The sequence below is a fragment of the Rhododendron vialii genome, chromosome 7a (assembly GCF_030253575.1).
Source record: "Rhododendron vialii isolate Sample 1 chromosome 7a, ASM3025357v1".
Taxonomy (NCBI): domain Eukaryota; kingdom Viridiplantae; phylum Streptophyta; class Magnoliopsida; order Ericales; family Ericaceae; genus Rhododendron; species Rhododendron vialii.
This window is the reverse complement of record NC_080563.1, coordinates 9,113,609-9,256,557: the sequence shown is the minus strand read 5'-3', so window position 1 is coordinate 9,256,557 and position 142,949 is coordinate 9,113,609. Positions and strand designations below refer to the sequence as shown.

Sequence of the window (142,949 nt, the reverse complement as noted above, 5' to 3'; positions counted from 1 at the left end):
ACGATTCAGTCATCAATTCCCCGGAGAAGAAGATGCCAGCCAGCCAGCCTCGTACACACAAAACAGTTTAATGCCTTTAATGGTATCAACTCTGAACTATCAACCTCCCATTTCCCTCGCTCCAACGGAGTCCGAATTTTATCTTAGTAGTGGGCAGACATGTATCCTATAAAAATAGGAAATTGATTTTAGCACTTTAAAAATTGAAGGAAATACTCCAAATGACGTCGTTTTGTATATTAATACAGTTCAATTTTAGAGCCTCTCCATTAATTTTTGAAGTGTCAAAATCACAATTCAAAAAATAAGGGTGGTGCTAATGCGGAGAGGGAGGGGGGCTGTTGTTCTCTTGGGGACAACAGCATGCTGCTGCACCCCATTTTGGGGCCCATTCTGATCTTGCTCCGATGATCTGAATCGTTCACTTTGCAGAGCTCGTCGAGTAGAACAACTATGCAAAAAATTAGCTTAATTGGATATCATTAAGTACCTGATCGGAACCTTTTTATCTTAAAAAAAATGGATCCGAAACACTGGATCAAATCTACTGTAACCCATGGACTGAGAGTTATATGGGCTCCGATCAGGTACTTAATGATATCCAATTAAGCTAATTTTTTGCATAGTTGTTCTACTCGACGAGCTCTACAAAATGAACGATTCAGATCATCGGAACGAGACCGGGGTGGGCCCCAAAATTGGGACAGCAGCCCCCCCGCGTCCGTGCTAATGCCACGAGACATTTCTTTAGTGCCACGACAAAGTCAATCAAAATCACCATTATGCCCTTTAAAGTGAAAGAGTCAAGACAAAATCTCTCACTTCTCTCTCTTCATTACTCACTATAACACGAAAGGGTTATAGCGAGGAAAATGAATTTCCTTGCTAAAAGTATACTCCCTCCGTCCTATAATATTTGTCCGGTCCGCAAAACGAGAACTATAAGATAATAATGTATTTCTTTCAAGAAAAAATTCAGATTTTTTTCATAAGTTAAAAGAACTCGTCAAGATCTAGTAAATTGTTGAATTTTTTTCCAACTTTTCTTACAAAAATTGTATTATTTTTACGTCTCCGTTTTGCGGATCGGACAAATTTATGGGACGGAGGGAGTATTATTTGCGAGGAAATTCAATTTCGTCGCCTTTTCTAGCGAGGAAACCTCGCCAAATGTAACTTTTTGATGAGAAAATCTTTCGTTACCTTTTTTAGGATTCATTCTTTTTTTATATATAAGTTATTATTAATTATATTTCTATGTATTTTGTAATATCACGACGGTATGACATAACAAACTATACCATTATGAATATTAAAATAAAAAAGTGTTAAAAGGGAACAAATAGTTTTCATCACCAATCGCATTGAATTGGTGAAAAAACTTCATATATTTGCCACTTTTCTTATTCTAATTAACAATGAAAGATATCTTGAAGTGTAGGTATCAATGATTTTTTCCATAATAGTAAAAAACTCAACAGAAGATAAAGTCAAAAACATCTTAAAGTACTGATGTCGTATTTAAAGTATCTCGAAGTTGGATCATCACAATTCTATTTTCAGAACATCTACATAAAAATGCACTATTTCACAAAAAATACACTATTTCATATGTATTGTGCATTCATGCTGTAATTGTTTTTCCCGTAAACAGTTTGTTGATTTTTATTTAAACCAACTTAGGTGATTCTAATGGCATTCCTTTATAACCAGATAAATATGTTAAATATTAATTTCAAATGCAATTTTGTAAGTATCATGGATACTTTTATTTATACATATAAATATTGAGAGAGAGAGAGAGAGAGAGAGAGAGAGAGAGAGAGAGAGAGAAATTTAAAATTTTAATAAATTTATTAAAGATTAAATTTTTAAAAAAATATTGTCTTTAGTGCTTTTAGGATGATCTTATATGAATATTTATAAATTTTGTTCATATTATTATAGCGATGATGAAAAAAACTACTAGTCTATAATACCCTTTGTATTTGGCAAAAAAGAAGGTCAAACTCACTTTTAAAATTAGAAAATGAGGGTGATGTCTTTTGTTATTCATAATCTGATATTAAAATATTAGTACTAGGTACAAAGAAAACTTACCCCGAAAAAAGCAATTAGTGGTTGAAATTCACTTTGATATATAGGGTCTCACACATCAAACTGAATCTCAACCACTAGTTGCTCTTTTCGGGATACTCTAAGGTAAATTTTTTTTGTCCCTAACTTTTTCGTTGAAATATATCTCAAGTTTATGATGACAAAAATCTCATTCCATAAAAGCTAGGACTATCCCATCAAAAAATGAGAATAATAACACATTATTAGTCCTTCAAAAGTTGTTAGTTAGATAAAATTGTTGTGCTAGCAAAAAATTAACTTGTTCAAATAAAGTTTAGACACTATAAGACTACAAAAAGTAGAAAGGCCAAAATTAATGTCGAAAAAATTAATTTGGAGTGGTGAAAGGGATAATATATAAATAAAGTTTCACCAATTTCACAGAAAGTACAATGTAGTGTGGTTGGTAGTTGCTTCGCGTCTTATGGGAGAGGACCAAGGTTCAATTAACAGGAGATGCAAAAAATGCTGAGAGATTACTTCTGTTTTGGAATTTTTTTTGTTTAAATCGCCTATTGTTTGTAGTAATAAATTTGTAGCCTATTCGACGACAAATGGTATTTGTGAGGAAAAGATTTAGCGAGGAAAAATTCCTCGCAACATGTCAAAATAGGCGAGGAATTTTTTTTCCTTGTTAATACTTTTTGCGACAAGGTTTTAGCGACGAAAACTGGCGACGAAAATTTTCCTCGCTAATAAATTTTGCGAGGAAATCAGGTGCTTTTGCGAGGAAACTAAATCCTCGCTATAGCCCTTTCGTGTTGTAGTGACTGCCTTTCCTCTCTCAACAAAAAGAAGAACCCACTTCCATTCCGCCGTTTCCACCCACTTTTCTCTCTTTTGTATCTCCCTATATCTCTCCGCCATAATCAGGTCAGGGAACAACCGAACCCATCAAACAATCAGAATTTCAATTTTGAAGGTGGGAAGTCATAGGATTTCTAGGATTATTTCAAATTGGAGGTACTGTCGCCCCTTATGCCGGCCATGGGTCAGTCATTGGCCACATGCTAGCAAAGAAATTTCGTCCATGCTCAATCGATCCATAAAAGTGACTTATAGGATTGTACTTGATTATGAGATTAGTGGCTGCAGCCACTGTAACGATCCGAATTTTTAACCCAATTTTTTTTTAAATATAATATTATTAAAATTATTTTTCTTAATGCAATTTTTTTTAAAATATAATTATGCATACAATATATACATGCATTCTTTTTTTAAATTTTCCTACACATACATGAGTACATGCACACTCCTTCTCCTCCCTCACCTCAAACTCTTTCCGTCTCTCCGTCTCCTACTCAGTCTCTATTTCCTCCCTAACCCTAAAACCAAGCCAAATTCGTCCATTCCAAATCCCATGAACCCAACCCCATTAAATTCACTCTTATTCTCTTCCACCGAAATTCTCCTATAAATACCCCACCCCATTGACCCACGAAATTTACACCACAATATTCCCCACGCTCCACCAGTCCAAAAGAGAGAGAAAAATAAGAGAAAATCAAGTTTCAATCCATGGAGTTCTAGAGAGAGAAAGAAAGAGAGAGAAAAGTGGGTTTCGTAGCCCCGACCAACCGAGACCCGAATTGATCATTCCAATCACTTTCCTCAACCCCAAGCATCATTCAATTCGAGCCCAAGGTCCCCCGATCGCCAAAACCGAAGTTGTCTTCTCCAAAAATTCAAGATTCGTTTTTTTTAAATCAATTCGATCCGATTAAAGGTATTATAATCCTATCCAACCTCTTCTCTAAGTATATTAAGTGTTATTAAGTGTTTTTATGCTTAACCTTATGTCCCGAACAAAAAAATATATAGTTCAATGAGCATTTTCTGCCGTATTCACCAAATTGATATTATTTTTGAGCCCGATACTTTATTTGTAATTATTTGCTAAGAAGATGACCTTTCTGATATTTATTTTACATTCCGTCTGATATTATTATTATGAAAAACTACTGACTTGATATTACTTTTTTACAATATAATATCAACTTAGTATAAAACGTATTAATTATATCAGTTTAATTTATCTGATAGATTAAGTTGGTTTTAAACGTTTCGAAACAACTTTGCGACCTTCCGAACATCGTTTATGACGCCCGAACTATTTTTCTTAGACTTTTCACAACTCAAGGATCATAACTTGTTAAGATCATATTTTTTTTATTTAATTATCTATTTATTTAATTATTTATTAGTTATCTATCAAAGTTTACAAACGAAAAATCTTTGCGACCTTCTAAACAATGTTTTAACACCCAAACTAATTTTTCCTAGACTCCTTGCATCTCAAAGATAATATCTTGTTAAATTAATATTTTTTTTATTTAATTTACTATTTATTGTTATTTCTATAACGTTTTCAATCAAAAATTCTTTACGACCTTATAAACCTTATTATAAATGCCCAAATAATTTTATTTAGACTCTCTACATTCTGAAGATAAAATTTTGTTAACCGCAATATATTTTAAACTGTAAAATATTTATTATCTATTTACTTCACTTTTGGTTACTTTATTTAACGTCTTTATTTAAATAAATCCTGTGACCCTCCGAATCCAACTTTTGACACTCCACTGGTTGCGTAGGATCTTTAGGACTCTTATTTAGGTCATGATAAATACTCCAATATTTTTATCTAATTAATATATTTTATTGGTTTTTAATTAATCTATTATCTTAGAATTAATTAATAAAAGCCCAGAAAAATTTTCTTTTAATTTATTTTAAAAACTCTTACTTTATTATTGACATTGTGACTATACAAGATTAAGGGCAACGGCTCGTTCATAATAAGTTGCGTGATTACATTGTTTATTAATTGTTTTAATTATTATTGATTTGTTGTATATTGCATCGATACTTGATTTGAATGCTAGATTGGACCCTAGAGACATGGGATGGTGTTGCGAAATAGAACTCATCTAGACGATGCTAGATAATGGATAAATTGGAAAGTTTTATTTTTAGATTGCCTGCAGGCAGGATTTTGAGATGTGATGAGTTGGATGTGATGGTTTGAAACTGGCAAAGTAAGCCCAGTGTTGATTGATGAATGATGATTGGCAAAGTAAGCCCAATGATGAATGATGTATTGATACTGGCAAAGTAAGCCCAGTGATGATTGTGAAGTGGTATATAAGATAAGCGAACCCTAGTTATGATTCGGGTATGATAAGCTTTCTTTTGTTGCAATGAGAGGGATACACGCTAGGTACATAACTGAAGTGCAATCCGCGACAACAAAAGAAAGTGAGCTCATGGGACAGGGCATAGCTAGCGGTTGGGGAGGAAAGATCTCGCGGAGAGATCTTATATTTCACATTAGGTTATGGATAGTAATGAACTGGCTTATGTGGAGAATATTTGTTTGACTTCTTCGACTCAATATTATCTTGTTACCTGCTAACTGTAAAATAAGGGGGGTAGTTGGATTGGATTATTCTTCTGGGTGATTTATCACTCACGGATACGTTTGTATCCTGGCAAATCGTTTGCTTCGGCGATCAATTTGCCAGTGGGCGCAGGATTCAATGAAGAGGATTCAAAGATGTTGCAGTTCAACACGGAAAGAATATCAGGAACGAAGATCGAGTATGTTTCGGATTTGTATCAAGCCTAGAGTCAGCTCTGAAATTAATGTATTTTGAATCAGCAAATTTATCTTGTGACTGTAATAGTTAAACTTTATTTTGAAAAATTATATTTATTTAGCAAATTTTTTTAAAATTTTATTTTATATTGCTTCCGAAAAGTCGGGGCGTTACAGCCACTATTAAATCCAGACGTTCACTAATGTTGGGTTTGAATCTGGTAATGGACCCCAAAATGCATCTTTTTCTTTGTTTTAGGGGGCACAAGCTGCTAAAGAAAACTTGAAATGCAGACTGCAACTTTGAATAAATCACCTTATTGTGGTCTCTTTAGAAAATGGAAAAAGAGGAATCAGGGATGGAAAAGATGAGAAGGTGAGAAAATAAAGCAAGTACTGGATCGATCGATCGATCGAGAGAGAGAGAGAGAGAGAGAGAGAGAGAGATGAATTCGATCGATCGAGAGAGAGAGAGAGAGAGATGAATGCAGACTCTCCTGAGGCTGAGGGCATTATTGTCCCACTTTCTATCTTGTCGTGGCATTAAAAAATTGTCTCGTGGATTTAACACCAGCCAAAAATAAAATCATGAGTTATTACACTGTAAATACTAATCGAGTTTGAAAATTCGATCATCTATCCTATTGTGGAATCTAGTCTTCCGAGTTCATAACTGAGTATGCATGCTCCATCGTAGCCATTGAAATATTGAAATCAAGGTTGTGAATATCGTTTCGGACATGGTACCGTTTTTTTTACTGTACCGGTACCGGGATGGTACTGGGTACCGTTTCGGATTTCTTGTTAAAAATAATAATTTGTTAAAATTCTTACATATATATGTGTGTATGTATGTATATATACATTTTTTTTATCTGCTTGGATATACCAGCTAAAAAACCAAAAAACAAGCTTGGACATATGAAAATTTTGCATTGGGGATGACACGTGTTTATTTATACAGTAAACATGAGTAGTAATTAAAGTCTTTTTTTCTTGGGGGCTGCTAATGCCACGAGACTTTTGTTTAATGCCACGACTAATTAGTTGTAATCGCCATTATACCCTTGAAAAGTCAGAGCCAAGAAAGCCTCTCTCTCACCTCACTTCACATCTCTCTCTCTCTCTCTCAAGTTACCACTTTCCTGACAACCCACTTTCGCCCTTCCCTTTCACCCGATAACTTTTCTCTCTCTTTTTTTGATCTGCACTTTTCTCTCTTTGTGTCTCCCTCTCCCTGCTATAACCAAGGGAACAATCAGAATTTCAATTTCTATACTCCAATTGATACATAGAAGAGATTGATACGGATTGTGCTCGATTTCCGATCAGCGTTGCAATAATTGTTAAATCTAGTCGGGCAAAGAGGTTGGGTTTGAGACTCCGAATCCGACAATGGTCGCAAGTAGCATACCTGCAATTTCAAACCCATCACTTTATGGTGGTCTCTTGTGGAAATAGAAGAGAGGACCTGAATTAATTCGATGTGGTGAAAGATGAGAGAGAGAGGAGAAGAATTCAGCCACAGAGAGAGAGGCGAAGAATACAGACCCTATGGCTGAGGGCAATATTGTTACACTATATGACTTGTCGTGGCATTAGAAAAACCCCTCGTGGCATTATCCCCACCCTTTTTCTTTTTCTTTTGTTTTGAAAGGGTTACAAACAGACAGCGTATAGGATTAACTTTTTGTCTTCCCCGAATCTTTCCTAATCGTCGACCAAAGCTTTTGGAAAAACAAAACAATCATTCTACCACCACACTCATTCATACACTCATGCTCACAACAAGAGTGGAGTCCACACACACTACATACTTTCAGTGTGTGTGGGTCCCACCCTTGTTGTGAGTGTGAGTGTGTAAATGGATGTGGTGTTGAATTTTCCAAAACAAAATAAGCTTTGAATCCAAACAGCCCCCCTCTCTCTCTCTCAACAACCTCGCCCAGAGATACCACGGAAACCCAAAATCCGTCGCCAGCAACCGCCTGTGGAAATGATGAGATTCTACGCCTACCAGTACAACCAAACTGAGCTCGCCAACATCGATCTTCAAATTGAAGTCGTCAGTTTCAGATCTGTACGTTTGGGTTTATCATCGTAAGTGTTTTGATTTGTTCATTTTGAAACCCAGTCATTGCAAAATACCGGCCGGAATTTCAGGCAACACCATCTTGTACGGTGTTGTTTGAAATTCCCTGTACCGACCGGTAAGGCCCGGTATTTGAGTCGGAACGGTATTGTAGTGTTAGAGTATCATTTTCTTACCAAATCAGTACATACTAGCTGGTATTGGGCGGTACAGAACGGTATTCACCACCCTTTTAAATGGTATGTATTGTAGACTTTCCCTAATTGAAATGGGCAAAGTTTATATGACGATATTAATCTATCAACAAGTGAATAAATTACGGGCTTTTGTGTTACGTTTAACACTTGACGCAAATCTAAAATGCTTTGAATTTTTATTTTTCCTTAATTGGGACCCAATGTTTCATCATATTTAACTTGGCCCATTAAATTTGGTTTTGGACTACTCCTTTATTAAATTCAGTAGGATACTAGAGGACTAAAGTCTTTACATATACTCCATCGTCCCATAATGTTTGTTCGATCCGTAAAATAAGAACGTAAAAATAATACAATTTTTGTAAGAAAAATTCAATTTTTTTTACAACAATTCATTAGATACTCATCAGTTCTTGTAATTTATAAAAAAAGTTTGAATTTTTTAGTGAAAGAAATGCATTGCCTTTGTTTGGTTTTCATCTTTGAATATTTTAGTTTTAATAATGGGTGGAGAGAGAAATCGGGTAATGATTGAAGAGACGAGTAATGAATAGAGAGAAAAATAAAAGTAAGTAATTGGAAAAGTAGAATAATGATTGAAGAGAGAAATAGAGTAATAATTAGAAAACAAAAACAAAACAAAGATAAATTTGAAAACGAACAAAGTCATTATTTTTTAATCCTCGTTTTGTGAACCAAACAAACATTTTGGGACGAAAACAAAGAACAGTGAAAATACTTATCTGCTTATACAATAAGTCTAGGAACCTGGAAACGAGCCCATGCTCCAACCCACGAAGCTGACGTGGCATGGGCCCCACGTCGCTTTAAGTTTAAAAAAAAAAAAAAAAAAAACCCCTCTCTCCTTCCACGGATTCAACCCACCTCCACGGCTCCACCCTCTCTTCCGAGCAACGACCACCACTCCACCACCAAACTCCACAGATTCCCCGCCCCCCATCCCCCCTCTCTGGACTTTATTCCGATCGCCGGACCGGTGCCCCACGTCCACTTCTTCCCCAGATTCAACCACCTCCACCCTCTCTCTTCCGACCAACGGCCCACCACTCCACCACCTAACTCCACAGGTTTACAATAAGGGATCTCTCTTTGTCTATTTCGGTTCCCATCTTAAAAAATACAAAACCCTAAAATATTTTTTTTTATCTAACACTCCGACCACGTGTTTTTGATGAGCCGACTCACAGATTTGGGAAAATAAGCTTTAAACCAAATCAAAATGGAGACTGTGCCATGGATTCCAATCTAAGAGTTGAAGAGAAGAGGTTGCATACATGTATCCGATTTTTTTAATGAAATGTCAAAATAAAGGTGGGCATCTACAGCTTTATGGGTTTGGTTCTGGTTCTTATTTCATCACCAGAGAAATCCCCAAAGTACCTAACAATGCTTCATTCAAACGAAGGAAAGTGGTAGAAGAACTAATAACTCCATGAACGAATAACTTCGCCGCCATGGGGCACCGGTCCGATGGGCAGAATGAAGTCTTGGGGCGGGGGGCGAATCTGTGGAGTTTGGTGATGGAGTGGTGGTCTTTGCTTGGAAGAGAGGGTGGAGCCGTGGAGGTGGGTTGAATACGTGGAAGAAGGATTTTTTTTTTTTTTTTTAAACGTAAAGCTGATGTGGGGCCCATGCCACGTCAGCTTCGTGGGTTGGAGCATGGACTCGTTTCCAAGTTCCTAGACTTATTGCTACTTATATGGTTCCTATAGAAAATAGGCTCCATTTCATTTTTGTACTCATAAAATTTTTTGTTTCAATTTTGCACTTATAGCTTGTGGCGCACTTAAATGTTACTCTTTTTGTCAACAAGAAGATGGTAATTACATACGTGGATAAAAGGGAGACTTATGCGGATCCTTTTTTTATACGCGGGCACTAATATACGTGCCCCTGAATAACAAGGATCCGGGGACCCTGCCAAGCGCCTGGCGAGCGCATCTCAACAATCAATGGTCCATATTGAAAACTAACTTTTACAGAACTTTTTACTGGAAGAGTTTGTTTTTTAATCCAATTGACTAAAAACATTTTTGGACAATCTGAATGCGCTCGGCAAGGTGCTTGGCAACATGTTCCAATCCGAATAACAAGGCCCTTTGGGTTGGGGGGGGGGGGGGGAAGGGGGTGTGTGTGTGTGTTTGGAAAGTTAACTTCTTCATTTTTTTTTTCTAACTAACCAAAAAGAAGAGGGGGAGAGCAAAGGCAATTCCTTCATTCAATGTGAAGGATTCTTGTTTCTATGAATCCATTGGAGATGGAAAAGATGGGTACACTGACTATTTGGAAGCACAGATCGGCCCAACAAAACCAAGAGCACAGACAGTTTTGTAACTTCTAATGGGCTTAATTAATCTAACGAGGGCTTTGGACTCTTAAGTGGGCTTCTGACTTCAAGCTGGGCCTGGTCTAAATTGGGTATGGTAAGATAGTGGTCCGGCCTCCAGTGATGGTTTCTCGTCCAAATTGTTCGGCGATTCTGGTTCAGATCGGAACAGGGAAGGTGGCGAGCAGTGGTCTGGCGAACGGCGGTCGATGGTGTGGCCAATAAAGGTGAGGTTGGGTTTAGGGTTTGATTTTTCTCTTCCCATTTGCTGACGAAATGCATTTTTCATCTCCACAACGTTAAAAAGGAGACGAATATATTTTTCGTCGCCAAAGATAACCCCTTTGTATCTTAGTCAGCTTGCACACACATCAAATAATTTCGGAGCTCTAAAGTTAACGCACGACAAAGTGCTCAAGTGGACCGAAGGTTTGAAATATTTGACCTCTGTAAAATTCTAACATGCGGCTTCATGTAGGATAAAGAACCTCCGAGTCAGTTGAACTTGACATGTATGCGAATGGAAGGACCAAATTCAATTGTCGATCCCTCACTATGCTAATTCCACCACACATATCATGAATTTGAACTTTACACCGGAGGGTTCTTTTAATAAAAAATTAGTCTATGGTCCACTATAGAGAATTTGTAATCCAGTTAGTTCACCTTTAATGTTTGTAATCCCTCTAGTCCACTAATATAGTTTAGTAAGGTTTTAAGTTCACTTTTTAAAAAAAATAAATAAACCAAGACAAAAATGTCCTCTTATATAAGCTGTCATACAGAGAGAAATCCTAAATCAAAAAAAAAAATCTAGACCACGGCCTCCTCCTCCTCCTCCTCCTCTCTCTCTCTCTCTCTCTCTCTCTCTCTCTCTCTGCCGTCGGAGAAAAGTCCAAAAACCTCACCGGAAAATGTCCCAGCAACTGTCCATGCCTTCGATCGGCGCCGGAAACCCGTCCTTGGCATTTTGCAGTAAACAGGTCCTATCGACGGCCTCCCGTCCTTCGCCTCCTTGTCCGGCTGCACCTCGATCAAATACTCTCTCTCATTTGTTCGCCTCCTAATTTCTTTGGCATGATGCGTCGGGCTTTCAGATCATTGGCTAGATCAAGTGGATGATTGCCTACCTTTGTTAAGTATATGTTGCATCTTTTGTTGTATTTTCTCTGGCGGAAGTGTATAGTTTGTTCACATTTGGCTGTTTTATTTATTGGACGTCCACTTTTGGGTCTACATGGGTCCGCTTTTGGATTTGCTTTGCTTTGATTATTTCACCTTGGAAGCAACGATCCATGCCATTTTCAAGGGTTTTTAATGTTAGGTATATGTGGTCCTTCTACTTTTATTGAAATTTGGACTATTTCATTTTGGATTGTGTTTGGCTTAAAACACATTTCAGATATTCTTAGATAATTTTATATGTCTCAGATTTATCTTCGTTTTTTTTATAATTTACAGAGAATATATTGGGACATACAAGATTATATGTGCACTTTTTTTTAATGTATTACGAAACATAAGGCAATAATGTAAATTGTGACATATAAGTTTATATGTGTACTGTTTCAATATGCAGAAAACATATTTGGCATGATACAAAGTTCAGATATACACATATAATATTATATGTGTTTGTGTTGGCAAAAAATACGTTCCAGATATTCATAGATAAGCTTATATGTCTCAGATCTATCTTCGTTTTTTATAACATACAGATGGCAGATTGAGACATATATAAGATTATATGTGCACTTTTGCTGATTTAGTACCAAACATAAGACAGGAATGCAGATTGGGATAGATAATGTTACTCCCTCCGTCCCTTTTTTTGTGTCCAGTATTTCATTTTGGGCTGTCCCTTAATAAGTGTCCATTTTGTAAAGTTAGGGGGGTAAAAGTTGGTGTATTATCTATTTTGTCCATAAAAGTAGATTTTATTTTGAAAGGTTAGTGAGTAAAAATGTAATGATGATGGGTAAGTATGGAAAATTGAGGAAAAAGTTGATGTGAAAGGTGTAATGATGATGTCTTTTTAATAAGTTGGAGTTACGAAGTAGGACACTTAAAAAGGGACGGAAGGTATATTAAGGTGTGGCGGGTTCAAGAAGGGAATGGCTCAAAACAAGTTTTAAAAAAAAAAGAGAGAAAATTTTGTCCAACATATAACATTATATTTAAGGGATAGCGGGTTCAAGAAAGGAATGACTCAAAACAAGAATAAAAAAAGGAAATAAATTTTTTTGTCACATGTATAACGTTATATGTTGGCGTGGTGGTGATGGAGGTGGTGGTGGTAGGAAGAAAAAAGAAAAATAGAAATTTTTGTTAACACATATAACGTTATATGTTGGCGTGGTGGTGGCGGCGGCGGCGGCGGAGTGGTGGTGGTGGTTACGTGATTGCAACAAGATCGAAAAAATGAAAAAATATATTTTTGTATTTGCCAAACAAGGCCCTTGTTTCTTTTACATAGGATAGTTTTGTCATTGGAATTATTAGTGGACTAGAGGGGTTAAGAACTTTAAAAATAGACTAGTGGGGTTAGAAATATGCTATAGTGGATCTCTAAAAAATTCTCTCTTCTTTTAAACTTAACTTATTTCTTCGTTTTGTGTGTTTTATTTGCCTTTTCTGAATTTTTGTTAAATTTGCGTGATATTTTTGGAAACCCAATGCACAATTGAGGCTCCCGTCATTACGGGATCTGAGAAAGAGTTGATGTACGTACGCAGTTGTGCCCCTGCAAGCATGCACCACAAATACTCCTCTATATGTCGGTTGATCTATATATATCAGGGGACCTACCAAACCAAAACCCGTGTGTAATATATATGCATGTGAAAAACAGCGTACGTGTTGAATGATCGATCCAGACCAGAGAATGGAACACCACACATCGCTTTTCTAAATCAGAAAAACTATACGTACCGACGGCTGTGCCGGGTCTTCTCCGGCTACTGAACGGCCGATCCGAGCCATCCAAAAATTAAAAAAAAAAATGAGGGGCCTGACGTGAGAATCAACGGCATTCAATGTGTGTAGGGTGCTTGATCTAAACATCCTATTTTTCATGTATAAGGTGTATACACAAAAAATAAGGTGTTTAGATTAAACATTTTACACACGTTGGATGCCATTGATTCCCACACAAAGCCCCTCATTTTATTTAAAAAAAATTTGGACATCTCAGATCGGTCGTCCGGTGACCGAGAAAGACCTGACACGGCCATCAGTACGATTTCCCTACAGTGATATCGATACGTCTAGCAGGGCTCTTTGTAAATTGTGGTGGGTTCCAAACTTTTGTTGTTGTTGTAAGGTACAAGGGGGACAGCAGTACCGCCCCGACGGGGTTTTTCTGCCAGAGGCGGAGGCAGTATGGGGCCGGGGTCAGGGTGTCACGAGCCATTCCGGCCAAATAAAAACAAAAAGCTTTTTTTTTTTTTTTTGCAAAAATAATGTGATTCTGTGGAACGAGGGCATTATTTTTTGAGTATTAAAAGTATGTTGATGAGTCCCGTTCTATTAAGCCTTCTTATTCAATAAGTACTTATTTTGCAATTTTGGAAGGGAAAATAAGAACCCTTGTTTCACTAATTAGTTCTTAAGAAATAAGTACTTATTCGGTGTGTCATTTTTTATTGCTTAAATATTTATATGAATCTCAAAAATATACAGTATGAATCTTTTTTAATAGATCTCAATTAGTTCTATTATATAATGTTTACAAAATCATAAAATTCATTATAAGTTGAAAAATATAAGCGATAAAAAAATGGCACAGATTTTGGAATGTAAGAATAAGGAGGCAAAATAAGAAGGTAAAAAGTTAGTAGAACATGGGTTCTTATTAGGTAAAAAATGAGTACTTATTTAGCTACAAAAATGTGTATATGTTTTTTTTTTCTTTGCGTATTATGAATAGTTAAGCTTAGAACACGTTTATTTTTTTTTAGTATTAAGTATGTTGATGGATGATTAACATATGAAAATATTTATCTTTTCGGGTATTATCAATAATTAATCTTAGAATACTTGTATGACTATTACTAAGAAATGTGTGATAAAAATTAAAATCCTTGCATGTGTACTTTGTAACATTTCTTTAAATCAAAATAAAAAACTACTAAGATCTTTACTTCGGTGTCAAGAAATTTAAAATAAGCGCATGCTATAATTCAAACTACTAAGATCTTTACTTTGAACCTAAACTATGTGGTTGATTTATTTTTAATAGAATAAGCGCATGCTATAATTAATTAATTTACTTGTTTAACGAATCTTAAGGGCATCGGTTCAATCATAAAATATTATGTGTTTACTTACTCGCACAATATTATTTGATATGTATTTTTTATCTCATTGAAATGTATTATGTTATGAATCGAACTGTTATTGATTATCATGTTGTTCGTGTTGGAATGGGCTTGGGTTCATGGGTGGTTTCGAGTAGTGAACAAGTAGACGTGGTTAAGTAAATGATAAAATGGTAAAGTTGATTAAGGATGTTGGGTGCCGGTAAAAGACCCTGATATGGTAAAGTACCTTTAGTTGAGTTGGGAAACATAAAAGACCCCGAGTACGGTAAAGTACTCAGAGTGTGTGGAGGACGGTAAAGGACTCCGGGTACAGTATTTTGAGAAACGGTAAAGGATCCTTGATACGGTATAGTACCCAGTGTGTAGATTAGGGGTATGGTAAAGTACCCAGTGTGTAGAGTTAAGAAACGGTAAAGGATCCTGACAATGAGATAGTGCGACTGCTAATGCTGAGTTGTCATGGTGAGCTGTTCCTTTATTATGGTTGTAAGCGAATCCAGACTGGATACATAATTTAGTAGTATTCGCTTAGAACCCTGGTGCAGGACAAATAAAGGGAGAGTTATTCTATGGGACGGTCAAAGTTAGTGGATATGGGAGGAAAGGACCTTGTGGAAATGATCCTTAGATTTCATGTAAGATAATGGATAGTAAAGGAAATGACGATGTGTTATTATTCTGTACCTCCTATGAATTGATATATTGTTGATCTGCTAAATGTAGAGTAAGGGGTTAGTAGGATTGTGATTATTCTACTGGGTGAATTATCACTCACGGATACATTTGTATCCTGGTAAATCGTTTGCTTCGGCGATCAATTTGTCAGAGGGTACAGGGTTCAATGGTGAAGCTGTTTGACACAGGAAGAATACCAAGAGCGGAGACCAAGTATGCTTAAAATCTGAATCAAGACTAGAGTTGCTCTGAAGATATTTAAATAAAATGTTGGATTATTTTTGTTGTATTTTTTTTATGTACATTTTGTATAACGACAAATAGGGGCCTAGTAGTTTATAAAATTCAGTATATTTTAGGGTTAATGCTTTCGAAATTCCTTGAAAAATCGAGGTGTTACAAATGTTCGTGTGTTCAGCGTTGAAGCCATGCTTTTGGTATTCTTTTGGATTTGGTGAGGGTGTTTCGATTGTCCTTGTTTGGTTGATTCGATTTTGGTTGGTCTTTTCTTTGATTTGTATGCTAGGTTGTTTGTATGGTTCGTATCCATTTGGTTGTCTTGGTTATTTTCTACTCCTATCTATAATAAGTTTATGTTTCCTTAAAAAAAATAAAGGTCGTTTGTGGAAAGCTATCTCACGTCGTGAAACACACGTGATTTGTGGAAGACAGACACCTGTTCCAGAGTGCAATTTTGTTAACCCTTTTAAAAGAGGGTGACCATTACCATCCTTTCTATTGGTTGAAATTGTATGGATTCCACCATAAAGTGATCGATGTCATGCTTACCATGCAATATACTTTTTGATAAGCATGACATCACTTTGTGGTGGGATCCACGTCATTTCAATCAATAACTCTCAAATAGAAGGTAAACAAAACTCAACTCCCTGCTACACGGGTTGGGAGGAAATCTTCCTCCATGCTGAATTCCGGCAAGGCTAATTTGAGAGCAACCTTTTGCAGAAGTTTTTCTATCTATTTTCTATCTAATACTATTAGTAAAGAAGAAATTAAATAGACATCTTATTAAGAGAATTTATTTAGGTGGCCATACATAGTGGTTTAAATATTTAAGTTCTCATTCTTAAATGGTATATATGCCCCATTATACCCTCAAGTACACATTTATCTATAATTGCATGTATTGATTATTTAAGATATTTCCTAATTAAATCCACGCGATGTTTCCACTTCCCGAACTTACCAGGATTAGGTACACTCTTTTGTAGGGTATTAGCTACACTCTCCTCACATGGTCTTCAATAAATTTTTTTATCTCTTTGCTCGTTACTTCAAAAATCTCACTCTAAACCGAACAACCAAAAGGTTTAATAACCTCTGCAAAATAGACATGAGTTTCTGTGCTATTACAGGAAGCTAGCATGAAAGGGTGCAATATATATCTACTAGCGAATGTCCGTGCCTGAAGGCACGGTTCGAACATTCAGCACACGCAAATGAAAATTGAACAACAAATTTAACCAATTAAGATGCATAGAACAAACTTAAACGCATAAATCTTGATCAAATAAAAAAAAACACCATCCAAAACATCGATGAAAATAAAAAATGATATACATTAATGAAAATGTGTGCCTCGAGGAGACATCTAAAAAGAGAACATGAAACATGTCAAGACTAAAATTCTTCAAGCATATTGATCCTTTTGAGCTTCGAGGCTTCTCGATCACAATCCTAAAAAAGAATGATATGTCAATAGAAGTCCAGTTTGTACGCTAAGTCATTTATTTAAGGGATAATATATGATAACAGAGGAAAATTAAATTATAATATTTTACAACTCATTGTACCTGATATGATAAAGCAAACTACAATAGAATTTCAGGGTAAACAATATTGATAGTAAAATCTTTTTCTTCTTCGGGGAGAAGGATAGTTATACGGTCAAAAGACGTGCACCTTGATAATGCCACATATAGTTGCCCATAACTAAATACAGGTGTGTGCAAATCGACTCCAACGAATTTGACAGATTGTCCTTGTGATTCATTAATAGTCATAGCATATGCCAAGCGAACTGGAAATTGATGCTTTGTCATATGAAAAGGAAAATCTGAAGATGAAGGTGATAAAGATATTCTTGGTTTGAAGGCCAATTTGCCTACGGTACCGATGTTCGCTTTCATAGTTGATAGGTGGGCCAGCTTCTCTATTTTGCTCTTCAATTGGTACTTGAGCATCCACGTGCATCTCTACTCTTCAACCACTGGAATCATATTAATATCATTATCACATTTTATCATGTAAACGGGATACAGTAAACTCGATTGGTACATATCATTATTACATTCCATGCATACCATTTTTTTCTTTATCTACTTCGTGAGCACTGTCATGCAAGCGGCTTATTCCTTCATCTATACATATAAATAAAAGAAAGTCTGTATTGTTAGTATACTAAAAAGCGCAGTTTAGACTACGGTCAAGTTCCGAAATTTAGTATTTGTAATTAGAAGTCTTACCAATTGGTGGGTCAATTTCCATGTTTTGATCTTCAATAAATGCATGAGCATCCTCATGTGTCTTGACTATGCTCACTGGTAGTATTTCATTGTCACGATTTATCATATAAACAGGACACAAAAAACTCAACTGCAATTCAATATTACCACAAATGCATACCATTTATTTCTTTATCTTTTTCGTGAGCACTCTCATGCTGACAAACGCTTCCTTCATATTATATAGATAAACAAAAGAAAGCACAGTTTAAAAGTCTTACCATTTGGTGGTTCAATTTGCATGTTTTGCTCTTCAACTGGGTCAATTTGCATATTAATTTCATTCGCATTATTCATCCTGCAAACGGGACACCAAAAAAACGAAGATGGGTAACTACGTTAGTAAAAAAAAAGATTGACATAATTGTGTTCCTCCTTCTATGTTATTTAAAAAAAAGATTCAAACATTTTTCTCTTATTTCTACGTGTGAAGACGTCCCATAAGTAGGACCACATTATTGCATAAGGAAATAATTTGAAATGATTTTTCTTATTTTCTTATGTTGCTTTCCTTATGTCACTACCAAAACGTAAGTGTAGTGTAGAAACATTTTGGGAAATTTACAATCAAGTCTTTAATCAATGGCAAGTCTTTACAATCAAGTCTTTAATTCCACCCAAATCAACTACAATCGGCAATTTCAGAAATTTAAAAAATCATTACAATTGGCAATCGGCAAATATGGATATTTAAGTCCATAATTGAATAATGTCCAACCAATCAACTACAATAGGCAATTTCAGAAATTTCGAAAATCATGTAAACGGGGTCACTCTCATGTAGGAAATTTTGGAAATCATGTAAACGGAAATTTCGGAAATCTTTAAGTCATTACAATCAAGTGTTTTTTTTTTTACCCTCACAACAAATCAGGACATCAGGATTTGGTAAAAGTTTAATTTATCCCTCGGTTTTCTACCATGTAATCTCAGCCATCGGAAAAATGTGTACCGATCCTAGGGTCCAAAATATAATAGACAATTTAGGGATTCAAAAACCACCCTATCATATTATATAGATATAATAAGATAGGACTGAGTTTGAATCCAAAAGACAACCAATGCACAAATTTGTCCCTTCTATAAATCTAGACCGTTGGTTGTTCAATGGTTAGCCCGTAAATATTTATCCTTTTCTGAGCAATTTCTAATCACACAAATACCCCGTATCCGTATACGCCTCCCTCTCTCCCGGTCTCTCTCTGCCGCCTTCTCTCTCTCTCTCTCTGCCGCCTTCCCCCTCCGCCACCGCCGCACCTCCGCTGCTATCTCCGTGCTCTAATCTGATTCTAGTTAACCTAACGATTCCATAAGTTGTATTCTCATGCTTTAAACCGATTCCTAATTGGAAATTGGATTCTCTACTTTAATATGATTTTGGGGGTGTCATAGTCTGATCGAAGTTGTATTCAAAAATTAAACATTAAACGACCAAGAGGAATGTTAATTTTTTCCAACTTAATTGGAAACAAATTGGATTCTCAACTTAATTTTTTTCCGAGACAGCGTCTATCATGATGAAGGAATATTGGTGAAGCCCATTATACTTCTGTAAGTGCATGAATGTTGGAAAACGTCCTAAATTACTGAAATTTGCAATACCAAAGTTTGAGATCATAATCGTAAAAATTGTATAGCTGGTAATTGGACACTTTGAGCGGTTGTCTTAGTAAGAGCATGTTCCTTAATTTAATGCATCCAAGGTGTTTGTAAAAATGCCTCATGCAAATGGAATTGAGACGGGAGATTGAAATTGCTCTGTCATAGTTGAAGTGAACAATAGATAACCTCCCTTTTTCCCTAGAGTTTTATTTGCTGTGTCATGAGAATGAGTGCTCTGGTGTATGCATGTGTGTCCATTTAACCTACCTTTTTCCTATCTTTTCGTCGTTTGAAGAGAGAAACAGAAAACTTCAGGCTTTGAATCATTACCACTTCCCCGTGAGCCTTTTACTGCTCATATCCAATCAGTTCAAATAGGTAATGAACTAAACAATAGACCAAGGCACGGTTTGAATCATTACCACTTCCCCGTGAGCCTTTTACTGCTCATATCCATTCAATTTTAAAAATCTTTTCCCCTCACAATAGTTAAAATTTCAGCGTTGCAATTTGTTGATATAGTATGGAAAAGGTTCACATACATTGCTTCAGCATACATTGTTTATCTTGACGCATGATCACAATTCAACTGGTATGTGCTTTTAGTGTGGAATATTGTTAAACCTGTGATACTCTTATCAGGGTACGACTAACTAGATACAATGGCTAGCAAACAGAATCCAACACATGTGGCCAATGGAAAAGAATATTCACAGGTATGAGCCTACACATGTGGGCAATGGCTATTTCGAAAAAAAAAAACCATTTTTCAACTGATTACAATAATTAATCAGAGTTTCTACGCATACTTTTAGGCACAATCGCGTAAGAAAATATCAAAATCAACCCTAGCGCAATGTGCACGACGAGAACGAGAACAATGTCTAAAGCAAAGCACTACGGTCAATGGAAAGGAAAACATACAGGTATACACGTTGACTCCTATCTTCTATCTTCCATTTGCAAAATAGATATTATACACTTTCTTTAGCAAAAGTCGGTAAAAAAATATCAAAATCATCAATGGCACAAAGTGCGCAACGGGAACGAGAGCGGATCCTGAAGCAATGGGATACAAGGGTAAGATTCAATAATTATTATAGTTTGCTGTCTATTTATGATACTACCTTCAATTTAAATTTACACGACTGAATTGTTTGCTGTCTATTTATAGACACAACCTCTACAAGAAATTAATGTCGGGGTTCCCCTTGATGAGTATCGTGCCACCATTGTCAACAATGTACGTAATCGTGATGTATTACTTATGCACGTCGTTTAAGTTATGATTATTTTAATCATCTTTAGTAATTTTCCAAGTACACTATTCAGGATACACGAATGGCAAACACAATTGCTCATACCAGGCAGAAGTCAAGTTATGCGGATAAGTGGAAAGGGCTTCTCACCTATGCTAAGGAAAAAGAGACTTCTTTGGTAATATTACTGCACATTCCTTTTTCTCTTTCAAAGAAGTATGTGCAGACTGTATCCAGGTAATCAATCCACACGTCTATAATGAATAATACAACTTATATGTAACATATATACAACGGTTGAAATTTGTATTTATTGTAGGTACAATGCAAAGATGGTCGTGAAAGACTCCACTGGCTCAATGGAACTCTTGGTAAAGGACACGAAGACAGAATTCATCTTACAATGTGTCCCTTCATATCTGAAGAAATTAATGTTAAAGGTAAATACTAAAAAACTATCTATATAAATTACACTGTATATAGAATTAAAATAATATATTAATACCTTTATCTATGATGTTCTGCAAGGATAATGGGTCGCAAATGCTCAAAGACTATATTTCTCAATTATATGAATATCCATACGTGTTTATTATTTCTGCTCCAAAATTTGGATGCGTTGACCATTGTGCTCATTTGGTGACTTTTGTGTTAAAAGTTGATTGGTCAGAAGAGTGTTGGCACATTTTCAAAGGTAATAAAACGATTTAAATTATTGTAGGGGTGATAAGTTGTCATTTTGGTTTAATTGCCAGTTCATATTTATTTGCGATGAATTTAATAATTCTTAATCTTATTTATGTAGGAAAATTGAGAACTGGCAAAGAGACATTGGATTCGTCGTGATAAGAACTTTGTTAAGACATTGAAAAATTCATAATGACATTTTATTTGTTAGGTTAAGTTTTACAAGAAGGTTTGACGTAGTTAATTTTTATTATGTGTGTTGGGTGATTTATAGATTTTGAAAATTTGTGTAAAACTTGAATATTATTTGCACCTCAAATTGTCCTACACATATACCAAAGTTTAATTTGTTCCTACCCATTTTTTTAACATGTCATACTTTTGCTCATTGTTCAACATGTATATTTAGTTGTATTCAAAATATGTTGCGCCGTGCCTTCAGGCACGGGCATTCGCTAGTGGTTCAATGTTCTGAATACCATAGCGATTAGGTACCGATTTTCTTATTGGTATGGTACGTATCGGTACTGGTCAAATATGGGGCACCGTTTCGGATTTACCGCAACTACAATATATATAATAATTATAATTCAAAAAAATCCCCCATACTATGCAATTCATCATAAAATACTTATGTGTTTGCCTCTTATCCTACATTTCCTAGTTATAAAACTCTTTTCCATCTTAAATGACTTTGCACACTAGTGAGCTTGTGAATGAGGACCCAAGAAGAGGTCTCGCGCGCTCAGGAAAATGGGCCGTGGCTGAAGGCAATTTGAAAAAGCTGATTTGAAAACCAATTAACCGGGTACGAATCACGGATTATTCACGCGCAGGGAGGGTGCAAATCCGAGATTTGAGTCTCGCGCACGTACTATAATTAAGCCCACGTTTTGCTAAAATTCTAAAAGACAACTTTTATTTTTTGTCCCTTTGTTTTTTTGGTTAATTTTTTTGAGGATGCCGAATAACGTGTGAGAGATTTCTACAAAATACCGGACGGGATTTCCGGTAACCTTGTCTCTTCCGAAACGGTCGGTACCAAGCGGTAACGACCGGTATTCGGTCCGAAACGATATTGGGGGGTTAGGGTCAGGGACGGAACCAAGATCTTGTAAACACGGGGGCCAACCTATGAACACGATTTTGAAATTTGAAGGTTCGGAAATCTAATAGTTTGTTTGGTTTAAATTTTGAGGGAGGTTTTTTTGGGTAGTAAGTAGAGAGAGATAGAAAAAGAAATGAGATCAATAATTGAAGGAAAAACTTATGGGAGACGGTGCACAGAGAGAGAAATTGGGCTTTGGGATAAAAAACGAACACATTTTTATGTCTAAATAATATCCAATACAAAATACAATACCTAGATGTTCTCACCAAAACAAAAAACAAAAAAAAAACATTAATATTAAAAATTAAAAAAAAACCCCGAAACCACACGGAGGCTTTGGCCCCCATATGCCAACACCTCCCTCCGTCTCTGATTAGGGTATCGGGTTTCCTCAAATTCGGTACGTATTGGCCGGTAGAGTATGGGATTGACAACTAGGATCTGGTTGCTAATCAAAGATACTCGTCCGTTAAAAAGTTATTGGCCGAATTGAACCAGGTGTCACCTTCATCGACTTTGTTGTGTATTCGATTATAGAATGGAATTGATTACTATTTACAGAATGGGTTACAATATTTTATTAATTGATCGATTGTGGACAATCGTTTTTTAATACTCAATTTACAAACACCATCTTGATTTATAACCAATTGATCATATTTTGCGGAAAAAGTTATGAATTTGTAGTACAGAGATGTAGCGAGACAGACCAAAATGTTATGATTCTGAATGAAAATGTTACGAATTCTAATGATAAAAGTTACGAGTTTTCAGTATAAAAGTTGTGAGGCGCACAAAAATATTTCGATTCCAAGTGAAAATATTAAGAATTCTATTGCTAAAAGATGAGTTTTTAGCATATTTAGAGAAAAAGATACGAAGTTCATTGCTGAAAAGTAATGACTTTTCAATATAAAAGTTATATCCAATATAGATCTTGTTTGATAAATCTCAATTAGTTATATATAAGACAAGATTTTTAAAATTACATAAAATATTATAAATTACAAAATATAATTGATTAAAAAATGACATAATCTTCCAAAAACAACTATTAAATCCGGACTGAGTAGTGAGTACTAACGATCGAGCTGGGAATTGAATGTGGAGGGACTGAGTCGACTGACCATGTGACTGGGGGGACCAAATTCAATTGTTTCCACTGAAGAGTGTATACTAGTCTACTTACTATATAAGGAAACTGGTTCTTAGTACTCCCTCGTTCCCAAATTCTTGGCCCTCTTTTTTTTTTTTTGGAAGTCTCAAAAAATTAGCTATATCTCCTAAATTTATAATATTTTTTATATCAAATATGGATCTTATTTAATACTCCCTCCGTCCCTCTTTGTTCTACCTGTTTCCTTTTTTGGACGTCTCAAAAAATTGTCTATATTTCTTAATTTATAGTATTTTATATATTTAATATAGATCTCGTTTGATAGATCTCAATTAATTCTTTTAAACCAAGTTTTTGAAATCATAAAAAATATTATAGATTGTGAGATATAGGCAATTTTTTGCGAGGTGTCAAAAACGAAACATGCACAACAAAGTGAGACGGAGGGAGTAGATCTTAATGAGTTCTTTTATTATACTCCAAAAATTTTAAAATCACCTAAAAGATTATAGATTGTAAGATATAATCAATTAAAAAATGGCACGCATTCCCAAAAAGGATCAACAAATTGGGACGAACAGTATAATTAATTAATCTGGTACTCTATTTAATCTGGTACCACGGACTATAAGGGATTCCTTATTTTAATAAAATATGGATCTCCCGTTTTCCAATCAAATTTTGATGATCCGAACCGTTCAATGTGTTCAGATTGTGATTTTAAGGGTTTTCGCGAGAAATTGGCAAAAAAAAAGAAAGACCAAGAAGTTCTTTATCCGAGTAGTTTTCATTAAATGGTTCAATGAAAAACTGCTCAAATAAGAGGTCCGCATTTTATTAAAATTGAGAATTCCTTATAGGATACATGCATACAGTAAGCTTCTAATAAGAACCTTAAAAACAGACCTCATATTGTCTTTCTGTTCATAGAATGGGAACGCTAGCGTGCATTGAATGGAAAAACTTTGGAACAATACTAATACAATCTAAGCCATTGTTTTTTTATGTTAAGTTGCGTGCGGTAGTTGGTATTAGTAAATGAAAAAGTTTGGCGACATCGTATTTTGAACTTTATAAACTCAAGTGTACGTTGTGGTCTTCACACAAGTATTTGTGAAGAGCCTACCGCACTTATATCTATGGAGTAAAAAATGCGGTGTCAGTAGTATTTGGTGAATCCATTACAATATTTAAGGTGTTAAATATACTGCCCTTTCAAAACAAACGTCCAAAAGATTTGAATGCACTGCACGGATACCACTTTAGCAATACCCAATTTGCATCCAAAAGTTTCTCGTACCGGGAACACGTCCACCACACAAGTCCCCCAAACCCTTATCGCCCTGGCCTATTTAGTCCGAGCATCAAAAATGCCTTAGAATTACTAGTATCATTTTAGCCCAGCTCATTCCTCCTCTTCCCTTCACTCTCTAAGAAAGCTAGTGATAGTAATAAACAAGAAGCAGCTAACCATGGATGAGATTATTCAACCTTCTTCCTCACTAAGTCTTCAACAACGTCTCCAATTCATCATTCAAAGCCGAAACGAATGGTGGGCCTATGCCATATTTTGGCAAGCAACTAAAGATATCAATGGAAACTTTCTTCTATCATGGGGTGGCGGCCATTTCCAAGGCACCAAACAATGTTCTGTGCCTAAGAAGTTGGCAAACAATGGAGATAACCAACACAAATTCTGGGTGAAGCGTGGAATTCAAGACAATTACTCGGATATCGACCGTCTTGTTGATGGTCATGTCCCTGACCCCGAGTGGTTCTACATGATGTCTATCTCCAACTCATTTGTAGCTGGGGATGGCATTCTCGGCCGGACTTTTAGTGGTGCTGTGTACGCATGGCTAGCCACTGAGCACGAGCTTAAGCTTTATGATTGCGAGAGAGCAAAAGAAGCTAATGAGCATGGGATTCAAACGTTGGTTTGCATCTCAACTGCCTATGGTGTTGTTGAATTGGGCTCCACAGAAATTATCCAAGAGGAATTGGATTTACTGCTACTAGCCAAGTCACTTTTTGGCCCTAATAATACCACCAGTGTAACAAAACAGCCTGGCGGCCCAGGAGAAACCGCGACAAGTACCTGTCAATCGTATCCGGGACGCTCTGATTTCAAGGGTCTGTTTCAATCAGACTCGAAAGTGGTCCTTCGTTCGACAAAGAGAGGAAGGAAGAATTCAAACGCACGAGGACAAACACCACCGAATCATGTTGAGGTTGAGAAACAACGAAGAGATAAGCTGAACAGCCTATTCTACGTGCTTCGGGGCATAGTCCCCAATGTAACCAAAATGGACAAAGCATCTTTGCTTGCTGGTAATACTACTAGGGACCTGTTTGGTAATCCTGTTTAATTACTATTAGCCTTATTTTTATTATTGATTCTACATTTTCATTCAGACAAAAAAACATGGAGATTACGCAAATAAGCTTGTCTTACCAAGGCCCCAAAACAAAGAAAATAAAGTTAAAGTGTTGGTACGAAAACAAATATAGAGTGAGATGTTATTAAGATTCTTTAAGATCGATTTAAATGTTTTTTTGTTTACGTTTATTGCAGATGCAGTTGCGTACATCAAAGAGCTCCAAGAAAATGTAGGAGAACTCGAGGCCAAACTAATTTGTGCAAGGTCACAAGAAACGAAGATATCCTTTCCCGATAAGCACGACAACCAAAGCACGTCAAACACCCGTGTTGATCATCGTCGTTCAAGGTCGACGTCGTCGTCTGGCGATGGAAATGGAATCATGTCGGCGGAAGTGGACGTGAAGGTTATAGGGTCGGAAGCCGTGATTCGAGTGCAGTGCACGGACGTGAATTACCCGGTTGCCAGGTTGATGGATGCAATCAGAGCCCTCGAGTGTCATGTTCATCATGCCAGTATATCCAAAGTGAAGGAGCTGGTGCTTCAACACATCGTAGTTGATAAGGTTCCTGATGGATTGAGGAGTGAGGCGGCCTTGAAAATCGCTATTGTGAGAAGGTTTCTGATTTAAGTTCTATCATACTCCCCTCGCCCCACAAAGGATGTCTAAAATCACACTATCCACATCTTTCAAAAAATTATCTATATTTGTGGAACTTATAATGCTACATTTTAAGGTTTTAAAAACTTTGTTTACGAGAACTAAGTGAGATCTATCAAGTGAGATCAATATTGCATAAAAAAAATATAATTAATTAAAAATATAGATTATGTTATGAGAGGTGTACATGCTTAATAATTTTTAGACATCCTTTGTGCGACGGGAGGAGTAGTATTTATGTATACACATCTATTGAATTTTATAACAAATTCAACGAAAATATGAAGAGAAATGATTTTGCCACTCCCTTTTTTGTTAACGTCACTCCCCTGCAAGTGTATTTTTGCACCAAAAATATACTATACACTTACAGAGGAGTGACATTAATAAAAAATAGAGTGGCAAAATCAGCCGCCAATATGAAGAATATTTGTAATAATGTGTAGGATAAACTTGGTAGGCTAGGGCAGAAGTCCAGCCCAAGTTTTCAACCTAGACGCATCATGTCAAGAAAGCATCTCCCTGTAGCCCTTGACAGTAATTTTTATTTATTTTTAATAATGTTTGAGGGAAGTGAATTGAGTTTGCCCCATTTCTGTTAAATAATAATTGCTTTGGCCTTTCACATTGGTTATTACTATCTTATTTACCTAAAATAAGTAAAATCTTGCCGCCGTATTTTTTGCATTTAAAAGAGAAAATGTCGTGATTTTACTTTCTTTTTTTGTTTGGGACATAGTTGGGATTTCATTTATTCTAAATAAATAAGGAAGTGAAATTACTAAAAAGGCCCTTAGGGGAGGAGGGCATTTTTTCCCCTTTGGATAGTTAAATTTTTAATAACCAACCAAATGGAGAAGAACAGAGCAAGGGCAGGCATGCCCTTGAACCCCAAACAAAACAAGCAAAATACGATCAAACAGAATCAAGCCAAAACAAACTAGGCCAACAGGAACGTACTCTATCTACTACACAGGTTTTTAAGCACATTTTAGAGACCCCTTCAAGACTCTAGATATTTTCTGACAAAGTGTTCAACCTTACGCCAACCACACAAGCCGGCTTTAACACTCATCATATATAATTTGATGAGATAGAAATCTCTCCTGCCATTACTCGTCCCCACACCTTTCTGCTTGAAGGTTACCTCTCACCCCAGATGTGGAGGTTATTTTATTTAATGTGAAGGAAGAAGGGAATTTTCTTGTTTCATTGACTCCATTGGCGAAAATTTCTGAATCTGCCTCTCGGGTGGTTTTGGACGAAGAAGTTAGGCAACGTTTTTTTTTTTTTTTTCCTTTATTCAAAAAAATTTTACATTTGTTTGTTTTAAGTCAAACTTTTGTGACTTATTGCTTCATCTCAACAAGAGGAATCGAAAATGTAAAAAATTTGAATAAAGACAAAAATAAGTATAAATGACTTATTTTTGTCTTTTAAAAAAATTATGAGTTTCGATCAACTTTTTTAACTTTTCCAATTTCTCTCAACAAGACAAATTAATAAGTCACCAAAGTTTGACACAAAATTAAAACATAAGAAAAAAATTTGAATAAATAAAAAAAAATTAGTCATTTAGGCTTTTTAAGCCGAAACAAATAGACATCGACGGAGATGGAAAAGATGGGTACACGGACTATTTGGTAGCACAGATCGATCGGCCCAACAAACCAAGAGCACAGATTGTTTGTAACTTTTAAGGACTTAACGGGAAATTACTGGCCGGTCCTATTTATTTGTTGGGGTTCCATCCCAACCCCCTTTTGTAGTGTGTATCCCATCCGGCCCCTTTCTAAAAGTGCTTTTACTAGTTTGCCCTCACCCCTTTAGTTTTGGTAGGTGACGCGTCAGATTTGTACAAACGCATATCATTCCCGCTGTTTCACCAACAAATCCAAACAAACCCATGTGAAGAGAGAGAAAACCCCAATCTCTCTCCTTTTCTCTTGGTCCAACCCCAATCTCTCTCCTTTTCTCTTGGTCCAACCCCTATCTCTCTCTCCCCTTTTTTCTTGGTCCAACCCCAATCCAATCTCTCTCCTTTTCTCTCTAATGTGGACATATTTTTTATTTTTTGTATTACAAAGTTAAAATTTAATAGATTTTATTAAATATATCATTTTTGGTAAAATTTATATTTTTAAAATCCACTCAAAGAGATCTATCAAACCAGACTCATATTGAATAGAAAATTATGTGAATTTTTGTTTTTGTTTTTTTGAGAGTATGAATTGTGTATTTTTTGGATGTGAATTATTCATTTGAGGGGTGTAAATTCTTTCATTTTGGAGGGTGTGAATTGTTCAGAAGGGATGTGAATTCTTTTATTTTAGAGGGAATGAATTTTGCATTTGATGAGTGTGAATTCTTTCATTTTAGTTTGTGAATTGTGTATTTTAGAGAGTGAGTTATGATGTGTGAATTCTGTATTTTGTAGGGTGTGAATTGTTTAGAAGGGATGTAAATTCTCTTCATTTTTGGAGAATGTGAATTCTACATTTGAGGGGTGTGAATTGTTTATTTTGGAGAGTGAGTAGTGATGTGTGAATTCTGTATTTTGGAGGGTGTGAATTCTTTCATTTGAGGGATATAAATTCTTTTCATTTTGGAGAATGTGAATTCTGAATTTGAGAGATGTGAATTCTTTTATTTTGAAGTGTGAATTGTGTATTTTGGGGAGTGAGTAGTGATATATGAATTCTGCATTTTGAGGTGTGTGATTTTTTTTTTATTTTGGATGGTGTGAATTGTTCAAATGAGGTATGAATTATTCATATCCTCAGAATTCACACCTTTAAAAAAGACATAATTCGCATCTAGATTAAAATTTCACAGCTAAATGAAGAATTCATACGTTCGAAAAAGACGGAATTCACACTGAAATGAAGAATTCACATCCCCAAATTAAGAATTTATACCTTTGAAAAAAAATCATAATTAACACCCAAATAAAGATGTAGGAGTATTAAAAATTTCAACCTAAATAATTAAAAAATTTGATAAAAATTAAAAAAATAAAATCAGGAGGATAAACTAGGCCAACAGGAACGTACTCTATCTACTACACTGTTTTTAAGCACATTTTAGGGACCCCTTCAAGACTCTAGATATTTTCTGATAGAGTGTTCAACCTTACGCCAACCACACAAGCCGGCTTTAACACTCATCATATATAATTTGATGAGATAGATCGATCTCTCCTGCCACTACTCGTCCCCACACCTTTTTGCTTGAAGGTTACCTCTCACCCCAGATGTGGAGGTTATTTCATTTAATGTGAAGGAAGAAGGGAATTTTCTTGTTTCATTGACTCCATTGGCGAAAATTTCTGAATCTGCCTCTCGGGTGGTTTTGGACGAAGAAGTTAGGCAACGTTTTTTTTTTTTTTCCTTTATTCAAAATTTTTTTACATTTGTTTGTTTTAAGTCAAACTTTTGTGACTTATTGCTTCATCTCAACAAGAGGAATCGAAAATGTAAAAAATTTGAATAAAGACAAAAATAAGTATAAATGACTTATTTTTGTCTTTTAAAAAAATTATGAGTTTCGATCAACTTTTTTAACTTTTCCAATTTCTCTCAACAAGACAAATTAATAAGTCACCAAAGTTTGACACAAAATTAAAACATAAGAAAAAAATTTGAATAAATACAAAAAAATTAGTCATTTAGGCTTTTTAAGCCGAAACAAATAGACATCGACAGAGATGGAAAAGATGGGTACACGGACTATTTGGTAGCACAGATCGATCGGCCTAACAAACCAAGAGCACAGACTGTTTGTAACTTTTAAGGACTTAACGGGAAATTACTGGCCGGTCCTATTTATTTGTTGGGGTTCCATCCCAACCCCCTTTTGTAGTGTGTATCCCATCTGGCCCCTTTCTAAAAGTGCTTTTACTAGTTTGCCCTTCCCCCATTTAGTTTTGGTAGGTGACGCGTCAGATTTGTACAAACGCATATCATTCCCGCTGTTTCACCAACAAATCCAAACAAACCCATGTGAAAAGAGAGAAAACCCCAATCTCTCTCCTTTTCTCTTGGTCCAACCCCAATCCAATCTCTCTCCTTTTCTCTCTAATGTGGACATATTTTTTATTTTTTGTATTACAAAGTTAAAATTTAATATATTTTATTAAATATATCATTTTTGGTAAAATTTATATTTTTAAAATCCACTCAAAGAGATCTATCAAACCAGACTCATATTGAATAGAAAATTATGTGAATTTTTGTTTTAATTTTTTTGAGAGTATGAATTGTGTATTTTTTGGTTATGAAGTATTCATTTGAGGGGTGTAAATTCTTTCATTTTGGAGGGTGTGAATTGTTCAGAAGGGATGTGAATTCTTTCATTTTAGAGGGAATGAATTTTGCATTTGATGAGTGTGAATTCTTTCATTTTAGTTTGTGAATTGTGTATTTTAGAGAGTGAGTTATGATGTGTGAATTCTGTATTTTGTAGGGTGTGAATTGTTTAGAAGGGATGTAAATTCTCTTCATTTTTGGAGAATGTGAATTCTACATTTGAGGGGTGTGAATTGTTTATTTTGGAGAGTAAGTAGTGATGTGTGAATTCTGCATTTTGAGAGTTGTGAATTCTGTATTTTGGAGGGTGTGAATTCTTTCATTTGAGGGATATAAATTCTTTTCATTTTGGAGAATGTGAATTCTGAATTTGAGAGATGTGAATTCTTTTATTTTGAAGTGTGAATTGTGTATTTTGGGGAGTGAGTAGTGATATATGAATTCTGCATTTTGAGGTGTGTGATTTTTTTTTATTTTGGATGGTGTGAATTGTTCAAATGAGGTATGAATTATTCATATCCTCAGAATTCACACCTTTAAAAAAGACATAATTCGCATCTAGATTAAAATTTCACAGCTAAATGAAGAATTCATACGTTCGAAAAAGACAGAATTCACATCCCCAAATTAAGAATTTATACCTTTGAAAAAAAACATAATTCACACCCAAATAAAGATGTAGGAGTATTGCAAATTTCAACCTAAATAATTAAAAAATTTGCTAAAAATTAAAAAAAAAATCAGGAGGATAAACTAGGCCAATAGGAACGTACTCTATCTACTACAAAGGTTTTTAAGCACATTTTAGGGACCCTTTCAAGACTCTAGATATTTTTTGATAGAGTGTTCAACCTTACGCCAACCACACAAGCCGGCTTTAACACTCATCATATATAATTTGATGAGATAGATCGATCTCTCCTGCCACTACTCGTCCCCATACCTTTCTGCTTGAAGGTTACCTCTCACCCCAGATGTGGAGGTTATTTCATTTAATGTGAAGGAAGAAGGGAATTTTCTTGTTTCATTGACTCCATTGGTGAAAATTTCTGAATCTGCCTCTCGGGTGGTTTTGGACGAAGAAGTTAGGCAACGTTTTTTTTTTTTTTCCTTTATTCAAAAAATTTTTACATTTGTTTGTTTTAAGTCAAACTTTTGTGACTTATTGCTTCATCTCAACAAGAGGAATCGAAAATGTAAAAAATTTGAATAAAGACAAAAATAAGTATAAATGACTTATTTTTGTCTTTTAAAAAAATTATGAGTTTCGATCAACTTTTTTAACTTTTCCAATTTCTCTCAACAAGACAAATTAATAAGTCACCAAAGTTTGACACAAAATTAAAACATAAGAAAAAAATTTGAATAGATACAAAAAAATTAGTCATTTAGGCTTTTTAAGCCGAAACAAATAAACATTGACGGAGATGGAAAAGATGGGTACACGGACTATTTGGTAGCACAGATCGATCGACCCAACAAACCAAGAGCACAGACTGTTTGTAACTTTTAAGGACTTAACGGGAAATTATTGGCCGGTCCTATTTATTTAATGGGGTTCCATCCCAACCCCCTTTTGTAGTGTGTATCCCATCCGGCCCCTTTCTAAAAGTGCTTTTACTAGTTTGCCCTCTCCCCTTTAGTTTTGGTAGGTGACGCGTCAGATTTGTACAAACGAATATCATTCCCGGTGTTTCACCAACAAATCCAGACAAACCCATGTGAACAGAGAGAAAACCCCAATCTCTCTCCTTTTCTCTTGGTCCAACCCCAATCTTTCTCCTTTTCTCTCTATTGTGGACATATTTTTTATTTTTTGTATTACAGAGTTAAAATTTAATATATTTTATTAAATATATCATTTTTGGTAAAATTATATTTTTAGAATCCACTCAGAGATCTATCAAACCAGACTCATATTGAATAGAAAATTATGTGAATTTTTGTTTTTATTTTTTTGAGAGTATGAATTGTGTATTTTTTGGATGTGAATTATTCATTTGAGGGGTGTAAATTCTTTCATTTTGGAGGGTGTGAATTGTTCAGAAGGGATGTGAATTCTTTCATTTTAGAGGGAATGAATTTTGCATTTGATGAGTGCGAATTCTTTCATTTTAGTTTGTGAATTGTGTATTTTAGAGAGTGAGTTTTGATGTGTTAATTTTATATTTTGTAGGGTGTGAATTGTTTAGAAGGGATGTAAATTCTCTTCATTTTTGGAGAATGTGAATTTTATATTTGAGGGATGTGAATTGTTTATTTTGGAGAGTGAGTAGTGATGTGTGAATTCTGCATTTTGAGAGTTGTGAATTCTGTATTTTGGAGGGTGTGAATTCTTTCATTTGAGGGATATAAATTGGGAGAATTTTTTATAAGTCCATTATAGCAGTTTCATAACCCACTAAGTCCACTTCTAAATCTCATAACCCACTAAGTCCACTAGCCTACGAAAGTACTAATATAACCTTGTAGCCCTAATCACTATATATACCCCACTATAGCCGTTTCTTTTTCATTTCTTTCAAACGGGGGGGGGGGGGGGGGGGGGGGGGAGGGAGAGAGAGAGAGAGAGAGAGAGAGAGAGAGAGAGAGGAGGGAGCCGCCGGAACAAGCATCTGAACTCAACCTCCTGTCGTCGCCGCCGTTGCCGCCCACCTCCAGTCGTCGTCACATCCCATCCCAGCCTCCCGTTCTCGTCGCCATCGCCACCCACCTCCTGTCGCCGTCGCATCCCGTCCCAGCCTTGCCGTCGCCATCTTATATCACCTCCACGTCACCTTCGTGTTTGACAAAAGTATAGGTCGCTAGCGCGTCACCAAACGAGATCTGCACAAATCTCGACGAGATTGTCGTCCTTTTCCACCGTCAGCTTCATTCCCACCAATGCCGTTGTTTCAACACAAACAGGTAAGTCAAGTTAATTTAGGATTGAACATATAAGGTTATTTGTTACTATTTGTTCAGATCTGGTTTGGTTAGGATTTTGGATAAACTTATGGGATCATATAATATTATATATGAGCTTCTGAAATCATTTTCATTGCACTGGAATAACATATGATGCTATCTGTTAACATCTGAGTCTTTAACATATAACCCTAATTACATACCTACTGTAATATAATTAGGTCAGGTTCTATGGCCGAAATTACACCACAAGTTCTTGAAAATATCGTTTTCACTGCAGTTCGGGGTGCGACTTTTGTGCCGTGGGGGCTCCGCCCCCACACCCCTGGATGTAAACATATAACATTGTAATGCTATATGTTATTGCGTAACATTATATGACGTTATATATTCTTTTGTTGGTTGTTTATAAATATCATTTTGTTCTTTGAAGGTGTATGGTATTTTATCATTTTGTTCGGTTGTCATTTTGCTCTGTGAATATATATGGTTATATATTCAGGTTTATAAGCCGCTGCTCGGACCTATTCAATAACATAAATTTAGTAGTTTATTAATTTTTGTATATAAATATATGTTATTTTTATTTGTACATATAACCATATTATAAAAAGATATGATATGATCTCCGTATATGTGTCACACATATACGGAACATATACCATTAACACAAATGATGGTTATTTGTGTATCTAACGTTATTGTTTGGTCAATATTCATTGAATTTCGTGGAAATATGTGTAAATATAAGGTTATATGGCAATACATAGTTATGTGGTTATATGTGGACTTTTTATTTGTCAATCTGTTTCAATTCTTTATGTCGTCAATTGGTTATTTGGGACAGATTCAGACATATAAGGTTAAATGTCGATACACTGTTGTGTGATTATATGTGGATTGTTTATGTGTCAATCTCTGCGAGTATATATTGTCATATGCCAGTTTTTCTGAACATATAATGTTATATGTCTGAATCTGTCTATGGTTATTAGAAGTAAGTCATTGATGCCGCTGCGCGGACCAATTCAATAAAGTAAACCATACAACGTTATATGTGTGTTTCTGATAACCATATATGTCTATAACAGAGTTTAGTTCTTAACAGATAACCATAATGACACTGTGCTGATGAAGTTAATGATGAACTCCAACCTCAGAAGAGTCCTCTACATCAAATCTTTCTACCAAAGATACATGATGAAATTGAAGATCCACATCAGGATCGTTGAGTCTGAAAAGACAGCCAATGCCATTAGATTTAGAATTTTAATTTATTTAAAGTCTTTTGGTGTAATTTATTTATCTTGTTTTCATATTGCTATTCAGGAGACTTTGGATCCATTTTGTAGATTTATCGATCAAATTTATAACTATGTAAGCCTCATATATCAATGAAATTGATTTGTTATTCATGTTCTGAATAATACCCAAATAATGGTACATGTTCTTTCTTTTTTTTGGAGTTTCACTGCACAGAAACTCACATATAACATTATATATTTTACTTTATTGAACTGGTCCGCGCAGCGGCTTCACTGACTCACTTTTGATAACGTTATATATTCAACCGAACCACTAATCAAATGTCGATTTCACATTTAATATTGTTATATGAGGCAAGGTCAAAATTCCATTTTTTCTGATGAATGAGTATTTAACGTTAAATGTATGTTTCTGTCATGTGTATCCCTTGAAAAAATGAACATATGACATTATATAAGGTTAAACCTGAACAACCAAAATCATTTTAGGTTTGCATCCTTAATATCGTTATATGTGATCTTCTGTCATGTGCGAATGAATATATAACGTTAAATGTGAGCTGATGAATGAATATATAACGTAAAATGTAAGTATACAACGTTAAATGTGAACTGATGAATGAGTATATAACGTAAAATGTAAGTATCTAACGTTAAATGTGAATTGTTGAACGAGTATATAACGTTATATGTGATCTTCCCTCTTTCTCTCTGTCGCAAAATTCCAACGTCACTGCCGTAATTGGCGTGATTTCAAAGGTAGAAGGGATAATGGGCTAAATGAATGGGATTTGAATGGAAGGGTAAATCTTTCAAGCACTATTTCCCTTTTTAAATGTAGTGGACTTTATGCCTTACCAAATACATATTAGTGGGCTTAGTGAGTTAGAAACTTGATCAGTGGACCTAGTGGGTTAGAAACATGCTGTAATGGACCCTAGACCAATTTTTTAATATAAATTCTTTTCATTTTGGAGAATGTGAATTCTGAATTTGAGAGATGTGAATTCTTTTATTTTGAAGTGTGAATTGTGTATTTTGGGGAGTGAGTAGTGATATATGAATTCTGCATTTTGAGGTGTGTGATTTTATTTTTTTTTGGATGGTGTGAATTGTTCAAATGAGGTATGAATTATTCATATCCTCATAATTCACACCTTTAAAAAAGACATAATTCGCATCTAGATTAAAATTTCACAGCTAAATGAAGAATTCATACGTTCGAAAAAGACAGAATTCACACTGAAATGAAGAATTCACATCCCCAAATTAAGAATTTATACCTTTGAAAAAAACATAATTCACACCCAAATAAAGATGTAGGAGTATTACAAATTGCAACCTAAATAATTAAAAAATTTGCTAAAAATTAAAAAAAAAATCAGGAGGATAAAATGGTGCGCTCCTGTTACACACTAACTTAACTTCAACACATTCCAACGCAAGTTGCAACTACTCTTATTCAATTCTAGGGTTGCTGTTTATCTTCTCCAAAGTAAGCACCTTTTTTCGGTTCAAGACAAAGAAAAAGCCATGGAACAATAGAGCTTAAAGAGGTGAGAAGAAGGAAGATGACTTCACGATTCTGATTTTTTCCAATCCGATTTTCTTCTGCCATTTTTCGATCTTCTTCTTTTCTCTGATTTCTTTCAACGTCGGTGAATCGGAACCCAAAAATGATAGATCTAAAATCCCACACCGCCATCGTCAAATTCGTCGTCTTCGGCGATGTCGCCGTTGCACCCAAACTCTCGGCTACTGAACGACGTCTCCACCGTCCAGCGGACTGAGAATGTTGTTGCCAAGGCCATTGCCCAGCTGCTGGTGCGAGTCATAGCTTCGTAGACTGCTGGCTGCCGAGGACGACGAAGACCAGCAGTTGTACTTGTACGCGTCCTAGTAGTAATAAAGGTGGGGTATTTTCGGTACTCCACTTAAACCGGGGCTTATGGAGAATGAGTTTGACAAACAGTAGACTTTGATGGGTAGGCGCTGACATTTTAGGACCGGCCTGAAAGAACCCTTTTTTTATCTAACGAGGGCTTTGGACTTCAAGCTGCGCCTAGTCTAAATTGGGTTTGATTATATAGGCAGGCCTTTTATCTAACGAGGGCTTTGGACTCTAAAAGTGGGCTTTGGACTTCAAAGCCGCGCCTGGTCTAAATTCGGTTTGATTATATAGGCAGTGGCCTTTTATCCCCTTCATTTTTTTTTTGATCAGCTTTTATCCCCTTCATTCATTTCTGAGGACATCCAAATTAGATAACTAGTAATAAACAATAGTTCCCCACATGGAAGAGAAAAAAGTACTAAACAGTGTACTTAAAAGGAGAAATCTATATATATAATAACCGAGCTCAATTTTTGAATCTTATATACATTCATATATCTTATATCTAATGTTCCTTGAATCCAGCAGCTGATTTCTTGGGCTGATCATTTTTTAGAAGAATATAAATTAATCTTTCTCTCTCTCTCAAAAGTTTATTCCAAATTCGATTCCAAAACTTCTCTCTCTCTCTCTCTCTCTCTCTCTCTCTCTCTCTAAAAAATCAATAAAAAAAATAGGAATTCTATAGATAATATGAGGTTCTCATAGAAATCTCTTCGTTGCACTCAATTTGTCAGTGTGTATTAAGCCTTCTCTTTTACAGTATTTTTATAATAGCTGCACACAATTGAGTGTATCGTTGTTATCAATGAATTTCTTACTCTTCCACCAAAACGAGACCGATAAGACCCTTGTGATGTGAAAGCTATTAATTCCTCGAATGCCAATTGCTCATGCAGTGTCTATTGACCATGGCTCTGGTAGTCCGTAGGCTAGCTGTCCAACATGAGAGAATACCAACCAACATTATCTGATCTCTGATCCAGACCTGTATACTAAAACCATAGTTGGGGTCCTCATAAATACAACGGGTGTGAATTCAATTGTGATTTACTATATGGCTGATCAGTGGCGCGAGCTACCTAATTATGCAGAGGTCATTAAAATCTATTGACCTGATGAAAAATGGACTGTCTTTGTTGTACAAGGTTGGAAAGCATTATACTCTCACGATCGATTATGATTCCAGCGTCGTCCCGGGGGTGAAATTAATCGCCATTCGTTGCCCGTACCTGTTTTAGTACGTTAGCGTGTAATTGTCCTCCATTCTTATGCTTCCTCCTTTCCGTAGTACTTGTTCCGTAAAGAAAACTCAACTCCAGATCAAAGAGAACATGCAATTAGTGGACCGTGGTGACTGGTGAGTATCGAAAAACCTCACCGAGCTGCGTTTGGTGCACTACAAAGGACGTACGTCGTGGTCTTTCCGAGGGGATATCGATGGACCCGTGCCCTTTGAAAGCATGGCATCTGAATATACATATAAGAGGTAGACATGCATATGAGGCTTGATTATAATACAGGGAAAGAGTAAGCCAGCCATCATCAATTAGTGCTTCTGCTTCAAGCTATTAGCTAGCAAGCAGAAAGCTTATTATATAAATTCTGGCAGCTGATGGTATGGAAGAAGATGTGGAGGAGAGGGAACAACTGTAAACAGCATGGAAGAATGATTGAAGTTTGTGTATAAAAAAGAAAGAGAAGGTCAGGCTGTCAGCTGTATTGGCCAAGGCTCAAAATTCAAAAGGGGTACCAATTTCTTCTACACGGTTACTACTATTCTTAAATTTATGGCACATTGGTACGACCTCTGCAGTCTGTTTTGAAATACAGTCAATGAGTCAATTAATATCCAAAAGAAAGAAAGAAAAACTATTGCTTCCAAGTGTACTGTTACAGATTTCAGATTGAAAAGAAAAAAAAAATTTGTGTTACAGATTGGCAATACTGATACTTGAAAGTAGGGCTGCCCAGCGGATGGTTTTGGTGGTCGGTTCAGTTTTGAACCGCTAGCTACGGTTTGTTATTTTCTCTATCCACACCCGTCTGTGAGTGTTGTCCGGTTCGGTCAGCTTGGTTGGGGTTTGAATGGTTTGGATGGTTCATATATTAGAAGACCGCCCAAGCTAAACCGAACCGAACTCGATCTGGCAAAATGCCTATATTAGGATCTGTATCCGTCCATACCATACCTCGGGTGAGTTCGCGAGCGGTTCGGTTTCATGGTTGGGACGAAAGCACCCCTACTTGAAGCACCAAATGAAAAAATAAAAATAAGCAACTAAAATGCTTTCACAACAAGCTGATGTTTATAAACATGGCAAGACCAAGCATACTTTGTAAATGAGGGTACTTAAATATTCATCCTTTCTCGTAGGGCGCCGTAAGTATACATCAAGGTTATTTCGAATGGGTATGTTTTCATCCCTATTAAATAAAACAGTTTTTCTACGATTCTACGTGTTTCCGATCCGCTCTGTTTTTTGGGTCTCGATTGATATGATATGCACCACCATTCATTGCCCAATAATAGTAATGTGTAATCCTTCACAAGTCCTAACAGAAGCTTCACACTTGATGGAGAAAAGATAATGAGAAAGCTTGCAATATTTGCTGAGCAAAAAAGAAAAAAAAAGGGCTTGTCAATTCCAGCGTTTGGTTGGAATTGGAATTTATAGCCAGAGGTCTTAGTTACCCTTCGAACTCTTCCAAATTTCCTCTAGTTCTCTTGCAAAGGCCTGCTGTCTCCCGACAACAATGGTTATGTGGTCTTTTTTCTCAACCACCTTAACCCGGGCCCGTGGAATCCTCGACTGTACGTTATAGCTACATTCCACGGGGATGAGCTCGTCGTTTCTGCCATGGTATATGGTCACGCTGCACTTCAGGCGGTTCCGGACGGTGTCCAAGTAACTGTCGATTTTCCCTGCGGTACCGCACATTATGTTGTGTAGAGTATGCCATGCCGCGTTGTGGGTGTGGCAACAGAACCCTTCAATTAGAAACGTCTTGATCCTGCAAATGTTGTTGTTTTTTTCCCACCAAATTAGGTTATACAACTGATAAAAGCAACAGCTATATAATTGAGACAAGTCACTGTCGTGTAGAAATTGGTCGGAAACTAATAATTTTGTTGACTGGAAATCCAGAAAGAGTAGAAACTGTAGGAAATTGGCTCTGAACGACATTTGACCCATGCTTACTCGACGTAGTATTTGAATTGACTGAAATACCCCTGTTAAGTTTTCTTCTACCTTTTTTAATCAAGAAAAATGAAAATGAAAATGAGTATGGTTGACATTGTCTGCTGGTATGAATTAATTTAGCAATTTCCTCAACTCAAATGGTGGGGGTGGCTCATCAATACACTCATCAACAGGTATAGTTGGCCTGCTCAATCATCATCATCCTGTACACATCTAACCAAAAGACTAAAAACTTATTATGTGCATACACTAGTAACAAGCCGGGTTTTTATACGCTTGAACACTACAATGAGAGCTATTTATCGAGTCATTACATGACTAGCGTTTTCGATCAGGAAACGTTTGTAGAGGTCTTAGGCAATAAATAGTCCAATGCTTGGGCCATCTATAAGTACACCGGGTGGCTTGGAGAGGTGTTTATCCCGTTATTGAGTGCTAATCGTCTGAGTCCTCTAGCCAAATCATGCCACATATGGAAAAGTCCGTGCAAACAGAGGTGTGAAAAGGTTCTGACCCAAATCGAACAGGTCCAAACACATTTATGTCCGGATCTGTGCACATAAATCTGTATCTGTAACATTACTCTCTAATAAGGGTGTGAGATCCGTGAAAGACATTTAGTTGGATAATTACTTGGGGAATGTATTTTCGAATTCAAATTTCTCACGAGCTATACAAGAACTCCAATAATATGCATGAAAGAGTCTGGAAAAAAAAAATCTCGTAAATACCATTTACCCATTTACGCAAGAAAAAGAGATTATTTATTAAGGATTTTAAACATTTCCAGGGTCCATGATGTATCCTTGAAATGAACACTACATCAACCCGCTATTTAGACACGTACCTGCATCCGACACCCGTACGCGAGCCATGTAACGGAGATGCTAGCTAAGTACGTAGTAGTATTAATTAATTATCCAGGAAATAGTGAACTTGTAGAAAGCATATATATATATATATATATATATACCTGTTTCTGGTGATGAGTTTGGTGATAAAATTCCATACTCGGTGGTTCTTGCATATGAGGAGGCAAATTGTCCGGCTGACGTGCTCGTACCAACAAGCTAGTGACGCCCCAAACGCAATCAGTGGCCAAACCCGCCTCGGAGCCAACTTTCTCATCAGATACTGTGTTCCTTGTTCACCCTTCGGTATCGGAAAATATGGCTGCAATGTTTTTGTTTCCCATTTTAAATCAATTTTGCTTTCTAAATTAACAAATCCATTTAATTTGGAGAAACAAAATGAAACAGAGTAGTTCTTACTCCAAGATAAATAGATGCTCCCTCGTGTCATCCAACAGGGGCGGAAAACTTAATCGGAGCACAGGGGCGGAAAACTTAATCAGAGCTCATGGTTCCTTAACACGTTTGTGTTCGGATCTGTGTTTTGACATCTGTGTGACTATGTTCCAATGTTTGAAAACATAATTGGAGCACAGGGGCGGAAAACTTAATCGGAGCTCATGGCTCCTTAACACGTTTGTGTTCGGATCTGTGTTTTGACATCTGTGTGACTATGTCCCAATGTTTGAAAACTTAATCGGAGCACATGGCTCCAGTTGACATCTCACACTTGGCCTCGTTTTCTCGCTTCCAGTGCATACTACCGAACGTAAATGAATATAAGAAAACATCATATCAGCTTGCCACATGTTGTCAATAAAATAAAGGGCAAACTCAGGAAGCATTGCTCTCACGGACCCCTCACGCCTATAAATTGTGGGTCCCATTAAATCAACTTACCATCGAACCTACTAATCGTGTGAGAGAAATAAACACGTATGACTAGGCCTGTTAATGGGCCGGATCCGATAGAATAAGACTCGAATCCGATAGTGGTAATTAGAATCCGAAAAATCTGGATCCGATCCGAAAATCCGAATCCGATCCGAAAACTTTTGTTCTTAAAAAATTTTAGCAAAATAAAAATACAATTTTTTTTTAAAAATAATAATATTTTCCAAAAAAAATTAAAAATTAAAAGTAAGAATACAACTTAAACATTTTTTTTCCAGATAAAAAATTTACTGTTTTTTTAAAAAAATTAAAAAAAAAGTTTGGATTCGGATTGATAACGGATTTAATCCGATCCGATCCGACTCCGATCCGATCCGTATTTGGATTACCGGATTCGGATTATCGATTGAATAAAGTTCAGATTCGGATTGAGAACGGATTTAATTCAATCCGACTCCGATCCGATCCGATCCGTATTTGGATTACTGGATTCGGATTATCATATCAACGTTATCGGATTCGGATTCGGATCGGATCCGGTCCATTGACAGGCCTATATATGATTCTCGAAATAGTAAGCAATAGTGAGTGATTTTTTTTCAAATAACAAGGAGAGATAAAGTGATTGAGAAATTACCGGCGCAAGTAGGGTTAAGGATTTCACGGACCCCGGGTGTTTAACCGCGAGTGCTAGGGCCAAAATGCAACCTAACGAATGCGCAACGATGTGGAACGATTTGACCTTGCGAGGCTCAAGAACAGAGCGTTCGATCATGTCCAAATGCTCTCTCAGAGTATAAAGAGAGTCAGCTGGCTTTGGACTCCTCCCAAACCCTAGCAGATCAATTGCGAAAAACCGGTACGTCGATTTAGCAGATTTGGAGAAGTTTGGGAATAAGGTCTCGGTCCAAAATGCAGATGATGAGATGAATCCATGGATAAATAGCACATCTTCTTGCACATTATCTGGAAAATCAAACACACAACAAGGTACCAATTAGAACAAAATATTCTCATAGAGAAAAGCTCAACATAAATTTTTCCTACATATGTTTTTTTTTTCTTTTCGAAATGATGTATTCTTTTCAACAAAAAAAATCCAATCAAAACAGTGCGTACTGACTTACTGTCATTTTCTATGTTAAAAACATGGCTAAGTTCCGCTAAGTTTCTTGAACTTTTAGGAGAGTTTGTCCTTATTCAATTTTTTTCTTCGCGTTAGTTATTTTTGCGCCTAATTTTTGTGAATTGTTAATTTGTCTTGTCAAGACGAATTTGAGAAGTAAAAAATTATGACTTACTTAAATATTTTTTAAAAATATTCAAAATAAAACCCAAAAAAACTTAGCGAAACTTAGCCTATGGACCCTAACACTAACACATGGCTTCGTAACAGTTGTGCTCCAAGAATAGACCACAATTAAAATTCTCGCAGTGGGATGTGAAAATCACACATGATCAAAGTGGGGGCCTCAGATCCCATCAGAGGCAGGGGCCGTGTTAGAAATTACTCCTCCAACAGTCGAACCCACCTAGGGACTCGCCTCGAGTCCCTCCTACCCTGTTTTCATCGGTTCATTCAGTCACATTCAGTTTTGAATATTTGTGCGCTCATTCTGGACATTAATTTGAACCGTTCATTTTATAAAACTAGTCGAGTTTTTAAAACATGAAAAAATCCAAGTTCAGTGAAAACTAAGCAATGCTTTAACGAAATCACTGGTTTAATGACACACATTTATCATTGCATCCGATCGATCCTGCATGCCGTACATTTGTTTTAAGTTATTGTAACACATTTATCTAGAAACAAATGGGTCCGATGTGCATTTGTTTCAAGATAAACTTGTTCCAAATTCCAATGATTTTTTCTGACTGATATCCATTGAACTTGAAATTTCGACACTAGAAGAACTCAACGAGTAATTCTATAAAATGAACGGTTCCGAATCTTCCGATCATTGTTAGTGAGTTTGTCAATGAGTCCGGGATGGACTCACAAAAGTTCAAAACTGAACAGAGCTAGATGGAAGAAAACTGGACGGGAGCCGAGTCCACTGAATTCAACCAACAACAATTACGACTCTTACGAGAAGTTAGTTCTTTACCTTTGGGTCCATCAGCATGAACAAAGAGCGTTTCTTTGCAAGAAGACGCCCAAGAGTTACAGATTTCGCAGTCACAATCAGACCACCTCGGAATCGGACAGAATTTCTGCCCGCCAATCTTCCCCTGCAGCATCTCGACGATCGCCGCATTGACCGCAAACACCGACCTCCCCCTCCCCCTCTTCCTCTCCGTGCATTTCGACACCTCGGCCACGCACGAGGGGCGCGCGTAGAGGGTGTCCGAGATCTCCTCCAGCTGCAACTTGCTCGGCGAGGTGAGCCGGACGACCTTCGACTCGCCTCGTTCGGACACCAGGATCTTCCCGCCGCCCGTCATGGCCTCCTTGGCTGGCGAGCAGTAGCAGGGCTTCCACTCGGCCTCGATCAAGAAATCGGCGACTCTGTAAGCGTAACAGAGGACGAAGTCGAGAACGTCGAGGATGGAGAACACGAAGAAGCTCAAGACTTCGTTAATGGCTCTCCCCGTCAATGCGAAAAATGCTCTGGTTTTGGCCACGACTACTCCCATTTTGGTGAAGAAATGGGAGAAACAGAGAGGGTGGAGGGGGCGAGATTCAGAAAAATTGTTTCAAGGCAGGCATTGTTGGCGTTGTTGATGTGTGTGTGTGAGAGGCCACTTGTTGTCTTACTTGTGCCTTATTAATGCGCAAATGACAACACTAACATGAAGGGAAAAAGGCAGGGGAAGATTTTGGGTGGCTTTTTAGAATTCCTGGAAATGGTCAAATGGGTTTATGGAAATTAGAAGAAACCCACTTTAGCTACAACCAACTTGACCTTCTTTGGTTTGAGTAAGGCGTGCAAGAGTGCTTCTGTGTGACGCTTATTAGCGGGAAGAGAGAGAGAGAGAGAGAGAGAGAGAGAGAGAATTAAGGTGTGGCTAACAAGTAAGAATAATATGCAAGAGGGGTACTAAGACATATATAATATAGAGAGAATTTAATGGCACAATTAAATGGTTTGTTGGGCAAGGGGAAAAAGAGTAGGTGGTGGTTCAACCTCCCTCCAAGGTACAGTACAGCGAACAATTCTCCTCAAGGGTATGATGAGCCTTTACAAGCTTCCTTCCTAGAAGTTTAATAATGCCAAGAACGCATGTGTGAAAACGAATGTGTTTGGAATAATTCAATGTTTTTGTTAGATTTTTTTTTTTTTTTTTTTGAGAATTTGAACCTTAAATCAATTTGCAGGAGATGGAATAACATCTCGATTGTATTAACCAAGCTTGGTGGCTTAGGGGAGCGATATGGAATAAAGTCTAACACTCTATCTCACATGCAGCCTAGATGAACGTGAAGGTACGATTGATGAGATGAGACGGTTGACTTGGATGGAGACTCGACCACGTGAGTGAGTCCACGAAAGATCTAGTTTTGATATATATCATGTTACAGATGTTACGGCCTAGCATTTTTATTTATTTATTTATATTGGCCGTTTATTAATTGGAGTTGTAGTTGGTTCCCAAGTAATTATTTTGTGTGCGCTATGAATATTGTTGATACGATTGTAATATTTGGGGTATGAGATTGATTTTGGGTAAAATAGTAGTACAGGAAGGTAATTTTATAAATTGTGTTACGTACTATTTAATTCTAATTAACTAATTAGCTCCTGTATAATATAGAGAGTAGTGGGTAATTTTACAAAGTTAGGAGATATTTTCACAATGTAGGATTTTATTTGGGCAGAGCAATTGAGATAAGAGGTTGAGAGAACTTAGTGCGGATGAGAGAGAAGCCGTAGTCAAGGTTTCAGCAGATTGATGATCATTGGGATAAGCGATTCTTGTTCCCTTCAATATTATCGCTTCTCTTTTATTTCCTTGCAGAGAGGTTAGATGGGTTTTGTAAAAGTTAATTTATTGTCACCAATTGATTTGTTTTATTGTTGATGAAATATGGAGTAGTGGAGGAGTTTGTGCGACGTGAATGGTGACTTGGGTGTGTGAGAGAGAGAGAGACGGTAGATGGGTGTGCAAGTGTTGTTGTGGTTAGTGTAAAGTGGAGGGTCCGAATGTCGTTCGGGTTGTCCGTGTGTGTGAGATTGAATAACAGGGAGCCCAAGTGGGGATTTGATCATGGAGGTAATTACCAGAGCAGGACTTGTCTCTTTGTGTGTCCTTGCTTGGATTTGCATGAGTTTTGGTGCTGTGTTGTACAGGCAAAAAAGGCTTCAATTTGGTGATGCATGTGAGCTAATTGGGAATAGGCTTGAGTGGTGGTTGTGTTGCTGTCCATTGTTGGTTTAGCACCGTAGGATTAGATTCTAGGTTTTGGCCTTTTACTAATTAATGGTACTTGTAACTTCAATGGTCAGTGATAGATATGTATTAATTAGTTAATTTATATGCTTTAATTTTTACAGGTTAGTCTCGTTTGCGTGTTCGAGTTGTATTATTTTTGGATTCAGGTGAGTGGTTAAACATGTTACGTACTTTTAAACTTCCTTGTGTTCCCTAAAATTATTCTTTTAGAAAAGTCATAACCGTTGTTTGGAAACAAATAAATGATTGTGTTTGGTTATGGAAATTGGCATGCGGTTTGGTGAAACCATTTATCGTTCGAATAATCTTTTTGGTGAGAACTTTGTGGATATTAACGGGAACATTTATTTCGGAAGTCCAGAAAAATTATTCCCGTTCATGTTGGTGACCCTGACCATTGGGGAAAAGACCGTGTTAGGCCAGTGACCCTAATGCTCAACTACTTTCTTTCGCTGGATCGTCTTAGGAAAAAGTACGACGAACTGCCAACTCTGATGACTCTAAATTCGATATTGGATCCAATTTTTTATGAGATTTATTTTGGCCATGGTACTGTTTGATTGTGGTTCCTCATTGTTGATGGAGTTAATGTTGAGATCACTACTAAGAATGTTTTTTTTTTTTTGGTTAAATGCTTCATTGATTAATTTATTATTCTGTTGGACACCTCGTATGCCAAATTATATTTATCGGTAAACTATTTTAATCTCCATTTTTAACTTTATTTAATATACATGCTTCGCAATTCACTGAGCTCGTCAACTGATGGATTTTTATCCAACTTCTCTTTCAGGTAAGTTGGGGAGTTAGGCAAGAACTCTGGCGGCATCTTAGAGATTTCTTTTGTTAACCTCCTTAGGGTGTCTCATTCTAATTTTATTTTTAAATCGCTTCCGAATTCAAAACAATTGTCAGATAACAAATTTTTATTATTATTGTTGGATCACTCGATATTATTTGGTTCATGGGATGATTGTGCCTCATATTTATGACAAGACATATTTGGCTTTGGATTTGATTATTAACAAAAAGCGATCATTTGATTTTCAGTTACTTAAATTTATTTAGGCTGCGTGTTCCACGGGTTGGCCTCATGATTCACATCGGTCACTTCTCATTTCTGAAGTGTGACAACATTTCTGGGAGAGTTCCAACTGAAACCAGTTAGCAGCTAGGTAAAGTAATCTCTAGATTTTGTTAGACTTTTTAGAACCTCGTCCCGAACTTCATTCTTGTAAACAATCACGTCTATCGAACATCGATTAATACATCAATGATACACATTTATATTGAAAAAATGATTTCTGATTCGTTGTGCGCATATATTAATTTTCCACGATAAAAGTGCTTCTACATCATACTGACCGGCACACCATCGACATGAACTTTAACAGGATTGATTTTTTCACACTACAATGAACCGAGAAAGACCCAACCCAAGAGCTAACCTCACGAGTCACGATCATCAAGTCCTGTTTCCAGAAACAGGAGAAATCAGCCTACCTCCCTTTTAATTTTGTGTTGTATTTTGACAGCATTAATTCAACGGTACCGTCCTCTGTATTTTACTCAATCAATGACAGAATTATATAAGCGTCCCGCGCCAGCGGATAAGGGGTTTTCTGCCACCCCGGGTGTGGGCCCCCACCGCACGTTTTTTTGGTAATTCGAACCGTGCATCTTGTAAAGTCCGCAAAATAATGTATTCACGTCAAAAATGAGTTTGTCTAGACATCGATAGGTGTGTCAAAAGTTGAGTTTTAGACAGAAATATGGACGGCATGAATCTGTCAACTGTTTTTTTAGTTAAACTGTCTACGGTCATCCATTCTTTCGTCTTAAACAAAACTTTTGACATACTTATCAATGTCCGGACAAGCTGATTTTTCGCGTGGATACATTATTTTGCGGGTCCTATATGATGAACGGTTCGGATTACCCCAAAAAGACACAAAAGAGGCCCACGGGGTGGCAGAAAACCCCAATTTCCCTCCACCCCGGGAAAGAATGTTTTCTCTTCCAAGAATATAAGCTTCAATTTCTTTCCACCTTCGATCCAGCTTCTCTACAGTTAACTGCAGAGAATGTTGTATAATCCAATCTAGATCGTTCATATTGACAATTAAAACCATTGATAACGCTAACCAACGGTTACGATTACTTAAACTACACATTTGTGGTCCAAACCTAAACGGCAGACAAGCCATGTCCTTCCCCCTCATAGCCTCAAGTCAAAATTGGCAAGACACGTGACCCTCATTACCTAGTAATAATCTTCATCACCGTCCTCAGCCCCTTATAAATGTAGAGGTAGTTTTTTTTTTAATTGATTTTTTCCAAGACATGAAGAATGGGCGTGTATGGACGAAATTAATTTTTTTCACCAAGGGTGTTATTGATTTTTAGCTTCTTGTCAAAGGCTTTTTTTTTATGACATAAGCAAAAATGTTATAAGAATTACCAAAAACTAGGGGGGGGGAAATCAAGATAAGACGACCGTAAAGATACTAAAAATAGTGAAAATTTTCTTTTCATTTTTTTTTTTTGGTTTTTTGTAAGCTTTTTGATACTTTTTAACGTTGATAACAATCTGTTACTCTTTAAATTCTAGTGTTATAATACGAATGATTGGTACAAAATTTGAAGCGCAAATTTTTCGGGCTTTATCTTGGGTATTTTTAAAAATATTTTGGTAAAAGTAATAATTTTTTACTTTTTTGATTCTTCTTGACGAGACGAGCCAATAATCCACAAAAGTTTAGATGCAAAATTAATAAATGCGATTTTTTTTTGAATAAAGACAAAATAAGAAAAATCCTAAAAAAAACCTTTAGCGAAACTTAGCTTAATTGAAATCTATCAAATAAGATTCACATTGTATATAAAAAATATTACCAAGTGAAAAATATAACCAATTTTTTTATACAATTAGAATACAACGAGGGACTAAAAATTTGGAACGGATGGACTGATGGAGTAATGTTTTCGTTAAAGAATTGGGATTCTAGGAGTACTAATTGGACTGTGCAGAAGTTTATGGAAAATCCTATACGTACCGACCAAAACTATAGGGAAATCGTACCGTTGGCCGCGCGTGGCCGTCTCCGGCCACCGGACGGTCGATCCGAGCCGTCCAAAATTTTTTTTTTAAATTTTGGAATCAACGGCATCCGATGTGTGTAGGGTGCTTGATCTAAACACCCTATTTTTTGTGTATATATGTTGGGCCCCTCTTTCTTTCTTTTTTTTAATTTTTGGACGGCTCGGATCAGCCGTCCGGTGGCCGAAGATGGCCGTGCGCGGCCGTCGGTAGGAAACGGTCGGTGCAAATAGCACCACTCCGAAGTTTATGGATATTTCGAAGTTACGTTTTTTTTTTTTTGGTTTAAAAAGAGAAGTGTCTTTTAATTTCATTCAAATGTTTTTCAGTAGGGCTATGATGATTATATTTTTCACCGTACTATATTTACTGGAGTATATGACGGTACGCAGTATGGTACATTTTCGTGTGGTTTCATCGTACTAAAGAATTTAGGTTGAAGTGAAGTAAAAGAATATAATCAAAATATATAATAATAGGATTTTGTTACATCATCAGATCATTAGACTTTGAACTAGTAGCATATAACGTATACGAGGTTGGCTTATTCACGTAGCTGTAAACAGGTTTTTTACGGAGGCGGACGATCTCATTCGTTCGTTTCCGCAATCAGCGATTCAAATTTTAATAAAATTTTTTTTGAGAAGAGTTTCAAAAAAGTTTGTTTAAAATCTGAACAATCTAAAACACTTTGGATGCGCGAGATTTACCTCCGTAAACAGTTATTCACAAAAAGCTTCGTGAAGAAGATATTCTCAACGTATACATAGTCAATAAGTGGCCAAGGGTATCCGTTAAATGTACCTCTCTCTTTTTGTTGTTGATATGGTTAAATGTACATTGTTTGTAGATGTTTGCTGTTTAATAATTCCTGCAGTTAATTTGAGTTGTTGCAGAACAACAAACATACAATAAGTACTTACTACTGGAGTAGCATTTTTTGTGATAAAGCTGGGAAAATTACGGCCAAAAGAGAAAACAAAATACCATTTCAGACCTGGTAAAATCTAGGAAAGAGAAAACAAGAATTTGTCCATGACAACAAATCAACGGTCTAGAACTCTTTCCTGGTAGATCAAAAATTCTTCCCTAGGGTTTTTTTTTTTTAAATTTGAACCATTCATTCGTTTTCCTAGAGGATTTTATGGTCCGGTTTGTCCTGGTACCATTCATTCGTTTTCCTAGAGGATTTTATGGTCCGGTTTGTCCTGGTTTCTATCTTTTCTCATACCCTTTTGACACTAAAAGACCTACGTATGTAGAGACTTGTATTTGGAAAATAGTCGCTCAAACTAATCGACTGATCCAATATATTCCTAATAAAGATTGCACCAACTCTTTTTTTATGGAAAAGAGCAAACAATTTTTAAATTTTTAACTACTCGTTAGAGTGATGTCTGAATACCATAAATTTTTTCTTGTGAATCGGGTGTCCGAGTTAGCTTACGCGTATCTAGACTAATCTTGGAAAACCAATTTCACCGCGCACCTGCGGAGGTCGATCCCAATTTAAACCATAGCAAATTAGCTTTTTATGGACTGACTTCAAATGAGTTGATAACATCCCGAGCATCTAACCGGACTCCTTGGGTTTTCCCTCCGATTGTTAAGAGAAACAAGGATATGGACCAATTTCGGTCAAGCTATTCATGTTAAGGGTACGGTTGGAGATGGATTAAGGCCACCAATACTATGATTTTGATGGGATTTTATTGCCACCGAAAAGCCATGATTTTGATGTTTAATGGGGCAGGCTAATACTCGTACAACCACATTTAAGAGCCCCTCTTTTAGTTAGGTGATGGAGAAATATAGTACCGGTCTTGCTATTTGTCAATCCACTGGATTTACGATAAGCACATTAAAAGACAAAAAAAATACATATTTTTGTAAACATTTTATATCCTTTAATACACATTCACTCACTTATTATTGTCAGTCAATTCGGCTGATTTTAGAATTTTCCATATGGTACCATCATCGTATTAATTGATCACCCTTCATTCATTTGTTGTAATTAATCATGATATTTTGTATTCAGCTAATTTTTGTGTCGACATTGACGAGTGCATCAAAATTTAGGTGCTTGCCGGGAGATTCCTCTGTCTTGATTCCCATTGAAAGGAGTTTTTTCCCTTCTCGATGAGGGACCATTTAAAAAGGAACAACTGGGATGCTTATCGAAAAACATAAAAATTGAAATGTGGTCCTAGAAGATAGATTATTAGGGTTGGTCAAGAAAATCAAAAGAACTACTGGTAGATGGGGCTGGAACTGTTTTATTGGGTCTCGCTTGACGGCTTAGCAAGCTGGTCATACTTCGGAGGAAATTAAAACGGCTATTTTGGAATTGTTGTCGGTTCTATGTGGAAAACTACGGTTAGATCCAAATTGGATCGATTTAATACCTCACCGTTCTATTCTTGAAGTTCCATAACGAGTACAATTACTCGGTCCAGATTTCCTCGTTGCATCTTTTTCCTAAGTAAACAGTCCAAACAATTTCAATTATCATGTGACATGTGTGTCGTGATGAGAAAACCGAAATAGACTAGTTCAATCTGAGACTGGTTCAAATGTATTACTACCTGCCCTTGCAGGACATGAAACCAACCTTGTGTAAGCATATTTGTGATCATTGCTTTGGATTTGCTTACAATTAGCTGTCTAAATGCATAGATACATGATATGTTCATGTATCTCTGCTAGCTGGTTTGCCCATGCCCAAATTCAAGGCAATGCAGAGTACTCTAAAAATTACTCTGTTTTTCTTCTTCATGGTTTCGTTGTTGTTGCATGTTTCGCCATGTCTTTCTTTCACTTCGTTCGTGTTTGGAGACTCCTTGGTTGATGCTGGAAACAATGACTATCTTTTCACCCTCTCGAAGGCAGACTCCCCTCCTTACGGCATCGACTTTACGCCTTCTGGTGGGCGACCCACCGGTAGATTCACTAACGGTCGAACAATCTCTGACATTTTAGGTATTAAAACCATGTATCCACTCTTATATTGATTTTCGCACTTCTAGTGATTTTAATTAATTAATTTTCTTCAATTATACTAAATTTTTTTGCAAATAAATTGCATTCAGAAATTTCCCAGAAGTAGCTTTTTCTTGATCATTTCCGACTGCAAGCACAAAGAGCTTAAGTTACATAATTATGATAAGAATTACTTTGTGACTCAAATTCATCCTATCTGTACTGTGCATAGGGTTACTCGGCTCTTTTAGTAACTGAGCTCAAGTTTTAGGCTCGTGTAGCATACGAGTCGAGTCAACACTTTAAAGCTCGGCTTATTGTAAAGGCTCGGCTCGTTTATATGAGCTTGTTTAGTAATTGAAACGGGGCTCGAACTCGACTTTTACGCTTGCTTATAAAACTCGGCTAGGCTCGTTTGCGCCCCTAACTATGGGGCATGGTCCAAATAAATCTGGTTCGTACAACGCGGCTTGCATTTTCTGTGTCCCCAACTTTTCTAATGAAGTCATATACGAAGTAATAGGTGAGTATTAAAGTTGTAGGATCCTAACCCTAATTAATTGCACTTGGTGCGGTGCATTCAGGTCAAGCTCTTGGGGCCAAGACATTTCCACCTCCTTATCTATCCCCTGGCTCTGCATCTAATGCAATTACGGTGGGAATAAATTATGCTTCTGGAGCTTCAGGAATCCTAGATGAAACAGGAACCGTATTTGTAAGGAAATTAAATTCAATGACCATTCCACATTTTAATCCAACAAAAAGTCCGGGAACACAACTGTGTTCGGAACCGTCCGACGTGTGCGAGACCACGTGCATCGAACGGTCTTCGACACAATTGTGTCCGACAAAGTTGTGTCCCTGGCATTGCTCTTAATAACTGAGTTCGATTTTTTGGTGCTTTGAAACACAGATAGGCAGAATCCCACTTGGAGCGCAAATTGACTATTTCCAGAAGAGTAGAAGCTACATGGTGAGTGCAATGGGAGAAAATGGAACGAGGGAATTCCTAAGGGAAGCTATTTTGTCAATTACCATAGGATCTAATGATGTTTTGAACTATTTCCAACCCTCTGTTCCCTTTCTCGGGGAAGAAAACAAGGTTTCTGCTACCGCGTTCCAAGACTTGATGGTTTCCAACTTCACCCTACAACTTAAGGTACCTACGTTATGGACTAGGATACTTTTTTGTTAGAGAATGTGTTTTTCAACAACAGAAAATTTGACTAATTCGTTGTCCAGGCTTGAGGAATCAGATAAGTAGAAAAATAAATTATGAACCCAATTTTTGAAAAAAAAAAAGGACATAAAATTTAGTTCAAAAATATTGGTGGAGTAAATATATATTTTGGCTTATCTGATTATGTATAGAGTTATTTTTTGTTGGAATATTATTAGAGAAACAAAAATAGAGGGTTCCCAAAACTAGGCCTGTGCAAAATTCCCGACTACCCGACCCGACCCGACCCGAAGGGTCTCGGGCGGCTCCGAACAGGTTCTTCGGTCGGGTACGGGTTGGGTTCCGTTAAAAAAAAAAAAACGAGTTTCGGTTCGGACTTCGGGTTCGTGCGTTCCTTACCCGTGGGGTCGGACCCGACCCGACCAACTCAAAAGCTAAAACCGACCAACCCGGGCCAAAGTAAAAAGTCGGGCTCGCGGACGGGTCTATACCATCGGTTGGTTCGGTTGTGGACCTAAATTTTCCTTACCGACATGGTCGGGGCAGGTTCGGGTTTCGGACTATGCCCGACCCGTGCACACCCCTACAGGACCAAAACCTTAAAATTCGTAAAGTTTTATAGAGGCCTGAAACAGCTGGACCTTAAAGTTTAGCTCACGGCTCACTCTACTCCTAACACTGAGACGAAGAAAATTTTGACTCAGAAATTTATTTGTTTTGTGAAAAAAGAAAAAAAATACTTAAGAAAAAATGGTCAAAAGCCAAAAGTAAGGCCAAACAGATGAAGAATTACATTGCTAGTTCATTGTACTCACTCTATCAACTTTGGTTAGTTATTTAATTTACAAATTGTGTGTAAATTGCTAGCTAGCTAGATTTTTACTCACTTTACCAACCTTTTTATTTATTTATTTTGAGGAACTACTCTATTAATTTTGATAATAAAAGTGTTAAGATCCAAGACACTTGGTCCATGCTTGAAAATGTCTTCATTTTCTTTTCTGGACATTTTCATGAACCGAGTGTTCTGAACTGTGAATCAGCTGGACCATCCATTTTTTTTTTTCCGAACACTTTCATTGACCGAATATCTTGGACCATACTAGGCCTCCTCTAATAATTAATTGCTTTCCAAATTGTGTGTGAAGCGACTTTATGGCTTGGGGGCTCGAAAATTCGTGGTGGTAGGGGTTGGACCCCTTGGGTGCATACCATTTGTCCGTGCCCTCTTTCTTGTGCCTGGCGGGAAATGTTCAGCTGAGGTCAACACCTTCGTTCAAGGTTACAACAATAAGCTAAGAGCAGCTCTTGACCGTTTAAATCGAGAAATGGGACCCGAAGCTATCTTCGTACACGCAAATTCCTACGATGTTTTCTCGAGGATATTACGAAATTATGCTCAGTTTGGTAACGCCCCAATCTCGGAGTTCGCTTTCATGCCACCTAATTTGATCCAAAAAATTTTAGAAAAACATTTCGCTAATATCTTTTTATCATGTAATGTCAGGATTTGAGAATGCTGAAGATCCGTGTTGCGGAGGATATTTTCCGCCGTTTGTTTGCTTTCAGGGAAGCGACGCAAACACAAGCTCTTCTCTCTGTGAAGATCGATCAAAGTACCTGTTTTGGGATGCATATCACCCCACAGAAGCTGCTAATATCATCGTTTCTGAAAATTTGCTGAATGGTGGTCAAAGCGTTAGCTCTCCGATCAACATTCGCGAGCTTTATCGCTCCAGTCCCTCGTGAACTTTGGGGCTAGATATATGTTCATTTATGTTTTCTCTCCCGATTGATTAATCAATTGTGGTGTACGTAAAATGGAGATCAAAATTTAATATTGTAAGTAAGGTATTTCGTATTATTTTTGGTAGTTTTTCCATTCGAAATTATTTCTATAAACGGTGCATCCCGCTTCTATACACATTGAATTGCCTCATTCCCGAAAAGGAAACAAGTACTTATTTTTTAAGAAGATAATTTAAAGCTCAAAAATTTTGTGTTTACGCAAATAATTTTTCTATCAATATGAATCTTGTTTGATAGATCTTATTGAAATCTTTTATACGGTGCAAAAAAAATTTGAAAATTTATTTTTCATTTGCATTATTTTTTAGTTTGAAAATGTGAAATAAATATTTATTTTTTAAAAATGTGTTCTGAAACGGGGTCTCAGTCGTTTGTGACTTAGTAGGTCACTCATAGAATTTGGGTTCATGAGATTGTGGGTTAGGGGTTTTATTGGACAAATTAAGTTTCTCTAATGGTTTTTTTTTTGGGTCTACAAGTTTCTCTAATGGGTGAAGTCATAAACATTATGATAAAGTTGGCGGGGTACGTTATGGATCATCCCTATCTTGCATTGGTAATCCAAACCTTTTAAATTGTATTATCATGCACATGCCTTTCAAGTTTGAACGAGTAATATAGGATTTTGTTAATGTATGTCCCTAAGGTATATGTTAAGAATATAAATAACTCTCTCTTTTGGCTCACTTTTATAGGGAATGCAAGACTAAATATAGTGTCATAAATTATGATCATTTGAAAAGATTACGTACCGGACCAAAAAACCCCTGCTTTAACATTTACTCCTAAGAAACTCATCGATGCACCCATAGCCTATAAAATTCTCTTCCCTTCGAGATTTGTCGTTCATTCCCACCTATTTCACTTTTCCGAATTCATATAGAAATATAAATAATTGAAGAGAATTGCACCAATTGCAGAAAATTCCAATCTATTATACATATACTATTAGAGAAAGTAATTAACTAATAGTACAATTAGAGAAAGAAAAAATTTAGGAAATGTGAAAGGGCAAAAAGACGTAGGGAAAATGAAAACAAAGGGTAGAGGAAGTAAAAGGGTATTTGAGTAAAAAATATAGAAAACATTTCGGTTCATCCAATGTGCGAACTAGTATTACTATTTCCTAGATGAGCGAAGTTAGTTGGACTCATTCATTGAGTACTAACGTACGCCTTAGAAGCATACATTAACAAAACCCATAAAGAAGAGATGGAGAAGAAAAGTTGAAGATTCCTAGAAATCCTCGTAGCAGCTGGGACAGGGAGTTTAAATTATACACTGTATCAAACGCTGTTTCAAGATCTCTAGTCTCTAGGTAGCTCTACAACGGTTTTTGGCAAATGGGCATTAACTTCCCAAGTGTGGTCGGCCACTCTGCGTGTGTGGAAAAGGGGTGACCATCATCAACATTGATATTGATAGGCCAATCACGTACCCTACGCGGCTAGCTTCACGTACGATAAGAAGATGCATGTATACCATTATTATTACAGTTGCTCATCTTTCACAAACATGTTCGATTTTATATACTTGTATAAATAAATTACAGTGTCACCTTCGTATCAGAATCCAAAGTCTAGCTCATTCGGTTTTAATTTTTTAATTTTTTTAATGGTTAGGGGTATTTGAACTAGTTTGTGCGCACATCAACTAATATTCTCTTTGATTCGGTCAAAAGCAAGTCATTCACGCTGAACTAAAAAATTCACAAGAGTCAAGAAATTATTTTCTTGCAACTCAATTCTACGTATCGAATTCTGATCAATTTAGTGGGAGTTATGACCCTTGGGCTGCCTAGCTCATCCCACTGGAACTGAATTTGGGCTGTCTAGCTGGGTCGTACGAACTTCGGCTTTGCCTCTCCCTAATGGGCCGGGCTTTAAACAGATATTACTCCTATTTCTGATGATCGAAAAAAGAAAAAAGAAAAAAAAAAAAAAAGTAGAAGAAGAAGAAGAAAATTCGTGGGAAAAAGAAAGGAAAACCTGCGATTGAGATCTGTGAGGAGGTGGAGGAGGAGTAGAGAAGAAGAAGAAAGGATGGGGTACGTGCTGAGGGTGAGGTTCGCGTCATTCTTTGCCGGCGCTGCGGTGGCGTCGGCTATGGGTCTTTACCTCCTTCGCGACGATTACAAGGCTGCCCATCGTTCCATCTCCCAACAGGTTTTCTTCTTTATAATCCCTTTTTTTTCATTTTTATTCGGCACCCTCTCTTCGCACCAAATTATCGAGGTTAAATTTAAGGCTCTCGAACAAAAAATTAGCTTTTGGATTTACTGATCTTTCGTATGATACAAATCCTACGAGCTTACATTGGGTTTCAATTTCGTTGATTTTATGATCTGAATCCATTTGAAGAGACTGATTCTGAAAGATTCCTTTTTCCCCCTTTCATGATGGTTTCAGTTTGCAGACTTTATTCGGTTGCGGATTTTTTGGAGTTTCGGAAATATTAATGTTGTTTAAAGCCTTAGGTTCCTTTCTGTGATACCCTCTCCCACATTCAAGTCTACTTTGGTGATCTTGAGAATATAAGGGATTATGTTAGCTGCTACGGGTAACTTGAGCATAAGCATTTTGGGTTGTTTTGTTAGGTTCGAACATTTTTGTTGGGCCAGTAGGGTACATGGGGCGTTACGCTTTCAACTCATCTCGTTCTCCCAAACAGTTGAAGGTAATGTGCCACTAATTGAAATAGGAAATCAAAATTATTCTAGAACAAGGAGTTTTCCTGTAGTTTATAGAAATTCGTGCTAATGCTTCTAAATTCTTTCAACAGAGAACAAGATTTAGTGAATCTGTGATATCTTGTTAGAGGTTAATTTGGATTGTGTGATGATATGCCACTCTAACAGTAAGGAGTAATAGTTATGGGTCAGGTGCAATGCTTAATACTGTCTCCTTCTTCTCTATATGTATACTCTTTTGGCTTACAATGCTCTAGAATCATGGTCAGTTAAAGTCTTTTTCCTAGCCTTAAGAATCCTGTTTCAGTACCACAATCTCTTACCTGACTACGTATAAGAACCCTTTATACTGTCAATGGGTATCGTCCACACTGCCCAAAAGTTCCCTGTATTCCTAATTGCACCCCAAAACCTTACCCTTTTGTTAGCCCACACAATAGCTTAAAAGATACATTCACCAACTCATAACCAAAAAACCCGATTAACGTCAGCCCCATAAGTCCTACTTTTCCAGTTTTCCTTATTAATTTTGCGCCCAACACTTGGAGAAGCGGACTATAGTATTTTTTGTCACTCATCAGTCTCATCCTATACCAGATGTATACTAGAGACTCTGGACAATTGGATTAGATGAATAAAAAGGGCCTACGCAGATTTTGCGAGCATAGTGTTCTCTTAGTATGGTCTTGCAATGTTAGATTTTATTGATTCAAAGCTAGAAAGAAAAAAATAGAGTTTTTACTACAGTGCCTGACACTTGGGAGGATGCTATTTCATAGAGTCGTTGGGGCTTTCACCAACTTTATCATCCCTCAGAAAAAGTTGAGCAGCCCTGTAGAAGTCTATGCATGACATCATATCAGAGTCCTTGGCATGACCCTTCATTAGCGAGAAAGCCTGCACTTCTATTGCCTTCTTTTAAATGTGGTGAGCTAGGGCCTCTATGGCGTGCAGAGGAGATTCCATCAGTCGGTTATAAGTTTCGTGAAGGTTGGCTACCATCATTAGATTCCTGGATGTATGAGATACCAGTTTCCAAGTCAATCCAAACAATGCATTGAATCCTAATTTCCCAGGCTAGGAAAACACCAAGTCTCAAGGCCTATAACTCAGGAAGTGTGATAATGCATACGCCAAGCTTTCTCCCAAGCAATTGAACCAGTTGCACTATGCATCTCTGAATAACCCACCTATATCAGAGGCACCTGGCTCTAGCGACCTTTCTATCTGATTTCATTGTACGTGATCATTTATAGCTTTCTTTTGTAGTGCAATATCTAGCTGTAATCAGTTCTACCTTGGTTGTGAACAAAAGGAAGTCTATTTGACAACTCTATGGCCTCCAACTCTGATGAAGCAAGTCTATATTGCCTTGGTTCTAAACCAAGAAGAGGGGATCTTCAATAAGACCCCTCAGATAGACATATTTCCAATTGCCTGCGTAGATCAGAGGCAAAGCCTAAGGAGCTCCTTGAGCTTGGTGAGCAAGTAGTATCACCCTTGGCAGCCATATGACCTTAGTTGGGAATTGGGATTCTCGTGGTTTGGTGGCTAGAGCTGGTTGTTGATTGCCAAAGTAAGGATCAGCAGTCCACCTAAGCCTTAGAGAAATAGAGTCATCGTCCGCCCATACCTTAATCTTGGAGAGAAGGGGTGTGGTCGAATATACAAGTAATACGTTTCCCAAAGCCAGTGACTGTTGGAACCTGCAAAAAGTCCGTACAGGTAGAAAAAGGACTCTCCTATTTTCTTTGTTAGTAAATCGAAGAAAGAAAACCTCAACATTTATCATTCTGCATTTCTCCCCCGCTCCAGTCTTCGTCTGAGGCATTTGTAATCCTTCTTACTCAGAGAACCTCGGTACTTCATGTTGTCAATACTTGACATGAAAATTTTCAAAATAGTTGACATGGATACCACTCTTTCAAAAAAATTCATTCAAAGACAATGAATTTTCAAAATTTATCATGAGACTGTGATAAATTATTTTCAATGCTTATAACCTGTATGTTTGATTCTCTTGTATAACTTGATGCCTTGCACAAGAATAGTTAATTAATCCTGAGTTAATCAACTTGAAGAAGTACCAGCGGACCAGTATCTTGCCTTTTCTCTTGAGTTCCAACCTAGAATCGACTTTTACCCCTGGTGTGATATACGGAGTAAAATTTTTTCTTTCTTTCAGCTGGTGACATGAATTTTTTTATTAATAATATATTTTATGTTCATAATAGTATTTGCACCGTGCCACTGCTGCACTTTCATAGCACCAATTTTTGCTAGATTCTTTTTTGTTACAGTGCTTTGATATTACTTATGAAAAGTTTTATCGACGAGTAATTTGATAACATCTTGGGATCGTGCTTCTGTAGAAATTCTTGGTAAAGATATTTCTCTTTCTCAATTCATCTTGATATTCTGTAGATGAAGGGCATCTATGAATCACTAGATGGGCGTGCATCAGTATTAGAGAAGTTGAAAGAAGCTGAAGCAACAAAACAGGTAGACGCTGCAGAGTGAAGCAGAAACCCATGTTCACGTGATTTGATGTAGTAGAAGGTCAATGTGCAACCTCAATGAGACGGACCTTAAATGGATTGCAACACGCTGAAGGCTTAACTTTTTTGAATGTAGGTACAACGGTACTTTGCACTTAGCATGGTGAACTGCAGCAATGTAATAATTGGAAAATCTTGCATGTAGCTTTATAAGTTTTATAATTTGAGGCACAATGATGGCCATTGAAGTTGTTTTACCAATATCTTCTCATTTTGCAAGTGCAATATAAACCGATCCTTTGCCAATGTAAAGATTCACAATTTGTAATGTCATGGCTTGCCTGGTCAGGCATTTTCCAAGCCAAAGCCAAAAAAGGGCAGGTGTTCTCATGAATTGGCTACATATGATAAAGCCACTTCTCATGTCAAATTTGGCTCCAACCATGGAGATGCTCGAATTTTGGGTTTGAGCCTCTTAAGTTGTTGACCCAATTACTCCTCTAAACGTTAAGCCATTTCTCCGGTCAAATTTGGCTTTTCACTATTTGGTTCCAACCATGGAGATGCTCTAATCGAGGTTGAGATTCTAAAGCTGTTCTTCTTCTTTTTTGCCACAGTATACCGTTAGTGTGTGAATGGTTCGTGAGTTACAACTCATCAACTCGAACTTGAGACCTCTCCCTCTCCCATGGACACTAAATGCCCCTCCATTACTGCTTGGGCTAGGCCGCAAGGTTGTAAATGAGCTGAGCAGCTCACGAGCTCGGTTCATTCGACAAAAGCTCAGTTCGTTAAGGGCTCGGCTCATTAAGGTTTGAGCTGAGCTCGAGCTGAAGTTTTTGGCTCGTTTAGTAAACAAGCCGAGCTCGATCTCGACAAAGCTCAGCTTGGCTTGTTTACAGCCCTAGGTCTTGATTCTAAGTTGTTTATACCCAAAAAAAAATATGTGGTTTTATATTCTGGGCTGGAATTAAACGTAATTTGTTAACTAGAAGTCCACTTATATGCAATCATTAAACCATAGTGGAGAAATTTGTGGCGCCGCTTGTTCGAAATTCATAAATACTAACACAAAAACAAAACAAAACAAAATGACATATGGAAGATAAAATGGAAGAGGCCCACGAGGAATGTGTGCCACACGGGCCATGGGAACAAAAAGAGGTCAGTAATTTCATCAGAGATGTGGCAGATTGTATGGCCATAATTGTTTCAAAGCTCAACCAACCATAAAAAAAACTTCTGCTCCTTCAGGCCTTTTTGGGCCCTTTCTAGTTCTGCTCCTCATATCCCCAGAAGCTGCATAATCTAATCTAGATACTAAACTAAAAAGGGTGAATACAAGGAGCAAAACAGAAGAGAAGACCAATTCAAGAAACTCACAGCAGCTGTATGCACTAGAGGAGGCATACTACATTTCCGCTGCAAAATTGATTCATGGTGGTTCTAAGCTTCCAACCAGTTCAGTTAATTCCAACTAGTTCCTTACAGAGACGGCGGGGAGCGAGTGGCGGCCGCAGTAGTACTTGTGCTACTATCAGGTGTGGAATTGCAGAGCCGTCGGGGGAGCCAGCACCTTTGGGGCAGAAAACCAAGTACAACGATGGGTTTTTCGAGAAGGCATTCATGACTCTGTTTGCTCGCAAGATGGAGATATATGCTCCTAAAGCCGCCGCGGATAGTAATAAGAAGAATAAGGGTTGGTTTGATTATGACTACGAGAGTTTTGTGGATGTGTCTAAGAGTGTAATTCTAGGAAGGAATCGTTTGCAGCAGCAGCAAGTGGTTAGAGAGGTGCTCTTGTCTATGCTCCCTCCTGGTGCCCCTGCTCAGGTCCACAACTAACACCCTTTCTCACTTCTATCTTTATCTCCATCTGTGTGTGTGTGTGTGTGTGTGTGTGAGAGAGAGAGAGAGAGAGAGAGAGAGAGAGATTACCAAAAACAAAAAGTTAAACCATAATTATTTTTTTTGCTGGCTATGGGGTTCGAACCCATGCGCACTTATGTGCAGAAGATCTTAAGTCTTCCCCCTTAACCTCTCGGGCAAACCAGCTGGCTTCACAGTACATGCTTTATATATTACTTATACTCTTTGCACAGTTGTCCCTACTGCATTTTATATAACACACTTGATGTGATCTTTAAGATAATTATATGATGGGGTCAAATACTTTTAAACTATTGCAGTTTAGGAAACTGTTTCCTCCTACGAAGTGGGCTGCAGAGTTCAATGCTGCTTTAACAGTGCCTTTCTTCCACTGGTTAGTTGGGCCTTCTGAGGTAAAAATACCCAAAACAAATGGGACATTATTGAGTGATTATTCAGTGGTCTTGGTGGTGCCCGAAAACCCATTTTCTACAGCACATTCTTGTGGCTCCATACACTTAGTACTGAGCTCCACATGAATGTGTGGTGGAGAAGGATGTTGGGGCACCACGTGACAGTACTGAAGACCACTAAATAATTTTTTCAAACATTATGTGCATGAATGATATCATATCCTAACTAGTGATGGGAAAGCATAGGTGGTGGAAGTGGAGATAGACGGGTTAAAGCAAAGAAGTGGAGTCCATATAAAGAAGTGCAGGTAACAATTGGCTCATTCTATCAGTTTTTCCTCCCTTGTGAGTAATGTCCAATTGCTAAATTCCCATTTTGGACATTTTTTTTCCTATTAAGGTACCTGGAAAACAGCGGGTGCGTCGGAATGTGTGTGAATATGTGCAAAATTCCTACCCAAGATTTCTTCACCAACGAATTCGGGCTTCCGTTAACCATGATCCCAAGTAGGTTGCCAAAAGAGCTGTGATTACCACCTGATCTTTTTTGTTTTGGAATTAAAGACAACCTTGCTCATGAGGTGCAGATTTTGAAGACATGAGTTGCGAAATGGTGTATGGCCAAGTCCCACCACCATTCGAAGAGGACCCTGTGTCCAAACAGCCCTGTTATGCAGATATTTGTAAGTTGTGATCAAGTATTTACAGATTTCAACCCATGTAGTATAAACTATGCAGTGGATGATACTATTTTACTATCTGCAGGCTCCATTGCAAATCCCAACTCCACCATGTGTCCTAAACTACAAGCTTGAGAATGCCCGGTGATTGAGATTCATCACATCCTCTATGCGTCTCCTTCTTGTTTGCCTTTCCAACAGAACCACATTCCACTATAGAGCCATTACCGATATATGCTCTTCAGGACTATGAATGAAACATTGTAAAGTTACGATTTATGTCTTCTCATTTGGCACAATTGGGAGACGATCTCGGTAGTATCCTTCTAGAATTATACCCCATTCAAATGTGTAAGCAACAACAAAGTGTATGTCATATGAACATTATAACTTGTAATGTTCTGCTAAAAAAATCTTCTCTTTTTAATCTCGTTTTGATAGTAGTTTATACTTTTTGGCGATTCATCCTAGTTTGTAGACGCAATCTTTTCCACATCTTGCTAATAGCAGTGCTACTGTTCCACTTTCAATGGAGTCGCTGCTTGATACGAATCCTGTGGTTCAAAGTTGATGAAATCCGCCCTTCGCCTGCAACTTCTTGCTTCTGCTTTCCTTCTGATGATTGGAGAGTTAGTTAGCTTAATTTGCAAAATTGACCCACGCTGGAAAATGTAATTCAGCTAATGTAGACTTCCGTTAATCGTTGAAGCCCATAATGTGTTTGGCTTCACTACAAAAGTAGCTAGAGATGAATGTAAGTTGTGGATAGCAAGACTGCAAAACAAGTCATGACAAGGGAAATGTAAGGTTATATCATTTGCAAGTGCCCATCCGAAAAACCTAAAAACTAGCCCTAAGAGATTTCTAACGGAAACCCATAGTAATCCGTCAATCAAACAGGCCTATGGTCTGCAGAAGGAGCAGGAGAAGAAGATTAGGACTCCTGTTGGTCTCGTGTCGATCTGTTAGAAAGTCCAAAAACAAGATGATCCATAATTCAACTCACATCAAATTCTTCCCTATTCCAGGATCTCATAATGGGACGCAACCTCTCTAATGTCCAAAGGAAATGGATCCAAAAGTCAAAAGCAAATTCCTATCTCTCAGTAGTCCAGCCATATCTTTTGATTTTACATCAGTTAACATTCACATTCCCCCATGTGTAAGCAATTGAAACGGGTCCTTGAAACAGCTATGGGAGCTGTAGGGATTAGTCCGAGGTGCGCGCTTTCTTGGCTGAACTGCATTACTCGAGATGGAATAGAGGTAATTCCCCGGGGACTTGGGAGAGTTTGAACGACTAATTGATCGAGAAAATCCGGGGCTGGGGACCTAACTTGTTGAGCAAAGCCCATCTTTTGAAACTAAGTCTTTAATCTTCAATCAGACTCTTCCGTAAGCAAACCCGGGACAACTTCATTTTTTTTTTTTTATCCGCAACCTGAGAGTCCGGGACACCCTACATTACCAAACAAACATTCACATTCCCTATTGGTCCATCTGAAGTTCATATTTACTATGACCCACCAATCACGTGAGATAAACACATGAATTATACCTGACCTCTTTTTTTTTTGCCAATAAAACCCTTCATGCAATCTGCTTCTGAAACGAAACATGTTCTCTTCTCCCCTGCCGCTCAAACTGTTACTAGCTTCAACTTCTGTATATGCACCACACGTGATTCAATATCCTTATCTTTGATCTTTTTTTCCTTGATGGATTTCTTATCTTTGGCTTTTCCTTTGGCTAGTTCCAATGGACAAGTAACATTCCATCACTGATGCCAAGTTGCCAGCACATGCCTTTCATCACGCCAAACAAAAATACATGAACTTTTGATAATTTGTGTCCCGGCTAGTTCAGCGCATCTTTACTAATATCTGGGGAGCTAATCCTTCGGTCTAGTGGCCCCGTATAGACTCATTTGTTGGTAGAACAGAGCCTGTATAGGCTAAGCTCCGTAAGAGTTGATAGCACTTAGGATGTCAATTTTGAACCCGAGTTGGCAGGGAGCAAACCAGGTTAAAAGTTTTATGCCTCTAAAGTCTAAAACCCCAAATTGGCTCCCTAAAATCACTTCAATTTTCGTGTAATTTGCATGGAATTTTACTACTATTAACTAAAAACAAATTACAATTGTAGGCGTAAACAGTTTTTATTAATTAGTCCATCCAATCTTTGCCTACAATCAAGCCAACATGATTCATTTGGCAGTCAACCTAATCTGCTCTCCTCCAATTAGGTTAATTGCATGATTATCTCCGTCATCTGTAAATTAGAGATTTCACAACGAAAATGACATTAAATCCCCTTTATAAAATCTTCTTGTAAATTGACTTGAGTGGAAGACAAATTCTGTCTTGTGGATTTTTACCTTGGACGTTTTACCGTAATTTCTGTTGAGCAGTTTGACTCATCCACCACACACACACACAACATTTATTTGCTAGAACAATCCCATGTTACACGTAAATAACAAGCATGTGAAACTAAACACAATAGTCAATACCATTATATGGGGAAAAAAAGAGAGTATTTTTCTACCTAGTAGAATGATTTCGGAAGCGGGCCTTATCGAACCGAGCTTCGGCCAACTCTAGCTCGATTCGTTCATAAAAAAATTTTGAATTCAAGGCTCGAGCCCGTTCACGAATTTGACGAACAAAACTTAAACCAGCACTTGTCGAGCCAAGCATGATTTGAAACCCTAGTTTCAAACTGCACAGTGCATTTTTTTTTTTTTTTGAAGAAGTCATTCATTCATCATCAGCCCATCGGGCAATACAGATTTCAGGAAAGATACAGAAAAGAACCAAAGCTACCTAAACTTCGATCTCAGGCACCTACTGCAGAAGCAAGCCCGGCGATATCGCCGGTACTTAAGAACCAATCTAGGTCTAGATGATAGAGGATCTAAAAAATCCACAGCTCAAATCCTAAAAACTAAGCACCGCTGAAAACTAAAGACAAACAACAACAATATCAACTACTCGTACAAGCTAACTGCTCTCATGGACTAATCCACAAGGGTCGCCAAACAAAACTTCCAGCCGAACTATTGCCTAACCAAACCAACACCACCGAACCACCACCAACCCCTGTTGCACAGTACAAACACCACCGAACCACCACCAACCCCTGTGCAACAGTACAAACCACCACCAACCCCTGTAGCACAGTAAGAAGGGACTAGTCATTACTAGTGACATACGCCACCTCTGGCAGTTAATTGTGTTTTCTTGATCTGTTTGTTTGACTCCACACTGCGACAAAAAAACGTCCGGTTTGCTGCAGTTGATCCCGTGAATGGGAGATTACTCTCTCTCTCTCCCTCTCTCTCTCTCTCTCTCTCTCTCTCCAACGAACTTCCCAACTCCCATCTCTCCACTATAAATAGAATCGAATCACAGACCCAAAAAAATACTCAACCGAAACCACCCTCCCCAGGCCCTCACTATTTGCTAGTAGTAGTCTAGCAGTAGCAGTAGCACTTGCTGCTTTGCATGATTTTGCTACACCACTAGCAAACCAAAAACATAATACAAGCCTTGTGAAAAAGAAAGATGGCCTTTTTTGTTGGACCATATTCTCTCATGAAATTGCCGATTCTGTGCCTAATCTTTTGTGCCATTACCTTATCTTCCTCCGCTTTCACTTCTCAGGACTACTCCGACGCCCTCGAAAAATCGATTCTCTTCTACGAGGGCCAGCGGTCTGGCAAATTACCCCCTGACCAAAGGCTCAAATGGAGGGGCGATTCCGGGCTCTCGGACGGCTCCTCTAACAATGTATGTTAGTACAACATTGGCATATGCCTTTTTCCTTCATTATTTTATTATGCATACATTTTGGTGTTAAAGAAAAAGGTTGTACTTAAAATTGGGTTTGGATTATTTTCAGGTAGATCTTGTGGGTGGTTATTATGATGCCGGAGATAATGTCAAGTTTGGCTTGCCTATGGCCTTCACAACTACAATGTTATCCTGGAGTGTTGTTGAATTTGGCGGCTCTATGCGAAATCAAATCCACAACGCCAGAGCCGCCATCCGTTGGAGCACTGATTATCTCCTAAAAGCAGCCACGGCTTCCCCCGGCACCTTATACGTCCAAGTGAGAAATGGAAAAAAAAAAAAAAAATCCTCTACAGAATTAGTACATTTTAAGTTACTGCTTCTATATGGACACAGTAACACAGCAATTAATATCAGGAATACCAAATATGTCTTAAATTTGGATACAGCACACTAGCTCGAACCATAAAAATTTTACAAGAACTGTTTTATTGTTTCAAACTAGATATAACCCGTGCCTAGAGGCACTATCGAAGCATTCTCAAACGTTTCAATACGATGTTTTCTTTTTTGGTGTTCACATGTACGGTTGTGATTCGTCGTATAGATAGACAAAGGCTCAACTCTCTGAGATGGGTTACCAATGGTGCAGGTGGGAGATCCAAACAAAGATCACCAGTGTTGGGAAAGGCCTGAGGACATGGACACACCGCGGAATGCGTACAAAGTCTCCACTCAAAGCCCAGGATCGGATGTTGCAGCAGAGACGGCTGCTGCCCTGGCTGCAGCTTCGATTGTTTTTAAAGAGTCTGATCCTTCTTACTCCGCCAAGTTACTCAAAACGGCCATGGAAGTAAATCCTCGTACCCTACAAATTTTCGCATTCGATTTTTTGTCCACTTCTCTTGTTTGACAACTCGCGTTACTGATAAACCTTACTGCAATGCGCAGGTGTTCGATTTTGCTGACAAGTACAGAGGAGCTTATAGCGGACCTCTCAGTTCAGTAGTCTGCCCTTTTTACTGCTCCTACTCTGGGTACCAAGTACGTACAAAACCTTTTTCTACGTGTTCTTAAATCGGAACATCAACCTTAGCGATTTCATATGAATTTTTTTTTTTTTTCAATTAGGACGAGCTTCTCTGGGGTGCATCGTGGCTTCACAGAGCTTCGCAGAAGGATTCTTACTTGGCTTACATCGAGTCCAATGGCCGCGATATGGGCAGAGATGATGATGCCTACTCCTTCAGCTGGGACGACAAGCGACCTGGGACGAAGATTCTTCTTTCCAAGGTTTTCTTCTACAACTCAGCCTCCAGTACGCAATCCAGGACTATTCGTACGTCCTAGGATTAACCACCCTAGGACAAAGATGAAGGCAGTTCGTTCTTCGTTTTGACCCACCAAAATAATACCACCCTCCGGATGGGAGTGATTAATACGGCCTTTAAATTCACTGGCCAGTAATCAGTTCTCCCATCCGGGAATCGAAACAAAAAAAAAGGCTTGGGTTGGACTATAGATGTATAGTCCGGCCCAAAAATAAAGTATGCTGATTTCAAACGCGTCCATTAGATCGAAACTTACTCTTCTTGGCTTTCTTCCAGGGCTTCTTGGAGAACAATATCCAAGAACTTCAACCATACAAAGAACACTCGGACAACTACATATGCTCTTTCATTCAGGGATCCCCTAATTTCCAATCCCAATATACCCCAGGTGGACTTCTCTACAAAACAAGCTCCAGCAATCTCCAGTACGTCACTTCCTCGGCATTCCTCCTCCTAACCTACGCCAACTACCTAACCTCGAGAGGCGGCTTCGCCTCGTGCGGGAGCACCCCCGTTACAGCAGACAAGCTCATTTCGATTGCGAAGAAGCAAGTCGACTACATACTTGGAGACAACCCGGCGAAAATGTCCTACATGGTGGGATTCGGGAAGAAGTACCCGCTCCACGTCCACCACAGAGGATCCTCGCTGCCGTCGGTACACGAACATCCTGCTCATATCGCTTGCGGTGACGGGTTCCATTACTTGTACTCTGGCTCGCCCGATCCGAACGTGCTCGTTGGAGCCGTCTTGGGGGGTCCTGATGATAAGGACAGATTTGCCGATGATCGGAATAATTATCAGCAATCCGAACCGGCTACTTATATCAACGCGCCGTTTGTTGGAGCTCTGGCTTTCTTCTCTGCCAAATCCACGGCAAGCTGACAATAACATCATCTTTTCTATCAATATAGGTATAGTTCCATTTCCGAATAAAAGTTGTAAGAGAAGTAAAATCAACTGTGTAAAAGCAACTGGTGTGTTTCCTTTCGAGTTATATAATTTTAACGTAGATTATGGTGCTGTCGTTACATAAATTGCTCCGAACACGAACACAGACCATGGCAAGCGTATTAGGCTGCGTTCTTTTAGTCCGAAACTTATTTCGGTATTTTTATATTTTGTAACTTTCAGACCCCAAAAGCATCAAGGGATATTTGAGGGCCATAATAAGTTAAAAAGATGAATAAGTTGGAAGTAATAAGTCACCCGAACCACTACTTTATATTGACCTTTTAAAAAGGAGAGAAATAACCAACAGTGATCTTATACCAACTCCAATGGGTTGCTTCTATTCTCTAAATTGAAGCCAAAATTATGCAGCAAGACTCTAGGTTGCAAACTCATCTTATTTTCTTGTTATTCTCCATGCCTGGTAGCGTCAAAAGAGCTGAACTCCTGGTCCTTTTTTTTTCTTTAGCGTCTAAGCGCACCCTAATGCTGTTGGGCCGAAGGTCTCTTGGCCAAATCCAAAATGTTTGAGCCGTGTTTGTGATGCGGTCCAGAAAAGGTGGCCAGGGGCATTCTAGTAATTTAACCATTATTTGGTCTTGGTGGGTAAGGATTGCCCATGAGTCCTACTTGGGATATTGGATAGACATGAATTGGATTCTTAAAAGTGTCTTTTAGGTTCTAGTCAAGTCAAAATGTCTCTTTAAATTCTAGTCAAAGTTTTTACAGTCAATTAGTTAGGAGTCTTACTATTCGCAAGGAAGATTTGCAGAGAATCACGCAAGGAAAAACGTGTTTGGGCACATTCTGGATCCCACAAAAGTCTAGAAAAATATCTATAAATTTTTGAATATTATTTTATGGGACTCTGTAAAAAAATCAGCTTCAACGGATATCAGTAAGTATTACTTTTGGATTCGTAGGGGCGAACTGAGCAGTTTCGCCCCTACGAATCAAAGAGTCATTTGGTTTTTCCATGTCATTAATGTAGTCAAAGAGTCTATGTTCAATGTGTCTTTGAGAGTCTAAAGTTAGTTGAAGGTTATTTATGTTGAAAAGTTCTAAAGTTAAGTTGAAATGGGTATAAATAAGCATGTAAGCCTTATGGCAAATTGTGATTGAATGAATGAAAAATTGAGTAGCTTTCAAGCTATTAGATTGTGTGATGCAATTTCATTCTTTGGTGTGATGCCAAAGAGCCCCTAGGTGTGATGCCTAGACCTATCATTTTCTAACCCTTCATCTCCTCTTTCTTATAAATTACTCTTCACAGCCCCAAAACAACCCCTTTCTCTTGTACTAGTATTTATTATACTTGGCCTTATTCCAAATCTGTCCAGCATCAGTTTGATTTTGGTCACGAAAATGATAGTATTAGTAAGCTTTTACAAACACATACTCAGTATTTTGTTTTCTTCAAATTATTCATCTTTAGTCTTTGTCTTCTTCTTTTGATCATTTTTTTTTTTACTTTTTTGGTTCATTTTGACCGGAAAGAACAAAAAAGATACCATCCAACAAACAGAAGAAGATTGAAGGAAATAGGTTAAATTTTTATGTCTTTAGTGCATTATTTTAGGATTTTAATTTTCGTATCCACGCATTGACAATTAACATTTAACATAAAGGGTCACATATTTTAAGTAAAACCTGAAAATTTTTGGAAAACTTAAAATTAAAAGAGAATAAATTCTATTCGCCACCGCCATTGTGGGCTCCACTCATGCATTTATTGTTGTAATTTAAACCGTTCATCTTTTAAAACCAACAAATTACTATTTCACCCATGCAAAAAAAAAAAAACTATTTGATTGTACATCAATAAGTATATTAAAGTTTGAATTTTCATTTAGAAAATGGACAGTCAATAGTTTTAAAGTTAAACCGTCAATATCCATCTATTTTAAAAAAAAACAATATTTCAAGAATTAAAGATAGACCAAACAAGGCCTTGGCAGAATCAATTAAACAGAGGCTCCCCTTTACTTCTCTCACACTGCACTCTCTCTCACTTTCCATTCAAAGGTGAGTTAAAATATTGGGCGCTAAAATTACACTGTAGACACCTACTCCAGATTTGAAAATTGAACCAAACACACATCTTTCACAATTCCAATCCAGTTCTTTTAATTACTCCATTAATTGCACAGATCTTCTAATTAAACTAGTAAAGTAGTATTAACTGATCATCACTTACTTTAATACTCCATCCCCTGAAAGGCTAAAGTCGTCTCCTGGATCCAATCCTTTGTCACACTCTCCCCTCACTGTACCTATTCTATTCTGTTTCTCTCTCCTCTCCTCTCCCTCTCTCTCCTCCAATTCAAAACTTGCAAGAAAAAAAACCATGGGCTGCGTCTCCTCCACTCTGCTCAACACCGACGACGACTTTACCCACATCGGCACCGCGTCCCTCGGCCACCACATTGTCTCCCTCACCTCCACCACCTACGGCCTCCTCTCCCTCGACCCCCAACCCACCTCCCACCACCACCACTTGCCCACCACCCCTCCTCCCCGCCTCACCCTCACCCCCCTCGCCGAACCCCGATCCCTCCGCCTCGACTCCCCCGAAGTCATCAACTCATGGGAACTCATGGCCGGCCTCGACCCCACCTCCGAAAATAGCTTCCGCTTCTCTAACCCCCTCCTCCCCCCTTCCATAGAAAACTCAAACCCTAATCTGTATGCTTCGTTGTGCCCAACCAAGGGGGAAAACAGAGTGAATGCTTCTTGCGTGGCAAAGTACGCGCTAGATGGGATTGAAAAGTTGTGCCCACCGGAGGGGGAAAACTCAAACCCTAACTTACCTGCTCGTAGCGTCGATTTTAGATCGAGCGTTTTTTACAAGCCGTTGAATGCTTCTTGCTTGGAGGAGTGCGCGTTGGATGGGTTTGAAAAGTTGTGCCCGCCAAAGGGGGAAAACAGAGTGAATGCTACTTGCGCGGCAAAGTACGCGCTGGATGGGTTTGAAAAGTTGTGCCCGCCAAAGGGGGAAAACAGGGTGGTGATCTACACGACGACGTTGAGGGGGGTGAGGAAGACTTTCGAGGCGTGCAATGCGGTTAGGGCGGCTATTGAAGGGCTCGGTGTGGCGGTGTGTGAGAGGGATGTTTCGATGGACAGAGGGTTTAGGGAGGAGCTGAGGGAGCTGATGAAGGGTAAGGATAGCGGGGAGTTGGTGCCACCGAGGGTGTTTGTGAGAGGGAGGTATGTGGGTGGAGCTGAGGAGGTTATGAGGGTTTCGGAAGATGGGTGTTTGGGGGAGTTGTTGAAAGGGTTGCCTGAAGTGAAGGTTGGGGGAGTTTGTGAGGGGTGTGGGGGTGCGAGGTTCTTGCCTTGTTTTAGTTGTAATGGGAGTTGTAAGATGGTTATGGAAGTGAAAGAAGAGAAAAAAGAAAAGGATGGCCGGACGGTTGTGGTGAGGTGCCCTGATTGTAATGAAAATGGGTTGGTGCTCTGCCCCATCTGCAGCTGATCCGGCTTGTGGACCGTGTTCGTCTTCTTCTTCTTCGGGTCCGTTCCCATGTCCTTATCTATTGTACTGAGATATCTCAAATTGCTAGTTTGAGCTTATCTTGAAATGTATTCTACCCTTTTTGATGTATCCATGTTGTGATTTATGTTCACTTGCTTTGGCCTCATGTGGTTGTGATACCAAATTAAAGCTCAGTTTTTTCTTCCTTCTTTTTCGTTTCTCCTTTAGAAGTAAAAGAACACAATTAGGTTGGTGGATTAGAGATTTTACTAGCAGCACAATCAGAACAAGGTCATATGTTCAAAGATGTAGATGAGTATCACATCAACGTAGGGGTTGGCTGGCATAATGGTGATTTATTAGTTCAGCCAAAGTTCGAGAAGATAACAATACTACGAAGGATGGGCCTACAATGAGTGGATTGCAAACACCAAACACAAGTGAAGCCACTTTTCATCTTGGGTCTTGGAGATGAAGTCCGCCTTTTGCATTTTCCCACCTTACAGTGAATGTGTAGTTCAGTGCTGCTTGCTGGTTTTTTGGTTATGTGAAGGAAGTGGTAGGCCTCCTATCTAACTAATATATGAAGTGTGAATTTAGTTGATGATGCTTGTGGTTTCTTGTTGCACAACTTTCTATTCTTAGCATGGAGGCATCTCTCGGTGGGCTGCTGCCCTGCTAAGATCATGGAAGCTACTAAAACTAACGACAATATGGTAGCTTTAATAATTGAAGAAATTTTGGAGTTGCTGCAGCAGAACAAAAGCCTAACAGGGAACTCAGTTGCTCATTTGAAGTGATATTGTTGTTATGGATAAAGGGCTATCTAATAGGCTGGAGGCTTTACCCCTTGCAGGACTATCATACAGAAGGCGCTCACAACCAGTTTTGCAATTGTCATATGTGTCACACATTACGGTGCTTGATATTAAAAGCGTCAAGGTTGAGTTATTCACCCAATAATGTTTCTGATAGGTAAGTTGGAGAATCACAGTCCAGTCTCTTTTACTTGGGAACTCAACTTAGGTTGCCATCTTTAATAAAGGCTCAAGTTCAAGGTTACTTTGACGTAGCAGTTAAGAGTAAGAAGTAAAGTTGAAGAACTCGCAGTGAGAAAAGAGTCAATTTTTTATTATGGAGGCAACACTAGCTATTGTGGGGTTGGAGATCTGTTCGTCCCTTCTGGACCTCCTCTATGGGATTGATCCAAATGAGCTTGCCTTCGTCCTTTTTGGGTTTGTCTGCAAAACAAGGAACCGGCGCCGTCTGCCTGATCTCAGTCGGACGGCACTCTGATGCCCAAGTTAGATACTGGGAGAAGAAGGCAAAGTACAAATCTCAGATCTGGACTAGAAACGGCATACCTCCCTTAGGGATTATAGAAAGTCTGTGCTTGCTCCTCGAATAAGTCTGTGTTAGGCATGAGCCCTACGATGTCACCTCTAACCATTTCAGATAGGTGATGACATGCATGACTCTCGATGTCCACTTGGCCGAAGATGTGTTCAGAACGTGCCACTGGGATGCCATGAAGCACTTCTCTAGCTGTTGAGTCACCTTTTCAGTCGGATGTGCTCCTGCCCGGCCCGGCCCTATGGCTTCCATGAACTGGACTCGCATGTCATGGACTTCAACCAATGGATGGGTTGTCCAACCCAGCCCACATGTGTTCGGACCAAACGAGTCCAGGGAGTGGGTTGCCCATATTGTCAGGCCCATTACTTTGGACAGTTCAGCCGACGACAGCTTGTTTAGTGGCTAAGGACATCATATCTTAGGTTAATAAGTTCTGGTGATATGTAGATAGTTTCCTGCTGAATCATTTGACGGAGAACTTCTTGCATTCATGGTTGAGGAAAAATGGGTCGAGTTTGGTACTTAGTGTGTTTGTTCACTTTGTTGTTGATCCAGCGTTCTAGTGTGTTATGTGAAACACAAACAATAAGCATTTGGCCTATGCTGTTGTTTGTAATGAAAAATAGCATGGTGTGTTCGCTCTTAGGAAGTCTTTTTTAAATGTCGTTACTTATGGCTCAAAATATGGTCCTTTCATTTTCTAAAAAGGCATCTACGGTTAACTTCTACTTCAGGGCTTGTCTTTCTACTTCTAGCTCATTTGGTATTCCGGATTAAACAATTAGAAACCTAATGCACCTTAAACCGTTCTAACATTATGATAAAGGGCTAACATACATACCTCCAAGAAGATGTCTTTTGGCATTGGTACAGCCTCACTAGCCTAACAGGACAATACTTTTGGTGGAGTGACTTTTTCACTAGCCCCACCATCCAAGGAAGTTACATCATGTGCGTAGGCAAAGCAAAAATCGTAGAGAGAATCTTGCTAATAGTACCTCATACTAATATTAGGAACTAACTGAATTGGTAGGGCTCAAAATGGAGACTTTAGGAACGAATGTGCAACGCACCCCTGTTTTCCTTCAATTTTTGTTGTGACCTCTTGACAGCCAACAACAATGTCAGTTTTGTGGACTCTAAGGAACTTGATCTTTTCACCAGAATGTTATTGATTTGATTAGGTTTTTGTTTTCGTGTTTTGACTTTCTTCTTATTAATGCATGCATTTCCTTGAGTCATACTCTTATGAAAGAAAAACATTTCAATGTAATGACATAATTGCAAAGACAATCATTCCCCACTGCATTATTTTCAATATTCAACAACAAAATAATGTCTCGTGTTTGTCGGAATGTTATCCCAAAGCTCACTAGAACATATCATTCTACTTCACAACAATGGTTGAAATGGAAAACACCGTGATCAAGAAGAGGGAAAGTGCTTTATTATACATGCCACCTCTTCTTGAATATGACCCTCTGTTATTTACGGGCACCATCATCTATACATATAACATACATATAGTATATTCTACTTTAGGAAAACTACAATAATACGATCAATCGTTTGATATCTGGAGTAATTCAGTTATACCAACAAGTGGTGAAATGGGTCAGATGACGATGATCTCATGAAGCTCCACAGATCGATCTCGCTGCTGCAGACTTGATCAGAGGCTTGAGTATTTGGTGCATTTGGATGCAGCACATCGGAGTAAATTGGAAAACAGAAATAATTGTTCGTATCCTCTTGGTCAGTGAGCTGGTCACTCGAAAACCAGTCATTTTGCCCATCTCTCTGGCCATCGGTAGTGTGTGTGTTGTGATAAGATGTGGTTTCGGTAAGCAGCTCATCCATTTCTGGAGCACAAGCCTTGGAAGTAGTACTGTCTTGATTATTGAAGGGGTAGTTGCTATTAGGTGAATGCAAAGAGAGAGCATCCTCCAACCTTGGTAGATGCATAAATCTGTTGGGAAACCCATTGAGGGCTGAGGGTAGGTATTGGAAGTTGTTGACGCCATGATTGTTGATTGTTTCATTCTCCTGCTTGCAAGATCTTCCCATGCACTGAACTATCTGATCAAGTGTGATGTCGTTGTTGCTTGAATTGCGGAACTGCGTCTGCGAAATGGAGCCTTGCGCAGTTCTCTCTACGGCCTTGCGGTCGTTTTTCTGTTTAAAAACACGGCAAACAACCCAGCTTTCTTCAAGTGGCACTGCGTCTCCTTCTAGATTATTTGCCTGGATTCAGTGTTGTCATCCAACAGAATTAGAAGAATACTAAAAGACTGAATCAAATCTAAAGGTCGATGGTCCAGTATAACCGTGTTTAAGTGTGCTGTTTGTGTTTGAGTGTGTGCTCACGTGCACGCAACGGAGAGAGATGGGGTGTATAAAGGGAAGAGGAAGCTGTTTGTGTTTGAGTGTGTGCGCACGTGCACACAACAGAGAGAGATGGGGGGTATAAAGGGAAGATGAAGCATATTATGCAGCGGTGATACTCTGTGGCCGAGTTGATTGGTGTCTCATTCCGCCCATGCTCGGTCATGTGATGTAAATTGGGGCCTGAGGATGAGCTGGACCTCCACCACTCACCACAAAGTCCACAAAGTTTGCCCCTCTTTACATACTGAAAGCATGAGTAGAACACGACGCCATGACAGTTCAGCCCCGTGGTGTCACTATTACATAATACTTTCTCGCAGAGGGAGAGGGCATGGCTTGTACTCCGTATTTCGTATTGGACGTGAAGAAGATCCCCTTACGCTGGCATCATGGGTGGCGTCATCCAGCCTATACTCATGCATGATCCAATCTGATTTTTGTCCATGGGGCGCTCGTCCTTTGTAGAAGACTAGAGTCTTTCTCATTCCAATTTTGCTGAAGCTGCTGTATATGACCTTATCACGGCCGGTGGCCTTCCAAAAACCAGCCACGGTAGCACGGTTTGTTCTAGTCCCCGTTGGGTATTTCTTGTCTTTGTGACTGAAAAAGTACCAATCACTTTGTGGGGTGGATCCCATCCTGCACTTCTCTGCAAAAGCCCAAAACACACAAACGAGATATTAACATGCAAATTTTACACACAGAGAGATCGGCATATGTATTGATTTACCGAATCCAGGTATCATGAGGTGTGACAGGTTCTTTTACCTTGAATATCCCATGGTTCGAGCTTATTAAGATCGATGTCGCGAATGACATCAAGGTCAATATTCTGAGAGGCCACTTTCTTCCTCAGGTAGTAGTGCAGAAGCTCCTCTTCTGTTGGATGGAATCGGAAACCGGGCGGGATCTGAGAGGACTGGCCATTTACGGATAGATTCATGTCCTCTCTCGCCGTACGGTCGCCAAAATTTGTTGGACTGCCCGTTTGAGTACAGTTTTGGCCAAATCACTAAAATGGCAATGCAGAATTTTGAAGAGAGGGTCAGGTTAGGAATGAGAAATAGGGGTTAGCCAGTATAGGAAACCAAAGGGTTGTGCGAAAAATGGGAATGCAAACATGAAAATTTATATTGGGGTGGTTTGGACATGGGAGGGGTCCAGAAATGCATGCAAAAGGTTTGGTAAAATGGCCATTAGTGTGGAGAGCTTTTGGACTGGGGTGATGGGTAATTATTAGGGTTTATGAGAAGTCCCCAACCACCTATCCCTAGACAGAGAAAGGGTAGCGTTTAGTAGGTCCCACTAAAGGCGTTAGAGAGTGGAAAAATGAAAAGGTGTGGGAGCAAGCCTTTCCATCTCTACTATGACGTTCGACCTTAAAATCTAATCTCTTACAGTCCTTTTGGATGTGAGGTTTTCAGGAGAGAAGAAAAGAAACGGAGGGAAATAGCTTTTTCTTCCTTGTTTAGATGATTAAAGATGTGAGAAAGGGTGAGAGATGGTGAGAATCAATAATCCCTTATGGAGCTATTTTTGTTTTAATTTCACCAAAGTGGTGAGATTTGGTGTGAAGAGAACGATGAAGATCTACCCAAATGAGATGGTGAGAAAACATACTCCTTTCTTTTCTTTTCTCAAAATTGAAAGGGAGCGGATGTAGCCAAGTGGTTAGGGCAGTGGATTGTGAATTCATCACAAGCGGGTTCGAACGAACCTCGTCATTCGCCCACTCTGAAAGAAAGAGGGACAATCCATTTTATTCCCTATGAGTTTTTATCTCAATTTTCATTATAGTTCTTAAGAGAATAATCTTGGTATCATTGAATCAGGTTCAAGGTAGGGGTAACAGCCAGTTGAAAAACGTTAGCTAGGTAGGCTAGCGCGAAATGGCTTTTTCTGATAGAGGCTCGCTCCTTAAAAGAAACCACACCTCTTCTTTTTTTTCTCACCCAAGTAGCCAAAGGTGCCATTAGATAAGTTCACCGCATGTAGGCGGTGGAATTTGACCCTCAAAATTAGTCGAGGTGCTCGTAAATTTACCCGGACACCCGAGTTATAATCACCTTTTTGTTTTCCCATCATTGCCATCGCCAACAACGGGGGGCACCACATATTGACACATGCAAAATGCTGCAGGCTTGTAAATTAATTAGTGAAAGAGCTAATTAATTGCACTAGCTTAGCTAGGGCCACTAATCACATAGTGGTCCATCTAGAAGCTCCGGTTAGAACGGAAGCAATACAACACACAGCATTTTTCAATGTACGTATCGGCGTTTTGTATTAACACGATGTTGTACTTTGCTCATTGAACTCAAGATCGACTTGAGATCGACATGGTTTCAAGCATTGAGTCGAGTTCTCACCACGAGTGATACAACTTTATGACGTGATTCATTCGCGAAGAATGGATAAAATCATCCACATACGTTGCGAAGAAGGGAATGTTGGCTAGAACATGTGTCGGTTGGACTACTACGTTGCGATGAACATTATACCCACCGATAGCTAATTAACATTCCCGTCACGACCCCTATCGATGATCGTGGGTCTACACCAAATATTGCCGACATACTTTAGGCCCATTTGCGTAGTGCTAATACATCTCGATGTTTAATCATGAATGCTAAGATTTCTCTCTCTCTCTCTCTCTCTCTCTCTCTCTCTCTCTCTCTCTCTCTGAAGATGACAAGTGCTGTACATGTTGAAACCGTTATGAGGTCGGTCTGTCTCAACTCTAATCATGATCTCATTTGTCCCCAATTTCTATTTCTAATGATGATTTCAAGCCAACAATTGACGAACCAACCACTTCTTTTACTGACCGGCACTCACTATGTTGTTGGTTTATCTTTTGTTCAACACACAACTCACACACATACAGATATACTATATATATTGTGTGTTTTATAATTTACCATACTTTATCGCCAACGTATCCCCCGCCTGCTAGCAGCAGCAGTAAGTGTTCGGTTAGGTTACGCAAACCTCGACTAATTCGCAGTGGCAGAGGGAGAATAGGACGAGCGGGGGCAAGCGCCCCCACTCAATTTCTTTCTTTTTTAAAAAATTTAAGATTTTAAAATGTATATTTTGTATTTTCTCTAGTTAATTGTATTTCATAATTGTATTTTCTCTAGTCAAATATCATTTCATTCTCAATTTCTTTTCCGCATATTTGAACATTGTCATTATATCGGCAAAATGAGATGTCTAATGTGAAAAATAGCCACCACTTACTATTTAGAACTCTCTAATGCATAATGTCGAAAATTCAAAATGCCTAAACCATGGATTATATGTTTTATACTTTAGCAATTATTAACAATGGGAGCAATAATGCTAAATATTGTGTAGTGAATTGCTCTTAGACTTGATCCGCTGAGACAATTTAAGTAATTCGATTGTTTTTATATTCTATGTAATTTACTATATTAAAAATTATGTTAGGTTTTTCAATTCTTAGCACAAATGTTTTAACGTTGCTTAAAACGAAATTTTATGGTTGAAATGTGTTTAAAAGGTGCCCCCACTTACATAGTTTTCTGGCTACGCCACTGCTAATTCCAGAGTACCAAATCCCAGTGATCCCAAATGCGTTGATAGCACTCGAGGGGAGGGAGCGAACTCTCTAAGTCTCGAACCTTGACCATCAGACCAACCCCTTCGAATTATAAATCCACATACATATATTTACCATTCCGAGAAGTAAAAGCATCGTGAATTCAAATCCTGTGTCGGTTGATGATCTTTTTTCTTCAGGGGAAATTTTTCGTGTCCCGCGTGTGGATATTTTTCCTGGTGGCTTGGCTTTAAGCGTCTTTGTCATATTGTCTTTTCTCTTGGAAGTTCTTCTAATTAGCTAGACACAATATTTTTCTGATTAGATAGAAGAAGAATCATCGATAATGCAGCTCTGCAGTTGGCCAATTTTTGGGCCCATGTAGGGTTCGTTTTTATTATTGAAACATTCCCTATTGAGAGCTCGCCGAAAACACTAACAGTACCCCAAAAAAATAAAAATAAATTGTTAATCAAACCCATTTTATTATAGAATAAATGTACATAGATCAAGTACTAATCAATATCTGATTCACATGATTTTTAGCCAAGGTTGATATTCTCGACGAGCTCCACAATGTGAACCGTTTCGATCATAAGAGTGAACCAAGTATGGGTTCACAATCAACCCACTGCACGGTGCAGTAGTCTATTTTTTTCGTAATAGGCCCCTAAATTAAAAGGTCAAGGCAACCCTTTTGTTCATTACTAGTATTTATTAAGTATTATGTTAGCGTCTGTTCCACGGAATTAGGATTTGAATTCGGGTAGAATATTGCCAGTAATTAGGTGACATCGGTCACTGTCACAATGAATTTTTCATAAACATTAACTTCATTATGGCCATAAAAAAATCAAGGTATATATTGTACAAGTTCTAAATGTTTATTTCAAAATATAGACTAAGGGGTTGTTCTTTTAAAAAAGTCACCGGCTTTCCTGCCAAAAATGAGCCAAATAAACCCACATAAAAACAAAAATAAGCTAATAAGCTACTTTTTTCGTCTTTATTCAAAAAATATTGGATTTCAATCAAAATTTTATACTTTTTAGATTCTTCTTGTCATGAGGATGCAATAATCCTAAAAAAAAATGAGGATAAGTCAAGTGATACGAAAAAAATTTGAATAAGGACAAAAAATAAGCCACTTTGGCTTATTTGTCCAAACACCCCCTAAAAAACACGTATTATCCAAAAAAATATATAAAATAATGTAGGCTAGTTAATTAGTTGAACTTAATCAATTTTTCAATTTTATAATACATCAAAAAAAAAAAACAATATAGTATCATTTTAGCTAGATACACGTTCCCATAGTAGAACAATTCTTATTCCAAAAAAGTGTAGCAATCATTACACACATACTTCCCAAAAAAGTGTAGCAATATACTAGTATAATACTTGTCTTTTTCATCTACACACATACTTTCACGTACAATCATAATCGCATTGCACATGGGGCCCAAACACACTGCACTAGTTACATCTAGCATCATTAATTTGCAATCAAGCTCAGTGCAATGTATTATTATGGTTACGTACTGAATGTGATAAGTGCGTGTGCAATTACGCTCCGTGACAAAACGTGTGTCGGTAGCAGTACTCATGTTCATATTCTTGCATGCGCCACCCATGATATCTTGGGGATTGGCTTTTGCATGTGCCTGGAAAACGAGCCGCCGATGATGAACCGATGACTGATTATTCATGCATGGGATACCTTTGTATATAAGGTTCCACCTAACTATAGCTATATATAAGCAGCACGACAAGTACGCAATGGGGTCTTAATTTCCTTCCAACTTGTGTGTCCACATTCAGAAAAAACTCGAAACGTGACTAGCATGTGCGCGCCTTCTCCATGATGTTGCATCAAATGCTTTTCATACAGTCTTTTCATTTTTAGTAGTTGCATCAGCAGAGGCGGACCTAGTAAGTGTCTTATTGGGGCACGTGTCCCCACTCAATTCTCTGAAATAAAATATATTTTTTGGAGTTTTCGGATCAACTTACGGGCAAATTGGTTGATCTCTAGAACCAAACCTAGCTACCACCTTCCACTATCGGAGTAGACTGGTCACATAAGAGTTGATAGCACTTGGAATAATACCTAAGACCTTAGAAAAAAATAAACTACTAAATCTCGGGCCTAGCCACCAAACCAACTCCTTGGGTTTAATTTTTTAAAATAACTTCGACATCGTTCTAATATATAGTCTTAAAATTATGACAGTGTCCTATAAACTATGAACTAAATTTTCATTTGTAAATATTTATTCAGCTTCTTCTTAAATTTGTACTAATTTTTACGCCTTTCTTTTCTCCACACACTCTATTCTAGTTATCATAATATGGAATTACCTATTTCTTTTCTCCACACACTCTATTCTAGTTATCATAATATGAATTACCTATTTCTTTTCTCATAAATGTTGTTAATTATAAGACATATTACATTTATAAGAATTTTTTTTCAAGTTCACTTGAAAGAAACAATAACATATTAAGTAAAAGAGAGATGGAGGAAATTCACTATATTTTTTGATGAAATCTTCTTTACCATTATAAATAATATGTGCCCCCACGAACGTAAATTTCTGGGTCTATCACTAATTGCTTGATTGGAAGGGTTTTCACTACTACAAAATGGTATAAAGATTACGGTCCAAAAACTAAAAAGATCTCATTTTTTGTAAAAGCGTAATAAAATGTTATGGACTATAGTTTTAATCTCAGTTATGAGAAAAAAATGAGATGAAAAGATTTTTTAATTTCAGTAATCTAAAAAGTGAGATTGTAACTTGAAGAATAGATCTCATTCTCAAAAAACAGAGATTATATATGAAAGAATATATCTCGTTTCAAAAAAAACTGAGAGGAAAAGATTTTTTAATCTCAATAATCTAAAAGTAAGATTGTAACTTAAAGAATAGATCTCGTTTTTGAAAAATTGAGATTGTATATGAAAGAATATATCTCATTTCGGAAAAACTGAGATAAAAAGAACCTTTAATCTCAATCATCTAGAAACTGAGATCGTAAGTTAGAGAATACATCACATTTTTTTTAAGACTTGAAATGAAAGCTCTTATATAAGAAAACTTGAAAGTTGTTTATCCCTTAATCGACTCCGCGCGCAATAATCCTAAATAAATGTCACTCTCAACCATTCTACAAAAAAATATTTCGTCAAAAAATGGGATACTTTCGGCAATGAAAATATATTTTGTCACCAAATGGGTACTTTTTTGGTGACAAAATTTATGAAGGTTGCGTTTTGTCACCAAATGTATTTCGAGTATAACTATATGCTCAAAACTCCATTAATTGAGATAATTCAAATTGGGTTTGAACAATAACACAAAGAGCTACAACTTTCATGTTTATCAAAATTTCTAATTTTAATATTTAAAGGTTCAAAATGATGTTCGAAATATATTTTAATGTTAAACGCATATGTTATATATTAAATATTTCAATTATATATTGAAAAGTCTGTATGGTGTAGTTGGTTGAAGCTTCTATGCAAAACTCAAGAGACTTAGGTTCAAAACCCATCATGATAAATAAAGTGGGATTTTTTCCCTTTGGAAAACGCCACTTTTTAATCTCGGTTTTTTTAGAAACTGAGATTATTACTCTCTAAACAACCACGGTTTTATAATAAAATTGAGATGTTAAGCTATTAAAGGTCACGGTTTTGTCATTTTTAATCACAATTTTTATGTTTTTAGTTACGGTTTTAATGAGTTTTAATCACGGTATTTATCCTGTGGTTAAAAGATGGGGACTTTTAGTTACACCTTGATAGACAACGGTTTTGAATGCGAGATTCAAAATGAAAGATCACACCAAATGACTGAGGTCTTTATCTATTTTTGCAGTAGTGTTTTTTTTTTAATCTTTATGAGAAATAGTACTTGTGACGTCCAAGTCTGTTGCAGTAGTATTCGAGTTCAGAGGTCCTGAGAAAGGAGAAATTATTCATTGCCCCTGGGGCAACACGTCACCTCTTGCCTCCACCAATCCAAATTTGACTTGTGGCTAAAGTAAATTGCCAATCCCCCTCTCACACCCCACCCCCGACCCCACAATCCTTTTTCCACACTTTTTCCCCCGGCTCTCCCCCGGTCCCTAAAACGTTGCCGTTTTATTTAAAAAAAAAAATTTCAAAACCATCCATTTGCAATCTTATGAAACATAAACGTAATTATGAGAGCCTTAGAGCCAAAATTTAACTATATCTCTTTAGAATATTATGATCAAAATAAAAATATCTGCACACCCATTCAAACGGATTAAAAATTGAAGTACTTAATTTTTTAACCATATTTTTTAATATATAAACGGTCTCAAATTAATATATAAACGAAAAGTGCTCAAATTTTTACTCCATTTGAACTGGTGCAAAGATCTTGTCAATATAATCAGAAAAACAAAATCTTTGCACTGATTTAAACGAAGTGAAAATTTAAGCACTTTTCGTTTATATATTAATTTGAGACCGTTTATATATTAAAAAATATGGTTAAAAAATTAACTACTTCAATTTTTAATCCGTTTGAACGGGTGTGCAGATATTTTTATTTTGATCATAATATTCTAAAGAGACATAGTTAAATTTTGGCTCTAAGGCTCTCATAATTACGTTTCTGTTTCATAGGATTGCAAATGGATGGTTTTGAAATTTTTTTTTAAAAATAAAACGGCAACGTTTTAGGGTCCGGAGAGAGCCGGGGGGAAAAAGTGTGGAAAAAGGGCTGTGGGGTCAGGGGTGGGGTGTGAGAGGAGGATTGGCAATTTACTTTAGCCACAAGTCAAATTTGGATTGGTGGAGGCAAGAGGTGACGTGTTGCCCAGGGGCAATGAATAATTTCTCCTGAGAAAGAAAGAGTCAGAAAGCCTTGGGGACACAGCTAGAATATGGTGTCTAGGTCCCTCAGCTAACATCCGATAAAATTGGAGGGATGCAGAGAATATGGTGTCTAGAAGGACCCTTTGACGAGTCAATCACTGAGATCGGAATTAAAAATTTTTTTGGATAAGAAGGAAAGGGAAAGAATAAGTTACCTTGCGTGATATATGGTCCCATATAAGGTTGCTAAACGAACCAAACTATTCGAGCTTGATTTGTCATCTCTTTGTTATAAAAAAAAGAAAAGAAAAAGAAAGAGTGCCGCCTCATTGGTTGCATTCCCTCCCTCCAAATAACTTCTTTTTTGTTCAAACAATAGAATCAATCATTTACATCTATATAATAAAACAGAGCTGTATTTGAGTCCAAAGACAATTAACGCTCCAAATTTATCCCCTCCTTCCTCATAAATCAACGCCCTCCATTCTACAAAATGGCATGCCCGTAAATACTTACATTTTTTGAGCATTCCCAATCATACATTCCTGTGCCTAATTTGGAAATCTGATTTCCAGACCCTAGTTTGAGCATTCTTAATTTGGAATGGAATTATAAGAAGTACGGGATTCATAGCCTTATTAATAGGAGTTTTTTTTTTTTTTGCCATAATCGTTGCCATTAGGAAACCAATCAAGCATATTTTTTCATGAAGTATGATTTTGATTTAATTTTATTTCCTTTTTCAAAACCTAATTTTGTTACCTTTTCCTTTTGGTTCACAATTTGAAACCTTCTGCAATACTGTTTTTCTCTTTCTCTCTCTTCTTTCACTTTCTCAAGTTTAACGACGATAGTTCCTCCACTCCACAAGCCAATTGTTCTTCTACATAGGTTTGCACGCACCTTCTCTCTCTCTCTCTCTCTCTCTCTCTCTCTCTCTCTCTCTCTCTCTCTCTCTCTCTCTCTCTCTCTCTCTCTCTCTCTCTCTCTCTCTCTCTCTCTCTCTCTCTCTCTCCCCTACCTAATGTGACGTTGATTTCTTTTTCTATTTTCATATAGTTGAATTGGTTGCCGTTCAATTTCTCGGCCCTAATGTGGTAACAACAAACGTGATTGGGGTATTCTTGATGCATTTGATTGCAATTGAGGTGTACGTGTGGTGTGAGCAACTCTTTTTTCCCTGCGTTGATTTCTTTGTCTGTTTTCATATAGTTTAATTGGTTGTCGTTCAATTTATCGGCCCTAATGTGGTAACAACAAACGTGATTGAGGTATTCTTGATGCATTTGATTGCAATTGAGGTGTACGTGAGATGTGAACGACTCTTTTTTTCCTAAGAAGTTAGGGCTATTAAGATTCATCAGGTTGTTCCCTTTCACGGTTGAACCTCCGACGATCCCCCAGATGCAGGTACGCGATGTATTTCTGTTTTTCACTTTTGAATAGGTTTCAATTGGTTCTATTAGTTTTTATTTAACGTTAGTTGCACTTTAAATTGGTCATTGCACTTGCTGAACTTTTGATTGGTTTTCAGTTGGGTATTTTGATCCTCACTTTAAGCCAATTTCTATCAAAATCTTACAAACTCAAGGTATGTAAAAATCATTATTTTTTTCCTTATAATTATCACTCTAAGTTGATTGTCATTGAGATGTAGTCTATCAATTTTGGTTCTTGGTTTGTTTCAAATATTGTTCACATCGCAATTTCCTTTTGTTAAATTCCGTCTGATTGTTAAGAGATTATTATGGCATAATGGTAACTTGAATCATTGTCTAAAAGCTAGATTCAACAGTACTAGAGGGAAATTACCCATCTTCAATCATAGCAAGATTTCATTTTGGTTTCACTTGCATTTGCATTTGCATTTGGATTAGATTTGATCATGAAACATCATGAAACCGAACTAGCCACTCGCTAAAATAGAAGGGTTTTGATTAGAAACTCTATCGTCATATTTTTTTGTTGCTTTTTCTACGTATAGTTTTGATAACTATATAAAGGTCCATTCATTGGCTTCCATTTGGTGATATGCTATCATTTAGTCTTCTTTTTCTTTATGGACTAATTAAAGAATTGGCATGTTCAAATTGCTCTGTGTTCAGGTTTTTGTTTGTTTTTTCAGCGATTACCGTGATACTGCTTAACACTATAGTCACTGAACACGGTCAAATAGCTGCAAAAGAAGGTGGACAATTACTTGGATAATTTAAACTAATCTGTTCTTTGTTCTTTTATGAATCCACTTTTAAATAAGGATGGGCCCTACGAGAAGCCTATTTTTTCAGCGGACATTCACAGGAAAGTCAACTTTGGATTTGTCAAAGGTGGTCAATAATCGCACAGGTTTTGTTATCATGAGGTTGCAAGGGCCTTTAGGGGGGAAATAATCGTTTTGGTGTACTCTATAGCTCATTACGGATCTAAATGTATTTTGAATGGTGTTGTGCACATTAACGATTATCCTTTAGTCACTATTAGTTTTTTATAGTACTCCGTAATTAATGCTCATTTCATCTTTACTTTGTTGACATAAATCATCCTTATTTTGTTGTTTCTCTTGCCCCATTTTCAGGTTTCAGAGAGGTGAACCCTAATGGAATACAATATAGTAGTATTTTTTTAGTGTTTTGCAACTGTGTTAGATTTGTGTAAAATGATCTTTTCTTTTATCTCTAATTTTGTTGTTTCTTATTTATGCCTTGATAGCAGCAAGGGGTGAATGATAGTAGAAAAGTTATTGAGATTGAATGTGATTCAACAATGCAAGGGCTCTTCAGGTTGAGATTGAATTGGTTTCTGCATATGTTGTCACTCTTAAATTTTCAGAGTCGTAATTTGTGCCAATGCGGTTTTGGTTGGAGTTGCATTATCGTGGCGCGAGTACTTTTAGGTATCTCCGATTCCACATACAATTTTTTTATTGGCATGAGGGTTTGTTTACCGGTGGAATAATTCGATCATTAGTCTCATGAGTCATGACTAAAAGGGTGTATGGTAGAAAATCTATTTCCCAGGTTTACTACTGGGTTTTTGTTGCGTTTTTATGTTTTCATCGTTGTTTTGAATAGCGAAATAATTCATGATAACTCTGAATTTTATATATACAGAATCAAGTTATCCAGATCAACGGGTATGCTTACTATTTTTTTTGTAGTTGGAACTTGGAATCGTTGGACAGGGGGTTGAAATATTACATGTGAGCCCATTATTGATTTGCATGTGTTGAATGTTTGAGCCGTGCCTTCAGGCACGGGCATTCACTAGTTATATATAAAGTACAAAATACAAATTCGTGACACTACATCAATTGTGAGAGTCCACGAGACAACCAAAAATCAACAACTCACCAAATACAAAAAATAAGCCCGTTATAGGGTAGAAACGAAAAACCCCTTTAAGAGAAGAACACCCATACGCGGGTGGGGGAGATTCGGTAGGTTGAGCTAACCCAATTGATTCCCTCCAAATAATTTCCTCGTGCGCAGCGTAAAGATACTTCCATCAAAATCGCATATCAACACGTTTTATGGGTCTTAGATTTTAATTTCCACAGTTTCACTTCAACTTATTTGATTTGATTTCTCATTTTCGCCAACTAAATTTAGATCCGAAGTGGTTTTCTTTGACTTATGATTTGTTTGATTCAACGGCCATCATATATTTAGGGGCAGCCGTGGCCCTTCTAAATCATTTTGTCTAATGGATGAATTTGCTTATTGAAACGGAAACTGGAACTGTTTGGTAAAGGTTTTGAAGGAGGTTTTTTGGGTAATAATAAAAGGACATAGCTAGATAAAGAAATGAGAGTAATAAGCGGAGAAAAATTTATTGAAAACCGTGCTGAAAGGGGAATGAGTTCTCGGGATCCTAAGTGAACCGAGTGAATCCAAACTATCATCTCGTTTGGAGGCAGTCCATGCAGAGCTTTGCTACGACATTAGGCTCCCCGTAAGTAGACGGTAGGATTAGACTCCCGAATCAATCAAGATGCACGTAAATTGGTCTGAACACCTGAGTTATCAAAAACTTGGGCATGCGATCATTCATGGAGGAATTAATTTGCATCACCGTAGTTTTATCACGCATGTATATCATGGGTTATTTGAATACGTTCGTACGGTTTTACATTTAGGAATAAGATCCCATAAGCAAAAATCAGAATGAATTATGGAAGACTTCATTGATCCAGAAGCCCAGAATACGATCAACTCAATTAAGCCCCATGACTGCGTTTTCAGTATAACACCGTCGCTTTTGGGCCTTTCTTAAGCCCAACAAAACCTTTAAAAATGGGCGAGTCCAATTTTCTACTTCAAAGCCCAACCATTTTTTTTTTCCCCTCCTCAGACGGTATACATCAGTGGATGTTAGTAGGTTAAAATTTAGAGATAGTTCGAAGTCTCTCTATATACTTGAACCCCAAACCACCCCTTTGGAGCCAATGGGTACACTTAAAAGGCCAACTGATTCGAAGTCTCTCCGGTCCATATTTTAAACTGGAGGAGATTGTCTTGATCTGGACCGTCCACTGGTAAATTCAGTAGTTCGAATTTTCTCGTAAACTCTTACCAGTAAGAGTTAAAAATACATCCAATCCATTGATTTCAGCAAATGAACGATCCCGATCAGGACAGTCTTGGAGAGGATCCATTCCCTTTTGGTTTTCAGTCAAAAAGAAAAATTAAAATGGAACCCACCTACATTCCTATCTTTCTTCCTCTCTCTCCCCCCTGCCTTTCTGCAAAGATCGACCTGCCAAATGCAGAACCACCCACCACCACCACCAAACCAACCCAACAAACAACCCCCCCCCCCCCCCCCCCCCGCTAAAATGTCCAAATAGAGCTACAAAAGTATATAGAAGTTTTTTCTAACTGCAGAAATTTGATTCTATAAATGAAATAAAGAACAAAATGGAGATGCTCTAAGGATGAGGGGGTGTGGTTTCTGGCCAAAAATAAATGAAATTAGGAGAGAAAGAAAATTAACCAATAAAAGTTCATCTTTTCTCTTTAACTCTCATCCTTTTTTACCATCAAGTGAATAGTTTATCCTCTTTTTTTTTTTTGTACTCCCACCAACCCCCCCCCCCCCCATATTTCGCGAACCAAAGGGACTGTAAGAGTCTATATTATTCTCAAATTAATTCTATTGAGATAAAATTACAGTACTTCTATATGAATGCGACATTTGTATTGAATATGTCAACATTCACCATGGACGGCATGCATCTAATTTCTGCAATAAAAAAAAATCAAAACTTACACGTGGGAAATGCAAGTAGCAGATAATTTACTTAGAGAGAGTTTATACTAAATTAACTATTCTTTGAAACAGACCCCAAAGGGTTTGTCCAAGTGGTTGTCACAAGTGCTCCGCCATGATATCACAAGTTCTATTTCTACGGAGGTCAAACATTTTAAACTTTGGGGCCACTGGGGGTTATGCCAGGTCATTACCTTCATGGCCCTTGAATTAGCCGAGGTACGCGCAAGCTAACTCAAATATCTAGTTATCAAAAAAAACTATTCTTTAAAACAATTAGTATTCTTCATATTTAGTATTAAAAAAAATAAGCTTTTGGTCAATTATTTGTGATATTAAGCATTTGTCTCATTGAAATAAATAAGCAAAGCATAATGATATAGATCAAATGTTTGAAAATTTTCGAAAGTAATAAAGAAAATAAGACCAAAAAAAATTTGTCTTTTTTTTTTGTTTTTTGTTTTTCTTTCATTGAACTTTTAACTTTCATTACAATTTTCACTACTGATATTTCTCTTGTCAAGATAGACAATTCATCAAAAAATATTGACGTGAATTCAAAAAAAAAATTTGAGGAAACACAAACTTATCATATATATCAAACTAAGATTTCGAAGGAAACAGAACAAATACAACAGTACCATTATTAATTTAGAACAAAGAGACCCTCAAGATTCATCTTTAGTTATGAGACCCGTGCACCGAAGTGAAGATTTTTTTTCCCCAATTCAACCCATACAACCAAAAAGGATTTATTGCATTTGCACAATGCTTGTCTGCAGTCTACGTTTTGACTGCAGAGGTGCGGTTGGAGTATTCGCAACCGACAGATAGTGTTTTTAACGGTCGAGATTAAAAAAAGACTTTTTTTGGAATTTTTTTAAAAAAATCTGAACAGTTAAATGCAAAAATGAACGATTGTAATACAATTGCATGGGCTCGAGAAGCCAGATCCATTGCATGTATATCTAGCGTACCTACCTATATAAATGTGGGCTCGTGAAAGTGCCAGGCTACAAAATGATCAAGATCGTCCCAAACTGATCATGACCCACTAGATTTCTTTAGTAGTAATATCTATACACAGTACAGTTCTATTTTCGACAATAATGTTTCATTTATGTCGCGAGATTGTATTATTATGGAGTGCCCCACGAGTTTGGTTACAAAATATTACTCCGTGACCACTTTAACAAAAGGTTTACGGGATACGACGTCGAATGCGATAAAAACTTTAGTTCAAACCCTCTCTAAGAGCATCTCTAATGAGAGATGTCAAATTCTACGTGGACATGTTAACGGTAAAATTTGACACCAAAATTCAATCAAATCCAATAGCCTTCTTTGATGCCAATTCCTACGTGGATTTGAAGGCAAGCCTTCTTATGTCAACTTTGACAATCTCCCTCCTCCATGCCAAATTTTAAAAAATGACCATTTACATTTTGACATAAGGGTTGGAGATGGATAATTTGATGTCAAATAAATAGAATTTGACATAAGGGTTGGAGATGAAGTTTTGATGTCAAATTGGAGATGCCAAAATGCCACATCAGCCTTCAAAAAAAAATTGACATTCCCAATTTGATGTCAAGGGTTGGAGATGCTCTAAGTACTCCAATTGATTTTAGCTGGGAGGGAGGTCAAGCAGTCTAATAAGTGGTATCAAAGCCATGAAGTCACGGGTTCGAATCGTGGGGGAGGGATTAACTATCGGGCTCAGAGTATCCCCGTGGATTTTGGTTGAACGAAGCCACTCGCGGCAACCGTTTTAAAAACAGACTTGCAGGTGCGTCGATGTCGAATGTCATAACATATATACTTAATCAGAATCCTCCCTAACACTAATTCGTTTTAAGAGAGATGATAGAACAATCTAACAATATCACTATCCAAGTTGCCCTTGTGGCTCCACTCACTTACAAATTAAAAAGTTTTTCCACACGATGGGTCTGATTTTACCCATCCTTTTGTTTTCTTGCACAACATGCATAAAAGCCCCAGCATGAAAGGATCCGGTTTAGAGAAGGATGTGCAGTTCAATTTAAATCGTTCATATTGACAATTAATGGTTCAGATTTGTTGAATTTCTTACAAGTAAAAGTCTTTTATTATCGATGAAAGGTTGAAAACAAATCTGAATCATTAAAAATATCATCTGACGGTTGCGATCGCTTGGACCACACCTTTGTAGACCAAACTTGGATCGGAGACAACCCACTTTCTTACTCTCAACCCCCTTAACGTTCACCCACCATCAATTATTTGGGGCCTCAAGTTGTCAACCAACCGGTAGCTAGGAATATAATTCATATCGTTGCTCAAACTCAATGCTTACAGTTACAGGAAAATTATTAGATACTTTTAAATTAATATCCCAACACCTTGAGCCCAAAAAAAAAAAACAAGAGAAAAATCTTGAGCACTTAAGGAACGGTCCCTACTCCCGTGTTTTTCTGCTTGCAGGAGGAGTCTTGTTTTTGTCGGCACGGCATGGCTAAATTTGACCGAGCTTAACAATTAAGTTAGCTTCTTTTTTTTTTTTGCCCTTAATTAACATAGTTTTTGAAGTTTTGCTATCCAATTATCGACTCGATGAACGATAAATTTTGAGAAATCAAATGTATGAAAAATTCACTGAAGAATGAAGGAAATAAAAAAAATCCGACCTGAGATGACTTAATTTTTTTGTAGTATTTTTTATTATTATCTAGATTTGTTGTTTGGAATAGAAAAGTCCACCACATTAGTTTGGTTGGTTGGTCTAGCCTTTTAATACCAAGGAAATTCGACATGTATTCCCGTTGACTTTTAGAAGGGGAGAGTGAATAGAACCTATAACCGATGTCTGTCCTTCAATAAGTATTGTATTTCTATTGTTAACTCAAAATCCTTTAATATAACGAGTCAATAATTCTTGTGGCCTATGTGCTTATGGCGTGCAATTAAATAAAAGTTCAAAAATAAAAAATAAAAATAAAAATAAAAAAGAAGAAGAAGAGATAGAGTATGTTATGCCCCATGATGTTTACTCTAGTGATAGGTTCTCTAACAGCCGAACGATCTTTTTTTTGGTCATGTGTTTTCTTGATTAGGTTATTTGGGAACACTTTGATTTGGAATAACAGAGGTTGCCTTCGTGATGATCGTATTGATGAAAGGACTGAGGACATGGATGTCAAGATTCCTTGTGTTTATCCTACTAATAGTGATTGTCTGATTGTTAAGAGTGTGACAATCTCACTAATTCTAGTATACCGATAATTTTTTTTTCATACTCGTATTGCTCGTAAGAGGCGTGGCTCTCACCATTCGAATTACAATGATCCGAACAGTTCAATATGTTCAGAACGTGATTTTAAGAGTACTTGCGAGGAATCAGCAAAAAAAATGGTCGGGAAGGGCTTCATCCGAGCAGTTTTTATTTGAACCGTTTGATAAAAAACAAACAAAAACTGCTCGGATGAAGCCTTTCCGGTCATTTTTTTGTTGATTTCTCGTGAATACCCTTAAAATCACGTTCTGAACACATTGAGCGGCTTGGATCATCGAAATTCTATCGGAAAATGGAGGTCCTTATTTTATTAAGTTAAGATGGTCCTTAAAAGAAGAGGATTATATATATATATATATATATATATATATATATATATATATATATAGAGGAATTTTCAAATGAGGGATCCCTCATTTTGTTAAAATGAGGGACTTTCATTTCCCGATCAAAATTTGAAAATCCGAACCGTTCAATGTGTGCAGAACGTAATTTTAAGGGTCGCCGCGAGAAATCAACAAAAAAAATGACCGGGAAGGGCGTCATCCAAGCAGTTTTTTTTGAACCGTTCAATGAAAACTACTCGGATGAAGCCCTTCCCGGTCATTTTTTTTGCTGATTTTTCTCAGGGACCCTTAAAATCACGTTCTGATCACTTTGAGCGGTTCGGATCATCGAAATTCAATCAGGAAGGGGAGTCCCTCATTTTATTAAAATGAGGGATCCCTTACCGGAACCTAACTCTATATATATATGTGTGTGTGTGTGTGTGTGTGTGTGTGTGTGTGTGTGTGTGTACTCCTATATTCTTTTTGGTATTTGCAACAATATTTCTCCTCTTGATTTATCGTGAATGTAATTTACTTATATATAGCTTTAGCTGTCACACATGGGCATGCCTGAAGAAGTGGATAGGGGTTATGGTCAGCTTTGTAGAAATGGTTGACTTTTGACTATTACAAGCATCTCGCGTGACACAACTGCTCTAGTTGCTTCCATCGTCCTTTTCAACGTGAGAGAGATGAATAATGAAGACAGTTTTTTCCGTCTGATTTCTTTCATCCGCGATGTAATTTTCTGCTCCTTAACACAATATATATCGGTAAAAAATACATGTTTTGTAGATAAAAGCGTACGTCAGTTAAGATCGTGTCTCACATACAGCCATATAATATCTTAGAAAATTATTGATTCGAATTTCTTTCTATTTTTTTTTTAAAAATCTAAGTACTACTAGGAAATTAGTTTATGCCATTAGGCCAATATCATATTTTGTTTGTCATATGTGGTGACAAATGTAATGGGCCTCTACATTACTTTTCAACTCTATGATGGAAACTTTATAGGAGTATATTTAATTTATGTCATGCTTAGGCCCACTTCTTTCCTAAGCTATATATTGTTTTGGTATTTTTTTTCCCGTCCTTGCTGGATTGTTTTTAGATTTACGTAAAATATCTTGGATTTATTATTCATCTTGTCGAGTGAGTCTGAAGAATAAAAAATTATGTTTAAAACAAAAAAAAAAGGCTAAAGATAATTTTTTTGAAACAACTGTCTTCTTTGTCATATGTTCTCCTAGCTGAATTTTTTTTTTTTTGTATTTTATTCATTTTTTCTGTTTTCCCGATCCTTCTTGTTGAAGTGAATGATTGCTCCTACAATAAGGTTATAAAAAAGAAAAGAAAAAAAGAATACAAAATGTACGTAATTCCAAAGAAAACTCCAAATAATAATTTAGGAAAAACTCAACATAAGTATGGTCATGATTGATGATTCTCTATTAGAAAAAATTACTACTCCGAATAGACAAATTAAAATAATTTATATCTTATCAGATATTAGCCCTTGACAGAGTTCAATAGAGGAAAATAATTCATATAGCTAACCCCAAATAATTGAGACATAAGGCTCGATTTGATTTGGTTATCTTGTCAGACATTAATATACTGCACACTGCTAATACAAAGATACATAACCGTAAGTATGTACAAGTTCTAATAATTTACGGGGAAAATTCCGGTCAACTTATGCCAAGTCCTTTAAAGCAGCCGTTGGAGACACGGTGAGAATTTTAGCCAACCAGTGTTGTTGTTTCTGCTGAAGACCAAAGCACTAGTTGAAGCAGCACACAGAGTTTTGTGAAAACATCCTGACCGAAAGAGCGTGTTCAAAATTGTCCGTAGATTTTTTCTATTTCGTGAAATTCACGGGTGTTTAAATCCGTACACAAACATCTGTGCACGCATAATGTTCCCAATAAGTTTTTTTTTTTTTTCCTTTTTTTGGCCCCGGCAAAAGTTAGATTAGCGGCGGAAAAAGAGTTAAACTTCTGATCACCTCATTACTCTTAGCACGTAATCAAAAGGATAATTTAGCCATGTTCCGTGTAATAAGATCAGTGAAAAATATGGTTTTTTGTTGTCTGGTTGGCCAACTCGAAGAATGAAGAAAAAATGCAAAGATGTGGTCAACTTATCATATTATATTCCTAAAAATATTGATTCTTCAGATACATTTCATGATAAAAAAAGAAGTAGAAGTAATCAATCATATTGAAATTTACCAAATCCAACTGAATTAGGAAAATAATCCAATCCAATCCTACTAAAATGGAAAAACAATCCAATCAAATCCCACTAAATTAGGAAAATAATATAACATAATATATGTATATCGTAGGGAAAAAGGTAAGAAATGTAATTCACATATTAAGGGGATGAAAACATAAACATGAAAAAAAGGCAGGATGAATTCTTACACGGTATGAATAAGGATGATGGATATTTAAATATTCCTTTTTTCTATTTCGTGAAATTCACGTGTGTTTAAATCCGTAACAAACATATGTGCACGCATATATACTTAATATTCCCAATAAGTTTTTTTTTTCCCCCCATTTTTTGGCCCGGCTAAAGTTAGATTAGAGGCACTTTGAAAAAAGAGTTAAACTTCTGATCCCCTCATTACTCTTAGCACGTAAGCGCACCCCGTTGGACTAAACGTCTTGCTAAGATAACTTCTTTGTTTTACTTCATATTTATACAACTGATGAACAATTAACCAAATCAAAATGAGACGGCGTTGAAACCGTCAGGACTGGACCGACATTTCATCATACGGGGTAAACTCGGAAAGTGAAAGTCTTCTCCTCCAGATCTGTACAAACTGTTACTGGGCCCTGACCCTGAGGTCCCTATATAAGTGTCGATGTCTTGTCTCAAACACTTGCCAGCAAGTAGCATCTCAACGCCAATACTCGAAAAAGTTTCCGCAAACACGAGCGAGGGAGAGAGAGAGAGAGATGGGTAGTCTGCAGGATGGCGCTTCGGATGGCAAAGTCATAACTTGCAAAGGTAACTGATAACTACTGCTCCTTACCACTTGTGGTTTCTTCTCGTCTAGTTTATAATATACGGTGAAAAAACTGAATTTTAATAGACTGAAAGTGTTGTCTGCGGATTTTTATATGTATCAGCTGCGGTGGCATGGGGTCCGGGGCAGCCTTTGGTGATTGAAGATGTCTGCGTTGATCCGCCTCAGAAAATGGAGGTCCGAGTCAAGATCCTCTTCACCTCCATCTGCCATACTGATCTCAGTGCCTGGCAAGGCGAGGTGCGTAATACTCCGAACCCGAATCGACAAAACATGTTTCAATCAATCAAATCCTTATTTATATCAAAATTTCGAAAACCTTGTCGAAGATACGGTAAACATATCTATTTTAGTTGATGTATGTGTGAAAAATAACTTTTCTCGAAACCTCGTGTTTAGATTCAAAGGAGTAATAGCCTCTGATACGAAATCATCAGGTGGATATTTTGGATCGTATTCAAAGCAAATTTTTAATTAATTCCAAAAGCGTACGAAATTTAGATTTCTCCAAAATAACATTTGAGGTCATTTTCAACTATTTCTACGAACGAATCACATTAGAAACTAAAACATAAGTAGTTTAGAAGATCTTTTGTAATACTTTTCAAACGAACTACAGCCGCATGTTACCTCTAGAATAGTATACAAAAGTGCTACACACACAACGGTTGTGTAAAACACAACACACAACCAATCTCTAGCCGTCCATTGCTGTAATAAATGGTCACGATTCACTCAAACTCTTTCTCATAAAAGTTAGACTTTTTTTTGGAAGAGTTTGTTTAAAATCTAAACCATCCAAATACATCTGGACAGTCAGAATTACGCACATAACCAACACAACAGTTGTACAAGTAGCATTTTTGAATAGCATTATACAGGCATGCTTTCAGCGTATCTTTCCATATCTCTAACCCAATTTTTTGTAAAATTACGATCGCGGTTGTTTTAGAATGAAGCTCATCGGGCGTATCCTCGAATCCTCGGCCACGAAGCCTCCGGGTAATGCATTATCACACTCAGATATTCGTGTTGTGACCAGAAACATGCACACACACGCACACATCCAAACAAAAAGACAAAACAATTTTACTTGATTCGACTAAACGCCTACTCTATGGGGAACTCATTATACTACGAGGAGAATTACAAAGGGTTTCACTCGCGATTTTTTTTTTTTGCCTCAATTTGGGTGTATGCGTGTTTCTGGCACAACAATACGCGTATTTAATTTCGGTTGAATTTTACCAAAAAAAGAAAAAAAAGGCTTATTTGTTTTTTTCTTGTGTTGATTATAGAATCATTGAGAGCGTGGGAGAGGGAGTTACGGACATGAAGGAAGGGGACCATGTGGTTCCGATATTCAACGGGGAGTGTGGGGACTGTGTCTACTGCAAGTGCGACAAAACCAACCTGTGCGAGAAGTTTCGGGTCAACCCGTTCAACAAGGTGATGGTGAATGACGGGAAGTGCCGATTCTCGACCAGGTCCGACGGGAAACCTATTTACCATTTCCTCAACACTTCCACTTTCAGCGAGTACACGGTCTTGGACTCTGCTTGTGTCGTTAAGATCGACTCCGAAGCTCCCCTCAAGAAGATGACCTTGCTCAGCTGCGGCGTTTCTACCGGTAAGCATTTTTTAATTTTTTTGGTAATGCAGGATGTTGCAAGACAACTTACGCGCGCCTGAAACTAATATCTACCGCCTCTCCCGTGACTGAATTTGTGTGTTGATTAAATTAGAAAGTGAATGCGCGCAAAATTGCTGGGAAATTGTGCTAGATTATAGTACTAGGACCGACTTTTCATATGTCTTATATTATACCTATATCTCACTATGCCTAGATAGAAACTCTGGACCACTCCTCCCTCATTCTCTTTCCTCTTTGTAAGTCTTTTATTCGTATTACTAAATCGGTACTGGTAGGTAGCGTGTGCATCTGAGCTTTGTCCTAATGGCTGTTCTCATGGTTGGCTAATTGGCTTCTTGCTAAATTTGATGTTTGGTCTCAGATGGATTAGCGTTGTTTACTCGGTTGGATTTCGGGTTTGGAATTTGATGTCTTCACTTCTTGTTCCTATTAATCTTTGTAACAATTTCAGAGATCGATGTTTTTTTTTTTTGCCTTTCAAAAAGGTAGCATGTGCATCAAAATTGATTAAGGCATACTTTATAGTAGTAATTTTCTAAACCCCTAGACAATAATTAATAACAGCCCGCAGTTCGAGATGCCATTTGATTCCGTTAGTTGTCAATTTTCATTTGGCTTTATTATTGAACCTTTTTGGGCAGTTAATTTGGACATTATATACAATACTACTATACATGAGTGTGTTTTTTTCTTTGCAAAAACCTACTCTATCCTAATTCTAAGGAGAGCGATATTGTTCACCCAATCGAGGGCAATGCTCATTCCGTGTTTCGTTACGGTATTAAAACCGTTCATTTTGTCCAAATTCATTTGTTAAGAGACCATGCAAAAATTCAGCTTAATCGAATATTGGTAAGCATTTGATTTGAAAATTATATTTTTCAGTCAAGAATTTCAAAGAAATTAAATAAACTCTTAGATGAAGTAATTATCGAGATTGAATTGAGCTGATATTTGTCACGGTCTCCTAGAAAATGAATCTTGAAAATCTAAACTATTATCAGCAAAGTACACAGATTAAGCATACCATTGCTAAGAGTGAAAAAAAACGAAGGTAAACAAAATTGTCAGTTTTCTCTTTAAAATTTGATGATTCTATGCTTGACAAATTTGACAATTGACATGAAGGTCTTGGAGGTGCGTGGAACACTGCTAATGTGAAGCCCGGGTCCACAGTTGCTGTTTTCGGTTTGGGCGCCGTGGGACTTGCGGTAAGTATGACTTAGCTGCCCCTGCCCCTGGACAATTCTCATGAGTCGGTCTTCTTATGGAGAAGTCTTTGGGTACCGTGTGAGACCACACATGTAGTTTTTCGTCGGGTATTTCAGCCGTAAATGTGTTACGTTTAGACGGTCCAGGTCTTAGAAAGAGAAAAAGAGGAGAGAGAATGATTGGGTGAGGGGAAAGAAAGGAAAATAATTCTAGGTCGTCCAAAACACATTTAGACGGCTGAAATCACCGACGGGTACGGTTACGTGGTACCTGCTCGGGAACCAAAAATTTCTCCATCTTATGAGTGGGTCTTTTTCTAGTCAGGTCAAATCTTTTTCATTCGGTTAATGAGGCTTCAATTCATTTTCTTATTCCACAATTTTGGACATATATGGATTATTCAAAACCTACCACCTAGCTAGGTAACATGGAGAAGCCCCATCATATTTGGGACCTCTTTGAATATTTGTTACGTGATTCCGCCACATGATGTGAAAATGCGTGGACATTATGTTCTCGATGTATTTATCACGTAAAAAAATTTACACTAACTATACATCTGTAAAGGCTTCGCTAAATTATATTTGTCAAGAAAAAGAATGTCCGACCATCTATCTATTTCTCGTACAGCAAATACACTTCGTACAGATAGATTTCGATGTCGGGTCAATTTAATTTAGTTTGTATGGGATTATCCAAATCAAGACTTATAAAATGAACGATTTGGATCATCAAAAAATAAGTTGTACTGATATATTTATTTCCCATCACATAAGGTATCATATGAGTAATCAGAAGATGTTAATCATGAAGACACAGTAGTAAATTTCTAGGGGTTTTTTTTTTTTAGTATCCGTACAAGTCCTATGTGGGAAAACATGAACACGAGCAAGGACAACTAGTGGAGGCTATTCCTCCGTTGACTTCTAAAGAATTTAGTAGTAGTAATAATCACTTTTACCTGTAGATTTTTCGAAGTACTTTTCAGAATAATAGAAATGTCAACTTCTCCTTGAAATGTAATTTGGTTTTCATCAGGCCGCCCCACAGTTGGATTCCGGTTTCCGTTCTATTTTTCTTGGTATCTTTCGAGAGTGTATTCATCCATACTCTCCTTATCTCGTAATAATCGCTATTACCTGTACCCTTTACCAATACCAATCAATGGCTTGCCATGTGAAAGGATTGCGTTAGATGTAACAATAGTTCTAAATTTGCCCCTAGATACATATGCGTGCACCAAAATACATTTTTCCATTTTAGATATAAAATAAGAAGTCATATTACGTATTTGGTGCACGCCCATTTTCCGATGTAAAATAAATTTCAAAAAGAAAGCATGCTTAGTATGCGTACACCGTAATTGTTGCAGGCAGCCGAAGGAGCGCGAACCAGAGGAGCATCTAAAATCATAGGAGTTGATATTAACTCTCAGAAATTCATCAAAGGTACCTCCTCATCATGCATGTAGTAATTATTATCTTGCCTTCCTCAAAAGTGTAAACATAAATACTCGGAAAATAACCACCTAAAATAGAAGGCCTCTTGGTTAGTTACTCATGAGTCCCATTGATTCATTCTGGAAAAGGAAAAGATAATTTGATAAATGACTAAATTTATTCTGGAAAAGGATAAGATAAGTAGATAAATGACTAATTCTTGAATTTATTGTTCTATCACTCATTTTCCTTAACAAAGTCCTCCATTAATTCATGTTGTAGACTTATATATCTAGCTAAAAGAACAAAGAAAACAGTTCAAAAAGAGGCCCAAAGGGTGTTTATGAGCTTTGCCCCTAGGTGTTCGGGTCTGGCCCGTTGTTCGGGCTACACCCCTCAGGTGTTAGGTCCTCGATCGGCTCGTTATCCAACCTTTGGTTGCATCTCCCTCCCCTCCTCCCCTCCTCCCTACTTCATGTACTCTATGAAGTTTTCTTAATAAATTTTTGGAAAAGACTACAATACACATTACTTATTTGGGTGTGTATCATATGCACCCTCCAAAATGTTATGAATTATATATAGAGAAAATGTTATGAATCGTATTGCTAAAAAGTTACGAATTGTATAAAGATTACGAGATACACCAAAATGTTATGAATCATAATGAAAATGTTACGAATCATATTGCTGTAAAGTTATGAATTCTAGAACAAAAGTTACGAATCACGCTAAAATGTTATGAATAAATCATAAAATAGGTGCATATAGTACACCCTTTTAAGAGGTGTGTATTGTAGACTTTTTTTAATTTTTTTGTTGTTTCAAAAATAGAAAAGAAAAAACAGTTCAAACAGATAGCACGCTACTGTGACATGCACTAATACAACTCTTTCTGAAAGCACAGGGAAAGCAATGGGAATGACAGATTTCTTTAACCCAACGGACCTTGACAAGCCGGTTCACGAGGTTAGTGTAAAGAATTGAAATTTCCCACCCCCGTTTATCGGCAGATACTCACGTTCGTTTAAAAGAACTAACGTATTTTCGTGATTCCTTTCCTAAATTTTTTGAAATATATATTTACCCATGAAAGTACGTTGTTTTTACCTGAAAGGCGAGGACTACTAAGATGGATCAACAATTGGTCAAGACAGGCAAGGGCGGAGCTATGTTGGGGCTCGGGGGGGCTCCGGGCCCCCTGCCCTGACCTCTCAAGTGTCCGAGTTTTAAAATTTTATTTTGTATATATCTGATTTTGAATATTATTCATGTATATATAGCTACTTATAATCTTAATAATTTTGGTTTGATTTGATAAAAATTGGTTATTTTACATTCCTATTTCTAAATTTCTTTCACAAATAAAAAATAAGCACATGACGGTTGAAATATTCTAAAGAAAAAAACAAAAGGATTGGTATATTTTAACATCATTAGGCTATAATTGTTTCATTGTAGAAATGTAATGCTTATAAAATAAAAACCTTACGATATAATAAGTATACGTTCTGATCAAAAGTATATGTCTATTAAGCCGGGGCCCCCGGCGTCCTAATCCTGGCTCAGCTCCGCCACTGAGGAGAGAGAGTAATTATTTATCTAGATTGTCCATTTAATTATTTATCTAGATTGTCCATTTAAAACTACATAAAACGTAACCGTCCTTATCTCCAAACATCCAATAAATTACTAACATGTATTGAGAGCTATTCATGAATTGAAATTTAAAGTGGTTTTGCACATGTGGTGGATGCAGAAAATTAGAGAAATCACGGGAGGAGGAGTCGACTACAGCTTTGAATGCGCCGGAAACGTGGATGTTCTCCGGGAAGCCTTCTTGTCTACCCATGACGTATGTCTTTCTTCCTTAATTTACTCACATTCCGCTAGGTGTCAAATCCTCTCCGATCCAATGATTTGTACTCGTCCATTGGCATAATTAGTTGGCATAATCAGTTGTTTGAGTTTGTTGAAAAACTCTTTCATTCATTGCAGAAATGGACGGTTTCCATTCAGCCTTATCCAACCGTGACTTAAGTAGTTTTATTTTATTCAAGAAGCAACAAAAGATTATGCAGATGATGTCTGCAGGCTATGTTTGGACCGTGGAATAAAAAAGGGAAGTCAATTATCAGATTACTGGATGACTGCATACGTCTGGCTTTGATTAGAAAATTCGTGGGGGTCACCTAATGAAGATTCGAACTTGTGGGTCCATCTATAAATTGGGGTGGGAGCATTTCCACTCTTTTAAGGGACTGTTTGGTTCCACTAATAAATTCTTGAAAGAATTAAATAGACAAGATCAAGGTTAAGCAAAGTTATTACTACTTATTAGGCGTGAACTTCTTATTTGCTTATTATGTTTCTATATTATCTTCAACAAGCAATTATTGGCTTATTTTCGTTTGGGAAGTCCAAATGGAGACAGTTCTGGACCGTTTATTACTGAGTCTTTTGTTTAGAGACCCTTCTCAGTACTCTTCCCGGAAAGAGTCCCTAAACAAATCAGAACCATTGCTTATCCCAATGTATGGTTCAATTCACTGTCGACTCCACCGGTCCAAAACTTGCATCGGCAAGAATACGATACCTCTCTTTTGCTTGATTCTTTGGAGCTAATCTCTGTACTGACATGAGATCAATTACTATTTTGAATTCAAATGGGGACAAGGCCATATTTAGATTATGAAAATGAAGTACTCCAATTTATATGTGTGGGATGCAGGGATGGGGGTTAACAGTGGTACTAGGAGTTCATCCAACCCCAAGGATGCTTCCTCTTCATCCAATGGAGTTGTTTGATGGTCGTAGAATCGTGGGATCGGTCTTCGGAGACTTCAAAGGGAAGTCACAGCTCCCCCATTTTGTCAAAGAATGCACGCACGGGGTAACTACCCATGCTCTCTCTCTCTCTCTCTCTCTCTCTCTCTCTCTCTCTCTCTCTCTCTCTCTCTCTCTCTCTCTCTCTCTCTCTCTCTCTCTCTCCTCCACACACACACATTAATCAAATCGTTTTTTTTTGGTTGTCTTCCTTTTTCGGCTCTAAGTATATTATTCAGGAATATTGCCAGGTTAATTTGGTTATTTTTATTTTTTTCAGGAAGTGAATTTGGAGGAGTTTATTACTCACGAGCTTCCCTTCAGCCAAATCAACGAAGCTTTCCAGTTGTTAATCGACGGGAAGTCGCTGAGGTGCCTTCTTCATCTTTGAACTCCAGCGGCCTGATCATGATCGAGCAAGTGTACGTGAATGTGTGCATGTATTATATGTATCGGTGCATCGCATGGGATCACCACTTGTTATATTTTATTTTAAAGGAGAAAAGGACACAAATTTATGTATTAACCTCTGTAATACTATTGTATACCTGGTGTGATTTTGTGTGAATGCATGCAAACTAGCTACATAAATTTGCCTGCCTCTTGCAAATAGGTTTTTTTTTCCCCATCAAACATACTCTTGCAAATAGTTCAAAAACTTCTGACAAGACTGTTGTACCCATCGTAACCTAGTGGAGCTTCACCCACTAGGTTCAGATCCAACGCTAAACATAGGCTCATCACTGGTCACCACTCTACACCTCCCGTGTGGATTCAAAATAAAAGGTCCCCTTTCGAATATATACTACTCCGTACTAGAGGGCAGCATCCCAAGATCGTTGAATATTTTTAGTCTTACTAATTGGTCAAATAAGTCGTTGACCTGATATGGTCGTAGCATTAGATGAAGGGTGAAGTATAATGAATATTGAATAATGTGTAGTGTGCAATAGCCTAATTGTTGGGCATTACGCCTGCTAGATATCTGCGGCCTACTCCTTTTTTCTTTTCTTAAAGAATAGAGAATAATAACGATGAATTTTGGAACTTCTATTTTCATGTTCACTTAGCTAGTTAGCTTTATCTTTTTTTTTTCTTTTTTTTTTGGCAACGGAAGAAACCTACCCATTTAAAGTCATACGGCATCTACAGATTATTACTGGAATATAGATCAGGACATACAGTATTTACAGATTTCCGCTCAAATACAGAGATACAGCTAAGCCCTAAAGCTAACGATATACAAGAAAAACAAAGAGAAGAAGCTAATGTCTAATGCCTAAGCAAGAGCCATCGCTCATTTCACACCATTATCAATAAGGATCAGCTTACGTGGAGCTATAGTACCAAGACACCAGACACCTCGGGATAGCGAAACTCCAAATCAAAGATAATATCAAAAATCGATGGAAATCAACAACCCATTGGATTAAATCCGGACAGAAACCGGACTGAATCCGGACAAAAACGAAATAAAACAAAACATACACTCCCCTCCATCATTTAGCAGCCCTTCTCTTGCCTAACCCCCTACCGATCAAAGATCTGAAGCCGATGACTCAAGAAGCTACCGGTGACCACGCAGCTGCAAACCCAAATGTGGTGTGGTGAAGAGTGGAGCAGAGATGAACGACAAGCGGTTTGGGTGAAAAAGGGGAAGGAAAAATCAGATCTGATGGCAGAGATTGATTCCTCCCCTCCCGCTGCCCAAAGTTAGGTATAAACCCAAGGGGAAGGGAGGGGAACAATAGCTAACTCAATGCAATTCTTTACCGTGAAAAAGAAAAACCTTTGCTTTCTGATGTAAGATGGACAACGAACAAAAAATACCGGATACCTTCCTTAATTAGAATGGTAATGCGAAGAGAAAACTTACCTTGAAAATACTTCGAAAAAAGTAATCCATGGTTGAGAATCACTTTGATGATTGAGTCACACACATCAAAGTGAATCTCAACCATTAGTTGCTCTTTTTGAAATACTTTCGGGATAAATTTTCTTTGTCACTAGCATTTTTCAGTATCTAAGTACCATTTAAATGCAGAGGATTAAGTATTGAGATTGAGATGATTCTAAAGCAAGTACTTCATTGCATCTAGACTAAAATTAGTATAACAGAATTAGTGCATAATAAATATAATTTGGATCGGATATCTGATTTTGCGGATTCGAATGACTGAAATTGGATTTACCTAATCCGGAATCCGGACTATTTAGAATTCCTCTCGTAATCGGATCAAATCCCATCGACTGGCCTAATTTCAATCATAAGAATCATGGAGTCCGAACTTTTGACTTTTTTGGGTTTAGGTTCTCAAGGAGATTTTTTGGGTAATCAATAGAGTGCGATGGATTGAAAATAAGAGTAATAATTAAAAAGAAATTTTATTGAAGACCATGCTCAGATAGAAAGAGAGAGAGAATGGTTCTGGAAAACCAAAAGCGAACAAAGTCGAATTCATTCTCATTTCCTTCGAAACTTTCTGACATCCAAACCCCAGCCCAAGACTTATGGGCCGAAAAAACCAACTACGAGTCTACGGCCATCAAAAGTCTTGACGGGTCATGGGCCGGTCTGCATAATGGGCCAATGACTTTCTGACATTAAACCGAGCCCAAGAACTATGGGCCGAAAAACCAACAACGGGTCATGGGCCGGTCTGAGAAATGGGCCTGCGACTTTTTGAACAAAACCATCCACGCGGGTGACGACGCCTTCATCAAAATCAAACAAAACGCGGACGCCACCCCTTCCTTAACCGGAATTCAATCACTTCCCTCCGTTCCGCCCTTTCCATTCATCAGAATTCAGAAAGACAAGCAGCCAATTCCCGACGACCAGTTGCAGCTGTTCTCCAGTCACCCTCCGATTCGCAAAACCAATCTCCGACGACCTTTTCAGATTGAGGAAACATGATTTCCAGGTACGAATTGCCCGATTCGTTTCTCTCTCCAACCTTCGTAAATCTCTCCATTCACTACTCTAATTGCGGTGGTAGAAGCGAAAACGATGCCGTTGTTGTTAGTTTGACGGGAACTATGTCTGAGGTTGGCGTTTGGTTGGATAGCTAGTTCAATCGATTGTTATTAGGTTGGCAGTGTTTTTGTTTTTTGTTTTTGTGTGGTTTTTAGTTAGGGCATAGAGCGGGAAGGAATGAAGAGCCGTTCGCACGGCCGGCTGCCGACGTCGGACCCTACGCCCGACGACTGGGTGGACGGTTCGTGGACGGTGGACTGTGTGTGCGGGGTGAATTTCGACGACGGGGAGGAGATGGTCAACTGCGACGAGTGCGGCGTGTGGGTCCACACGCGGTGCTCGCGCTACGTCAAGAGCGAGAAATCGTTTGCCTGTCATAAATGCAAGATGAGCAAGAACAACAACAACAACAATAGGAATAGTAGTAGTAGTAATAATGATAGCAAGGAGACTGAGGTTGCTCAGTTGTTGGTTGAGTTCCCGATTACGACGTTGAGGATGGACAAAACGCCTTATCCACCCCCAATTAGTAGTCATCCTCCCCGCCGTAGGCCTAGGCTTTGGACAGATATACCGATTCAGGAAAGAGTCCATGTGCATGGGGTCCCCGGTGGTGAACCGACCTTGTTTGGGGGTGGCGGTGGATTGTCGTCTGTTTTCACTCCTCAGCTGTGGAAAAGCACGGGGTATGTGCCAAAAAAGTTCAACTTTCAGTACAGGGAGTTTCCTTGTTGGGATGAGGAGAAGGCAGAGGTTGCTGCTAAAACTGAAGAAGAAAATGATAGTCCTGAAAATGAAAACCCTGTTGACAAGGGTGCCGGTGTTTTGTTTTCTTTGTCCAAGAAGAATGTCATGGCTGCACCTGTGGCGGCCTCGGTTGGCATGAGAAGACGGGTTGACGACAGTAGCTTCAACAGGCCATCATCACCTTCGAAACATATGAAGAAGTGGGAAGGTGGTAGCGTAGATGTGAGGTCCCCACGGAACGGGGTTAAGAAAGATAGGAAATTACTGCGACCTTTTGTAGTGCACTCGGGGAAGCGCAAACAAGAGGACTCTGGGGCATCCAAGGATCGGAGTGGAAAGAAGAAGGTCAGGGTTGTTGATAGAGATGTAGATCCTAAGAAGAGAGCTCCACAGGCTTCCAAAACAGGTGATTTAGTTGTCTTTATAATACTCTGATGCGTCTACTCTATCAGCTATTGTGATGTAATTTTGTGTCCTTTGATGGTCAATAACTAATTTTTCATCATTGGTGGAAACATTTCTCTTGCAGTGTGATTTACTGCATAAGTTTATATGTTTATTTTGACTCCAAAATTTTGTTTTATCATATTACTAGCTTTGATTCTCTCAAGTGATGCAAGACAGTTAGAATCTTGTGAAGACAGAGGACCAAAGATTATCAAGACTGATTCTCAAACTATCAAGAATCCGGATTTAAGGGGCACTATGGTCAAAGATCCTTTACCGAGTGCTCATCATGTAGTGGAGAACAACATCAACAAACCAAATGATAACCTTGCTGCTAGAGAGAATCCGTCAGAAACCTTAGTTTCTGATGTATCTGGACTTAATTTTCCCATTGGAGCAAGATCAATGGAAGGGAAGATTGGCCATCAACTTTCTGCAAGGTCTGATCGTTCTTATAGAGTTGATGATGGCACGGCATCATCATTAGAACGGAATGATGCTGGTAGTGCTCCTGTAAAAGAAGAGGTATATCTTAGTGTAACTTACTGCTGCAATACTTTAATTTGTTCATGGTTTTTCTTACTGCTGATCATGTAATCCTTACTAGGATGAAATGAGCATCATTGAAGCTGGTTCATTCCCTACAGCTAGCCTTGAGGCTGATAGTTTTTGCTGCCCTTTATATATTTCTTCTATTAAATTGTCCTGCAGCAAATGCAGTGCAACTGTTGATTGAGCAGAAAAGGAGATGAGGAGGATTTAAGGATCCATTTGACAACTATGAAATAAAAACTTAGTATTTTTTTTAATCAAGTCATAGACTTGTTAGATTGTGGCGTTAAGTGGTAACCTGTATTTTAAACACTAATGCTAACAACACAGATAATGGAGTACATACTCCATGCACAAATTGTTTTAGGGCACGTTTTGGGTCCCACAAACATGATCGAAGTCGCTCATTTTGTTCAAAATATTTAACTTAGGGCCTCTATAAAAAGTCATTTCGACCGGATATCGGAAGGAGCCTTTACAAAACATCCAACTTTGTCCCAGAATTCAGGCCAAATTTTGGAACAAAGTTGGATGTTTTGTACAGGCTCTTACCGGTATCTGGCAGAACTTATTTTTTACAGAAACACTAAAAAATTTATTTTAAATAAAATGAGCGATTCCGATCATGCTTGTGGGACCCAAAACAGGTCCCAAAATGATCTGTTATGGAATATGTACTCCATTGTCTGTGCAGCTAGCACAACTCATTTTAAAATGGTTGAAATAATGGGTTTGCGTATAGTAGGAATTACAACTCGAACAAGAACTATAGAAATCTGAACCTCCAACGGGAAACATAAATGAATCCTTTTTTAGTTCACAACGAGCACAGTATCAATGCTGGGATAAAAACAAGAAGAGCATCTGGAGATGACACTCAAGCACAATTATTTTTTTTAACAAAATGGAAAAGGGCCAAAGACCAAAAGAAGAAGGCACACTCTAAATACAACTTTGGATTTCTCCTCGCCAAGAAACGGTTGTAATGGAAATTTAGGCTTTGTTTGGAACCTAGGGAAAAGAAAGGAAAGGAAAGGAAAATTTAAAAAAAAAAACCCTCCCCTTGTTTGGTAGAGGAAAATAAGAAAATTAAGTTTTGAGCAGTCAATTTTCCTCACTTTTCTTCTTAACCAGTTTCCTTTATGTCCTTCCATTTCCACAAGTTCCAAATGGACCCTTAAGAACCGAAAGCATAATACTGTTCAATTTCCATTGCATAAAAGCTCAACCATTTTTCAGGGAACGGTGATACTGATAGGTAGTTATGAAATTATGACCAGTGTTGCAAGGACTCCTACACTTTAGTATGCATTTGAATATTTGACCCTCCATACCCAACTCGTACACTTTAGTCCTTCATATGATATGAGACGATGAATCAAGAAGATGCTTATAGTTGCTTTTAAAGAATTCTTCCTAAAGAAGCTTCTCTTACTTCTTACATGGATAAAAACAAGGTTGTTTCGAAGTTCTTGGCCTTTATAATCTATGGTAGTGAGAGAGGTAGGACTTGATTCAGATGTAACCTTCAGCTCAGCTTACTATACAACCTTGAAGCCATGTGACCAAGTAATTGCCACTTGTTTATTTCATGGATAGGTATACAACTCTCCTTTTCCTATTGACACCATTTGACCATTTGATTTCAAGTATTTCCTGACTAGTAAGAATGTCCTCCTCGGCTCCTTGCAGTATTCTACTGGAATCAGGATACAACGTTTCAATTTTGCTGGATGTTTTCATGTACTTTGTTCTTGGAATCATATTTCTCCATCCTTCAGTGAGTGTCCCACCCATATTTGGTGATCATAAACAAGTCCTGGTGCCTAGGTGAATGGTGATGGTCAAGTACATGCTAACTTGGACACTGATGGTGATAGGTTTTAGTGAAATTTCTAAAGTACGATTAGTTTTGAACAACAGCTGTAATCATAATGGGCTGTTCTTCCTCTTCTTGTTGCTCTTGGAGTCTTGTTACATACTTCATGCTGTTGTTTTCTGGAGAGGTTCTTGGGTGGGGGTTGCCACACTCATTGGGCCGAGGTTATGAAATTGGTAATTCAATTGCTATATAAATCCCCGGTGTATGGGAAAGTTGCAGGGCTCTTGTGTCTTTTGTTTAATGCTGCATAGTGTTGCTATTATGCAATGTCAGATGTCACAGTGAGGGTTCTCATCTCTTAATTTCCACTTGCTTTTTATTGAGGTGAATCTACGATTAGTTCTTGATTTGGTAACTCTCCAACCGTCACTTGTTACAATGTTCTATTACTCATTGGGTAATATTTTTGAAGGTACATGCTCAATGGACTCTCAGTCATGTTAACTGTCTGATGATGCTCTTGCTCACTTGAAACTTGATGAAGTAGCTAGCTCTTTTTTGTTATACCAATATGCTTTGCTGGTGCAATGACATGTTCTTGTTTATGTGCTAGGTTGGTTTTTTTCATGATAGTGCCAATGGAAATGGAGGAGGTTCTCCAGTTGATCCTGGGTTTGATCCTCATAAATCAGATCCCCTTGCCCAAGATGCCCCAAGTGCTGTTGCTGAGGGTGAAGATGGTCAGAATGCTCAAGATCGAAGTGTCGACACGTGCCCTCCTAGCTCTTTAGGCCCTGAAGCTGACGTGAAAACAGAAGCAGATCTTGATAACTCGAGTGGGACCTTCAAAGTTGACTCTTCTACTGTTAATGATGTAAAGCTGGATGGCACAAACCACTCTACCCAATTTTCTGGGGCTTCTGCTAACTTATCTGCAAATCTTAAAACTAGTGATACACAATTTGGGGACCTTAAGGTGCAAAATTGTGAGAGAATTACAGAAACAACCAATAATTGTGAGACTGACACGGCTGATAAATTTCCTTCTAATCCCTGTCAACCTGATCAACCGTTGGAGGACATGGAAGTTTCCACCGCAGTGGGGAAAAGTCCTTCAGAACTTAAACAGGACTCAAGATCTGCCGAGGAGCAACCAAAAGGAAGCAGTACAACAGGTCGGCGTAAATCAGCAACACCCTCTTCAGTTTCATCAACTATTATGATCTCAAAACGTTCTGTTCTTGATAACCGTTCAACTTCAAATGCCCTGAATCATAATCCTATTATCAAAAAGGGAATATCAGTCGGTGTTAAGAAAGATAATGGCTCAACCGACACAGGTAGGGGTGAAGAAAGGCACGAAATGCCGAGGAAAACATGGAAAGATGGTTTAAAATCTTCCGTCAGTTCTGTGCCGAAAGCGTCACCTTTAAACAAGATTGCACATGCTTCTGATTCCAGGAAAATTGTGTCAGATTCAAAGGATCGTCTGCGTTTTGCATCTTCTAAAGCTTCTTCAACAGAGAATATTGGAGTTACTTCTGGGTCTTGTGAGACTTCCAGTTCAATGCAATCTCAGAGTGGTTCACATGTACAAAATAAGGTTTCAGCTTCCAGCTTACCACAGAAAGGTGAAAAGGTTAACCAGTCAAATAGCCAGCCATCAACTAAGCTGCACCATTCAATGCCAGTGCACCCTCCTGGACCTTCAAACTCTCCTGCACTACTAAGTGATGAAGAGGTGTGAACGCTGCTATTTATTTCATTAGACGTTCTTCTTCTTCTTGTTGGCATGCCTTCTTTCTCCATAGTCCTTGCCTTCACCTCTTTTTCTTTTTCTTTTTCTTTTTTTGGGGTGTGTGTGTGTGGTTCTTTTGCAGCTTGCTTTACTCTTGCATCAAGAACTCAACAGTTCTCCTAGAGTTCCTCGGGTGCCACGCATGCGCCATACTGGTAGCTTACCTCAGCTGGGTTCACCTACTGCTACAAGCATGCTGATCAAGCGGGCATCTAGTTCTGGAGGAAGAGATAACAATGTGGTAAGTGCTACTGCTTTTGTTTAGGAACAGAACACTTGGACCAAGTACCAAGTCATTAGCTCCTTAATTCACAGAATTCTGCAGTAGAGTTTGTGTAGTACAGTGGTACTCAATCTGGTTTTGGTAGCTTGTCCCTTGATACACTCTTTGTTACCCTTCAGTTTGCCAGAAGAAAAGCAAAAGATTTACCTAAACATGATTCTCGTTCTTCTCGTGAGATTGATGATGAGGCTAAGATGGACAGACTGCCTCCTTCACGTGATCCAAGGAGACATGACTCAGCATGCACGGCAGATGATATTACCAAGAGGGAGACAGACAGTGGTTCAGGGAAAGGACCTCATGTTGTCAAGAAGAGTGCACCTGCTGTCTCCTCTGCGACTGTGAGCAGTGGTCCATCATCCTCCAATGAGGCTAATGAACAGAATTTTTCATCCATGTGTAACTCTCCGCGAAATACCTCTGATGATGATACTGGCAGCGTCAGGGGTCGTAATCATCGCACTTTACCAGGTTGTTGCCTTTTAAAGAAGTTTTTCGGTCCAAAGTTTTTTTTTTTTTTTTCTTTTCTCTTTATCATTCAAGATTTTCTGATTGTGTCTATGCAATTATCATAGGCTTGATTGCTGAGATTATGAGCAAAGGCAAACGGATGACGTATGAAGAACTCTGTAGTGCAGTGCTGCCAGTATGGTTCCTCTCATTTCGTAGAATGCTTACTACTTTCATAAGCTAGTTCCTTTTCATTGAAAGTTAGTTCAAGGATAGTCATTTATCTCTTTCTCTCTCCCTCTCCCATATTTTTATTTTTGTGTTTGTTGTGTGTGCAGCACTGGCCTAACTTGAGGAAACATAATGGAGAGCGCTACGCATATTCAAGTCACTCACAGGCTGTTCTAGATTGCCTAAGGAACCGACATGAATGGGCTCAGTTGGTAGATCGTGGTCCCAAGGTATGCCAGAGTGAATGGAATAATTATAACACTAACGCGTATGGGTGTAGGCATGCTACTCAAGAATGGTGTGTAAACCTACACTTATGTAGCCGTGAATATATTCTACCTATCTTCTCTCTGTTTTTTTCCGACTTCACTCAGTGATGACACAGAAATGCTTTAATGGCATTTTCTTTAAATTCTACTCGTTTACATATATCACATTGCCTTTTTGGTTTTGTCACGAGATGAACCTATCCGCAGTATCATGTATATCAATCAACAAATTTTAACAGCTTGTTTCCGTAAATCACAGACTTCAGTTAATCTATACAACTGTAAGGAAAATTGTAACAGCCAATATGAAAGAGAATCAGGTTGAGGGCCATCTACCGGTCACTTATTAGCTTCTTATGCAAGTAAATGTGAATTTGGAATTGTTCTACCAATTTTGCTGGTTGGGGATTTGTTGACTTGACCTCGCCTTGAGGTGGTCATAGGACTCATACTAAGACTGAAAGTTTTACTATTGTATTCCAGACTAATGCCAGTAGAAAGAGACGCAAGCTTGATGCTGACGCTCCAAGTTTTGAGTCGGAAGATAATGAGTATGGCAAGGACACAACAGGGAAGGAAGTAGAAAGTAAGAGTTTTGAATCACATCCAGAAGAATTCCCGAAGGGCAAGAGGAAAGCTCGAAAACGCAGGCGACTGGCTCTGAAAGGAAGAGGCATTAAAGATGTTAGGAAGCAGCGCAAGGCAGATGCACTCAGTTATGACGATGTTGACTCATTTTCTAGTTCTAGTGAGGCGAGTGCGTTCAGTGATGATGAGACAGAGGGAGGTGGGAGTGAGGCATCTGCTAGCTCGGATGAAAGGGGAATCGTGTCATAGTTACTATTTGTTTATGAGCCTGGATATAGGCTTGTCCATATAAACACCTAGGCTTATTCATTTAGAGCGAGGGCATCTTCTTTTGACTCTCTCCTGATTTCCCTTCTCCCAACTGATCAGCATTGAGTGGTGAATTGTGATTGCTAGTGGATAGTGATGTAACTGATTAGCGTTTGGTGGCAAATTGTGAGTGCTTAGTGGATAGTGATGTGAAAAGTGTAATAATAGGATAGTGATTTGTACATATCGAATTTGACTGAAAACATGTTTTAGGCGGCCTTTTTCATTCTCTGACATATAGCCATTCAAGTAGTCTGACGAGCAGAAGAGCAGTGTTCTCCCTCAAGCAGAATCAACCACTTGCAAAATACCGATTTGGGCAGATTATCAGATGGATGCTTACAGTGCAATGCGTCTCACTCGCAATTTGTCGCGTCTATTTTTCTCTTAACCTTACAATTCAATGGGTTTGATTCATGGCGTGTTGTAGGAACATTTCCAGAAGCCATTTTTGCCATAGTGCAGCAGTATAAAGTTTCCAGTGGTAGTTGACCGTTTGTAGTTTGTACTTGTTTAGAAAGATTGTATTGAAAGGGTTGCCTTCATATTTGTATTGATGTGGTGACTGTCTTCTTCACGTCCATCTCTTCCATTCACTGCCTTTTTCTGTTTATTGTTCGTATTTCGTTTGTTTTTTCCATTTCTTGATTTTGAGTCCTTTGACGAGCAATGGAGAACTATATACGGGATAGATATGCATTTTAACCCGGCTGGGCGAACAATTTACGAGTGGGTACTAGTTATTTCAGAAAAAGTTCCTGGGACGGTGAGCTTAGCAGGATTTTCGCCAAAGCTTGGTACTTGGATGTAACCGAGGTGCGTATTTCTTGTAATTTTTTAAAATGGGATTCTTAGAAACTATACCTGCCTTGCGTAATTTGACACCAACAAGGAACGTATCTACCTTCCTTGTGCTGTTTTTTGGGGTTTTGGACCGTTGAAAGTGGTAGGCTAGTAGTAGTCTCCCAGAAGAAAACTTGAGAAATGAGGCAGCAAGACTCAAGAGGGGAGTCGGAACAACAATTTGCGGTGATACCCACGGCACGCAACTTGTTATCCAAACCCATTGCACTCGTGCCTCGCAAGTGAATCTTTGGTTGCTAGACACGCAATACATACATATATAAACTATTATGTAGGCTCAGCCCCAACGGTTATTCGTGTTGGTTTGTGGGTAAGCTTCCCACACAATTGATCAGAGCTCGTTTCTTGATGTTAGACTGCAAGGAATATATTTCTTGTAACTTTCCTTGTCATGGCGTGGATGGCTATTTTTTACCGGACCAAGAAGGGGATTAGTCGAGGTGTATGTAAGCTAGCTCGGACACTTCTAGCCATTCCGTTGTGTAACCAATCCTTAATAGCATAAACAAACTGTTTCCTTCGTATAAAAATAGACAAATACTATAAATTATACCTATGTTCTTGAAATGATTTACCTCACACGTGGCCCTAGACTGGGGTATTCACTTTTGAAATCGAAAGACCTTTTTAAGTTTTCATTTTGTCCTGTTGGGCTTGTTGGTTTTGAGAATTTTGGATTTAAATTTGTAATGATTAGGATAGGGAGATAGGAATAATGATTTGAGAGAGATGAGATAAAAATGAAAATAATTGTTGAAAATAGGAATAATTTGTGAATTTTAGAATAGGATAATAATTTAGAGTCTAAAATCTAAAAATGCCCTCACCTTTTTTTTTTTCTTTATTAGTAGTATTATTTTTGGCTGGTCCATTGCACCATGAAGAGAGAAGTTTTGATCTTCGCCTCTTACTGAAGCTTTGTTTGGCGTCCCGCTACCTTTTGGGTTTTGCTAGTTACTGCCTAGTGGGCAGCGCCTCGGTACAGGGGTAATTCCCACAATTGTACAGCAAAGTCTGACTTGTCAGCTTTTTACTCCGGTTTCTTTTTCTTTTGTCAACTTTTATGACACTAGTTCTCATATTTCTCTAAATGCCGAATTTAACCTTGGAGAGTATGCGCAAACTTTGAAAAGCACCAAGGCTACTTTTTGTTCACTTTTCTCTCTCCTATTTCTTTCACTTTTTAATTTTCGTACGGTGTCATGCACTCTAATTTTATTTTACGGTTCATTTTTTGTGGGATCTACCTCAGATCTTATAAAAATGATTTGAACTGCTTATTTTCTAAATTTTTTTTAATGAATTTCTATAGAAAATGAACTCAATCAAATATCGAGAAGGGTTTTTTTTTTTTAAAATTCATAGTGCAAAACTGGGTGGTTTGCCCTATAAATTTTGAAAAGATTCTTATTGATATTTAATTGACCTGATTTTTTTTACTGGACCCCAAAAAAAACATTTAAAGAAAAATGAATAGTTCATATAATTTTTAGGGGACCCGAGGTGAGCCATACAAAAAAATATGTGCATGATCTATCAAGTAGAATCTATGGCAAAGACCTTTTGTCCATTTTTGCCTTGAAATCACAAGAACCACACTGAACATACCATAACAATTCTAGACTTTGACACCTACGATTTTTATATTATTTTATTTTTAATTTTTTATAGCAGACCACTCGATGTTTACACCCTTGTTTCCAGCAGCATTTTAAAAGCCTAAGCCGGATAATCAACTAAAAAAAAAAAAAAGCCTTAGCCGTAAAACCGAAGAGTACAAGTAGTTTGCTTTGCATAGATTTGTGCAAAGATTTTTTATGGGACCTACTTTTGTGTCTCACACAAATGATTCAATTCGTTTATTAATTTTAAAATATTTTTTGAGGGACTTTGTAAAAAATCACCTCAATAGGATATATGTAAGTATTTGATCCAATCTTACAACTTTCAATCAGAATTTTAATCCGAAATTCTGAATGAAAAGTTATAAGATTGGATCAAGCACTTACATGTAGTCTATCGAGCTGATTTTTTACAGGATTCTTTAAAAAATATTTTAAAATTAATGAACGAATCGGATCATTTGTGTGAGATCCAAAAATAGGTTTCGTAAAAAATCTGTGCAAAGTTATTTGTGTCAATACTCAATAGCACTCTAGTTAAAGATCAACGGTTTGGAAACTAGTGAAAAAGGGGAAAGTAAAAAAAGTAAAGAAAGGGGGAAAAAAGAGGGCTACTAATGTCTTTTTAAGCCAAACCTTTACATCATTTCCACTGCCATTTTACTGTGCGTTGCAGGTACACGTGTTAAAGCCATAACTCTTTAGGGCCCATATCTAAGCTGCCCAGTGGGTAGTTTGTAGATATTGCCTTTTAAATAAAATTCAAATTCGGAATTTTCATGTCCTTTTACATCACGGGGCCGTGCATTTTCCTTTAGATGCTTGTTTTTAACCAAATGCTTTTAATTATGTGAAGAAGTTTTCTTCGACCACAAGAAAACAACAGATCCCTGTCTGTGTTGCGTGCTTGTTGTGAGCCTATTCTTATGCCTGCAGCCCACCTTGAGTCTAGTGATCTGATTTGAATCGGTTATTTTTAAATATCGTCCAATACGTAATCGTATAAAAAATTCAAGTGGATACCGATAATCATATCATATCATTGAAACAAATTGGTCTAAAAAAAAAAAAGATTAAAAGATTTTGAAAATAATCTGCAAGGTAGAAAATAGTACTCCCTCCGTCCCATTCTAAATGTCTACGTTTTCTATTTTGAGATGTTACAAAATAAATGTCCACTTTTTAAAAACAACCATCAAAACATGCCAAATTATCAAATTTACCCATAAAAAGTACCCTTTCATTTTTTTATTTGATAGTTTTTGATATTCATATATTTTTTAGATTGACAATGTCTTTCAATCTTTGCATATTTTTCATGATTTTTGAAAACTTTTTATAATGAAATAATTGAGATCTATCACAAAAGATTCATATTACATATATTTTTCAAGATTCATATCGAAAGCTATAAGCAATTTAAATATCTATAATTAATTTAACAGTTTTTAAGATTAATTTTAGAAATTTAAAGAGAAATTTAGAGTTTTTAAAAAGTTCGATTTTATGTAGAGGACATTTTAAATTAGGACGGTGGAAGTAATATTAAGGAAATTGATTTTGAAACTCTCACTCTATTTTGTATCTTTATCATATAATATTACAAAATAAAAAATAAAGCGCCACCGACTAAAAGTGAAGTGTTAAAATCACGTCCAAATCAATGTCTAAAAAGGAATTCAAGAGGTAGGATTTACGTGGGTGCAAATGAAAAGAACCATTTCTTTTCCTATGGTATATAAAAAGAGAGAGAGAGAGAGAGAGAGAGGGCAGACAGATCGCTCGTTGAAAAGAGACGAGACTGGTAGAACGATTTTCTCTCCCGTGTATCGAGGGATCCAAAATCAAACCCCTCCTGCAAGGCTGCAATCTAGCGTTTCTCCAATCCGTTTGGTCTCACATTTTCTTCAACAAGGTTCGTCCAATCTCTCCTTTTCTATTGATGATGCAACAAGATAACCACACCAATCTGTCACGAAAGATTTCAATCTTTCCGTACTTTTTAATCGATTATTATAAGATTGCCCCATTTGACCTAGCTTTGACGCTGAAAATTTAAGATCTTCGCCTGTTTTTGTTGTTGTTGTTGATTTTAGGTTTGCGCCGGCCATGACGATTCCAGATTCGGGTTACATGATGGAGGAAAACGGAGTGATGGGGATACCGTTAACGCCGGAGGAAGAGAAACGGATCGTGACCGAGTTAACCAACGAGGCAGAGTCTAATTTGAAAGAAGGCAACTTGTATTACGTTGTTTCCAATAGGTAGTTCAATCTGAGCCCTTTTTATGCATGTTTTCAATTCTTATTTGCTCGCCAAATCCTGCACGAATTCGAATTGATGTCTTTTCACCGATTTGTATTGGTATGCACAACACTTTATTGCTTAAGTTAATCTGTGTTTGAAGTTTTAAGCTTGATCTTGTTTGGGGAAGACTATTATGGTGTAAACCGGTGTTCTAAAAGTCGCTAGGAGCTAGTCGGGCGGAAGAGGGGCGCCTAGCGCCTAGGCACCGAGTAGTCGGCTGCCTAAGCCAATTTTTAGAACAGAGGTGTACGCTAACATGAGCATATGCTCTGTCGTAGTTTGACACTTTGACTTGTATAATATCTAGTTTGAACCGTCTAGAGTTCAGGTATGATGCCGAGGATATAGGTAATTGTAAATCTGAAGCACAATTGGGCCTCACGGTACCGACTCCGTCACTGGCGTGATCCATCAGTGGGGGATAACTACTGAACACAGCCTCGGTATTCAAACTTGAAGTTTTAATATGTTTTTATGCAATATACCCCGACGAGTTTCTGAGATTTATTGTTTCCTTATCCGTACTATCCAAGATGTCCGTCTTTATGTAAACGAACCATGCTATGAGCCTATGGCCATTATGTACGTGAAGAATCTGTCAGGAATTTAGAAATTTCATGGGGACAACTTATGAGGTATCTTTTGAAACTCTTAACTAATTTAAAAGCTGAAAATGGCTTTGATGGATACTTAGAGGGATAACCTAAAATAGTTGAATTTTAGGGTTAAAACCCAATTTTTAAGACATTGTGAGTTTTTTTTTTTTTTTTCACGTTTATGTATTGTGATTAAATCATTTTCGACGTGGCAGTCGAGAGTACTGACTATTTGAAATGGTAATGGTGGCAACGTTTATCTAGGCCCAACTTGGAATTTTAGAGGTTTCTGCTTTTGTTTTTTCAGCAATCTGGTTCTTATACTAGGCTGTGTTGGAAAACTTCTGCAAAAAGTCAGTGTTTTCACTAGAAAACTGTACTGTGATCAAAATGATTATTACAATTTTGTCTGTTTTTTTTTTTGGCTTTTTGTGCAGGTGGTTCACAAGCTGGCAAAAATTCACTGGGCAAGATGCTGGCGATTATTTGCTGGACAATTCTCAGACTTTGGTTTCGTCAAAGCCAGTGGATAGACCTGGACCAATTGATAATTCTGATATAGTTCTGAATGGAAATGAATCCGAGATTGATGATCTAGAGCTTCATAGAAATTTGATTGAAGGATGTGATTATGTTTTAGTTCCTCAACAAGTTTGGGAGAAGCTTTACGACTGGTAATGATTTTGACGCATACTCCCTTCTTGTGCATGTATTTCTTTTGGATTGCGCTTACAGTGTTGTTTTTCTTTATGGGTGCTCATGAAGAATAGGTAGGTGAATTAATCTGACTGGTGAGATAATGGGGCAATCACAGAGTTATTACTGCACTTGATTCATGTTTACGGGACTTCGAATTTGTCTTTATGACATCTAGATGACTGCTAGATGTCTCTATTCACTCATACTTCAACCACAACATCTTATCTCTGTTTTTATTTTTCAAACAACTCACTCTTATCACTCCAAAAAGCAGTCATCTCTAAATTTCAATCATTTACCAAATATATTCACAAATTGGTCTTATTGTAAAGATGTTGTAAACACCTTTTTGATGTTACTTTCATGATATAAAAAGTTACATAACTTTTATTGTCTAAATGTATGTGGAAAATCAAACTTGATTCTTCACTTTGAAGAATGCAAATGAAGCGTGGTTGAGGAGCTTGCATTCTTCATTTTAGAGGCTTGAGGAATGGTTTTGGATAAATGATGTTAGGGTTGGAGATGCTCTCATAGGATTATCTCTTCAACTTAATAGTTATGTGGATGCTCTTACCCTAGAGATTACTTAGGTGATAAATAAGTCAATGCGCAGGTGGTTGTTGGGTTGTATGATTCTCAAGTTCAAATACGCAAAGAGTGAAAATTATCTTGCTGTTTGTGTCTTATATTCTTTATCATTTCATTTTAGGTACAAGGGAGGGCCAGCATTACCTCGGAAATTGATTTCCCAGGGTGACGTTAACAAGCAATTCAATGTGGAGGTTTACCCCCTTTGTCTAAAGTTAATTGATTCTAGAGACCACAGTCAAACAGTTATAAGGTTCAGTAAGAAGGTAATATTCCATCCTTAGATCCCCGTTTTGAATGTTTATGGTTGTTACTTCACTTCTTCTGGGTAATCATGAAGTTTTGTGGGATGCCAAGTTGCTTCTCTTACTGGAAGCAACCCCTCTCTACCTCATTCAGTCTCTCTCTTTCTCTCACTCTAGTTATTTCTAACAACGGGAATCCGTGTTTATTGCAAAGAGGAAACTTTTATCTTTTCGTCATTTATAACTTACTTATTGGTTTGATTTGTTCAGGCTTCATTACATGATCTTTATGAGAGGGTGTGTACAATCAAAGGTATAGAGCCAGGAAAGGTATGTTCTATGAAAACCCCCCTCTCCCTCTCTCCCTCTCTCTCTCTCTCTCTCCCTCTGGATGAGAACTCCATCTCCGTTTTGTTTTCTCTACTTACATAAAAGTTTCAACAGGCACGAATCTGGGATTATTTCAATAAACAGAAACAGTCGATGCTGGAGGATTCAAACCAGACCCTTGAGAAATCTGAATTGCAGATGGATCAAGAGGTAAGTCATCTGGATGATGAATTTACTTTGGTAGTGGTAGAGTTTTGAGGATAACTGTTTAGTTCAGTTAATGAGTGTAAACCTTGCTCATGCACTAACCATATACTGTGTTGGATATGTCTTACTCTACTATTATCACTTTATACATCATTTTGTTAATTGTTGCGGTACATGCTTGTGAATACGAGTTTCTATAGTCACTTGAGTGTATGGCATCTCATGATCTCGTAGAACTTTAATATACGGGTGCTTGTTGCAACTGAACTCATGGGAAAAGCTGATTATTAGGGAAGAAGAAGCCACAAAGCATCAAAATGGAGTTCCCCAAAATCAGTTTTTCTAAAGTTTTTTCGGCCCCATGCACCGAGATCAGAAGCCGTGCCAAACAGATATGCAAAGCTTCTGAGGCCAAAATGAAAAGCCATGAGCTGCACAGTTAAGCCGCAACAAACACCCCTTGTATTTATACATACTCCCTTCGTCCCAATTTGTTTGTCCAATTTGGGGAATACAACTTTTTTAGGGAACACAATCATTGCACCTATAAATGCTCACTTTTCAAAAATTGCCCTCCTAACTTTTTGAAGAAGAGTTCTTTAGTTCAAATGGTAAGGGACAAAAAGGTAATTTTGTAGCTTTTGGTCCCTTGGTCTTCTAAAGTGGACAAACATTTTGGGACAAGTAAAAGTCAAAAAGTGGACAGACAAATTGGGACGGAGGGAGTATCACTTGATAGCTTTTCTGTAAAATTTGTTTTGAACTTGAGTTGCCTGGGAGTGGGAACTACATCATTTCTAGCAAGGAAGGAGAAGAAACTTAGATGGTGCCTTCAATTTGTAGGAATTACTAAAAATTGTTATTTCTATGCCCTTGTTGAAGAACCTTGAACATTGTAATTGATCATATTAGTGAGAACTCCTGAAGCTGCATTTAGTGTTAAAAAATAAAATTTGCAAGGAATGGCAGGGGATTTGAGCACTTGTATTTGTGGTGCTTTAGTCCTGCAATTCACTGAAGAGAGGAAAAGTATTCTTGGCAAGAGGGCTTAACTAATTCAATGTGCAGCATATGCATCTGACATTCGCAATGTAAACTTATGTCCCAAATTCAACCAGTTTGAGTTTACCAAGCATTGTGAATGAAGTCTGACATAGTCTCACAGTCTCACTGCATCTCATACAAGAAATTAGACTATTGCAGTATAGCTCCACTTCTGAGACTACTTTGTTGGTTGTGGGGTCATGACTAGGTCTTGAGGTTAGTTCTGTAGAATTCAGTTGGAAAAAAAGTTCTTTTTTTGTTTTTAAGTTGCAGAGTGGAATGGGAAATCTTTTATCTCTTGGTCAGGAGTTGTTGTAATTCCAGATGTAAATTAAAGAAATCATGGAATAGATAAATGAAACAAACATTTGAATGCATATGGAAATTTACTTTTTGAGTTAAGCATGGATAATAACCTAAAGCATTTCCTCTGGTTCCTTTCTCCCCCACCCCCTAAAAACACACGCACACAAAACGAAAATGAAAACAATAAATTTAACGGATTGAGAAGAAATAAATAGAGTGCAACAAAATAACCAAACAACACAAAAGTTCCTTTTCCTTTCTCCTTTCTGAAGGAAATTTTATGCTTTAAAGGTATATTCTCTGATTTCAATTTTCTTTTAATCTGCCATCTTTCGTTCGGTTTGAATTTCCGTGACACCCCTTCCTAATCATTTATCATTTGACCTGCGTTCCTTTTGGTGTTTCATTGAAATTTATCATAATGCTGTTTCATAAACATTCGGGACATCTAATTGATATGTTACTGAGTAGAACAGTCGGCCCATCAATTGTGAAGCACTGTAGCTGCACTTTTGCACTTGGGATGTGGGTTCAATTCCTATGGAGAGGAGGTTGATACCCTTTGCTGGCTGTTTCAGAGTTTGGGTTGTGTAGATTCTTTCTGACATATGACTAGAAGAAGATATTTATATGCTGTATGATTGTATCTATTGCACATTCCTGATCTGATAATTGACTCAACTCAAACTAAATATTGCTACCATTGCGGTTTTCCCCCCCTTATACTGCTGTAAATATGTGAAATTTTGAGTCTCACTTCTGTGGCTACTTGTGCAGATTCTTCTGGAGATCCAATTTGATGGACTTTGGCCCCCTGGATTTGGTATGGATTCAACGGGAAATGAGTTGGCTTTGGTTCCAATAGAACCCTCAAGATCATCTGTGACGATTGCTGGTGGCCCAGCTTTGTCCAATGGTCATTCAACAAGTTATGGTTCGAGTTTTTATCATGCAAATACTCTAAGTTCAGGTTCTGCAGACAAGGAAGATGCTTTTGACATTTCAAGGACTGCCACAAAAGCAGATAGGGGAGGGTTGGCAGGATTGCAGAATTTGGGCAATACTTGTTTTATGAATAGTTCTCTTCAGTGTTTAGTGCATACACCTCCCCTTGTTGAGTACTTTCTGCAAGATTACACTGATGAGATCAACAAACAGAATCCGTTAGGTTTGCATGTATGTGGCTGTTGTGGTTACTTATGAAAGGTTGTTATTGTAGAGTGCACTTAGCATAAAGTCTCTAATTTTGTTATAGTTCTGCAGGGTGAGCTTGCACTTGCATTCGGTGAGTTACTGAGAAAACTATGGTCTTGTGGAAGGACACCAATTGCGCCTCGTGCATTTAAGGGAAAAGTTGCTCGATTTGCTCCCCAGTTTAGTGGGTTCAATCAGCATGATTCTCAAGTTAGTACTATGTTACCATTTCTTACTCTTGGTTATAATACTCGAACTTGAATTGCTCATGTGTGACTCTTCAAGGCTCTTCTGCCATGTCTGCAAGTTGGAGAAGCAAATAAGAAACAACTGATGAAATTCCATGAAGAGACTGATTCTAACATAATCACTTGCACTGTATGGATGGTAATTCCAGTTTTTAAAAGTCAGCTAATGGCTAATGCTTACGAAGATTACATATACCTATGAATCATGGCCCTCCAAGATTTTTAGTCTATGCGTTAGAGGATGTTTGTACTGCATGGTGAGCTAGTCGTTTCTTGGGTTGGATGGAGTGAAATTTATCAGATATCAAGATGTTCAGTTAATCACCCCAATATGTTGCTGTACTATTTCGCATTGGTGCTTTAGAGCATTTAGTGTTTTGTTAATTATTTTGGTTCTAGCTATCCAATGTATTAGTTTTGTTCAGTCGTTGTTTCTTTGTTTGACCTGCTGCATCAGATGCTTAAAACACAATTGCATTGGTTACAACGTGGTCCTTTTCCTTGTCAATAACTTGAAGAAAAAATGAACTTGTACTCTAGGAACTCCTTGCCTTCTTGCTGGATGGGCTGCATGAAGATTTGAATCGTGTTAAGCAAAAACCATATTTTGAAGCGACGGATACTGATGGTCGCCCTGATGAGGAGGTTGCAGATGAGTGTTGGAGATATCACAAGGCTCGGAATGATTCCATAATCGTAGATGTTTGCCAAGTGAGTATCCATTTTTTATTTATTTCTGCTCAGTAGTCGGAGTACATTCTTTAGGTGTTCATGTTTTACACTGGTATTGGTGCATAAGACGAAGTGAGACTTAATTTTTAGTATCTCCTTTAAATATAGTAGGACAGCTTAGTTGAGTATGTTTCCTTAAGATAAAATTTTGGAGTTCTGTACTTGTATTTGTAGAACAGCTTATTCTAGTACGTTTTCCTTTCCTAGTTTCCTTTAACAAACATATGTAGATTGTTATTTACAAGGAATAGGACTGAGAAGGCACTCTCTTAGAATTTTAGTTGGGAAGTATACTTGGTCATGGTAATAAAATTTATTGCTGCTGGACAGTTTCAGTCTTTAAGGTGTAATCTACCTGTTCTCGTCATCCTTAAGGATGCTTCTAGTTTAAGACAATTAGTCGCTATTTCACTTTGACAATTGATTCCTTACCAATCTTATTATCTGCTGATATATGATGCTCCCTCCTCTCTGGCGGGCCTGATAGTTTAACACTGATGTTCTTTATGCATCAGTTTATCTTTGCCGGTGCTCTTGATGACATCATGTTGTGGTTTTGTGTGTTACATTTTGGGTTGTCATCAGATTAAAACAATGCTGGATAAGGGAAATTTTTTCCCCCTTTTACCAGGCTAACAAAGTTCAAATTTAGTGAACTTGTCTTCCGAAGGTGGTAGTGCAGAGTTTACTAACCGTGCATTCCATTTTATACTGTTTTATCAACAATGCTGACCTCTTGTTCACAAAATCCTCAGGGCCAATATAAATCAACTTTGGTTTGCCCAGCTTGCAACAAAATTTCAATAACATTTGACCCATTCATGTACCTATCCTTACCGCTTCCTTCTACGGTCACTCGGACAATGACAGTGACTTTATTTTTGGGTGATGGGAGTGCTCTCCCAATGCCATACACGGTTACTGTCCTGAAACATGGCTCTTGTAAGGATCTCAGTATGGCATTGGGTACTGCATGTGGCTTAAGGAGTGATGAAACCCTGTTGCTTGCAGAGGTAACATATATGTTCTAGGCTTCTGTATTCTAATTAATCTGTCTTTTATTCTTGTTGTCCCCTTCTGAAACCCCTGACTTCTAACTGCAGGTCTATGAACATGGAATATTTCGTTTTTTTGATAGTCCTTTGGAACCATTGCCTTCTATAAAAGATGATGAATGTATTGTAGCCTACAGACTTCCTAAGCGGGCAGATTTGACAAGGCTAGAGATAGTTCATCGACACATAGAAAAGTAAGTTTCCTAAACATGACAGCTATTGAGTCCTTGCATGCCTTGTTTGATTGGGTCTTTAAGTGGAACATGAGTGTTCAGTTATCTTCTTGTGGTTTGGAGGATGACTGTCTGTTTGTGGTGTTGACAACAGTTTACATACTCGTTATGCAATACAAGCATGCAGTGCTGCAGCCACTTTTTTTTACAGTCTTCGATTTCTAGAATTCAAGGAATCCCGCAGTTCTGTTCAATTGGATTTGTCAAACCTTGCTATGCATTGTGGTCCTGTAAGGACCTGTTTCCTTCTAGATGAATTCTTGATGGTGGTAGGTAAACAAAAACACCTCTTGATAGAAGTTTCCTCATCTTGATAAACGAACAATATGTTCATTTTGTGTCTATTCTGCATATTTTTTTTTGCACATATCGATATTTAGTCTGATAGTCTCTGTCTCTACACAATCTTATGTCTATGCCGATAGTCTATAGTGATGTTGCCTCTATAGGGATGTAAAATTCCATATTCATAAACACTTTGGTCTGAGGAAACCAAAGAAGCAAAGGACAATCAGAAGCGAGAAAAGGCGGCATATGTCATAGGATAGATTGCACATTCTCTTTAAAGGAACAACTATAAATTTTTGTACTACTTTCCCTGTAGGTTTTAACTAAAGCCTCATTTCATTGTTTTCCAGATTTTTGCCAGATAATTTGAAGGGAAGTGAGAGGAAGCTTTTCTTGACACCCTTGGTTACTTATCTGGAGGGTCCACAAACTGGAGCTGACATTGAACTTGCTGTTAGCACAGTGCTGTCTCCTTTCAAAAGGGAGACTTACTGCAGTCCAACTAGTATTCCGAGTAGAATCAATGAAAATGGCTCTGCCTCGGAATCTATTGTCGAATCAACAGACGGCTGTGCTTCCCATCCTGAACTGGGAAACCATTCGATGGATAATGTGGAAGTGGAAGAGATGTCCGGCATGGAGTTGACTTTTCAGCTCTTCCTAACAGATGATAAGGTTTTGAACTGCAGGCCCATTTTAGAGGATACACATGTAAAAACCGGACAACCGGTTAAGGTTATGCTAGATTGGACTGACAAAGAAAATGAGTTATATGATTCCAACTACCTAAAGAATCTTCCTGAGGTTCGGAAGACCGGGCTCACTATGAAGAAAACTAAGCAAGAAGCTGTCTCATTGTTTTCATGCTTGGATTCCTTTCTAAAGGAGGAACCTTTAGGGCCTGATGATATGTGGTAGAATACTTAAAACACTTTCATACATGAATATTTTGTATTTTTAGGCCAAATCACCTCAATATTACAGCCTCATTATTATTTTATTTTTTGGTGTTGTGTAATTTCACTGCAGGTATTGTCCTCGCTGCAAGGAACACAGGCAAGCCACCAAAAAGTTAGATTTGTGGAGGTTGCCGGATATACTAGTCTTTCACTTGAAAAGGTTTTCATACAGTCGATACCTGAAGAACAAACTGGACACCTTTGTGAATTTCCCGATTCACAACCTTGACTTAAGCAAGTATGTGAAATGCAATGATGGATTTGGACAATCTCATGTATATGAGCTCTATGCCATTAGCAACCATTATGGTGGCCTTGGCGGAGGGCACTACTCTGCGTATGCTAAGGTAAAAACAAAGCGCACGTGGATTTCTCATTCGTTTTTTTAATTGGCTGAGACACACCGAATGTTCCATTTCGGTTGTCAGTGTGGACTTTTGTTTCTTACTGAGATTTTAGGTGTTGCTCATCTAGTTTACATTGTTTGAGAACGAAAGTTTAGTTCATTAAGTTGACATTGATTGATCTTTTTACATCAGCTTAAATAATCTAAACCAAAAGCATTTGTTTTTACTGAAAAAGGAACATTACTGGAAGTACACCCTTGTTGTATTTAAAGTGTCTTCGAATCATCCATTGTGTACTAAATGTGGGGAAAGCAATGCCGTGTCTACCTAGAATTACTAGGTTTTGAAGACTATGAAAGTTTGTAGTCTCTTTGTTTCTTTGACTCTCTTTTTTATTGGACCAGGCAAATCGGCTTTTTTTAGTTTATGATGCTAAATTGGATCATGCAAACTAACTGTGATTGTCATGCCATGTTATGTGATTATTCTTTCTATAGGACTCAGATTTAACTTGGGCGTTCATCGTTTAAAATTTGCAGTTAGTTGATGAGGACAGATGGTATCATTTTGATGATTCCCATGTTTCACCCGTTAGCGAAGGTGACATCAAGACTTCTGCTGCTTATGTGTTGTTCTACCAAAGAGCTAAAGTTGGACACGCTGAATCAGGGGAGCCATCCCAGGGTCAAGTGAATATTTAAAGTCCATGTTTAGGTGCATCTGTGTTTCAATTTTCCTTTTCACAGCTCTCAGTGCATATGCTTCAGAAAGTTGCTCTGGTGGTTGAATTCTCTCTCTAGCGTGGAGTTTTTGGGGTTGCAGAGGAAACCTGCTGGGATGTAGGTTGAAGACGACGACAGTGGGTAGGCATGAAGCACAGTATCAGGGTTTCTTTTTGGTCGCAGCTTATCTCGGTTAAAAAGATCCAGACAATATGGGAAGAGGACTAGATTAATTTTTTCCTTTTACGATACGTTTAGGAAGAAATTTCCTTTTACGATACGTTTAGGAAGAAATTTCGGGGGGGGGGGGGGGGGGGGGGGGGGGGGGGGGGGGGGGTGTGGGTGGGGTTTGCAGTACGTTGATAGATACTGGATATATTATTGTTGTAAAGCCTTCTCACCTATAGGCAATTTTCACAAATACTTGCCCGGAGGAACTTGTTTTGCTTTTCCCCTGTTGACAATTGGACCAACCATTTTTGGTTCTACTGTCCCCGCCAATTTATGGTCTGTGTATGCTTTGCTCATATTTTGAGTTTTGTATTCAAATACATTCGGTGTAATGCAGACGGCATACCCCTCTATTTCCACATTATTAAGCCCTTTGTCAACCAGAAGTTTGAGGCCGTCCCGAAGGGCCCAAAGGTCTGCGGTAAGGTTGGATGTGACCCCCAATTTACGACAGAAGCCCATTACGCTAACTTTGTTTCCAATCTCGAACAAGACCTCCAGCAGAGGCTTCATCGTTATGTTTCTTTCGCAACCCATCTGCATTGAGTTTGAGGGAGGGAACCAGCCAATAAGTTCCAGGTGAGGAGGGTGAGACTTGTTGAGGTTGTGGTAAGGTTGAACAATATGTTCCCATTCAAAAGCCTTGGCAAGGATGGTGCTGGCCTTAAAGTTCGGTGAGGGTAAGGACTTCTAAGCAGCCAAGAATGCCAACAGGTAAAGGAGAAAGACAGTATTCCAACGTGCCCCAGTTTTAAGTGAGCCTGTGTCATTATTTTTACTGAATAGTGAATATAATAAGATCACCTCAAACAAGGAGTGAGAGCGGAGCGGAGAGCTTCTCTCTATAAACCCTAGAGTGTGAAACCCAATCTCTTCCCCTTCCTCGGTGGCTCCACAATCTCTTCTCCTCCCCCTTCTTTTGCTCTCCTTCTCCTCTTGTGGTTGAAACTCTCTCCTTAGGAAAACCAAATCTCCCACTCTCTCCATCGTTCTTGGACTCGGGGCCTTTTGGCTCTTGGGTCCGATCAATTTTGGCTACAAATTCTTAGGCTATCCAACGGCAACAGTGAAGGTGTTGTTGACACTATGACTGCGACGGGACTTGGCTTCAACTTGATGAAGAAAACGATTTTTCCACCCATGGAGATGAGTAGATCTGTAGGTTTTGACACCGGAACTGGTTTTCTTAAGACTTTTTGCTCTTTCATTTTGATTTTGATTTTGTTTTCTTGTATTCTTTGGGCCAATGTCCTTTGGATTTATTTGTATTGGTTCATTATCATAGGTTTATGCTTCTTTAAAAATAAGTTAAAAAAAGGGCGCCTCTCAAACCAGGGGGTGTCAAGTTCGATGTGGCACATGCAACGGTAATTTTTGAAGGCTGACATTGTTCCAAGCTTGCTGGCAATTTTAGGAGCCAAAATTTTGAAACCAACTTTAAGAGCTGCCAAATCTTCTTTAATTTAAATGTGTTGCTTTCGTTTTAGGACGCTTTGGGGTGTTTTGTTAGACCATAATAAGAGCTTCATTTTATCATATAATACATATTTGACATTATGGTGGCCAGGAAGAAAAATATTGTGGATTTAGGCCACAAAGGATGAGGAATTTCTTCACAACTTCCAAAATTGGAAAAAGTTCCAACAAAAAAGAAGAAGAGATGCAGCAATTGCCATTCTATGACTTGAACATTGCGCTCAAGTGTGAAAAATCATGTCCTATGCAAATTGAAGTTGATAAATAGTTAGTATTTACCAAAAAAGAAAAAAAGTTGATAAATAGTACTACATCTTAACGCACCACTGAATTCTGTAATTTAGAAGTTAAATATTTAGGCTTTGTTTGATTGAGAGTTTAGTTTAGTTTAGTTTTGATAGTAGATGGAGAAAGAGAAATATGGTAATGATTGAAGAAATGAGTAATGATTGGAGAGAGATAGAGAGAGATGAAAAAGTAATAATTAGAGAAATATGATAATGATTGAAGAAAGAAGTAGAGTGATTGAAAAACAAAACAAAACTATGAACCGAACAAAGTACTAGCTCAACACGAGAGACTGGAGACTGTACCTAATTGTACCATGCAAGATGCTCCTAACGCTCACGAACTAAAGAGGTTACATTTCACCAAATTATCCTTTGTTTGTTAATATTCAGCCACTTTCTCACACATAAAAAGATATTCTTGTATTTTCAAAAAAAGAAAAAAAAAAAAAGTAAAATGCCAAAATCAATTCCAGCAATAAATACTAGCAATCTCGAAAAATATCTAACGGGTAACCTAGTAGTAGCAACCTACCTGCCTCTCCTAGAAGTTTAGCCTTTGTTTCTATCTCCAGCAAAACAATCCAACGTTGAGAGAAAAGGTGACACATCAATGCCAACCATAAAAGAGAAAAAGTGGCCTCCAATCTTTCAATTACTATTAATGAGCTCATTCTTCTTTCGAAAAGAAAGTAGAGGACCCGACTACGCTAATGACATTTCTTTTCTATAGGATAGGAGTACTCCACTTTTGAGATCTTTCAATTGGCATATATTTTTTACAACTCAAGTTATTCTTGTCAGCTTCGATTCATTTATTTCTGCTCGATCAATCTCACTGCATTCTAACGAAGAACTCTAATAAAATTGAAATAACCCCATATGAATAGCCCCGCAAAAGATCATGCCATTTCCATCTATCACAAAATCTCATTGCCAAAGATAAAAAGTAGATGAGAAATATATATATCAAAATAATCAACGCCGATTGAAAGAGAGAAGATAAATTAACCAGAGAAGCCTTGTACAATGATCGAGAGACTATTTAAAATTCTCCAAGTAAATTCAACATAAGTGAACGTAGCGATTCCTTAAAATAAAAATGGGGGAAAATTTCAGCAAAGCTACTACAACTAACTGGAAACAACAGTAAGTTCTGTCCTGCTGGAGCTGATATTGCTTTGATGGTCATTTGAATGTTTTGAATTTTGAACTTAAACCTGTCGTTAAAAAATGACAACAAAAAAAAAAATTAAATAAAACCTAGAATAGTCGAGTAACTAATCCAACCACCAGCAGGAAAAACAAGCGAGTGCTGCCAAGATGCAGTCCTCCCTGAAATCAAAGACAACAGTTTTGTAAGATATCGCAACACCAAAAGCTCATAATAGAATGATGATTCCAATAGTTAGTCTTTGGAAAATGACACGATATAATGTGGGTTTACTTTAATTTCAATGATTGATGCGAAAATTAGGATCCAAGAAATCAGCTAACTCATGGAAAATTATTAAGTACTCTTGGAGAGGGTAACCGAAAAGCCACCTACATGAGTTACTTTTTTCTTTTTTTCTTTTTCCAATAATCCAATCATCACGTCTCATCACAAAAACTGCCAACATCATTAGTTGAGAAGTAACTTTATGAAAAGAGTACCTCGTAATTTAAGAGCATTATGTAAGAAAGATTATTCAGAGCTCTTTCATCTTTAAACATTAGGCCATGTTTCCACAAATCCATACGTTGTAGGCAACAGCTGTTTTCTTTTTTTGCATTTGGTAGTTTTGCCCAAAAAATCTATATAATATTGGTACGTCTCGACTAGAGGAATCGAAAAAATAAAAAATATTGACTTTTATCCAAAAAAAGAGAGGGAAATATCTGATAAAAAGCCAAATATACTTGTATAAAAGTCATAATTTTTTACTTTTTCGATTTCTCTAATTAAGACAAATCAATAATACATAAAGAGTTTGGCGCAAAACTAACAGACGCGAAAAAAATTTGCATAAAACAAATAAGGATTGGTGGAAGCACCACCTAAAATACTCCACCTTTGCACCAAAGACATGCATGACTGTACAATATCTACACTAAAATAAGGATTCAGCTCCTCTTCAATCATCAATCCTTCACTTTTACTAATAAGTTTATCATATGAACATCAATCACTTCCAAAATCATGTTCATCGAGTGTAGCATTTATTTTTGGAACAGGTTTATGTTAAAACAACAGAGACTAAACACTAAGTAAAAAAAATGTGTTTTCTTGCATAAATGTGGTGTTCTCGATGATCTTTACAAAGTAAAGAGCTTCGATCATCGAGGTAGACTCAAAGATGCCCATAAAACCAATCCAAATCCTACGGTAACCGAAGAGCATCCCGATCCCTAAACTAACCGCAATTGATACCGGCTTCCATTTCGGTAAGAAATCAATTTTTATCCATATGTTGAGACGGTCTTGTTATTGTCAGTCTACTGGGCTAACGATAAACACACTGAAAAACAAGGAAAACACGTATTTTTGTGTATTTTATACATATTCACACACTTACTTTATCAGCCCATTTGACTGATTTTAGAATTTTTTATGTTGAGAAGTGCTTAATAAATTCAATTTTTGGTTTAGAATTCTTACCTCTAAATTCTAAACTAAAAATTGAATGAATCGATCTAACACTTATCTCAATATCCAAATATCTTGATTTTTCACGTTAAAAAATATTGAGGCTCCGTTCCACAGAAATTTTTATTTTTAAAATACTTATTTTTCGCACTATGAGACGGATCATTTCTCATAGGTTATTAGTACTGTATTTCCTTTAGCTACAATAAGCTCCACGTGCATCATTTGTACCCATGCCCATAGTCGCTGACATGTCCCATCAATTTTAAATGTTGGACAAGGTACTCTACGGAGGAATAACGCACTGTACGGACAAGTGTCCACAAATCCTTCATAACTCAAAAACGAATGTCGCTAGCTAAAATACGCATCATATAAAATCAACAAAATCTAATAAAGCAACCCTGCGCACGTTAGACACTAAAAAAAGGCCAAAAAAACTCACCGCCTCCGATATCGCCAAATACCCCGTCGAAGAGCTCGCCGCCGCGGGCGGCGACAACAGCGGCGGCGCAAAACTCCCATTCCCGCCGCCGCTGCTACTGTTTCCACCAATGGCGCTAACTCCCGCTAGTCCGAGACCGTACGCCTGCGTTCCATCAGGCTTGAACAGCCCGTAATTCCTCTCCGACGTCGGCCCGGGCTTCATATTCTCGTTGAACAACGCGAAGACAAAGATGTTCAAATCGCTATTCGGCCTCAACGGCGTACCCTTCTTCTGCGCAATCAACTTCATCAGATTTCCATTATACTTCCTCGCGTTCTCCGGATTTGCCCCTGCTTCGTCCTCGTCTCCTTTGGACGGCCATCCAGTCTCCGATATCTGCACCGGCACTTTCTTATACCCTAGCGAAGCCAGCGCGGAGTACACCGCGTCGATCTGCGCGAACAACATGTTGTCGTAGTGAAGGTTCGACACAGGATCTACCACTCCAGCGTTCGGCTGGAACAGAACGAAGTCGATCGGGACCTGCTTCGGGCTCCCCTTGTACGCGAAGTACGGGTACGCGTTGATAAGGAAGTTCGAACCGGTTTTCACGTGGAAATCCAAGATCGGAGTGATGTAAGCCCTCAGATCTCGCCGGAAGGATCCTGCCGACGGCGGATACGAGGTTTCCAACACGGCGAGGGAGTGCGGGGTCGTGACGGTGACGTTTTTGTCGAGGTTCAGTTGGACGAGGGCGCTGTGAACGCTTTGCATGGCCGGGAGGAGGTTTTCGTTGAGAAAGGTGTCGTTGAAGGTGAGCACCTCGTTGCCGACGGTGACGCAGGTGATTTTAGTGGATGGGAGGTAGGGCTGGACGTTTGTCTTGACCCAGGCCAGGGCGCTGTTTGGGTCTCTCATCTTGGAGAGGAATTCGTTGCCGAGGCCGATGGTGAAGTCGACGGTGGTGTTGGCAAATGCCTTGAGGACGCGGGGATCGGCGTCGTATAGTTTCAGTTTCGTGGCGCCGACGGAGCGGACGAGGGGGATGACGTGTTCCGGCGGCGGGAGGTTGTTCGCGATCTGGCCGTAGTTTATGCCGACGGCGTTAACCGTTGAACGAATCACAAAACCTGCACATTTTCAAGTGTAGAATTAGCTGGCCCGCACACCTAAATTATAAAAACAAAAAAGCAAAAGCAATGGAACAAGAAGATCACGAGGTACCCGTGATGAAGATGAATAGGAGTAATGAGGAGGGAGAGTTGAGGGGACTTGTGTTGGAGTCCATTGGAAGAGGTGATGATGAGGGAGGAGGAGAGAGAGAATACAGAGGGAGTAGTGTGAGTGATGAGGTACGTGAGGGCGGCGTCAATAGCGACACCTCTGGTGAATGTTGTTGGGTTAGGATTGAGGGCTACGGCTGCGCACGGGGTTTGAGGACGGCTTAGAAGAAGAAGGCGGATCGATGATGGCGTTGGATGGAGTTTGAATGAGGAGAAAAACCTCCTGAAGCTTAATAGTATTTTGTTTAGTGACTACTGACACCTTGACTAATTTGACCACCGTGACCAGTGATGTATTTGCACTGGCTGCGAGATATTTCTCCCTCCCTTATTAAAGTTTGTGGTACGGAGGAGAGATATTTTCTAGTGCACCGTTACATTGGAGTAGTACAATTTTTTGTTTTTCTTGTGACTTCAATTTACAAATTACTACTTCCGTCCCAATTTAATTATCACTTTTGAAAGTTTGTGTCACTTTTCAATTGATTATATCTTGTAATTTATAATATTTTAGGTGATTTTGAAAACAATGTATTATAGAATAAATCGAGATCTATCAAACAAGATCCATATTGGATAAAAAATTTATTACCAATTTAAAGATATAACTAGTTTTTTTATCCAGTTCGAATAGAACTGGAACAAGTAAATTGGAACGGAGGGAGTATTTTTTCGTTTATATACTCTTTCATACTTAGTAAGATAACATTTCAAATTCACTTCGCTGTTTTGAAAAGAAAACTAAAGGGAGTGTAATTATTTTTTTTTTTGAATATTACGACCTTTTTTTAATTATTAAATAATTATGAAAAAAACACAAACTCTAACATATTTTTTACACATTTTAATACACATTTACATATGTATCCATGAAAATCACTATTTTAGCATTGTAGATCCCGTGAATCATAATGTCGGGAGAGACCAGCAAGGATCATAGGATCTGTCAATAATCAAAATGATTAATCAACAGTCAAATAATTGAGAAATTATCCTGTTTTTTCAAACCAACACACTTCTCGATGCATATTTTTTGTACTTACACTGACACATGAAGTATGTATGTATATTGAAATCGCACATTTTCTAGGAGTATAGATACTACGGAGTATTTCGATAGAGCATCATTTTACGTGTGCGATTTTCTACGTAAATTAACACACCTCTTCAACTATCCAAAACCCATAAAATATTGGGAGCTGGGGGCTGCTGTCCCCGAATTCGGAGCCCACTCCGGTCTCGTTCTAATGATCGGAAGCGTTCATTTTGTAGAGCTCGTCGAGTACAACAACTGTGCAAAAAATCAGTTTAATTGGATATCGTTAAGTGACTGATCGGAACATTTTTATCTTGAAAAGAATTGATCCAAAACACTGGATCAAATCCATTGTAACCCATGGACCGAGAGTTGTATGGGTTCCGATCAGGCACTTAATGATATCAAATTAAACTGATTTTCTGCATAGTTGTTCTACTCGATGAGTTCTACGAAGTGAACGCTTCCGATCATCGGACCGAGACCGGAGTGGGCCCATAAATGGGCACAGCAGCCCCCCTCGTCCTAAAATATTTGTGCCATCTCATTTAACGACCATCTGCTGCAACAGGTGTGGGTAAAAATAAACCATAGTAATTTACGCCCCGACCGGAGAAATTTTTCAATACCGGGTGTGTGTTATGTGGTGCCCGAACAGTTTATCCGGACCGTGCAAAAGTGTATTAGACAATTCAGATTGAAACTCTCTCTATTTTATCTCCCCTCTTTTTCTCTTCAAATCCGAACCGTCCAAATCCGTAATGGACGACCTAAATCCGCCGAGTTGACACCACGTGATACTGATCGGCATCGAAAAATTTCTCGACCGACAGACTTCACATGGCCGCCATTCTCCATCAGGCCAGGTGGGCTTTATTGGGACCATCTCCTCTTTCTTTCTCTCTCCTGGTCCACAGATTATAGTATACTATTGGACTGCAACGAGAGCCGTTTGGTGGCATACATGCAAAGCATTTTTGAAACTTTCGGTGACTAAATTTTTTTCCTTTTTCGGTAATGCAGACTGTCTAGTTCTTGGGTTAGTTGCGCACAATTCGAACCTAATTTCTACGGCCATTTTCACCGCCGCTTAAAACGCTTACGCGTAGAGGTGAATGGATCTTTTAAGTTAATCAGTAGAAGCCATGAGAATTAAACTTCATGTGTTAGAAATGAGCAAACGCATAATTCTCATGCCAAAAAGGCAAAAACCACTGAGCCAACTGACATGATCAAATTGATCAACGAATCTTTTATGTAGCCGTTTGTTGGTATGGGCGGCAAAAGTTACCCGACAGGCTACAGCTTTTCTAATCTGGCATACTAAAAAGTAAGTTTACCGATTGATAGCCAAAAGTATCCTAATCAACGATGCACATTTTTTTTTATTCACATCTCTTTTAATATTGTACCAATTTATCTATTTTACCTATTTTCAATTAAAATATTAGTATTTCATTCCCAGACAAACAATAAACAATGCATTGCTAAAGAGAGAGATGCCCAGAAAAATAATAAACAAATACATGACTTCTGTACAGCGCATAACTATCTTTAGCTAACAACTGTAGAAAATGTGGGATTTCCAAAGTAATAGCTAAGCTGCTGCATGGTTATTTTTGGGGTCAAGTTCTCTACTTTACCTATTTTTATGTATATATTGAATCTGATGTTGTTGCTCTAATGTCCGTTTCAAATACTATCAGGTCCAAGTTTTAAGCTTTCATTTTTTGATCGACTAATTCCGAATTGATTTAGCTGCATTCAAAACGATTACATATTAGGGCTCCGTTTGTTTCAAAGTAAAATGTTTTCCGATGTAAAAGTTTTTTCATGTAAAATGATTTTGCAAAAAACAAAAGTTTCGTTTTTATTTTTGGTTGGTTGGTTGATAGTTGGAAAATGATGTATGTATGTTTGTATGTATGTCTTACATTCAAATTTTTGTCATATTTGATGAGAAAGCATAGGGTTAGGTCATAGGTGGATGAGATTGGTGTTATGGGGAACTCAGTAAAGTATCGTAATAATTAGTTGAGCAGGGAAGTCAAAATTCGGAAAATGACTTACCACCATTTTAAACGGGAAAACATTTTCACCCATATGAAAATGAAATAAAATGTTTTACCTAGTAAAATATTCCTGTCTTTTGCACAACCAAAAATCCAAAAATAAGTATAATATTTTTCAAGAAAATATTTTACGCTCAAACAAACGGAGCCTGTGTTAAAGTAGTTTGTATGATCTGATTTAGACACTCTCTTATATAGGATCATCTCAGATATACAATACCATGACAAATGCAGTATTATTAATGCGATCACCGTTAGTTCGATAAGATATATCCTTTGATATTTCTTTACCCCTTCTCTTTAATTCCGTCAAGCAAACGGATACCTAAGATTACCAATTTCATTGCTTTATTTTTCAAAATTTGAACTTTAAAAAAAATATCTTCAAAATTTTCATGTTCAATTAGCCCAAATGATTAATCAATTGGGGCTAGTTTAGGTGGTTAGGATTTTTGCATTTTACTAGGAGATCAGGAATTTGAGTCTCCCCACTTGCGTGTGGTTGTTTTTTCCTTAGAGGGTTTTTTTTTTCTTTCTTTGTTTCTACCCTGGACTTATTTCTTGTATTGGTTGAGTTGTTGGGCTTGTAAGGACCATATTCCTGAGTCTTTGTGTATTGGCAATTCCGTTTGACAAAATACATAATTTTTATCGAGTTGTAATTTTATTATTTTTAATAGGCTAGTGAGTCTGTATAGGATTAAAGTGGAAGGAATCTTTATTTGTAATTCCGAGTGAGCAAATTGGATAAAAAGGAATCAACTACAACGGGATGAATTTTGGCGAAGACGGATTGATAGAGGAATTGATTTGGGTATCAATCGGAATCTTCTGCCTTTTAAATGAGAAAAGTACCGTAAATAAAAAGTCAACACAAGAGAACTAGTTATGGACATGGACTTTTCATTCCTAGGTTTTACCACAGCCATATAAAAAGAAAGGAGGCAGTAAAAGCAACGAGGGAAAGCCACATATATTATACTGTAATAAGAGAAAAAGAGTGGTGTGCGGCACATCGAAGCAACGAAGCAACAGGCATCTTGAAGAGCTATTCTTATAAGGTTAATTGGAAGGCTTGTGGACTCAAGGCCGTTGGCAATTAAGATTACTGGGTGCGGTGTACGTGTGACTCGGCAGGTAGTAGTTAGAACGTTGTGAGGATTTACTACGTTTGGATAGCTATATCTGTAACTGCACAATGATTATAGTGATTTGATTCATTCCCGTGGTTTTTACCCATTCTGGAGTTTTCCACGTATATCTCTGCGTTATGTGATTGATTGCTAGCGTAGTTTTTAATTGATAGTATTAATTAGTGATTCATTTTCATACCATTAGGGTTTTTACGGATTATTAGGGAATCCTGATTTTTCAGGGCTTAATTGTCTCGTGGACTCTCACAATTGATATAGTGTCCCGAGTTTCTACTTTATACTTCATATCTGATGTAAAATGATCTCTTCTATCGATTGACCCAAAAAAAAAAAAAAAAAACAGCCCAAATGATTGACAACATGAGTTATTAGTTTTGATTCTCAAAATAATCCAAATCAATGTTCTATTATTTTCTTTTCCCAATAGATTCATAGGAGTTGGTGATATTTATTATAAATATCAATTTACATATAGTTTTGTATTGTTCTGAGCATATCTGTTCAAAGAAAATACCTGACACTAATTTTAATGTTTTTATCCTGCAATTGAAATTGAATCAATCGACGGCTCAGATTTTAATCGAGCAATGGACATGGCAGATTTGTATGTGCGTCCAGATTCAATTCGAACTGTCTATGTCAAGATGAACGACCGAATTAGCCGCTCTGGCAAAACACTTTATGGGATTGCATTGGTTTTGCACATCGCATGACACTTACATCCTATGATTCACATCACCGATTATCCTCACAATCTAGTTTAAGTACATACTAGTAAGCAAAATTGACAATCCAAAGTCGAATCAAGTTTCAAGAACCTAATTGTTTGATAACAATGATAGATGGATGAGATTCGTAAGTAGATGGGATTAAGATTGGGATTGGAAATGAAAAGGGATTGGTAATAAGAAGGGATTGATAATGAGTATGTTCGTTTGGAATGAGATTAGATGATGGGATTATTAATACTTCGTATCATGTTTGTTTGAGATGGGATTAGATGATGAAATTAGATTGATAGAAGAAATTGGTAATAAGAAGGGATTGATAATGAAAAGAGGTTGGGATTGGACAACGAATACCAAGTCCCAAAGGGTATTGCTAATACCCTCTATGGAGCTCACTGCTCATCCCAACGGAGTAATAATTCGGTTATCAAACAAGGGGTTTGGGAAACCCTTGAGATTGGTAGTCCAATCCTAAGGCATAGTCCGGTTATCAAACGGGCATGTGCACTAGAATAGGCAAACATGCAATTTGAGCTACTTTGACCAGGAACAAGGGTTGAATTAAACTCATAGACCCCGTTTGATAACAATGATAGATGGATGAGATTTGTGAGGAGATATTAGGATTATGATTGATAATGATCGAGAAAGGATTGTTACTGAGAAAGGATTGATAATGAGTATGTTTGTTTGGGATGAGATTAGATAATTAGATTATTAATATAATGTTTGTTTGAGATGAGATTAGATGATGGAATTGGATTAATAGAATAAATTGGTAATGAGAAGGGATTGGTAATAAGAAGGGGTTGAGATTGGATTACGAATACCAACTCCCAAGAGGTATTACTAATACCCCCTATGGAGCTCACCGCTCATCCCAACAGAGTAATAATCTGGTTATCAAACAGGGGTTTAGAAAGCCCTTGAGATTGGTAGTCCAATTCTAAGACATAGTTCGGTTATCAAACGGGACCATAGTGGGTTGAGGTGTAACTCAGGTCAACTTTTAAAAAAAGATTATATGTAAAATTTAATCTAATTAATTTTAGTATAACGCATTTCTCCCACCAACCCATTTTAGGCCAGAACATATTACAATCTTGGTTTCTGCACAAATGTGATTAGTAACGAACCCCCTCTCCCTCTCCGATGAAGAAAGTCTTGGGTTTCTCTCTACAACAAATGATCAACTCCAATATGGGAATCAATTGACTGCAAACATACAAATCGTCTTCGTTCTTTCTCTCAATCTTCTTCGTTTGTTGGGTTCCGATCTGGGTTTCAATTGATGATGATCTACAATGGAGGTCCGGTGATGTCAATCTTCAACAGTGAGGTTCGACGACCTTGATCTTGCCTGGTTCCAGTGTCCAAAGACTTCCTCGATCTTGTTTCTTGGCTGGACGAAGCTTATCTATTCGTGTATACACTTATATATGTATATATCAATATGTATGTGTATACAATATATATTCTTCAAGTGTAATATTTTCTATTACTAATATTTAATGGATAGAGAGAATTATAGAGAGGTTACTAGAGCTTGGAAGCAAAAGGATGATAGATAAAATACAAATTATACTACATTTTTGTTAGTGTACATGTCCTAAAAGCGGCCAGCAAAACATACTCATTGTGTTTGGTTTGCAGTTTTGAAATTTCTTTTTGCTATTAAAAAGTTCTATATAGGTTTGCCTATTTTTCATCTTTAGTAAATTTTTTTAACATTTTAATAATTTTTTTATGTTTTGAATAAGGGGACGAAATATCTAAATTGTACATTCAAAAAGTAAAAAATAACTAAAAGGTTTGACAAAATATCTCTAAAGACGAAAAAATATACTTTCATCGAAATATCTAAATTGAATTGTCAATCTGACAATGACTTCGCTGATAGGCTACTCCACATAACATAATTACATAAATAGCTCTGTTTATCTTTCTAAATATCTGTTCACTTTCCCCACTATTTTTGTTTTTTTTGGTACATCACTTTCCCCACTTTCTATGCCAACCTTATTGCTGATAACTACTCCCTAAACAATTGGATCACTAAGTCTCCGGTCACCCCACAGGGGTGCGGTGGCCGGCCACCTGTGGGATCTACTTTAGGCCCACTTCAGGTTCCGTATAAATTATTTGAGTTGTTCAATAATTTTTA

At 37.8% G+C, this 142,949-nt stretch overlaps 11 protein-coding genes and 1 non-coding gene across 13 annotated transcripts; 8 read left to right on the top strand and 4 right to left on the bottom strand.

Moving 5' to 3' along the window:
- The first annotated feature begins 25,030 nt into the window (after positions 1–25,030).
- On the top strand, positions 25,031–26,834 carry LOC131334398 (transcription factor MYC2-like). Its single transcript, XM_058369383.1, has 2 exons — positions 25,031–25,987; positions 26,232–26,834. The coding sequence occupies exons 1-2, from the start codon at positions 25,129–25,131 to the stop codon at positions 26,666–26,668; spliced, it is 1,296 nt and encodes a 431-aa protein (XP_058225366.1). The 5' UTR covers positions 25,031–25,128; the 3' UTR covers positions 26,669–26,834.
- A 12,567-nt stretch (positions 26,835–39,401) lies between these two features.
- On the bottom strand, positions 39,402–45,046 carry LOC131334397 (probable lysophospholipase BODYGUARD 3). Its single transcript, XM_058369382.1, has 4 exons — positions 44,128–45,046; positions 42,657–42,985; positions 41,248–41,447; positions 39,402–40,083 (listed from the first exon to the last, which is right to left on the bottom strand). Exons 1-4 carry the CDS (start codon positions 44,654–44,656, stop codon positions 39,756–39,758), a joined length of 1,386 nt encoding a protein of 461 aa, XP_058225365.1. The 5' UTR covers positions 44,657–45,046; the 3' UTR covers positions 39,402–39,755.
- A 7,173-nt stretch (positions 45,047–52,219) lies between these two features.
- On the top strand, positions 52,220–55,544 carry LOC131334399 (GDSL esterase/lipase At5g41890). The gene is made up of 5 exons (XM_058369384.1): positions 52,220–52,496; positions 53,081–53,211; positions 53,410–53,655; positions 54,825–55,083; positions 55,184–55,544. Exons 1-5 carry the CDS (start codon positions 52,235–52,237, stop codon positions 55,423–55,425), a joined length of 1,140 nt encoding a protein of 379 aa, XP_058225367.1. The 5' UTR covers positions 52,220–52,234; the 3' UTR covers positions 55,426–55,544.
- Positions 55,545–61,851: 6,307 nt separating this feature from the next.
- On the top strand, positions 61,852–64,164 carry LOC131334403 (beta-carotene isomerase D27, chloroplastic). The gene is made up of 6 exons (XM_058369387.1): positions 61,852–62,505; positions 62,862–62,954; positions 63,201–63,262; positions 63,355–63,461; positions 63,542–63,637; positions 63,720–64,164. The coding sequence occupies exons 1-6, from the start codon at positions 62,110–62,112 to the stop codon at positions 63,767–63,769; spliced, it is 804 nt and encodes a 267-aa protein (XP_058225370.1). The 5' UTR covers positions 61,852–62,109; the 3' UTR covers positions 63,770–64,164.
- On the bottom strand, positions 62,645–62,727 carry TRNAL-UAA (transfer RNA leucine (anticodon UAA)). The gene has a single exon. It is a non-coding gene; the product is annotated as a tRNA-Leu (tRNA).
- A 2,889-nt stretch (positions 64,165–67,053) lies between the features above and the next one.
- On the top strand, positions 67,054–69,771 carry LOC131334396 (endoglucanase 1-like). The gene is made up of 6 exons (XM_058369381.1): positions 67,054–67,425; positions 67,538–67,747; positions 68,081–68,281; positions 68,380–68,472; positions 68,560–68,721; positions 69,036–69,771. Exons 1-6 carry the CDS (start codon positions 67,201–67,203, stop codon positions 69,642–69,644), a joined length of 1,500 nt encoding a protein of 499 aa, XP_058225364.1. The 5' UTR covers positions 67,054–67,200; the 3' UTR covers positions 69,645–69,771.
- A 1,827-nt stretch (positions 69,772–71,598) lies between these two features.
- Positions 71,599–73,393, top strand: LOC131334400 (uncharacterized protein At5g39865-like). Its single transcript, XM_058369385.1, has one exon. It carries the CDS (start codon positions 72,058–72,060, stop codon positions 73,186–73,188), a length of 1,131 nt encoding a protein of 376 aa, XP_058225368.1. The 5' UTR covers positions 71,599–72,057; the 3' UTR covers positions 73,189–73,393.
- A 2,432-nt stretch (positions 73,394–75,825) lies between these two features.
- Positions 75,826–78,171, bottom strand: LOC131334402 (NAC domain-containing protein 66-like). The gene is made up of 3 exons (XM_058369386.1): positions 77,701–78,171; positions 77,313–77,581; positions 75,826–76,788 (listed from the first exon to the last, which is right to left on the bottom strand). Exons 1-3 carry the CDS (start codon positions 77,873–77,875, stop codon positions 76,135–76,137), a joined length of 1,098 nt encoding a protein of 365 aa, XP_058225369.1. The 5' UTR covers positions 77,876–78,171; the 3' UTR covers positions 75,826–76,134.
- Positions 78,172–97,130: 18,959 nt separating this feature from the next.
- On the top strand, positions 97,131–104,991 carry LOC131333899 (alcohol dehydrogenase-like 3). The gene is made up of 10 exons (XM_058368705.1): positions 97,131–97,250; positions 97,373–97,509; positions 98,222–98,271; positions 98,568–98,899; positions 100,052–100,134; positions 101,508–101,583; positions 102,482–102,543; positions 103,334–103,429; positions 104,306–104,467; positions 104,681–104,991. The coding sequence occupies exons 1-10, from the start codon at positions 97,199–97,201 to the stop codon at positions 104,789–104,791; spliced, it is 1,161 nt and encodes a 386-aa protein (XP_058224688.1). The 5' UTR covers positions 97,131–97,198; the 3' UTR covers positions 104,792–104,991.
- A 2,123-nt stretch (positions 104,992–107,114) lies between these two features.
- LOC131332058 (uncharacterized) lies at positions 107,115–115,465 on the top strand. The gene is made up of 9 exons (XM_058366099.1): positions 107,115–107,324; positions 107,533–108,530; positions 108,720–109,096; positions 111,559–112,686; positions 112,826–112,984; positions 113,146–113,497; positions 113,602–113,672; positions 113,815–113,937; positions 114,460–115,465. Exons 2-9 carry the CDS (start codon positions 107,555–107,557, stop codon positions 114,811–114,813), a joined length of 3,540 nt encoding a protein of 1,179 aa, XP_058222082.1. The 5' UTR covers positions 107,115–107,324; positions 107,533–107,554; the 3' UTR covers positions 114,814–115,465.
- A 3,618-nt stretch (positions 115,466–119,083) lies between these two features.
- LOC131332414 (ubiquitin carboxyl-terminal hydrolase 9-like) lies at positions 119,084–130,061 on the top strand. The gene is made up of 14 exons (XM_058366617.1): positions 119,084–119,274; positions 119,456–119,623; positions 120,700–120,936; positions 121,674–121,818; positions 122,068–122,127; positions 122,242–122,337; positions 124,462–124,860; positions 124,948–125,088; positions 125,667–125,837; positions 126,614–126,871; positions 126,962–127,107; positions 127,785–128,348; positions 128,464–128,740; positions 129,280–130,061. Exons 2-14 carry the CDS (start codon positions 119,469–119,471, stop codon positions 129,439–129,441), a joined length of 2,811 nt encoding a protein of 936 aa, XP_058222600.1. The 5' UTR covers positions 119,084–119,274; positions 119,456–119,468; the 3' UTR covers positions 129,442–130,061.
- A 2,383-nt stretch (positions 130,062–132,444) lies between these two features.
- On the bottom strand, positions 132,445–136,243 carry LOC131331930 (glucan endo-1,3-beta-glucosidase 11-like). Of its 2 annotated transcripts, XM_058365901.1 has the most exons (3): positions 135,737–136,243; positions 134,531–135,642; positions 132,445–132,791 (listed from the first exon to the last, which is right to left on the bottom strand). In XM_058365901.1, exons 1-3 carry the CDS (start codon positions 135,798–135,800, stop codon positions 132,720–132,722), a joined length of 1,248 nt encoding a protein of 415 aa, XP_058221884.1. In that variant the 5' UTR covers positions 135,801–136,243; the 3' UTR covers positions 132,445–132,719. The 2 variants fall into 2 exon arrangements, with proteins under 2 accessions (XP_058221884.1, XP_058221883.1); XM_058365900.1 differs by having other exon boundaries at positions 132,445–135,642.
- Positions 136,244–142,949: the final 6,706 nt, after the last annotated feature.

Bases quoted from the DNA above. Each gene is read 5' to 3' on its own strand.
- LOC131334398 (XM_058369383.1), top strand. From the start codon at position 25,129: ATGGATGAGATTATTCAACCTTCTTCCTCACTAAGTCTTCAACAACGT. The intron at 25,988-26,231 runs GTAATACTACTA...CGTTTATTGCAG, and splicing joins CAAAGCATCTTTGCTTGCTG to ATGCAGTTGCGTACATCAAA.
- LOC131334397 (XM_058369382.1), bottom strand. From the start codon at position 44,656: ATGGGAGTAGTCGTGGCCAAAACCAGAGCATTTTTCGCATTGACGGGG. The intron at 42,986-44,127 runs GTAAAGAACTAA...TTGATTTTCCAG, and splicing joins TCATGCTGATGGACCCAAAG to ATAATGTGCAAGAAGATGTG. The intron at 41,448-42,656 runs GTAATTTCTCAA...AAAACATTGCAG, and splicing joins CCTTAACCCTACTTGCGCCG to CCATATTTTCCGATACCGAA.
- LOC131334399 (XM_058369384.1), top strand. From the start codon at position 52,235: ATGCCCAAATTCAAGGCAATGCAGAGTACTCTAAAAATTACTCTGTTT. The intron at 52,497-53,080 runs GTATTAAAACCA...CGGTGCATTCAG, and splicing joins AACAATCTCTGACATTTTAG to GTCAAGCTCTTGGGGCCAAG. The intron at 55,084-55,183 runs GTAACGCCCCAA...ATGTAATGTCAG, and splicing joins ACGAAATTATGCTCAGTTTG to GATTTGAGAATGCTGAAGAT.
- LOC131334403 (XM_058369387.1), top strand. From the start codon at position 62,110: ATGGTGGTTCTAAGCTTCCAACCAGTTCAGTTAATTCCAACTAGTTCC. The intron at 62,955-63,200 runs GTAAAAATACCC...GGGAAAGCATAG, and splicing joins GGTTAGTTGGGCCTTCTGAG to GTGGTGGAAGTGGAGATAGA. The intron at 63,263-63,354 runs GTAACAATTGGC...TTTCCTATTAAG, and splicing joins GTCCATATAAAGAAGTGCAG to GTACCTGGAAAACAGCGGGT.
- LOC131334396 (XM_058369381.1), top strand. From the start codon at position 67,201: ATGGCCTTTTTTGTTGGACCATATTCTCTCATGAAATTGCCGATTCTG. The intron at 67,426-67,537 runs GTATGTTAGTAC...GATTATTTTCAG, and splicing joins CGGACGGCTCCTCTAACAAT to GTAGATCTTGTGGGTGGTTA. The intron at 67,748-68,080 runs GTGAGAAATGGA...CCAATGGTGCAG, and splicing joins CCGGCACCTTATACGTCCAA to GTGGGAGATCCAAACAAAGA.
- LOC131334400 (XM_058369385.1), top strand. From the start codon at position 72,058: ATGGGCTGCGTCTCCTCCACTCTGCTCAACACCGACGACGACTTTACC.
- LOC131334402 (XM_058369386.1), bottom strand. From the start codon at position 77,875: ATGAATCTATCCGTAAATGGCCAGTCCTCTCAGATCCCGCCCGGTTTC. The intron at 77,582-77,700 runs GTAAAAGAACCT...GGGCTTTTGCAG, and splicing joins CGAACCATGGGATATTCAAG to AGAAGTGCAGGATGGGATCC. The intron at 76,789-77,312 runs GTAAGGGGATCT...CACTGAATCCAG, and splicing joins ACGCCACCCATGATGCCAGC to GCAAATAATCTAGAAGGAGA.
- LOC131333899 (XM_058368705.1), top strand. From the start codon at position 97,199: ATGGGTAGTCTGCAGGATGGCGCTTCGGATGGCAAAGTCATAACTTGC. The intron at 98,900-100,051 runs GTAAGCATTTTT...ATTGACATGAAG, and splicing joins CAGCTGCGGCGTTTCTACCG to GTCTTGGAGGTGCGTGGAAC. The intron at 101,584-102,481 runs GTACCTCCTCAT...CTGAAAGCACAG, and splicing joins CTCTCAGAAATTCATCAAAG to GGAAAGCAATGGGAATGACA.
- LOC131332058 (XM_058366099.1), top strand. From the start codon at position 107,555: ATGAAGAGCCGTTCGCACGGCCGGCTGCCGACGTCGGACCCTACGCCC. The intron at 109,097-111,558 runs GTATATCTTAGT...TTTATGTGCTAG, and splicing joins GTGCTCCTGTAAAAGAAGAG to GTTGGTTTTTTTCATGATAG. The intron at 112,985-113,145 runs GTAAGTGCTACT...GTTACCCTTCAG, and splicing joins GAGGAAGAGATAACAATGTG to TTTGCCAGAAGAAAAGCAAA.
- LOC131332414 (XM_058366617.1), top strand. From the start codon at position 119,469: ATGACGATTCCAGATTCGGGTTACATGATGGAGGAAAACGGAGTGATG. The intron at 119,624-120,699 runs GTAGTTCAATCT...CTTTTTGTGCAG, and splicing joins TATTACGTTGTTTCCAATAG to GTGGTTCACAAGCTGGCAAA. The intron at 122,338-124,461 runs GTAAGTCATCTG...CTACTTGTGCAG, and splicing joins AATTGCAGATGGATCAAGAG to ATTCTTCTGGAGATCCAATT.
- LOC131331930 (XM_058365900.1), bottom strand. From the start codon at position 135,800: ATGGACTCCAACACAAGTCCCCTCAACTCTCCCTCCTCATTACTCCTA. The intron at 135,643-135,736 runs GTACCTCGTGAT...GAAAATGTGCAG, and splicing joins CCTATTCATCTTCATCACGG to GTTTTGTGATTCGTTCAACG.